The 144,179-nt window shown below is 42.4% G+C and overlaps 2 protein-coding genes across 5 annotated transcripts; both read right to left on the bottom strand.

Moving 5' to 3' along the window:
- Positions 1-24,406: 24,406 nt before the first annotated feature.
- On the bottom strand, positions 24,407-85,834 carry AP1S3 (adaptor related protein complex 1 subunit sigma 3). Of its 4 annotated transcripts, none has more exons than XM_073359934.1 (6): positions 85,734-85,834; positions 61,540-61,718; positions 59,900-60,008; positions 58,834-58,971; positions 26,880-26,977; positions 24,407-25,059 (listed from the first exon to the last, which is right to left on the bottom strand). In XM_073359934.1, exons 1-6 carry the CDS (start codon positions 85,734-85,736, stop codon positions 24,927-24,929), a joined length of 660 nt encoding a protein of 219 aa, XP_073216035.1. In that variant the 5' UTR covers positions 85,737-85,834; the 3' UTR covers positions 24,407-24,926. The 4 variants fall into 4 exon arrangements, 3 of the variants coding, with proteins under 3 accessions (XP_073216035.1, XP_073216034.1, XP_073216036.1); XR_012160803.1 differs by lacking the exons at positions 24,407-25,059; positions 26,880-26,977 and adding exons at positions 54,949-55,473; positions 56,065-56,846; XM_073359935.1 differs by lacking the exons at positions 24,407-25,059; positions 26,880-26,977 and adding an exon at positions 56,854-57,641.
- Positions 85,835-96,184: 10,350 nt separating this feature from the next.
- On the bottom strand, positions 96,185-141,555 carry WDFY1 (WD repeat and FYVE domain containing 1). The gene is made up of 12 exons (XM_073359932.1): positions 141,188-141,555; positions 128,984-129,051; positions 123,205-123,278; positions 121,911-121,965; positions 120,159-120,309; positions 116,169-116,281; positions 111,930-112,056; positions 109,853-109,958; positions 106,620-106,721; positions 105,303-105,433; positions 104,379-104,487; positions 96,185-102,620 (listed from the first exon to the last, which is right to left on the bottom strand). The coding sequence occupies exons 1-12, from the start codon at positions 141,322-141,324 to the stop codon at positions 102,561-102,563; spliced, it is 1,233 nt and encodes a 410-aa protein (XP_073216033.1). The 5' UTR covers positions 141,325-141,555; the 3' UTR covers positions 96,185-102,560.
- Between the last annotated feature and the right edge of the window lie 2,624 nt (positions 141,556-144,179).

Genomic DNA, 144,179 nt, shown 5'->3' with positions numbered 1-144,179 from the left:
GTGGATGGCTTTGCTGCAATGGGATTTCCTAACTGTGGTGGGGCCATAGACGGAACCCATATCCCTATCTTGGCACCGGAGCACCAAGCCACCGAGTACATAAACCGCAAGGGGTACTTTTCAATAGTGCTGCAAGCTCTGGTGGATCACAAGGGACGTTTCACCAACATCAACATGGGATGGCTGGGAAAGGTACATGACGCTCGCATCTTCAGGAACTCTGGTCTGTTTCAAAAGCTGCAGGAAGGGACTTTATTCCCAGATCAGAAAATAACTGTTGGGGATGTTGAAATGCCTATAGTTATCCTTGGGGACCCAGTCTACCCCTTAATGCCATGGCTCATGAAGCCATACACAGGCAGCCTGGACAGTAGTCAGGAGCTGTTCAAATACAGGCTGAGCAAGTGCAGAATGGTGGTAGAATGTGCATTTGGACGTTTAAAGGCGTGCTGGCGCAGTTTACTGACTCGCTTAGACCTCAGCGAAACCAATATTCCCACTGTTATTACTGCTTGCTGTGCGTTCCACAATATCTGTGAGAGTAAGGGGGAAACGTTTATGGCAGGGTGGGAGGTTGAGGCAAATCACCTGGCTGCTGGTTACACACAACCAGACACCAGAGCAGTTAGAAGAGCACAGGAGGGCGTGGTGCACATCAGAGAAGCTTTGAACACCAGTTGCATGACTGGCCAGGCTACGGTGTGAAAATTCTGTTTGTTCCTCCTTGATGAAACCCCCCGCCCCTTGGTTCACTCTACTTCCCTGTAAGCTAACCACCCGCCCCTCCTCCCTTCGATCACCACTTGCAGAGGCAATAAAGTCATTGTTGCTTCACATTCATGCATTCTTTATTCATTCATCACACAAGTAGAGGGATGACTACCAAGGTAGCCCAGGAGGGGTGGTGGAAGAGGGAAGGAAAATGCCACACAGCACTTTAAAAGTTTACAACTTTAAAATTTATTGAATGCCAGCCTTCTGTTTTTTGGGCAATCCGCTATGGTGGAGTGGCTGGTTGGCCGGAGGCACCCCCACCACGTTCTTGGGTGTCTGGGTGTGGAGGCTATGGAACTTGGGGAGGAGGGCGGTTGGTTACACAGGGGCTGTAGTGGCAGTCTGTGCTCCAGCTGCCTTTGCTGCAGCTCAACCATACACTGGAGCATACTGGTTTGATCCTCCAGCAGCCTCAGCATTGAATCCTGCCTCCTCTCGTCACGCTGCCGCCACGTTTGAGCTTCAGCCCTGTCTTCAGCCCGCCACTTACTCTCTTCAGCCTGCCACCTCTCCTCCCGGTCATTTTGTGCTTTCCTGCACTCTGACATTATTTGCCTCCACGCATTCGTCTGTGCTCTGTCAGTGTGGGAGGACAGCATGAGCTCAGAGAACATTTCATCATGAGTGAGTTTTTTTTTTCTTTCTAATCTTCACTAGCCTCTGGGAAGGAGAAGATCCTGTGATCATTGAAACACATGCAGCTGGTGGAGAAAAAATAAGGGACAGTGGTATTTAAAAAGACACATTTTATAAAACAGTGGCTACACTCTTTCAGGGTAAACCTTGCTGTTAACATTACATACATAGCACGTGCTTTCGTTACAAGGTCGCATTTTGCCTCCCCCCCACCGCGTGGCTACCCCCTCAACCTTCCCCCTTCCCTGTGCCTAACAGCGGGGAACATTTCTGTTCAGTCACAGACAAACAGCCCAGCAGGAAGGGGCACCTCTGAGTGTCCCCTAAAGAAAAGCACTCTATTTCAACCGGGTGACCATGAATTATATCTCACTCTCCTGAGGATAACACAGAGAGATAAAGAACGGATGTTGTTTGAACGCCAGCAAACATACACTGCAATGCTTTGTTGTACAATGATTCCTGAGTACGTGTTACTGGCCTGGAGTGGTAAAATGTCCTACCATGGAGGACGCAATAAGGCTGGCCTCCCCAGAAACCTTTTGCAAAGGCTTTGGGAGTACATCCAGGAGAGCCGCGAATGCCAGGGCAAAGTAATCCTTTCACATGCTTGCTTTTAAACCATGTATAGTATTTTAAAAGGTACACTCACCGGAGGTCTCTTCTCCGCCTGCTGGGTCCAGGAGGCAGCCTTGGGTGGGTTCGGGGGGTACTGGCTCCAGGTTCCAGGGTGAGAAACAGTTCCTGGCTGTCGGGAAAACCGGTTTCTCCGCTTGCTTGCTGTGAGCTATCTACAACTTCATCATCATCATCATCTTCTTCATCCCCAAAACCTGCTTCCATGTTGCCTCCATCTCCATTGAAGGAGTCAAACAACACGGCTGGGGTAGTGGTGGCTGAACCCCCTAAAATGGCATGCAGCTCATCATAGAAGCGGCATATTTTGGGCTCTGACCCGGAGCGGCCGTTCGCCTCTCTGGTTTTCTGGTAGGCTTGCCTCAGCTCCTTCAGTTTCACGCGGCACTGCTTCGGGTCCCTGTTATGGCCTCTGTCCTTCATGCCTGGGAGATTTTGACAAAGGTTTTGGCATTTCGAAAACTGGAACGGAGTTCTGATAGCACGGATTCCTCTCCCCATACAGCGATCAGATCCCGTACCTCCCGTTCAGTCCATGCTGGAGCTCTTTTGCAATTCTGTGACTCCATCATTGTCACCTCTGCTGATGAGCTCTGCATGGTCACCTCTGCTGATGAGCTCTGCATGGTCACCCGCAGCTTGCCACGCTGGCCAAACAGGAAAAGAGATTCAAAAGTTCGCGGTTCTTTTCCTGTCTACCTGGCCAGTGCATCTGAGTTGAGAGTGCTGTCCAGAGCGGTCACAATGGAGCACCCTGGGATAGCTCCCGGAGGCCAATACCGTCAAATTGTGTCCACAGTACCCCAAATTTGACCTCGCAAGGCCGATTTAAGCACTAATCCACTTGTCAGGGGTGGAGTTAGGAAATCGATTTTAAGAGCCCTTTAAGTCAAAATGAAGGGCTTCATCGTGTGGACGGGTGCAGGTTTACATCAATTTAACGCTACTAAATTTGACCTAAAGTCCTAGTGTAGACCAGGGCTAAGAATCTTTGTGAATCTGGGCCTGAGGCCCCAGTGTCGTAGGATGCCGAGTGTCTCTAAAGAGATACAGTGAAGTCTCCACTTCTGTTGAAGTCAATGGCACTACATGTATGAACAAGGGTTACAGGACTACCAGTCCATTCTATGGACATGGGTAGGATAAACATACATTGTACGAGCCTGCAATCCCTTACTAAGTAATCATGTCTTGACAGTGGTTTTCAAAAACATTTTAGCCACATTAAGCTCTCCACTACACTTGGGGCAAAACCACAGTAGATAAATCCAATGTTTTAAAAATGCTGTGTCTATATGGTGTGTTTTGTAGCGTAGATAAAATTTAAGTGAGAGCCCCAGATGTACAACCATTAATATAGTAAGTAAAGTCTCCATCCTACTGCATGAAGTAAAAGCTAAGAGACTCAGAACGTTGTGTATGAGTTTGAGAGTAAATTTTAAAGAGAGATTTTATGTCACATGTTAGGAAAAAAAATACCCTCTCCTTTTTTGAAACAAAACCAAAATGACTTCAGATTGCAAGTGTCCTGTATAGCACCATCAATGTGGTAATAATGGAGAGGGGAAAAAAAATAAAAATTTGGAAGAGCTGCTGCTGGAAAACAAGTGAGAGACAGCATGGTCTAGATTAGAGGACTGGGAGTCAGAACATCTAGGTTCTACTACCATCTCAGCCCCTGACTTGCCAGTTGACCTTGGTCAAGGCTCTTCCTCTCTCTGTGTTCCTGTTACCTTTCCCACCCTTTCTCTATTTGTCTATTCAGACTAAGCTCTTAGTTGTAGGATGTCTCTCACAATGTGTATGCACAACCTGTAACACAATGGGGCCCTGCTCTGGGGTGGTATAAGTAATAAACAACAATTGATAGCATGCTCATTTGTTGCTGTAACTGTATTTGCCAACAGCAAAGTGATTTGCAGTTTGTGAAGAGTTAACCTCAGTCTATTTCCTAGTTCATATAATTGGTGTCAACAAAGGTCAGTGCTGCTTAAAAATAAAATGGGATTGTGTCAATACTGAAGTAAATTGGATTTTTTTGTCACTCTCTCCCGCTGGCAACTAAAAATAATTTACTATAAATGCATAGTTTATATGCAGTCACAACATTTTGAAATTGCTTTCTTATCTGACATCAATATCCATATCATCTTTTCCTCTGGGGAGAGGGGAAATGGAGCTTTTCCTTAACTCAGAAAATGACTGTCATTGTAGACAGAAGTTGGTCCAATAAAGGATATTACCTCATCCACCTAGTCTCTCTAATTGCAGCTATGGATATTTTACTCAATATATACAGTTGACATCAAACTTTAGCGCTATATTGGACCACTTATTTCCTGCGCGTGGTTGGTGCTCAAAAGATCAAATGTATTTGTATGCAAATCTCTCTGACCTCAATAAACTTAGTTCAGAATAAAAGGCTCACATTTCATTATCTGATTTATACAGAAAAACAGTACAAGAACAAGTTAAGGAAAAAGTTGGTGCTTTGCTGGTTTCAGGTTGTAATGACAATCCTGAAGGATTGTAGGGCAAGAGTCTGTGGGGGTCCTAGATCAATGGGAGAAATTCCACATTGCAACAGGATTCAACAGATTCAAAGCCAACCTGGCCAACATGCCTCACTGATCAGCTAGCGCTCATTCCACAGGGACACTTCTAGAACACAGATCTCTAGGAAGAGCAAAATCTACTTGCATCCAACATTTACGTGTTAAGGATCTTATTCTGCTTGAATTTAAAAAAGAAGCCTAACTCTGACTTCTGATACATGGGTGAATATTTACAGCAACTGCGCTGACCTCATATTCCTTTCCACTAGGATATTCTCCTGAGCACCCAATTCTGTTTTGTTCTTCCGGTGTAAATCACAAGTAACTCCAGTTAAGTGGAATTACATCAGGTAAACTGGGGTAAGCAAGATCAGAAAATCAAGCCCTGTGTGAAGTGCAAGTGCTCGTGTCCCAAAGGCAATGAGAAAAATCTGTCCTCATAAACACATTAGTAATTTCCACTACCTGCGGTGGGCTCGTCCCTTGTCTGGTTGTGACTGTTACAGGCCAAGTTGTGCTTTAGACCCCTTTTAATCCCTCTCAAGTGCATTCCTGTGGTGATAGGTTTTGGGTAGAAGCCCACCCTTAGACTGAGGTTCTAGGTTGCAGCCCCCTATGAGAAAAACAACAAGCTCAATTATATTTGGCACCTGCAAGAGCTTTCCTTCTGGGATCCTAGGATCAGTAGCTGATTAAAGGAACTCAAAACAGCTTCTTCAAAACACAGCACGATTGAGTCACCCAAAGGTACATACCTTCAGAGAAGTGAGTTAAAACAGTTAAAGGCCTACAGACATGGGTCTCACCTAGACATTATCCTTTCCTGGAAAGTTTTGGCAAGTTCCACTCAGTCCAGACACCCCTACTCATGGGCTGGGAGATATTGGCAGCCACTACGGAATAGGTTGCATTTCCCTCAGTCTCTATCCTGAGCAGCTGCTGCCCACTCACCACCACCCTTCCTTTCTAGGAAAGGGTCTAACCATTTCGTTTAGGAGGGACTTTTTTGTTTTGATTTTAATCTTAAGATCAGGCAGCTGGGCATTCCTGAATTCAGAGCTCCTCCATTATTCTCTTAAGGCCCTTTGGTATTTTCCCTGGCAATATCTTATCTCTCTCACTGTTTCATTTCCTGCTCATTTCCTAGTAGCCTTTGATTTAATTCTGTGTGGTCAGACAGAATAATATCAGGCAGAGAAACTGAGTACGTATAATAGTCATAAACACAATACAGCTCTCTCACTTATTCTCCACAATGGTTTAGTTCAGAGCTTTGCTCAAAGAGCTTGATTTCTTCAATGCTTCCTTGCCTATGTTGCTTAGGAACCAAGATCACTCCCACAACAGGAATCTACAAAACCATAACAGACTAGCCAAGATGGAGCGTTTGCATATTATAACAATAGCTTCATAGCACCTGCTCCTGCTCCTGCAAACCCATCCTGTGGCACCAACTTGCCTGGGGAGTTGAGCAGAAAACCAAACACAAGAGACTAACATATTCAAACCCAAAAACAGATAGAATAAGATTATTGGAAAGAGAGGGCCGACGCCATGACCAATGAGTGACCCTGATTATTTTGATTTTAAGCATTGGAGAGGATTCAGGCAAGGCAGAGTTCTAGGAGACGTGCTTCATATGCTAGGGACTGTCACAAAGAAACCTCAGCACCTTCCCACCCCAGATGGAGATTGGGATAAGACTATTATTGTGTAGTTAGAGCACTATTACACTACCACCTAGGGGGACTCAAATAGAGATCAGGGCTCCATTGTGCTAGGCACAATGAGTTGCCTAAAGCCAGTAGCAGAGCTGGGAATGAACCCCAGTATTCCTGAGTTTCAGTCCAGTGCTTGATCCACTAGACAATACTGCCTCTTGGGACCCAATTGGTTGTTACCTTATGGCTTCTTTGTATCAGTTTGAACTCCAGAAACAATGTGTTCAAACCCAGTGTGTTTGAAAGGGTATCTGTTTTCAAAAGGCTCTGAACAGATACTAATCTGAGGTTACTGAAGTGTATACCAGGAGTAATCCCACTGAATTTGAGGATGTTTTTCACTACCATAATGGATCAGAATCTGGACCGCCTAGTTTTCCCCCTCCTGTAACACTTCAAGACTCTCATGCTTCTCTTGTATTCATAGTTGGGGAACACCCATCCTGGGGGTGGTGCAAAGCATCTCAATTTGTCCAGCTATACAGACAGGGCTTTCTGCGATAACATGAGGTGCAAATGCTAACGACAACGGACAAGATCCTCAGCTGGTGTAAATCTGCCCCGCTCCATTGAAGTCAAGTCAATGTGTCAAGTTCATGATTGTGTGACTCCTTTGAAGGCAAGAAAATTGATACAGTTACACCATGAATTAATTTAGCCAACCATGCCAAATCCCCATCAGATTCAAATGTATCAAAAACTTAAGCATTTGTCAATTAAAGTAACTTTCTATTGAGTGTATGTGGGAAGCATCGTTCATGATTTTAGTGTTGCTCCTTTCTCTGACACTAGTACCCACTCTCTGCTGCATGATAGCCAACATCTGAAGCTATGCAAGTTGGCTTCCTTTACGCTGAGTGTACTTGCTTCGTTTATACCTATACACCATTCCTGAAATGAGATGATCAAACAGCATGCACAGCAATCCCTTCTTCCAGTTCCTAGGGAGCAGGTCTGCCTCAGGAATTGACTCTAATCAGAGACCAGGACTCAGAGAAAACTTGCTTGTTGAGCTCACAGCTCCCTCGCCCCCGAAACTGCATTTACATGGAACCTGGTGTAACCCAAAAACTAAGTAAATACATATCACATCTTCCCAAGAGTCAGTCCATATTTTTACAGTAGTACATTCAACTCAAATCAGACCTAACAGTGAGCAGAATGTGTTGGGAACTATTCCAGTCCTCCTCTGGTGGCTCTATCAGGACTTTTAGCAGAGACCAGGTCAGCATTGTCTTCCTGAGTCTGCAGACACCCAGAAACAATGAGCCTATTCCTTGGATCCAACTGAGCTGCCTCAGCCCCTGGCATAGGTTAGAGTTGATTTACACCAGGTGGTAATGGTCCTTAATTCCCAATAGACAATGAATCACCACAGCATTGCAAATGGGCCATATCTGAGGCCAGGTTCGGAGAGATGTGAACTATCCCCTTCATCTTATCAGGAGGTGAATTCTGATGGCAAATTTTTCAGTTCGTGGGCCAACTATTAATTATTTCACCATTGTTCAATGTGGTTAAAGATCGCAGAATGTAGAGATGGAGTAGAACTATTTGCTCATCAACGGCTTGAGCCTGTGCCCATATCAGTGAGTAGCAAAGCTACTTTTGACTTAAATGATGCAAAATTAGGCCCTTAATTTGCTCGCTGCCAGTGGAGGTTTTGTCTCTTACATTATTCCCTCCAATGTTTTGTCCATTTCAATTGTGGGGCTTCCACTAATTCTTTTGGGATACTTGTCCACACTGTGGAAGGTGCCTGGAAGCAATTCATGATTTTTTTGCCTGGCCTCTTAGTTACACCCCTTGCCTTGAACAGAGAAGCCAAAATGAGGTCAGCAGCCACCACAGAATGGAGAAGGGGACAGAACCCACCACAGGAAAGAGAATGTAAAGGAGAGAGCAAAACCAGCATGACTAGAGTTCCACTATTCTTTTCCAGTTCAGCCCCCGAGGTGGGTAATGTGTACTAAGGCAAGAAAACATTCTAACAAATTAAAATGTGCCTTTTCTTTTAATTAGCAAAGTATTTTATCCCCTTCCTGTCTCTTCCCCTCCCCTGTTCCCCCCAGTAGTTTAGATGCCTTTACAGGCATATGACATCGGCTTCCCAACGTTTGGTGTAAAAATATCAATATCTGTTTTGCATGACTGCTATGAGCGAGTTACATTTACCAGCTGGCAAAGATCAAGAGTCTTCTGGGAGCTTGCTGGATCAAACTGTCATGATTTCAGCACTGCTTTGCGTCAGACAGATGAATTTAAAGTCAAAACACACAGTTTCAGGGAATAAGACAATGAGCAATTCTGACTCATACTCTGCTGAGGGTGAAGAGAAGAGATTAATAGACAGCAAACATGAATGAAAGTGAATGTCTCATTTCAGTCATGCTGCCACTTCTTAAACTCAAAATAGGATTTATTTTTAGTCATCCGGAATGAAGAGGATTTCTTTGCACCTTGCCAAAGAGAATTTAGAAAAGATTTTAATCACTGCGGGCCAGACTCCGATTTCATTTTCACCAATTAGAATGTGGCTCTGTGTAGTCAGAAAAGGTCTGCTGTTCGCTATTAACTCTTAATGATATTTCTTCATCCATCAACTTTAGCACAAATTGCACTTATTGGAGCTTTCAATGTCGTTAGGGTGCAGCATGACATAGTCCTGTCCCGTCAATTCAGCCAGACGAGAAAACAAGTTGCAGACATACCAAAAGTTCAGCCAAAATTGAAAAATAAAATAATTTCAAGAAAATAAGGCTCTGTACATCCTCACAGGCTGGGTCACTGGAGAACCACCTACTGCAAGTGTTGACGTGAACCAAACCTCGGACCTCTTCACTACAGCAGTGGTCACAAAGGACAACATCAGCTCTTGAAGCCCCATTATTTCTGCTTCTCAGAATAAAGACAACGGACTGGGTGGCCTGGTTCTGCTCTCACTCCCATTGGTGTAATTCTATTGACTTCAGTGGTGTTATTTCCAATTTTGGAATTCCCTCTGAATGTAGGTGCTTAAGGTTAATTCAAAAATATGGCCTGCCATTTGTGACTTTAGACCAAGGCCACTGAGCAAGTCTATGTCAGAGCTTGAATTAATCTCAATGCATTAAATCTCTCTAGTGGCCTCAGAACCCCACCTTATTTAGACAGTTGCAAAACTTTCTAAAAAGTTAGCAGCTAAGCAGAGCTCCCAGCACAAGGTACTGAACTCCATTTCTCCCACAGCAGGAGGCTGGGATTGCGAGGGACAGAACCTCCATGTGCTTCAAATAAAACGAGTCCAGGTGGGGACTATACCAAAGAATTAGTTCGCTAACCCACCCCTAACTCCTCAGTAAGCTTGTTGTAGTTAAATCCTTTAGACCAGGGAGCAATTAAAAAAAACTGGTTTGCAAGCCCACCCAAGAATGCAACATTTGGCTCCTGTGTTGAGCACCACAGAAATACCAATAGAGAAAACAACCATTCTGCCTTTGATGAATTCCCCCAGACAAACGCACGACAAAATCTTGCTGGAATGATAAAGACTACGGTCTAGAACCTCATCTGGTCTAAAACAATGCAGCAACATTAAAGGCAATGAAATTATGGTACGGCTCTGGCCTCCCCTCATCACTAGACAGGCTTTACTTCAGTATGAAGAATAGGCTGGAGTTACTAACACACGGGTTATATTGCACATTTTCTGTGCCCCGTACTGAGACTGAAGCAGAACATAGCTTAAAAAAAAACACCCACACTGATCAATACCTACTTGATGTTTTCGGTGCGTCAAGACAGACAATGATCTCAGGATCTGTGATGAACTCACTGGGACTTGAACTGTCAAATAGGCTCATGTAAGACACTGTAATAGAGGAATTCATATGCAAAAAAAAAATCAGAAAGGGCAATCTGCACCTTTGAGCTGCTTGAGTCTGAGTCAAAAATAGTTGCAGTAAAAGTCTGATTACCAGGCACTCAGATTTTCGAGGCACAAAACAAGATGGAGGGGAGAGGTGATCGGGAAGGGGTGCATAGAAGGGGCTTGCCAAAGTTGTGGGGAAGGCATGGGGGGGGTGGGAATGCCCATTCTGCCCTCTAAAATTTTTCCTTTCTTTACTCTCTCCTGTGTACTGTACGCGTTTCTCCTTCCTTTTGCATCTCTCATTCCTCCCCATGTGTTATTGTCTCTCCTTAGTGCCCCCTCTCTCTGCTATATTTATTCATTCTTGGTCACATTTCTTTATGTTCCCCCCTTACTCTCTTTTGGTTTCCCCCTACCACAATTTGCTGTGCACTTGTGATGAGGGAGAGGTGAGCAGAAGCATGAATGCTTGCCCTAGCCTCAGTCTGTAGCCACCTGCACATGGTCGTGGAGCAAGCTGAGCTGTTTTTTGGCTCTCCACCCACAGCTGTCTCAACATGGCACAGACACTATGTGGGGGAAGGCTGGCTTGAGAGGGCTGTTCTCTGGGAACTTCATGGAGAGTAAGGTGACGTCACTACGGAAAGACAGACCTGGGGGTAGTCCCTGAAGTGCTCCCTTCCACCCTCCCATCCCCCGTCAATTCACCAGCTCAGCTGGCTGCTCTATGAGGTAGCTACTATGAATAGGTTTAACAAAAACCAGCAGCTCTGTTTGCTGAAAAAGGAGTGGGCATTACTTGGGGACATACCTGGTTTCTAGGGACACGTGCTTAGCTTATTTCTTTATAGCCATGGCGGGTGTGGTTTTCATTCACCTGCATATAGAATGGGGTGTGAACATCATGGACAAAGGCTAGTTTCGGGGAGTGTGAAGTGGATCAGGCGTCAGTAATTTTGAGGATGGTGATGGTTTGGTGGGAAATATCTGGTAAAATGGTTCAGAGTCCTGGCAAAAGTATGTTAAGGCTGGCACTGGAGATGATAGACTGTCTCCCTACCTTTCAAGAGGCATTGGCAAGCTCAAGGGGAATTAATGAACTTCTTTCACAGTCTATTGTGCTTTTAGGATGTAAAACATACACTTTCACAGTGTATGTCATTAACAATTTACCTTGAATGAGGGTTTCATGAATGAACAAATACACGTGTGGGAATGTGGATTCACATTAGCTCAGCAAGGATCTATACATTAGACTCCTCCACAGTAATCACTGGTTTGAGCTTGCTACATTTTAAACAAGTGGATAAAATTGTTTGAATGCTTATGGACAAGGATTATTTACACATTAATTCTTATTCTGATAAAGGACTTGCAGAAACTCTATGCCACAAGAGATTTTGGGGCTAAGCCATCTGTAGCCCGTAATGACACTAAAACCTCATGAAGTTGCACATTAGTCATTCATAAACCTGAAGAACGTTCAGTGATTTTGGATCTGTCGCTAGCATTCAAACCTTCACATTTTTATCAGCAGGTCTGTCTGGGAATATGGGGCACCAGTTTATAGTAGGACATTTGCCATTTATTAATACAACTTATTTCATTGTTTGAGATATTAAATAATTCACAAAGGGTAGCACAGTGACCAGAGCAAAGTACATGCTCAATTACAGAATAGAGGCCAAATTTTCAAAACGGCCTCGGCTGTCCCCAAGATGCTAAAATGATATGTGCTTTAGCAATGCAGTTAGATGGAACTCAGCTTCTAAAGCACTCGTACATGACCAAGTTTTTGTTCACCGAAAAACTCAGCAGGCGACTGATTATACATCCCTTGCAAGGGTTGCCAACTTTCTAATAGCAGAAAACTGAACACCCTTGCCCCGCCCCCTGCCCCCACTCACTCCATCCCGCCGCCCTCCATCACTCACTCTCCCCCACCCTCACTCATGTGCTCATTTTCACCAGGCTGGGGTAGGGGGTTGGGGTCCAGGAGGGGTTGAGGGCTCAGGATGGAGGGTGTGGACTCTGGGGTTGGGCTGGGACCATGGGGTTTGGAGTGCAGGAGGGGGCTTAGGGCTGGGACAGACTTTGGGTGCAGGGGGGGAGCTCCGGGATGGAGCAGGGGATTGGGATGCAGGCGGGGGTGAGGGGTGCTGACTCCAGGTAGTGCTTATGTTAGGCTGCTCCTGGGAAGCGGTCAGCATGTCCCTCCGGCTCCTAGGTGGAGGTGTGGCCAGGAGGCGCCGTAAGCTGCCCCCACCTGAAGGCACTGTCCCCACAGCTCCCATTGGCCATGGTTCCCAGCCAATGGGAGCTGCAGAGTCGGCACTCGGGGTGGGGCAGCGCGCAGAGCAGCTGTGGCCGCCCCTATGCCTTGAAGTCAGAGGGACATGCCGATCACTTCCCAGGAGCTGCACGGAGCTGCGTAGGCTGCCTGCGTTGACTGGACTTTTAATGGCCTGGTCAGTGGTGGTGACTGGAGCTGCCAGGGACCCTTTTCAACTGCTCAAGTTTGTTTTCATTAATGCCACTAACCCACTGTGACACACGGACCCCCTTCATGCTAATCGTGCAGGGCACAGGGGGAACATAGGGTTTAATATAGGCATAATTGTTCATTGAAGCATGGCATAGAAGGTCTCTACCAGAAGCCAGTAGCTCACTCATTGTCATAACTGTTGTGAAATGTCTGTATGGATAATATTTAAGAAGTCATGGCTCTACACTGAAAATTATGTTTTTAAGGTCTTGGAATTAAGGCAGGCGACATACCTCAGACATGTTCCTTTCTGGCAGAAGATAGCAGCCACATCTCCCTGGGCTTGTGTACATATACAGTGCTGCAGTGGCATTCTTCTGTTTGTGTTGGTACTCTGTCTCCCTGAGAGGCAGTAGATATGTCAAGAGGAGAAGCTCTCCTGGCAACATAGCTCTCTCTACACTGGAGGTTAGGGCTGTATAACTACATCTCTCTGGGGTATGGAAAAGCATGCTAAAGGCAGGTGGTATTGAGGTGCCTCACAACCTTGGGTATCCCTGGAAGGCATCACACCTGCCAGTAGTGTTGGGATTGATCACATAAGCCTGGGCTGTAGACATATGTCCACATTGATTCGCACTTCTTTAGAGATAGTTGGAAACCAGAATTTATATTCCATGGGCATTTCCAAAATTCAATTTAAAAATCATTCTAAGTCAGAACAAAAAAAGCCAAAATTTCAAAATTTTCTGCAGAACAGAAATTTCCCTACCACCCCCAAAAATGGAACCAACAAAACGTTTAATTGGAATAACTTCAATTAATTTAATTTAGACTTTCATGTTACATGTTTAAATGTTATAGTATTGTATAAAATAGAATTTTAAAATATCTTTAATATAAAAATCAAAACAATCAAAATGATAAAGTGGAAAAAAACAGACTTTCTGCCATTGAAAATTTCATCAAAATTGATGAAACATGATCCAGCAAAATGTTTAGACAAAGCTGTGTCTTTCCCTGGGAAATTGTTCCGCTGAAATCAATTTTTGACCAGTTTTTGTTCTTTGTATTATAGCAGAGATGTTAAGCTTTCATGGGTGAATACCCACTTCGTCGAATGCATGCATGTCTATAAGGTGCCACAGGACTCTTTGCCACTTTTACAGATCCCAATTGACATGGCTACCCTTCTGATACTTAGCAGAGAGTTTGTATTTTATCAGTTACATTATTTTTATTTAAACCATACGTGACAGAACAGCAACATGAGCCTGCTGTAGGCTCATGACGCCCTGCTCTCTGGCGTGCTGGCCCCCACCTTCCAAAATGGAGGGTGATCTTTGATCTCTGCAGCCACATCCCACATTCTTACACTCTGACAGCTGCTCTGTGGGGTTGCAGAATCAGCTCTAGAACTGGCTGGAACATTTTTGTTGAAAGTTTTCAACTGGAAAATGCTTTTTCTGTAAAACTGATTTTTTTGTTGCTGCAGTCAAAAAAGCAAACGGGATGTCAGGAATCATTAAAAAATGGATAGAGAATAAGACAGAGAATATCTTATTGCCCTTATATAAATCCATGGTACACCCACATCTTAAATACTGCGTACAGATGTGGTCTCCTCATATCAAAAAAGATATACTGGCATTAGAAAAGGTTCAGAGAAGGGCTGAAATGATTAGGGATTTGGAACGGGTTCCATATGAGGAGAGATTAAAGAGACTAGGACTTTTCAGCTTGGATAAGAGGCGAGTAAGGCAGGATATGATAGAGGTATATAAAATCATGAGTGGTGAGGAGAAAGTGAATAGGGAACAGTTATTTACTTGTTCCCATAATATAAGAACTAGGGGCCACCAAATGAAATTAATGGGTAGCAGGTTTAAAACAAATAAAAGGAAGTTCTTCTTCACACAGTGCACAGTTAACCTGTGAAACTCCTTGCCTGAGGAGGTGGTGAAGGCTAGGACTGTAACAGGGTTTAAAAGAGAACTAGATAAATTCACGGAGGTTAAGTCCATTAATGGCTATTAGCCAGGATGGGTAAGGAATGGTGTCCCTAGCCTCTGTTTGTCAGAGGGTGGAGATGGATGGCAGGAGAGAGATCACTTGATCATTACCTGTTAGGTTCACCCCTCCCACTTCCCGCCCCCTGACTGCCCCCCTCAGAATCCCCAACCCATCCAACCCCCCTTGCTCCTTGTCCCCTGACTGCCCCATCCCGGAACTCCCTTCCCCTAACCGCTCCCCTGGGACCCCACCCCCTAATCAACCCTCCCCTCTAAAGCCGCTTTCGGAATGCAGCCCTGTGAACATGGGCGGAGGACTCAGGGGGAGCAGAGGCAGCCACACAGCCAGAGAGAAGGGGCAGTTTCCCCTTCAAAGCGCCACTCCTCTCTGGCCAGCTGCGCAGCCACCCGGTGCTCCTCCTGAGTCCTTCAGCCCATGTTCTCCGCGCTCCCGCCACCCACACATCAGGCTGTAGATGAGCCTCCCTCCCTGCCCCCGCAGTGCAGCCCTCTCCCCGCCCCAGCGGGGGGTGCGCCGGTGTTGAGCTGCCTGAGTGCCTGGCCCTGGGACTCCCTGTTGTTGGGGGGGCCCGTGCCAGGGCACCCTGTGTTTACTGGTAAATCTGCCACTGAGCCTCATTGCTCGGCTGAAGCCAGCCATGCTGCCACGCTGCCTGGCAGGAGCTGGCAGCCCCACCACGCAGAGCGCTGGTGGCATGGCGAGCTGAGGCTGCGGGGGAGGGAGAACAGTGGGAAGGGGCCAGGGGTAGCCTCCTTGGCCCAGAGCTCAAGGGCCGGGCAGGATGGTCCCACAGGCCGGATGTGGCCCGCAGGCCATAGTTTGCCCACCTCTACTCTAATAGCACCAGGCCTGTGTCTATGGGATCCTTAGGGTACATATTTATTTGCCCAATGCACCCTGCAGTTGTCATTAGTGCAATATGTATCAAAGTGCTTGTGAATCTCGTCAATTTAGTAAATTTGGTCACAAAAAAAATCCACTAAAAATATAATTTAATACATATAAGTCACCAAAAAGGTCATCAGCCTTCATTACTCAGGCAAAAATCCCACTGAAGGTAAAATCAGGATAACTGCAGCCACAACTCTCAAGGAAATATGCAAAGAGAACAGAAGTGATATAGGTTAATAAGCTACCTCCAGACAAGCAGGAATCTACTGGTACTTAAAATACTTGTTCACCAATATTGCAAGATGCTCTACATCAAACTTAATAGATAGTATGTGAGCATGTTCAGTACCTTTAACATTTCTCACAGAAATATGAAATCCATAAACCTAACATAGAATTGGGAATAGAAGGGAGAATTATTTGAGATCACAATGGAGCTGACAAAGGCTACAATTCTCTGCCATTTATTATTGACATTTCTCCATACTGTTTTTGGCTGCAAATGATTTTGGCTGCCTTTGAAAATGATTGACTTGTTGCTTTAAAAAAAAATAATTTAAAATCAGGGAAATACAAAAGTGTGACAGTTCTCGGAGGCTGCGAACAACCATAAATTATTTCTGTGATGTTTTATCATTTTGAAAACTCAGTTATTGATTAGACTTAATATCACTCAATCTAGAAAAGCTCATTTGAGCTAGATGAAACAGACAGGTTGCACTCCACATTATCCATCAAAAGTCAAAATGCAAATCAATCAATATTATTCCCCCAAACTAGCTGCAAGATAGATGAAAACTAATAATATATCTGCAGGTTGAAGAAAGAAATTGCCTTAGACCTCCAAACTGTACTCCAGATAGTCCCTGATGGATGAAAAGTAGTGTGTTAATGATAGACAGCTCTGCTTTAGCTAGAAGTCTTCTAAAATCCCTACTTTGCTTCTCTGTCGGGTGAAAGGGTCTTGACTGGCAGGTATAGTACATATAATTAGGGGAAAGTACTGTGATTATCCATTACACTACAGTAATACATTGTTCTTCAGCCTGCTCTCTCACTTGCAGATCACACACAGTACCCACCAGTATTAGAGACCAGCATAGTGCCCGCCCTAGTCACAAGGATTCTGCTTTGGAATGCTCCAGCAGGAGTGATTTGGAATCCCCCCTTAGACTACCAGTTAGTCTCTATGGGCATGTACTAGAAGTTGAGATAATGGTTGGACAAATTGAATCCTACCAGTGCTTACTGACTGGACTGAACACCCTCCCATAGGGTAAAGGCAACCAATGGAAGGAGAGAGCATTTGTGTTCTTTCACAGGCATTGCTGAGCTCTTCCTTGCCCTCCCTTTCTGAGGAAGTCGGAAACATACACTTTGACTGTAGACACACAGTGGTGCAGACAGTAGGAAAGATTGTCAGGATGGACAGATGTTGGAGTGATCTTTGCTAGTTCTGCTATTGATACACTGATCACGAGGGGATTTGGCAAAAGCTTTCCGCCTGAAACAACAGTCTTTCCCATACAAGGGGAAGAAGGGGGAGAGAGAGGAAGGAAAAAGAAGTTTCCATCTTCCTTAGAATTTGGAAAGGATCAAAACTTTTTACCTAATTATAGTATATAACTGGGGGAAGGTCATCAGAGATGATAGGGGATGGATTCTTGACTGGCTAGTTGCTCACCACAGCAGCAGTAGGTGAGTATGTTAGCCTCCCTCAGGCTAAACATAAAGCCAGAGGAAAGGGCAGAGGGGAACAATATATGGTTTTGCTCTCAAACAAGAGAATTTAATGAAACTTTGAAAGTTTTTACAGAGATTGTCATTTCCGCAGTAACACAAAAGAAATATACAACGTGGTTTAGAAAACGTTAGACATATGCTATTTTCCCAGTCTAATAAAATGTGCTCAAACAAACTGTTTACGTCAAGGGATCCTCAGAGACAGCAAAAAGAAAAGGAGTACTTGTGGCTCAGCTGTAGCTCACGAAAGCTTATGCTCAAATAAATTAGTTAGTCTCTAAGGTGCCACAAGTACTCCTTTTCTTTTTGCGGATACAGACTAACACGGCTGCTACTCTGAAACCTGTCAGAGACAACAGAAGGTTTGTCATAAAGCTAAGTGCCAGAGTGTTGGTCTGATGATTCATTTTCAAGAGGGTATGAATTCTTAAAGCAAACAGACACACAGTTGAATCTCATTCTCCAAATCTGCAGTGTTCCTACTTCTGTGATTTCCCCCATGACACATTCAAAAATGAGCATCAGACTCAAAAAGCATAAAACTTCTCAGGCAATGGGTGCCTAAATTCCAGGAGCCAGAATCCACCATTATGTTTTGGTGGAAGTAAACAAGTTTTCAATAGGATTCAGCTAGACTCTTTATTTAATTTAACTAGACTAACTCAAAGGGCCCTTACTCATGGTGAGTAGTACCTTAATTCACAAAAGGTTCCACTGACTTCAATGAAGCCACCCATGGTGAGTAAGGGTAGCAGAGGCTGACCAAAGATGATACAGTGCTAGACCCTTGTCTTCTCTTGGCTCCACACCTAAACTCCTTCGACTGTTCTCGAACAAATACTGCAATCACTCACACCTGCTCCATTAATTAATATTAGATATGTCTGCAATCAGATCTGCCTTTATGCACCTCTGAAAAGCATAGTTATGCTTGCATTTGTGAGGCTGGACCACCAAGTGGTAATGGGATGATGGTATTCTGCCATCCTCCAAATTGGGCAAATCTCTGCATCTTTATCTCCTGCACTTGTGCAATGAGGGATCCCTTAGAAGGAACAATATTCATCCAAAAATGTGTGTTTTTAACCCAAGACAAAAATGATTCATTAGCTACTGTCTAAAAATCGATCGGGTGGCAAGTCACTGCCAGCCTTACCTGGAATAAGCTTTGCATATGTGCCTGCATAGATGAGTATGTCAGTAGGGAGCTATCTGTGGTTTTCTATTGCTATGTCTTACAGTTATACCAAAGAGCCAGATACTAAATCTAGCACTCCAAGATCTTGTTTTGAGGACTAAAGGGATTACTCATCCATGCATGGAGATTTTCTCCATCTGTTGCAGATGTAATATTGATGAGTTGCTTAATTGTATTTAACTGCTTCAGGATATCATGCGATAAACACCCCAACAGAGTGGAAATTGCTTATTTTTAATTAGGGTAATCACAACCATAAATGGTGCAGGGGACTTTGTGTTGTGCTATAAACAAACCTTGGTATTGCATTATAATTAGCCAACTTTTTGCATTTTAAGTTAAGCGCTATAGCAGCTAATCAAACTCACCCTCTCTCTGGAAAGGCTCAATTTGCTCATTTTTTTCATGGGCAGATAAGATGTTCTTTCCCCTCCACCCTACCTCTGCTCTGCTGGCATGATTTATAAGATGGCACAATACTGGCTGGATTTTGAGCAGAGGTGATTCTCTTTGCTAACGAGGCCATGGTACAATTTCCCTTCCCTTCTCTTTTTAACAATATTGTGAAGGCTGGCAATCCCTTAGTTTCCTTTTCTATGCAAATTCATGAACTCTGTGCAATTCATGTGCTCTAGTCACTGACTGTCAGAACTTTATTTAAGATGTTTGCAATTGTGTCGTCTAGATGACAGCTACCAAAGGGATTTTAAACACTTAACCTTCACTCCCAATTTTTGGAGACTTGGAAGCAGGGCTTGGAACTAGCTGGTACAATGGAAAAAAAGGGAGACGATCTTGCCTTGCACATGAAACATGTATACACTGAGGTTGAGATAGAAGCAGATGGCAGACCTATTGAAAGTCCCTGCGTAAAGATAGAAGGGGTTAAAAAAAAGGGTGAAGTCATGGTAAGTGACTACTATAGAACATGTAACCAGGAAGAAGAGGTGAATGAGGGTTTTTTTAAAAACAACTAACAAGATCATTAAAAAAAAACAAACCACAGGACTTGGTGGTGATGGGAGATTTTGACTAATGATACATCTGCTGGGAAAATAATCCATCTGAAACCAGATTATCCAACAAGTTCTTGGAATGCATTGGACACAGCTTTTTATTACAGAAGGTGGAGAAAGTGACTAGGGGAGAGGCTATTCTGGATTGGATTCTGACAAATAGGATGGAACTAGCTGAGAATCTGAAGGCAGAGTGGGTGAAAGTGATCATGAAATGATAGGAGGAAAAAACAGCAGAATAAAGACAAAGCACTTCAAGACCTTTAGCAAACTCAGCAAATTGGTAGGTAAGATTCCATGGGAAGCAAGTCTAAGAGAAAAGAGTTCAGGACAGCTGGCAATTTTTTAAAGAAACATTATTAAGGGTACAAGAGCAAACTATCCCAGTGTATAGGAAAGATATGAAATATGGTAAGAGGCCACCCTGGCTTAACCAGGAGATCTTCAATTCCCTGAAACTAAAAAAATACAAAAAGTGGAAACTAGGTCAAATTACAAAGGATGAATATTAAAAAAAAACACAACACAAGCATGTAGGGACAAAATTAGAAAGACCAAAGCACAAAATGAGATTAAATTAGTGAGGAATATAAAGGGTAAAAAGAAAGCATTTTGCAAATATATGAGAAGCAAGAGGAAGACCATGGACAGGCTAGGCCCATTACTCAATAAGGAAGGAAAGACAATAACAGCAAACGCAGCAATGGCCAAAGTGTTGAATGCAATTTTTGTTTCAGTTTTCACCAGAGAACGGTTAGCATTGAGTATACAATTAACATAGTGATCATCAGTGTAAATGAGGTAGGATCTGAAGCTCAAATAGGAAAACAACAAGTTAAGAATTACTTAGACAAGCTAAATATCTTCAAATTGGCAGGGCCTGATGAAATACGTCCTAGGTTACTTAAGGAACTGGCTGAAGAGATTGTAGTACCTATCTATAAAAAGAGAATAAGGATAACGCAGGGAATTACAGACCAGTCAGCTTTAGTACCCAGAAAGATAATGGAGCAAATAAGCAATTTGTAAGCACCTAGAAGATAAAGTAATAAGTAACAATCAACATGGATTGGTCAAAAACAAATCACAACAAAAACAACTTAATATCCTTCTTTGACAGGGTAACAAGCCATTGTGGATATGTGGAAAGCAATCTATGTGATATCTCTCAACTTTAGTAAGGCTTTTAATATTGTCTCACATGACAGTCTCAGACAAATTGGAGAAATACAGCGTAGATGAATCTACTGTAAGATGGGTGAACAAGTGGCTGGAAAACCATGCTCAGAAAGTAGTAATCAATGGTTCATAATCAAGATTAGAAGTGGGTTCCTGCAGGAAGAATGGGTCAGTAAGCCTTCAAGAAGGCCAACACTAAAGGTATGGGAGGGTTACTTCAAGTTAGCAAGTGGGAGACCAGCTGTAGCACTCACCTCAGGTTTTATATGATACAGCTTCCTATTTTTATTGGTTTCTATGTTCAACACGATGTGACTTTTCAGGCATGTGCTTCTGTGATTGACTCCTGACCCTTCGCCATGTAAAAAATGTGGTCTATTCCTTATCATCAGACACAGTTATCCTCCTATTTAAGTTTTAAATTGATTTGTTAGTTTCCTGAATCTGTGCAATACCTCCTTAACATGTTCTTTTAACTATTGAAATTAGTTTAGAAATTTAGAATCAAGTCATCCAACTACCATTTCTAGCCTATTCTTATTAACTTCTTGGTGCCAGATTTTGTAGCTCTTGCCTAAGTTGAACTGACTTCAAATGGGACTATTCACATGAGTAATTACTGCTCAGTTGGAATAAAGATTACAGAATTTGGACTTGAGTAATTCTATTGGAAAACTGTCCACCATTGACCTTTGTGTGGTGAATATTATACAAGGCTGGGAGACAATGACTTTGTGAAGTGTTTTAGAAGAGTGAAATAGTAACTTAAAAGTTTGAGACAAAGCATGTAGAACACAGACTTCATCATCACCTTCTCCTCCTCCTCCCTCCCACCCCATATCCCCTGGCTTCTTGACCTTGACTGAGACAACACACTGGTGACATTTCTTTCAAAAAACTAAGCAGCAACGTTCAATTTTCAAGCCTGTGCAGAGCGTTTAGTAGCCAGAGACGGAACAGATTATGGCATGTACATATTACAACATTCTTCAGCAACTTTCCACACCTCAATGCAAACAACTTTTTGCAAAGAGACAGTACCATCTGCTTGGTTCCGTCTAATGCTTGGCAGCTCACCCAGTATCAAGACACAGCAGGTTCTCTGTTACAACAGAAAATTAAGCCATAAATTCACTCAAGTCGTTTGAAATAAACAAACACTCATGCTCTGCAGACACAGCAAACATGTTTACTGTTTCGGAAATGAGATTTTGGGTCGCTATGTTTGTCTCTATTATGCTGTATGGAGGAGAGACAGAAGCAGCACATCATGTGACCCCCACCTGCCAAGCCCCAGTCTAGCACAAGCAGTGGGGATTCAGCAGCTGTTCGGACACCAAGAGGCAGATGGGTCGCCAGATCTTATTTACAATGAAAAGGCACATGGACCAAAACGTTGGGTTTGTTTTTCTTCCAATTTCACCCCAAAGTTTGTCATGTTTCAAGAGTGCATTTGTTTGGGCACCGACCCCTTGTTTCATTACAAAAATAATCAATTTCTCAATAGTCAACAGCTTGGGAATTCAAGTCAGAACAAATCAGTTGGAATTTTTGAGAAGAAGGATAGTCTAGTGGTTTGGGTGGAACCTAGGATTTGGGTGTTGTGAGGGTGGATACATTAAAGATTGTGAGGTGCTCAGACATTATGGTAAGGTACTTGTATGGCACTCATTACCTAAGTTCATTCATCATCAGTGTATGGCACTCATTACCTAAGAGTATCTTCATCATCATCACCATAAAAAAACCCTCTCACACACACCACACAAGCCCCCATCCATCTGCACACACACTTTGCAGGAAAGTAAAGTTTGTGGGGCACAAGATTGCCCAAAAACTAAACAGTGAATGTTTAAGAGAAACTTTGTGGTGGAATGTTCACTCTTGTGCTTCAGAATTTTCTAGAGTTGCATGATTCTCTGACAACATTCCTGTGCATCATAAGGTTATTGCCTTCAGATCATTCTAGTTCTGAAGCATAATGAATTTTAATGTGGCAGATTTTACCCGTCTAATTAAAAATGATGATAACCTCACATCATAGGTTTCACATTTTCAAAGCGTCTCCCTAAACAAAACATGAGATGAAAGAGTCCAGGTTTGCCTATTCAGAGCACTTTCCATTGATGTGCTGTACAGTGAAAGGCATTAAGGGTATAACATAAACATTGAGAAATCTGTCATCTATATTGAAAGGCCAGGCTCCCCAGGGCTCACTGTTAACAGCATTGAAAGAAATAGCTTCACCTGGAATCACATTTTAATTCATCTTGGTGAACAATTTGGACTGGAAACTCTCTGCTTCAGATTTGGATAACATGCCACTTATTAAACAAAACAGAAATGAAATCAGCCATTCATTATTGCCAGGTTCACATTTCTAGGCCCCAACTGTGACTCTAATACACGGCACTGCTGATAGCTAAATATCAAGGATCAACAATTTTTAAATGTAGTTACTTTTAATTTCCTCAGGCAGTCTTACATAACTTCCACTATCAACTCTTTGGTGTGTTCCTATTTTATGCATAGTTTCAGCTGACTAACACACAGCTAGTTCAAATAACTAGTTGCACATTGTCTATTTTCCTAATTTTTCCAGCACCCTTTTTTCTGTCTATGATACTTATCTGACTCCCCAACACCACAGTATCTGAGAGCCTCACAATCTAATGTATTTATCCTCATAACACTCCTGTGTAGTAAAGCAGTGCTATTATGCCCATTTTACAGATAGGAGACCTGAGATACAAAGAGGCTAAGTGACTTGGCCAGCGTCATACATGGATGTTTGTGGCAGAGCAGAAATTTAACTCTCAGCTCTCACAGCCCAGGCTAGTGCTCTAACCACTGGATGGCACTTCCTCTCTGATCCAGAGATCTAGATTCCTCACAAAGTATAAACACACACAAATTAGAATGGTAAATTTAATGCAAAACTTCAACTCATTTTTTTAAGTTAGAGATTTTCCAGTTTTTAGACTCTCCCACAGGAACCAGAGAGCTACTCTACTCCTCAAAATCATGAGGCCCTTTGCTACTTAAATCCACTTGAGGGAAGAAAGGCAGTAAAAAGGCAACTGCCCATTCTCCAGTGGCTGCCAGATTCATTCAGGCCTTCTGCGGCCCCACAAAATGCTGATGGAGACCAATTTAAAGAGGGGGGAGTTTCAAAAACATTCAGCAGTGACCGAACTCTGCTCCTGTTGAATAAAGGCTTTACCAGTAATTTCAACAGCAGCAGAGTTATGCTACCTAGAACTCTCTTAAAAACTCCACTCTAAAAACTGATGTTAATAAAGATAGAAATTGAGACGTCAGATCATTAAGGTGAGGAAATTAGAGTCTAAATGTTACTGCCTCCTTTGTGGTGCATATAAATATTGAGAACAGCTGGGGATCTGTCTTACACAGGCAGCAATATATGGGCGGAGCTGGATAAAAGGAGGATTGAGAGGCAGGCTATTTTTCTTTTCATTGCATTTGTAGGTTTAGTTGAGATTCTTGATATTATTATTTCAATGCTTCTCTTCCTTTCCCCTCCTCTCCCCCCGCCCTTCCCCAATTTAATCATAAGGGCCAGATATTTTAGCTCTGACTTCCAGTTTTGCACATGCTTTTTGATACACAGTCACCCATAAACTGGGAAGTTTCATGAACAGATACCAATCTGCATGCACAAGCATGGGTACATTTGTCAAATAAATACTCATAACCATATAGTCATTCTATCTGTGCAGTCACAGGCACATAAAAGCCACCAGAAGGCTAGGTATGTACAATTGCCCCTTAATATATGCTCTGTTAGATTAAACAAATAGTGTGCAAATATAAAGCTAGGTGGATGTGCAGTTCTTCATAATTTGCTTTTATTGGACTCATATTTGAAACCCAGCTGGATGTATCTTTCCATTTTAGCTAAATACCAAAACATTTTGATTTGCAAAATTATATTAATAGCTACTGCAAGAAGCTAGGCAAACAGTGATGGATGACAGTTTTAGTTCCCTGTCCTTTATTCCCCCTTAGAAGAAGTGCGTATGGAACAGCAGTGAATACTGTGCATCGCATTTTAGAGAGCTGATCCTATTACTTTGTGGCTGTGTTGCAGTTGCAGCCTCTCTTGAGATCTGCCAGGGGAGCTGAGATTTATCAGGAAAGCGATCGTGCCGAACATCCAGCAGCTTGCAGTCAACTTGTTTACCATATTAGCTGCTGTCCAGTACTTCTGGATTAGGAGACCTTGAATGCTGCCACTGTTCATCACATACGAGAAGACGACGTGTGTGAAACAAGATGCTTCTGTGATTTTGCATTTGTCTGCAGGGAACATCTATGTTTCTATTAAAAACATTGAAGGACAGATTTAAAAAAACAGATTGTGCCTGCAGCAATTTTATACTAGATTGATTCTAACAAGCTACTGGTGTTTAATTATTAAGGTGTTGAGGGTGACTCATGCAAGCAGAGTTCTCTTAACTAATACTTCCAAAAAAGACTAGTGCAGGGCAAGAGCCTATTGTCTATTCTCTGATGCCTTTGACAGAGGAGCTGTTTACATTCCTATCTATGCAGCAATACTCCCCTGCTTGTGAGCAAGTCAACAGCCCCAAGATATTAAAGTGGAAAGAAGTTTGTGCATTTCATTCTTCATCTTGCAGTTTGCTGCAGGCACATGGAGTGTCAGTTGGGTTCTATGTGGTCAAGCTGCTGTGAGTTATAGCAGGGAGGCAGATATTAGGAGGAATTAATTGATGCCTAGAAGGAGAGCTGTAAAATGCAGAAGCTCTTTCACACGTTAAAGGAACAGTAGCAATTTGAAATCTAGTCAATTTCTAAAAGTGAATTAACTGTAGCATCCGGTGCTGTATCTGCCCCTGAATTCCCCTATTAGTTTTTGAGGTTTTACCACCACCACCTGTTTAGAATACATTTTTTCCTTTCACCATTACTGTGCAACAGAATCACACAGTGGAAACTGACTAGAATGAAACAAATGTTACATCGTGGTGAATTCACAGAGTAACCAAACTGGAAAGATAAAGAATTGTTTTCCCCTAATAGCTTTAAATTCGAGCAATACTAAGTAGCAAAATTTCAGACAGAAGAGGGGCAGCATGAATTTTTAAATACACACACACACACACACACACACACACAGGACCCCCCTGCCCCCATGAGTCACTGAGCATCTGGCAACTTGAAACAACACCAACTGGAGTTGTATAGCCCAGCAGCTCTCAGGATTAGTCCCAAGTTTAAGGGGATAGTTTCCTTTTACTACAGGCTGGAGTAGTCTCTGGAATGTCCATATCCCACCTGTGAGAATGTTGTGTTATTATTATTGTTATTCAAGAAAGTGGTATTTTAAGTGTCTCCTTCCGCCTCATACTTGACAAGGAGTTAAGACAGTCATCCACTATGTCAGGAACTTGCCATATTTAGCTTTGGGCCTGAGTGACTTTAGTTGGCCCAATGTTTAATGAAAGTTAGCATTGCTAAGAGAAGTTTGAATCAGCTTTTAGGTGTGTAGGCAAAAGATGATTAGAACAGTCACTCACTTGCCCTTCACTCTGCCCCCACTTCTTAGACTACTTTTCCAATGTCAGGTTTCAGAGTAACAGCCGTGTTAGTCTGTATTCGCAAAAAGAAAAGGAGTACTTGTGGCACCTTAGAGACTAACCAATTTATTAGAGCATAAGTGAGCTGTAGCTCACGAAAGCTTATGCTCTAATAAATTGGTTAGTCTCTAAGGTGCCACAAGTACTCCTTTTCTTTTTCCAGTGTCATAATTAATTAATTGCCATGAGAATGTATAAAAGTGAATGAGTGATGATGCTGATTGGGTAATTATATTGAAACAATCAATACACTCATGTCTGGGATCTAAGCAGAAGTTTGCCTACCAGGTCCTTATGTTACCTTTTTGCATCTGATTTTTGAGACACATCTGTTTTAATAGCAAGGACTCAGTTTATGACACGTATGTACCAAACTGGAATCTTCAGTGTGAATCTCAGACTGTGAGGTCATTAATCCATAATGAGCTATCGCCAACATGCTGGAACCCCTAACTGGGCTCAGTAGAGGAGTCCCTGATTCCTACAAAAGATGCCAACCATGCAGAGTAGGGGAAGGGGTCTTTCTCTCGCAACGAATACCTGAAATTGTATCCTGCTCTCCTCTTCCTTGGACTGGCCACCCACAGGGAGAAAGTTGAAGGACTCTGACCATCAGCTGAGACAAGCCTGAAATGCAACTAAGACAGAGGACAGATCAAGCCCACTGCATGCAAAAGCACAAGCTACATCTTATAATTGATGAAGATACTGGTAACCATTTACTTGTTCCAAGAGCCAAGACCAGCCACGTGAACTATAGATTTTTAGACAGTGTGAACATCCTGTAGGATAACTCAAGGATGCTTGAATCATGCCAATGCCCACAATTGTAAGAGTGTGTGTGTGTGTGTGTGTCTGTTACTTACTGTTCCACAATTTAGACACTAACCCCTAAATCTGTTGTTAAAACAGTATAAGATCTTTGGACCAGGGTTGCTCTAGAGCTGCTAGAAGTCTGGGATTTTAGAAATCATTCTGACAGGTTTCAGAGTAACAGCCGTGTTAGTCTGTATTCGCAAAAAGAAAAGGAGTACTTGTGGCACCTTAGAGACTAACCAATTTATTTGAGCATAAGCTTTCGTGAGCTACAGCTCACTTCATCGAATGCATACTAATGTAGCTCACGAAAGCTTATGCTCAAATAAATTGGTTAGTCTCTAAGGTGCCACAAGTACTCCTTTTCTTTTTGAGAAATCATTATGTGTCTGTGCTAATCTGCCAGAAGGATACAGGCATTGTGTTAAAGTGGGGAGGGAAATATATGAAACAAATCAAGCTTAATGTAATCTTTGCAAACAGTGAAGCGTAACAGGGGAAAAACAGCCAAAGAGGAAGATACCAAGAAATTATTTGGAGCGATGTACTTCCTTAAAACTAAAGCAAGTAACAGCTTTGGCTGCTGACAAACACTGAACTAAATAGCGTACATGAAAGGAAACAGATTCTCCCCTTCTCCTTATTGTAAGTTGTTAAAATAATAGTTTTGTTTAATTTACTCATTGTTTGATCCCGTTATTAAGTACAGTAATTGGTGAACCCGATAAATCGAATCATTGGACCTACTGACTGTCTCAATATAACCTCAGTTTGACCAGTGTATTGTAATTTAAGTTAGGAAAACTAGACTTGAACTTACCTAATGACGTTTTACTTAAGACTTTTTATATAACTCCTTGCTTAAATCTTTTAATAAAAATGTAAGAGTTACTACAAACTGGTTTATTTCTCAAAATTTTAACTCAGACAAAGTAACCTATGTAGGAGAAAAAGCTAAAATAGTTAAAAATCATTCCTGAGTCCATCCTCTATTTTAATTACGTAAAATAACACCTTATGATTCCTACAGTTGAGCATGCATAAAAATCAGATCTGGTAACCATCTTTATTATGCTAATAGTAGCTCCTTCATTTTTAATTGTTACTTTTATGCATAAAGGTGTCGAGATGTGTTCTATACAATTACTGTGTGACATCTGGGAAAGGGTTAATCCGCTCTTGGTGGTTGCTAGGCAATAGAGGTCTGCTCATGTGGTATGTTCTGCCAATGAGAGGCTATTCTGGTGATGTAATGTTCCTATCGCTTACGGGGAGAGTTTTATGAAAAAACTCGTTCTGCCATGGAATTAGATTTCCAGCCTGTTCATGTAGTTATGTTTAGCTACTAAAAGCCGTTATTTTTTAATTGCCTTTGAAACTGTTGAACATTCGACTCAAAAATGACCAAAATCTATTTAAGTCATATTATTATGTTTGAAAAAAATGACAGAGAGCACCCCCAATAACCATTTTTGGACAACTAAAAGGATTTCAGCGACATCTAGAATTTCGTTATTAATGCACCTTGAGTTATGACTCTCAAAATAATAATAGTAGAGATGGACCAAAGCAAATCCCCAGATACGAACCTCTCAAACCTTTGGAAATGAACCTTTGGATCTGGATTCAAACTTAATAGCTGGCCCTCCCCTCCCTGGGAATAGGGCATATAATCACTTATTTTATAGATGCCTGAGTAAGGGTGGTCACATCGGGTCAATAATAAGCAGAACCAAAAACCTGGATTTGGACACAGTGTGGGGGGTGCTGCACATCACAAAAGAAACGGAAGTGCCTAGGGTTTTCCCAGCTATAAGGCACCCCTCTCCTCAGAATTCACTATATCTTGTTTATCCACCCAGGAACCAAACGCTACCTTTGTGAGAGAGCAGCCTTACTATTAGGTCTTGATTCATCAATAGCCAATGTTTCTTGCCAAATTCTTATTTCCTCATCTTATTCAGAGAACTATTCATATTCATTTGGAGTGTGTTCTTTGCTTAATGTGAGCATAGGTGCTGGAACTAGGGGTACTGGGGGTGCTGTAGCACCCCCAGCTTGAAGTGGTTTCCATCATGTACAAGGTTTACAGTTTGGTTCAATGGCTCTTAGGACCCCCACTATACATATTGTTCCAGCAACCCTGAATGTGAGTGTCCTCAAATGACAGCTGAAGAATTCCACAATAACTATTCTGGCAAATGCTGGCCAGATCTAGAAAGATGCTGAACACTCACAATACCCTTGACTCAGTATCTCTCATAATTATTTGTTTGCTGTTATTTGCCAGCTAAGATGGCATCAACTTAAGGAAGATCATTTGGCTATCAAGAGGTCTTCCTCCAGCAAAGAATCCTAAAGCAGACTGGGAGCACTGAAGTTCACTGCCTTGAACTTACTGGGACGAAGTACAAGCTTGAGTGAAAGTACGTGATTGCTCTGAGACAAGTCTTTTAATTTGGTTCTTGCGATTTTCATTAAGGGGTAGATAATGCATTTGGTTTTCTTTCAGTCTGTTAATGCTTACCCTTTACTGGACTGGTCTTTACTCTCTGGAGCTTATGATAAGACAAACGAACAAGCCATTTTGGCAACAGTACTGGGATTTACAGTTCTCACAAATTGGTTTGCTCTCAAAAGAGAAAATTAAAATCTTTTAGGAGAAGGTGGCTGTACTGATAAAAGGTCAAGAGAACAGCAACAATAAAGAAGAGATTGTTATATTAAAATAAATGTAAGAAATAATTTGCTAACTGGCCTTTTCTTGATTTTCAAAACAAACCTGGTTTGGTTTAAAACAGTTGGCTCTCCAGCTATTGTTGGGATAGCTTACTCAGCGTGACGTGAAGGAAATAGGATCCTTTGGCCTTTGAAGAGAGGTAGAAGAAGCTTTCAATCTACTGTCAGCTCAATTTCTTGGGCTACAAAATGGATCAGGAAGGCCCTGGAAGGGTCATGAAACACACCAGGGATGAGAGATAAGCTGTGAGGAGATAGCAGCATTTGTGGAACAAGGCGTAGTGAGCTCCAATATTCAGATCATCAAGAAGAAAGAGGTGCAGCTCTTAACTAGGGGATCTCACACTTCCCAGCTTCTGCAGGCTGAGTTAATTGCACACACCGGGGCCCTCTTGCATTCCAACATTCCATCCCACAAGCTTCCCATGTGCACCCTCCCATCCTTCTCTAGTTCAGGGACTCCCTGAAACTTCAGCTTTGCCCTCCCTTGTGTCTGGAGTTGTTTATCCTCACTTCCCCCTCCACTACATGCCAGGGTCCCCCATTCCAATAGCTCTGCATATATCCCCATTCCTAGTCCCCCCAGCTCCATGTCCTCCATTCCCTTCCCCCTCCCTTGTTGAGACTTTGTATACCCCTACCTCCATACCAGGTTCCCCCATCAAGGGTTCTGTGTCTCCCCCTGCCCCGCTCCATCCCTCTACCCATTCCAGGGTCCTGCATTCCCCCCACATGGCAGATGCTCTATGAACCCAGTTATTCACCTCCCCCCATCCTAGGGGCTCTGTCTGCCCCTCCACTTCCCTCCCCCATACCAGGATCCCCCATTTTGCTCCCTCCATGCCAGGAGTTTTGTGCATGCCCCTTCCCCCCATTATTCTTTCCATCTGGGAGACGTGTTATTCAGGGAGTCAGCACTTTCAGCTCTGTTGGGATAGTAGGCAGGAATACTAGATAAGGGTGTTATGTTGGAAGGCATTTAATGGGTGTCTTAAGTTTTGGTGCCACTAAAGACCTGGTGAGGATTTACACACACACACACACACACCTTTCCCCCGAGTCAATAGGGTTTTGATCATTATGCCTAGAACATTCCCTGAAATTCTGGAATGGAATGGCTGTGACATTCAAATTCAATGCATTACATACGGACAAACATCTCTAGCTGAATGTAAGGCCTTCACAAGCTCAGCCAATTATGGGGCCTCATCAAGCTGGCGAGTCCCCTCAGAAACCATGCCAGGAGCTGCTTTCACTTGAAGCTCATGCACCATAACAAGGTGAGAGAGAAACTGATGAAGTGCTAAGTGTCAGCATCCACGGAGCAGGCCTGGGGAAGAAAGGGCCAGGGGAAGAGGAACAATGAAACACTTTAGAACTGGGCAGGGAGGATTCTAAAGGGCTATTATCTTCCTTCAGTGATTGGCTTTTGTAGTATAAGCACATTTGGCTGAGAACTAATGCTAACAGGAAATGGGCCCTAGCCTTGAAATTTGCCTAACTTTCCTCACAGGCTGCTGGAGTTGGCAATCAGGATTTTAGGTCAGGTCTGCTACAGATAAAGGCCCAGTGTAGATTTAGATCTAGTTCAAAGTCTGTGGGATGTTTGGCTGCAGGGTCTGAGTTTGGACTCATCTTTACCTGTAAGCCACAGGAAAGGCAAGTGCATAAGCCCTTTAAAGGAATGGCCAAATATAACACCTCTGATTGATCTCTCTCAGTGCAGCTGAAAGAAACAAAGACAAATTTAAAATGCCTCCTCTCCAAAAAAGAACATGAAGTGCCCAGGAGTTCATTCTGAGACTTTTTCATGGAGTTTTTAAGCATAAACATGAGCTCTGACTCAGTGACTAACTAAAGGAAATGAGTCATGAAAAAAGTGTGCTTAGTAAAAAAATCTGAGTGTCCGACTCTTTTAGCCAGTTTGAGTGAAAGCCTAAGCGGCTGGATAGTATTTATATTGTATTTGCTGAAGAGAGCTAATGAAATAAGCTTGGAACCTGATAACTATACATTTCATCTTTAAAAAGCTATGTCTCATTATACAATACTGTGGCTCTCTGACTCTTATCCTTTATTCCACAGGGGAAATAGTCTTCTATTTTTGTCTGTGGCATTTCCAACATCTGCATGCGGCATACACACGTGGACTGACAGTCCTCTGTATAAGGCAGATGTTTTGTTTTTGTTTTGTTTTTTTGTCTCTAAGCCCATAGATATTCAAAATTCCAGCAAAGGGAGATCAGGAACAGCTATATAATCATATAGCATCTCAGTCTATTAAGTTAATCATAGATTGATACATCAATAGTGTAAAAGTGACGGAAATGCATAGTTATTCAAGGCTACAGGAATTGGGCTATTCACGTGCCCAATTTATTCATTTATGCTCACTCTAGCCTACAGTTGGATAACCATGATTATCAATCTGTTATTTCAATAATCAATCTAGGTTTCTATGAGCTCACAGTAGAATATCCCTGGAATCCCAACAGCCTGAATAAAGATCTCCTTTCAACATAAGGTGGTCCAGCACATTCCATTTCAAACTCCTCTCAGATGATGGCCTTCTAATCTTCTGCTGCCCTCCTGTATACCTGTCCCAGCAGGCACTGGATTGGAGCAGAATCTCCCTCCACTTCTTATTTTAAAAGGGAAACATTAACATGCAAAATCTAAAAGCCAAAACATTTCAGGAGTGTTTTATGACACATACTTATCATTTTTGCACCAGCAGTACATTCTGAACATATTTAATCCCGTATATCCCAGCATGCTTTTCAAGTGCGGCCAGCATTTATCAATATTAGAATTTTACATGACTAGTAAGCGATTACTACCTAGAATTAAGCCATTTCTGCTAAAAAGGAATCAAGTTCAGATTTTTCACATGGACTTGAACCTAGAAGACAGGCATCTAGTGGTGGCAAGAAGAGAGGCACCCTATTCATTTGAAAATTCAGAATTAACTGTTGCTGTAAGAGAAACCAACTCATGCATGTAATGCCTTCAGACTGTGGCTTCATGTTTTTCCTCACTAGAATTCTAACTACATCCATGAACATTCATCTAAAGCACAAACACATAGTGAAATGAATGTAACACGGACCATGCTACGCTGTGTGGGAAACACCCTGAGGTGCCAGTCAGCCCTGATCATTTCCTAGCCTCAGCTCACACTCTGCTACAGAACATTTGCACCCTTATATATATGGAATTATCACTTGTGTTGCCACAGATCCAGAGGGTACCTCAGGGCTACAATCACACTGAAAGCATTGGGATTACAATAATTGTCATTCCACAAGAGACCGCTAGACTGTTGGGTCTGAGATCCTGCCTTTAGCAGTAATCTATAGAGGAAACATCAGAATAGGAAACCTACATACTTCTTGTCACACTGTGTGATGTTACACCATGTGTGGATGCAAGGAGGGAAATTCCTTACTTACCCTATGAGGAGAACACATATATTCCCAGGAGCATGAGAATAAGTGTCATTTGTAACTAAAACCTAGCTAGTATAACTGTAGGTGCTATTCATAGTCATATAAAAAAATACAAGCAATAAAAACTGTATGATCTAGCCTTAAGTATTCTGCAAATAATTAATAATGATATATTAAACCTAACATCTGTGGCATTAGAAGAAATCCCCTTGCTGAGTGGGTAGATATCAACTGCTGTATAAAAGAGGCAATGGAGGCAATAAATCCAGGCAGCATCTCCGAGATGAACAGGACCTGATTTAAAATGAAGGGCCAAAGGTGAGCAAAGAATTTAGAATATTTGACTAAATGACAGGTTGTACTTTGATGATCCCTTAAGAGATGATAAAATTCACAGATATGGTGAAGTTTGGGATAGAGGGAAAAGCAGATTTGTCTGTGCTCATGAGTTTCTTTCTTACATATATATGCTTCCCCAACTTCAAAACAGGGCTACAGTCATGATGTCACTGCCCTGTATCCTCCTCGCCCCATGCTACATACAACCACAGCTCAGACTGAGTGAAGAATCAAGGCCATTTTCTATAGACTACCAGTCCTATAGCTGGTCTTCCATGTCCACTTAACCTTTGCTTCGTCAGCTGATACAAACTATAAGGTTACCAATTAATACCAACTTTAGGCGGTAATTCTTACCTTTCCCTTGGGAATTAGGTTGAGATTTACTCTCTTTTCACATATAAACCATTAAACAACCATCGGAGGGTTAACAACTTTTGGCTACTACTGACCTAGGCTGGACCTGTAAACAAATAGCTGAAAGTTTGTGTATCTCTTTACTAATGCCCAGGTTGTTCCAGTCCCTCATGATAATGTTTTGTTTCTCTCTTCAAAGGCCTTTTTTTTATTTTTTAAAGTTTTTCCAGAAAATAGTCTAGACCTGTGGTTCTCAAAGCCGGTCCGCTGCTTATTCGGAAAGCCCCTGGCAGGCTGGACCGGTTTGTTTACCTGCTGTGTCCGCAGGTTCGGCCGATCGCAGCTCCCACTGGCCGCGGTTCGCCACTCCAGGCCAATGGGGGCTGTGGGAAGGGCGGCCAGCACGTCCCTCTGCCCGCGCAGCTTCCCGCAGCCCCCATTGGCCTAGAGTGGCGAACCGTGGCCAGTGGGAGACGCGATCGGCCGAACCTGCGGATGGAGCAGGTAAACAAACCGGTCCGGCCCACCAGGGGCTTTCCCTGCACAAGTGGCGGACCAGCTTAGAGAACCACTGGTCTAGAGAATTGCTGGAACAGCAGTTAATGTAAAACTAAACTAGGGCTACATCTCATTTAGAAAAAAAATAGATGTGGTTGGGAAAAACTGAGACAGTTCTCTTGGAATTTTCCATTTAATTTTTTTTCCTGACCAGCCCTAGCGAATGCAAGTCAGTACAGATATGATCACGACGGGGAATTTATATTCACCTCAGCTCTTGTCATCCACCACACTGTTCTTCATCTTACTATCCTTCTCTGAAGCTCTTTTATTCTCATGGCTTGCATAACTTGCATAACAGTCTGACTGGACATCCCTCCTAGCTTTTGGTTCCATAGAAGACCTCTTGTTGATGTCTTTATCTAGCTGCAGCTCAATCTCATAACAGACCTCCCCTGGCCAATTACTCCAGGTGGCTCTTAATAAGTTTACAATTTTCCCTATGTCAACAACTCTTCAGTAAGACCTTTTAAATAGATATGATACTTGAATTTACAAAATATATTTCCTTTGAGTGTCTCCTTGATGCTAGGCTTCAGGGAGATTGTGCTTTTTAAGTTTTAAAATCTTTTCCCACTATTGATACTGTTCATTTTTATATCTAATATGTTTCTTACTCAGTCTTTAATGCCCCCCTTTTCCATTTTCTTTAATGTTTTAACTTCAATTTGCCCTGAAAAGTCACTTTGTAAAATTATGTTTTTGGACTCTATATAAAATTTGCCCCATTTGCAAGTAAAAAAAGTTAGCTTATTTGCATTCCCCTGCCAGTCCAATCAATTCACGGTCACACTGGACTCTTTCTATCTGACATGTCACAGATTTGCCAACCCTGCTGGTTTTATAGCAAGTCTCACAATATTTGGTGTTTGTGAAATTTGGCATCATACAATTACACCAAAATCTCAGCTTCCATTTAAAAAAAAGTTCCAGCTCTCATGGTTGCTGGGGGTGGGGAGGTGGGAGACAAAAAAAGAACACCTTGAAAATACACTCCCAAAAGTCTCAGAAGCCAGAAGGCAAATAAACTCCAAGAGTGAAATTTGACTTCAATTATTTCACCCAAATGTCTTATTTTTAAAATATTGGGGCTTGGTGGTTGTGCTGGCTCATGATTTTTGAACACTTGGGCTTCAATACGGCTGTCATTAATAATAAACGTTCAATATGTCAACGTCAGACCTTTGGTGACATGACACCTATGAAAGCCCATTGTCTCCAGATTATGCCCCAAGTAGGTTTGAACAGATGTCACTAAAGGCACAATCTGAAGGGAGACAATGGAGTAGCACTGGTATTTTGGAGTGTGTGTACATTGCAAACAAAAGACCCTTGGCAGTGAATCTCACAGCTCGGGTCAACTGACAGACATGCAGGATTAGCGCTACCCGGCTAAAAATAGTGAGTTGACTGGGGTCTGAGACTGGTTTTTGCAGATCTTTTTTTGCAGTGGAGACATACCTCTAGAGTTATATTCAGCCTGAAGACTCCTTACTGCTATGTGTGATTGGCAGGGGGTGCAGTGGGAGAAACAGTTTTAAACTGTATCAAAGCCCAGGGTGAGCTTGCAGGCCTGGCAGTTAGAAAGAAGTAAGTATCTTTGTACTTGCAAATTGACGAAAGTTTGCTAGGGAAATCAGCAAATCATGAATATGGAATACCACACGGCCATTCTCACATGTTTTTCAGGTAGAATGACATTTTTAAGATGGTTTTTAGGGCCGGGAATAGGTCTTTTTGTTCCACTTCAGTTCCAAAGAATGCCACACATTTCAGTTCTATCACTGAAAATGCTAAGTACTTACAGAATACATTTTAACGTGATGAAAAGCTTTAGAGTGAGGGCAGAACAATTTTGATATTCAGATGATTATATTGCCAATTAAACTGATGTACTAGGCAATTAGAAGTGGTAAATCTACAGTAATTGGCCACCATGCTGAAGGAAGTAAATTCTACCCCTTTCTTTCACAAAGCCTCATTAGTTTACTCTTTCTGTGGATGTGGCCTAACAGCCTCTGTCTCCTTTTCTGTAGTTGGAAACTGTTGTATTTTAGCAGTGATAGCCAACTACAGAAGGAAAGTGACATCCTTTGTCACTCTGTCTAGCAGATAAAAAATGATGGTTTGGTATTTTTATGTAATGCAAATGATTGAATAGAGCATAGTAAGTTTAGGCCTTACCATAGGTTTCTATCACTTCAAAAACTGAAGTAGATTTTTTAACAAAATTCTTAAATTAAAAGTCATTTCAATTAATCAGTACATGCTTGCTGCCAAAGTTTTAAAGAAAGTCAGACTACTGAATTGGTGGAAGCCACTGGCTAACCACCTGGAACCAACTTTTGACAGTGGTAATCTCTTCTGCAAATGCAGAGAGAATAAGCTGAAATGAAGAAAATATTATACTTGTTCAGTTCAGTGACTAATTCATTCAACGTTAGCAAACTGATTAGGAGTTGAAGAGGCAGGAAAGCTTGTTTTTCCTTTTCCAACTTGTGAATAAAAATGAGGTGTGAGGATGAAATCTACCAATTCTAAAATCTTGAAAGATAGAGGAACAAAATCAGTTCAATTAGCTAAATACAGATACTGTCTCCTTTAATAAAATCAGTTCATTTTTACTGCTATATATGTTTTGATACAGAAGTTTATCAGTCCATTTAAAGGTGATTTTTAAAGTGTGCATTTTTAATGCATTCCAATTTTAATGCAAATAGAGCTTGACCCAAATCACAAGTAAAATGTTAATTTAGTAAAAAATGCATCACTCATGATTTTCGAACAAACATGTAAACATAAAAATTCAAATAAGTATTTTAAGCTATATAATTGCTTAAATAAGTATATAGATACAATGTAGCCTCCTAGTTAGCAAAAAGTAGTAATCATACTACTATTACAAAAAGTAAGTAGCATAAATGCTATATTTAGTTGCAATTAAACATGTTGTCATAGTTACCAACCAATGAGAATCAACCTCTCCTTAGTAAAAATCAAAACTGCAAAAAAAAAAAAAAGTTTAAAACCAATTATTTAAATAAAGGTTTTTTTAATTTAAAATAATAATAAGTTATTTGAATTGTTCTTTTTGTTTAAATTCACCCAGCCTGTTGTTCAACTTCAGTGACCTTTGCTCTCGCTTCAGAATAAAGTGAGTTTTGACTACTTTCAGTTTCAATACAACTCCCACCATCCCGAAGAAGTCAGTAAGGTCAGTGTATAGGACTCACTTTACTTACAATTGTAATGCACCAGCTCTTGTTGAATACCCAGAGATAAGACAAAGAGATGGATAATGCTATATATGGTTGGACCATCAGTGGAATTTAGGTATGCAGGATGTTCTTACCAGGTTGGAATAACAGTTCTATCCACTCTTCCGAGAAGCCCCATATGATGGGTTCTAATGATCACAAGTGGTCAACACCTCCTCTTTCTCTCTCATCCAGCAGAAAGCAGTATGGTGCCCCCTAAAACCATAACTGGGGCATTGGTTCAGTATTAACTCAGAGAGCAACATCTCTTCCTGGAGCACCTGTGGGTGTTTTTGGAAGGGAGCCCTCCAACAAACAAATCTGACCAACCTTAATTAGTTTGAGAGCTCAAGGTTGTATGGCTACAGGCTAGAAATACCAGTCAAGTGTGTCTATATTAGAAACACTACAGCGGCAGCACTGAAGCTGTGTCACTGTCACACAGACATTTACTACAGCGAGGAAAGGGGTTCTTCTGTTGCTGTAGTAAGTCCACCTCCCTGAGAGGCAGTAGCTAGGTTAATAGAAGAATTATTCCACTGATGTAGCCCTGTCTATTTTGAGGCTTAGGTCAGCTTCACTATATTTCTCACGGGTTTGAGTTTGTCCATACCCCGAAGCAACATAACTAGGTCAACCTAACTTTCTAGTCTAGGCCAGCCCAATTTATCAGCTAAAAGAAACTCTTTGATCTCTTTTCATACAGAGTACAATTACTAGTTTCCCCCAACACCTTCATCCTGTGGCTCTTTCTTAGCAAGTATGTGTATGGATAAAGTGCTCACTACAAGCAAGACAACTGTGCTGATAAAAGCCAAGTTACATAACCTGTTTTGTATGAATCTGGTAACTCACGTGCACAGTTGATTGGCATAGATGACGACCCAGAAGCTATTTATAAAAGCATCAACAGAGAGCTATCTGAAAATTCTCTTTGTCAATACCTGGCTTCACACAGATCCTTCCCATAAATCAACCACATCCTCATAATGAAAATAGAAATTTAATTATTCACAGGCATGTCCTTTGAGCTTTCTCTGATCTTTTTGTGAATGACTAAGAGCAGCTGGTGCACACAGAGTACACCATCTCTGCTGGCTGCCCTGTTAAAAGCAGTGACTCATCAACACATGACGTCAACCTCTCCACTCTTCTGAAATGGCAATAAATAAATAAATAAACGAATAAAGTTTAATTAAGAAAGGGGAAAAAAGGCACCTGAACAAAACAGCCTGCACTTCCTCCCAAACAATCACTTCTTTGGTCATATATCATCCGAGTGGCCATGAAAAAAAAATCCAGCAAAAGAAGACTACACACATCTAGTTTGGTCTTTTGAGTGGAAGAGTGCTTTTCTATTAAAGTGTCAGCTGATAAAACATCTTTCCTCACAAAAACTGGCTAATTACACAGTAGCTGTTACAAAATAGCATTATTCCCCTTGGTAAAACCTACATACATATTTTGCACGTGTATGCTTCATCTCTAAGTAGTGTTCAGTGTCTTCCAAGGGAGAATAACTCAAACAGAAGAAACTGATATAAGGAAGACTGAAAGCAGAATATAGCGATCGCTGTGTGCTTATAAAGAATTTTCATAAGATGTTTTCATGATACCAGGTATCACAGATTTCAAGTAGTTCTACAGGCTCAAAATACACACAAGTGAGGGAGCCCTTACAAGAATATTATGAAGGATCATAATATTTCAAGGAATCCCTGTTGAGGTTACAGGGACAAACCATCCCGATGAGTCGAAAGAATAGTAAATATGGCAGGCGACCAACTTGGCTTAATGGTGAAATCCTAGCGGATCTTAAACATAAAAAAGAAGCTTACAAGAAGTGGAAGGTTGGACATATGACCAGGGAAGAGTATAAAAATATTGCTCGGGCATGTAGGAATGTTATCAGGAGGGCCAAATCGCACCTGGAGCTGCAGCTAGCCAGAGATGTCAAGAGTAACAAGAAGGGTTTCTTCAGGTATGTTGGCAACAAGAAGAAAGCCAAGGAATGTGTGGGCCCCTTACTGAATGAGGGAGGCAACCTAGTGACAGAGGATGTGGAAAAAGCTAATGTACTCAATGCTTTTTTTGCCTCTGTTTTCACTAACAAGGTCAGCTCTCAGACTGCTGCGCTGGGCATCACAAAATGCGGAAGAGATGGCCAGCCCTCTGTGGAGATAGAGGCGGTTAGGGACTATTTAGAAAAGCTGGACATGCACAAGTCCATGGGGCCGGACGAGTTGCATCCGAGAGTGCTGAAGGAATTGGCGGCTGTGATTGCAGAGCCACTGGCCATTATCTTTGAAAACTCGTGGCGAACCGGGGAAGTCCCGGATGACTGGAAAAAGGCTAATGTAGTGCCAATCTTTAAAAAAGGGAAGAAGGAAGATCCTGGGAACTACAGGCCAGTCAGCCTCACCTCAGTTCCTGGAAAAATCATGGAGCAGGTCCTCAAAGAATCAATCCTGAAGCACTTGCATGAGAGGAAAGTGATCAGGAACAGCCAGCATGGATTCACCAAGGGAAGGTCATGCCTGACTAATCTAATCACCTTTTATGATGAGATTACTGGTTCTGTGGATGAAGGGAAAGCAGTGGATGTATTGTTTCTTGACTTTAGCAAAGCTTTTGACACGGTCTCCCATAGTATTCTTGTCACCAAGTTAAGGAAGTATGGGCTGGATGAATGCACTATAAGGTGGGTAGAAAGCTGGCTAGATTGTCGGGCTCAACGGGTAGTGATCAATGGCTCCATGTCTAGTTGGCAGCCGGTATCAAGTGGAGTGCCCCAAGGGTCGGTCCTGGGGCCGGTTTTATTCAATATCTTCATAAATGATCTGGAGGATGGTGTGGATTGCACTCTCAGCAAATTTGCAGATGATACTAAACTGGGAGGAGTGGTAGATACGCTGGAGGGGAGGGATAGGATACAGAAGGACCTAGACCAATTGGAAGATTGGGCCAAAAGGAATCTGATGAGGTTCAATAAGGATAAGTGCAGGGTCCTGCACTTAGGACGGAAGAACCCAATGCACAGCTACAGACTAGGGACCGAATGGCTAGGCAGCAGTTCTGCGGAAAAGGACCTAGGGGTGACAGTGGACGAGAAGCTGGATATGAGTCAGCAGTGTGCCCTTGTTGCCAAGAAGGCCAATGGCATTTTGGGATGTATAAGTAGGGGCATAGCGAGCAGATCGAGGGACGTGATCGTTCCCCTCTATTCGACATTGGTGAGGCCTCATCTGGAGTACTGTGTCCAGTTTTGGGCCCCACACTTCAAGAAGGATGTGGATAAATTGGAGAGAGTCCAGCGAAGGGCAACAAAAATGATTAGGGGACTGGAACACATGAGTTATGAGGAGAGGCTGAGGGAGCTGGGATTGTTTAGCCTGCAGAAGAGAAGAATGAGGGGGGATTTGATAGCTGCTTTCAACTACCTGAAAGGGGGTTCCAAAGAGGATGGCTCTAGACTGTTCTCAATGGTAGCAGATGACAGAACGAGGAGTAATGGTCTCAAGTTGCAGTGGGGGAGGTTTAGATTGGATATTAGGAAAAACTTTTTCACTAAGAGGGTGGTGAAACACTGGAATGCGTTACCTAGGGAGGTGGTAGAATCTCCTTCCTTAGAGGTTTTTAAGGTCAGGCTTGACAAAGCCCTGGCTGGGATGATTTAACTGGGAATTGGTCCTGCTTTGAGCAGGGGGTTGGACTAGATGACCTTCTGGGGTCCCTTCCAACCCTGATATTCTATGATTCTATGATTCTATGATCAACAAATGCTTCATAATAAATGCAAAACACCTACCCTGCTCTAGTGCAATATTAACTTAAAAAATGGGAGTTACAGTTGAATGCACAACCATTACTTCAGCCTCTTGTGCAAACATTTGGTTTTGATCCTGTTTCCAACAAAGTCAGCAGCAAAACTGGTACTGCAAAGAACAGCATATGTAAGATGCAGATTCTTCTGCCAGAAAGGCTTGCTTTCCTGAATAAGTGTGGAGGCGTTTTGCATACAAAGATGATAAAGCAGTGGAAAGAGAAACAAATGAGATTCAGCCTTTATATGGGATTCTGTGGTGTCTGACTTCAAATTGTCTGAAAACAGAGCATGTATCCACCACATTTGAGCCTCAGCCTCACTAAGATAATTTGAGCCCCAGCTCCCTTAGACAGTCCTTCGCAACTGGAAAGCTTTCCCCTTTTCTTCAGACATGTAACTGTAATGCGGGGTGGGAGGCGAGAAGAGAGAGCTTCTGTCTGAAAGATGAATTTAGTTGTATTTCAGGGTTGCCTTGAAGGTAGTATTGCTTATAAACAGCAATTCACCAGTTCCTCAGGACAGTTATGCTAGAAGCAGGAGAACTGGAATTACTGGCTCAGTCTCTTCAGAGGGAGTCAAATGGGTTTGGAAAGATCAGAGAAGGTCTGAAAAGGCAGTATGGCACTGAGAAGTTAAGTGGTACGCTAACGGTCACATTCTGTAACAGAGTTGGGACGAGAACACAAATGCCCTGATATGCACACATTTGCTTTTTCCTGCATTAGTCTGTCTCCAGTGTTTCTTGCTCAGGTTAATTGCATTAGTGTTTAAATGCAAGAACCAAGGATAATTGCCCAACCACATGGCAGTATCAGGATGTGTTTAATACTCAGTGCAGAAAACATGGCATCAGAACCAAGAGTTGTTGTTTAACAAAACTGATGCACACCTCCCCCAGTCTTTTGGTCACTTAGCAGAGATGCTTTTACAAGCTGACCTTTTAAGCACTAACTTCATTCTTAGTGCCATCCTCTCATAGATTTTCTACAATGCTATTTTCCTAGCAGCATTTGTATCCCTAGAGGTAGATGTGCTGTTTTCTCACTCCGAAAGGATATGAGGCTTTTCCCTGGAGGTTTCTGTCATAACCATGGACACTAGAGTCTCCACTAATGCTTTAGTAATGGCAATCCCAAAGGAAAATAAAAAGCAAATAGGTCACTGACTTGGTCCCAGATCAGCATGTGCTTAATTTTAACCACGTACTTGGTACTTAAAAAGTGTGATTAAGCATCAAATCATGAAACCATAGGCCCGTTCACCTAACATATACTTTGCATGAAGTGCTAATCTGATAACTAAAAGGTTAATCATCTCATTGTATGCCTGTGAAGTAGGCTGGATTCCATGATTACTCATAATACAGTATCAGAGGTTGGGAACCATACTAGGAAGCGTAAAAACTCAGAAGGGCAAGCCCCTTCCCAGAATTTACAGGTGAAAGAGATAAAACGTTTAATCTCTAGGAGGGCAAAGGAAAGGGGTAAGTAAACAAACCGAGCAATCAGAGGGAGGAGGGGCACATACATACTTGATTCCAGATCTTTATTTTTTTCTGGTGGGGGAGCGGACTGAGTAGGAAATGACAGAGGGAGGGAGTAAATAGGACTTGGGGGTGGAGGGAGAGAATGACTGAAGAGGAAGAGGGAGGATGGAAAGGAACATGGAGGGCAGAGAGGGAGACCAGCCAAGGAAGGACTTAGGAGGGTGGGGGGAAGCAGGAGGAGATTGGAGAAAACAATATGCTAACAAATAAAAGTCATCCTTAGTTCCCTGTTGAGCTCACTCACCTCCAAGGGCTGTGAAGGTTGGTGTCCCTGGATGGGACCTCTCCCTTCCCCCCCCCCCACCATTGCTGTTCCTGGGACAGGTTCTCCTTTGCTTCTCCCATCCCAGGTGGTGGGGAAACTTGTTGAACCCTGAAAGCGGATGCCTCCAGAAGTCTGTTGCTAAGGAAGAACTTGCTGCTTCTGGGGATTAGCACCAGCCCCAGGAGATCAGGCTTTGCTTTCTCCATGTCATGTGACCAGGGAAGAGGGGAGTGCTGGTGTACCACAGAATTAGCTCCAACATCTCCCCTAAGCAGAAGTGTTATTGTTTTTTATGATTGGTGATATCCCAGCTTTGCTTGTTTTGTGGCTGATCGGACATCACTTTGCAAAACAAAGGGAGCAGGAGTTAAATTTCTACTCATGAACCACCCCTCCAGAGCTGCACCACAAGGCCAGGGCCTCTCTTCAGTCAAATACCTCCTTCTAGTGAGTCTACTTCTTCTGTAGTGCTGACTAGACATTAGCTGCTTAAGACATTTGATTATTAAATCAAGAACAGCCGTCACTCCTTCATTCTGTGGACTAGCCTTCACTGAGCAGTCACACAATCTGGGCCCTGTCTCGTCTCTCGTGACACATCACAGCTCTCTTGTTACTATTCACACACACACTTTGTTGGGGGGCATGGCTGAAGTAAGTCGGCAAGCTTTCGGTGGCAAGGATGTCTTCTTCCTTGAACTGAGGTATCTAGCATAGTAAAATGAAGTGGGCCACACTCATAGGGAGCTGTCCTGGTGCTGAACCCCACTTCTCCACCAGGACTGTCATTCAGAGACAACGTTGCTCCTGCTTTGACTTTCGTGTGCAATCTCCATTCCCCACAGCAGAAGGAAACAAATATCTGCTGCAGAGAGTGAGGATGCAGGAAGAAGGTTGCGTCTCTCCCTGATCTTCAAGCATGGTAATTCCCATTGCTGCTTGCCGCAGTGCAGGGATCGCCAGGGTCCCAATGCAAAGGAAAATGTGACTGAGCTCAATCGGAGAGCTTTACTGAATCCCCAGGACTGTGCTCTAGAGAATCTTTTAACTTAGCCCTTCCAGTCACAGGAGCCAGACCAGCCCTGTGCAGAAAGGGAAAGTTCACCAGAAAATACCATAGATTTTCCCTTGTATTTTCTAAAAAGAGTTTACCAGAAATGGATGAGATGTTTTAAACTTTGGCTGCACAAAGCCTTGATTTCATTTAAAACACCTGGCTATGGAAAGATCTTCAGCATTGCTATACTGCATCCTAGCTTTAGGAAGCCTCTGCCTTTATTTATTTGACTGGCTATGGGTTGCTTATCATTGTCTTGACCATGTCTCACTTTACCTACTGTATCACTCAAAAATACAGCCACTTTTAAAGCTTTAGCTTTCTTCCCCTCCCCGCAATCAACTCCCCAGGCTATTGCTGCTGCAAACAGTTCTCCTGCCTTATGTTCAGAAAAAAAATAACCATGGAACTGTCTAAACAAATCTATGCCCTGTATTCACTATTTTACCTGCTTAATTCTAAGTAAACTTTTACTCCTATCACTCTAAAATCAACTCTTATGGGAGAGTGAACTGAAGTCTGCTGCCTCACACATCAAATGATGGACCTAAATTCCAAGGCCCCAGTTCAACCAAGCACATAATCACGTTTAACTTCAAGCCTGCATCTAGTCCCATCAAAGTCAGCTGGGCTACTCATATGTTTAAAGGTAAGCCTATACTGAAGAGATTGGCCTTACTGCCAGACTGTTATTAGCAGTTAGATATAGCTAGAAAATGGAGGAGGAGAAGAATTTTTCTAGAATTGCATTTCTGGTTTTCCAACAATTTATTCTTCATCTCCCTTGTCTAACCAGCGCTATTAGTTAGCCAACAGTGAACATGGCTTGAATATCAGCTCCTAGGGTAAGTTTGCAGGGTTGGGGCTTTTGGATAGTGGGGGGACAGGCACAGAAATCTCTTTATACTTCAACACTGTGAATATTACATGGAAATTAGACATTAAGCACAGAATCCCACAATGCTATCTTTAGAATGCTGTTTCAGAGTACAACCAGATTAGGTTTGCTTTGATTATTTTTCAGCTTTATTGGGACAGTGCTGTTATCCTAAACTTTGTCATATTTTCCCCAGTGTAATCCAGTTGGGAAGCCATTAAAATGACTTGCTCTTTTGTTTGTTACCTTTTAAATCTGTTTTCTCATGTTTCATTCAGTCCTCTGCACACACACACTTTTCTGACAGCAGTAGATTTACAATCCATTCTTTACCTAGTGTTTTGGATAAGGCCAAAATATCTGTTCCACAAGTTTAAATTTTTCCCATCAATTGCAAGAGACATGATGGGGGGGAACAGCATCCACTAAAGCCAGCAGGAAACGGATTGTGAAAGCCCTACTCCAAAGACCAGAATCCCTGTTATCCTTTAGTCATGGACAATATTTCCTGGAAATATTCTGTCTTGATTCCATAATCAGCAATCATTTTACAGCCTCACCTGGCACTCTTGTTTTAGCTCTTCTCATGGAAAGTTCCTGAACTGAGATCTTCTTTTGTTTATTTCCTCCAGCGCTACTCCTCAGCACACTGTTCTCCCAGGACCCTTTGCCAACCTCTTCAAAGTAATAAGTGTGACTGTGACAGGCCAGATGCCAACTCATGCCAAAGCTAATTCACTTGTGTATAATATAGATCAAAGTGATTGTTACATTCATAAGAGTATATTTGGTGTTTAAACTTCATGAAAACTAGTGAGATGTTATTTGCATTGTTTTCACTTAAATCTATATCCTGTTATAATGTAGCATAGTAGTAAAAATTTACATTGTATTTACTCCTGTAGTTAAATATCCCCATCAAAGGAGAAAGAAGTCTTGTGGAATATAAATGAAGAACTTTGACAAAGAAGTGCTCATTTCAAAACATTTGGTCATTGTGTGTGATGATTGGAGGTCAAAGATTCAAAAAGCATTCCTCCTCAACCTGTCATCCAAGGAAAGCCCACCTGGGTAGTGACACTATCAGCTTGTTTTCTGTGAGAAGCTAGAAGAATGGATTCAAAGAGCCTTCATCTCTGGACTAGTTGGCCTCTTACCGGGAAGTGTACCAGATGCAAAGTGGAGTTCACTAGAGACAATCTGGGAACCCTGAAAAGACTTTTGGGAAACTGGCTATTTATTACATCAGTGTCACCATTTGGGATTATAAACTGTGACTCACCTGTTAATATATTTCAAATGCTTTAGCCTCTCAATAACTCTCCTTTATCCAGCATTAGAGGAAAGTAATTCTTGCTGGATTCGCAAAAAGAAAAGGAGTACTTGTAGCACCTTAGAGACTAACAAATTTATTTGAGCATAAACTTTCATGAGCTACAGCTCATTTCATCGGATGCATTCAGTGGAAAATATCAATACCTGGATTGATACAGGTGTAACTGAGTACTCAGTATGAGCTTATGTATGTTGAAATGTTCGGGGTCAAGTAGCAGAGATGGAGCTTGTTACTAGAAAGACATCAGCTCTACTTAAAGGGGTCACCTATGTTGTTAGGTCTAGTAAGGGGCAGATCTCCAGCTGGTGTAAATTGTCATAGCTCTGTTAATTTCAGTGGAACAATTTATACCAGCTGAGGATCTGTCCTATGTGTCTGAACATGTCTTTTTAATAAACATCAAATACAGAAATGATTTTGGTGGAAATTCTTGTTTTCTTACTTTTTTATTTTTTTGTATATTAAAACATCCTGTTATGAGAGCTGTTATCCTTCTTTCTTTTACTAGATAAGCCAGTGGAATTTAGAATAAATATAACTTCATTGTATCATCATAAACATTGGTCTTTTTTAGGGTTTGCTGAATAGTTACATCATTTCTTTTAGCCTGGATCCCATTAGTCATATTCTGAGTCAATAGGTTTCCATGACAGCAAGTTTCTGTGCAATGCAGCAATTCATTCTTTATTTCGCTTCCATTGATATATTTCAACCTCGACCTTATAAAAATTTCCTTTATCAAAAGTCATTTAATACAACAACTGGATTTTATTTATACATGATATTGCTAAAGAAAACATACACTATTTAATTCAGTAAAGGTTGCCAAATTCTCCAGATTTTCTTTCCAGAAAGATGCTTTTTACCTGGTTCTACCTCTCAGATTTCTGGCAGCAGTTAGCCCCCTTTCCCCCACCCCGTGTCAGGCCTTGACTTTGCAATGAGCTCCAGCTGGGTTGATCCCTGTGCTCATGCAGAGCCCCCAAATCTCCACTAGCATCTGAAGCTGTGCTTTAAAAAAAAATTCAAAACATATTTGTTGAAGACTAATAGAATTTTAATGACCAGCATAGGCAGGGGATTTTTGCTCCTGAAGAATTGTTTTCAGTCCTATTATTTTCAATGAGAATGGTGCATCTAAATCACATAGGGCAGCTCTGAAAATCTCAGCTACAGTATTTAGTTTTTATTCTTTCTTCATAAATCATTTCTCCCCCACCCTCTGATCTCCTTATTGTGTTGTATTTCTTCTATACAAGATAGTGCTCAGCCACACATTTCCTGTTGGAAGGACCATAAAATAAATAACCAACCATTAATTCAGTCCTCATACTCATCTCTCCAACAAATATTTTCAAAAGCCAAAACTGGACCCAAACATTAAATATTTTCCCCCCTGGTTGTTGGTTGTTTTTTTTTTTTTTTTTAAAGAGTACACATTTCATAGACTTTGTTTCACATAGCCTTTTTTTTTGTGGGGGGGGAAGGGAGAGGGGTACAGCTCCATTTGAAAGGGCCTTTGTTAAACACATGCTTTGTAGGAAGTAGCCGATCAAGGTGATTCCCACCCAGATATGTGTAAACAGTCAATATACTTCAATGAGCTAGAAATTGAGGAACAAAATACCAACCACAAATTCAGTGACAACTAATAAGAATCCATGAGACTTCATGAGGTCTTGCAATACTTGGGCACCCTCCCCCGCACCCAATTGCATTTAATTGTCAGTTTTTAATATGGAAGTATATCTGTTATTGATATCTAACTGCCCTACTACACTCATTGATGCCCCAGCCCACCAGTCACAATTAGCTGCATAGCAGAGAACCAGCCCTGTCACCACTGGTAGGTGAACAGATCACAGGAAGAATCCCACAGGCAGAGAATGCTAATAAGAAAATGGAAAAGCTTATAGTCAACACAGCCGGCAACAGCAAAGAAAGAAATCTAGGCCAAAACATGCCCGTGTTGAATGGTTATTTTGAAGCTATATGAGCGCTAAGCTCTTCAGCACGGAGAATTCAGATAACTGCATTTTATCTTGGTATATAGGTTGGTTATTACAAGCAGTATCAGTATTACTTATCTCCTGTTTTATTGATAACTGTTTGAAAATCAGTCAGTAATGACACCAAACAGTCTCTCATAGACTTAGTAAAGTTTAAATCGGACATTTTCTATTGGATGGAACATACAGAGAGATTGAAATTTAGTAGGGTAACTACCAATACTGTCAAATTGGGCAACACTAAGACAGTTGTAATTTTGTACCTTGGCTATTTTAAGAATAACCAAGATCAAATCTAATATGAGATATTAAGGCTCCAACCCTGCAATACACTGAGTGCAGCCCGGTCCCTGCATCTGTATAGGGTCCCTTTGAAGTGGGGCTCTCTGTAGGAAAAGGGACACCCCTACCCACAAAGCATTGCAGCATAGGGCCTAAAAGTGATTCTACAATGTATTTGGGGTTTTTTGCTATTATGTAACAATATGAATTAAGTCATCTGAGTTACTGACACTGTACAGAAAGTGAAATAAATCTAACGTTCCATAATCCTTCTGAAAAATAACTTGTTCCCATTCCATCCAGTTGTAACCCACCTATACCATTCTAAATAGGGTCTCTTCCTCTTCGTTGTTTAAAACCTTCATATGCTGATAGCTGTAGACTTGTGCCTCCCCATTAATCATTACTTAGCCACACCATGTGGACAAAGTTCAGCTCCTAGCACCAGTGGAAAGTAGCTGGTTTCCATCTGCTGATGAGTTCACAGCAGGCCAGAGAGCTAGGCATTTGCAGCCTCTATTATTTCCATTCTGTAGCCCTTGTGTACAGGGTATTATTGGTGGGAAGGGACTGAGGCTGGAGCACACTGCACTTCAGCAACCCTCAGCTGGCCCCTTGGGAGCTGCAGTTAGCTAGCATAAACCACAGCACCTCATGAAGTGCTAATCTATGCAGTGTCTATAGCATGTATAGGGTAGATGCAACCTGACAGTAAGGGAGCCACAAACAGCCTTCTTGCAGTCCCCCAAACTGGGCATGGCAGAGAATTTAGGCCACATTATTTAACTCAGATATGATGCTGATGTGGGCTATACGAGCACCTAGCTCTCTACTAGTGAGATTAATACTTCTTCATAAGCATCCCTCCAGGTCTCTTATTATTATTGCTATGCAGGATAAAGTAAAGCAGTAGGTGAAGCCTTATGTTCCTTCTTAGAACGACCATAAGGGCCAGATTTTGATATTACTCAATCAGTGTAAGAGTATCTTATCCCTTTAGCTGCTCCATTTGATCTCACTGAGACTGCTTGAGGAATAAAGTACTAATCAATGTGAGTAAGAGTATCACAAATTGGCATAAAATAAGTGAGAAGAAAGGAAACTAATTATGATTCAAATTAAAGTCACTTAATCTGAATAGCCAGTATTTTAAAAGATCTGTACACAGTATGAACTGATTTAAAAATACTGAATTTATTGTTAAATTCCTGCATTTCAAACCACGATGAAATAATATGCAGTCACCCAGTTTCACGTACCTGAATGTTAAAACCAGTGTTCTGAAGCTATTTAAAGCCTTCAGTGTTTTCACTTTTTCCATGGTATTGGAAGTATCACTTTGACATCAATATGGAGAAAACAGATGGCTACAGTAATGAACAAGTGAGCAGTATGATACTACCAACTGACTACTCACAAGTTTGACTAACAAATTAGATAACACAGACAGAAAAGAAGTGGGATGGTAATTAACAAAGTTGGTGCTGTATGTCAAAGTATTTAGAAAACCAGTAAGATACAAATAGACTCTGAAGGGGGTAGCAGTGAAATATTTAGAATAATAATTCAAGAAGTTTAATGATGAAAAAGGAACTGAAATATGGCTTTTACCATTCTGCCAAGAAGATTAGAAGTGAAGGAGAAAAAAACCATACATTATTGGGGAAATCAAACCTGTACTTTTGGTGACAAATACACAGAGATTAAAGAATTCCCTAAATTATATAGAAGACAATTTCATAATTTGGAAAGGCTCTAGAGAGGAATAATGTGATGAAACAGAGAAAAGAAAAACTTAATAACTAGGAAAAAGTCTCTTAACTTAGAAGCCTATTAGAATGAAATAAGAAAAGGAGTACTTGTGGCACCTTAGAGACTAACCAATTTATTTGAGCATAAGCTTTTGTGAGCTACAGCTCACTTCATCGGATGCATACTGTGGAAACTGCAGAAGACATAGACACAGAGACCATAAAACAATACCTCCTCCCACCCCCTCTCCTGCTGGTAATAGCTTATCTAAAGTGATCACTCTCCTTACAATGTGTATGATAATCAAGGTGGGCCATTTCCAGCACAAATCCAGGTTCTCTCACCTCCCCCCCCCCCTTTTTCCAAAAACCACACACACAAACTCACTCTCCTGCTGGAGAGTGAGTTTGTGTGGGGGGGGGGGCAGAGGGTGAGAAAACCTGGATTTGTGCTGGAAATGGCCCACCTTGATTATCATACACATTGTAAGGAGAGTGATCACTTTAGATAAGCTATTACCAGCAGGAGAGGGGGTGGGAGGAGGTATTGTTTCATGGTCTCTGTGTATATAAGGTCTTCTGCAGTTTCCACAGTATGCATCCGATGAAGTGAGCTGTAGCTCACGAAAGCTTATGCTCAAATAAATTGGTTAGTCTCTAAGGTGCCAAAAATACTCCTTTTCTTTTTGCGAATACAGACTAACACGGCTGTTACTCTGAAACCTGTTAGAATGAAATAATCACTCAAGTGATGAGAGTTCAGTCAAACTACAGACAGGTCAAAGCACTCAAGATCAACCCAAAGGGAAAAAATACGTCATTGGAAGGAAACTAGACAAGGCAACATGCTATTTTTTTCCCCTCTCCTGAAATGGTTTATCAAAACATTATTATAAAGTTAGTCCAAATATTTGATTCTTCTCATCTCTCTTGTTATTCGTGGTCCCTTCTATCTTTGTGTAGTCTGCAAAATTACAATGGGGTTTATTATAGTGTCCATTCTTATCAACATTAGGCCACTTGCAACTTTTAAGAAACAGGCTAATCTCTATGTGTATGTCAACTTTGGACAGGCTAGTTTTCAGGGGACTGTGCTGGAGAGGAGTAGCCATTTCTGGACACTAGAAGGTATAGTAAGCTGGAACTCGAGGGAGGAGTAAATTCCACCAGACACCAACAGTCCCTCTTGCCAGGACTAATCTCTCCCTCTCAAGACCTGCCCTCCCAGTGGGGTCTATCAGTCATTCTCTTCTTTGGTCCCAGGATCTAACAAGGGGGAAGGTTATACCAGGTCAGGCTGGGGTGGGGGAAAAACATGGAAATAAATAAGCCATCAGAACATAACGGCAGAGAGGGCTCTCACAGCCACATAGAAACATGAAGGGCATAGAAGATCACAGAATCCTACTTAGGGTATGTCTACACTAAGGAATAAGGTCGAATTTATAGAAGTCGGTTTTTTAGAAATCGGTTCTATAAATTCGAGTGTGTATCCCCACAGAAAATGCTCTAAGTGCATTAACTCAGCGGAGCGCTTCCACAGTACCGAGGCTAGAGTTGACTTCTGGAGCATTGCATTGTGGATAGCTATCCCACAGTTCCCGCAGTCTTCGCTGCCTATTGGAATTCTGGGTTGAGATCCCAATGCCTGATGGGGCTAAAACACTGTCGCGGGTGGTTCTGGGTACATATCGTCAGGCCCCCGTTCCCTCCCCTCCTCCCTCCGTGAAAGCAAGGGCAGACAATCGTTTCGCGCCTTTTTTCCTGAGTTACCTGTGCAGACGCCATACCACGGCAAGCATGGAGCCCGCTCAGGTAACCGTCACTGTATGTCTCCTGGGTGCTGGCAGACGCGGTACGGCATTGCTACACAGTAGCAGCAACCCATTGCCTTGTGGCAGCAGATGGTACAGTACGACTGGTAGCTGTCATCGCCATGTCCGAGGTGCTCCTGGCCACGTCGGCTGGGAGCGCCTGGGCAGACATGGGCACAGGGACTAAATTTGGAGTGACTTGACCAGGTCATTCTCTTTAGTCCTGCAGTCAGTCCTATTGAACTGTCTTATGGTGAGCGGGCAGGCGATATGGATTGTTAGCAGTCCTATTGCATCATCTTCTGCAGGGCAGGCAAGAGATGAGGATGGCTAGCAGTCCTACTGCACCATCTTCTGCTGAGCAGCCATGAGATGTGGATGGCATGCAGTCCTTCTGCACCGTCTGCTGCCAGCCAAAGATGTAAGAGATAGATGGAGTGGATCAAAACAAGAAATAGACCAGATTTGTTTTGTACTCATTTGCCTCCTCCCCCGTCTAGGGGACTCATTCCTCTAGGTCACACTGCAGTCACTCAAAGAGAAGATGCAGCAAGGTAAATCTAGCCATGTATCAATCAGAGGCCAGGCTAACCTCCCTGTTCCAATAAGAACAATAACTTAGGTGCACCATTTCTTATTGGAACCCTCCGTGAAGTCCTGCCTGAAATACTCCTTGATGTAAAGCCACCCCCCTTTGTTGATTTTAACTCCCTGAAGCCAACCCTGTAAGCCGTGTCGTCAGTCACCCCTCGCTCCACCAGAACAACGGCAGACAATCGTTCCGCGCCTTTTTTCTGTGCGGACACCATACCAAGGCAAGCATGGAGGCCACTCAGCTCACTTTGGCAATTAGGAGCACATTAAATACCACATGCATTATCCAGCAGTATATGCAGCACCAGAACCTGGCAAAGCGATGCCAAGCGAGGAGGCGGTCAAGTGAGTGATCAGGACATGGACACAGATTTCTCTGAAAGCATGGGCCCTGCCAATGCATGCATCATGGTGCTAACGGGGCAGGTTCATGCCTTGGAACGCCGATTCTGGGCTCGGGAAACAAGCACAGACTGGTGGGACCACATAGTGTTGCGGGTCTGGGACGATTCACAGTGGCTGCAAAACTTTTGCATGCGTAAGGGCACTTTCATGGAACTTTGTGACTTGCTTTCCCCTGCCCTGAAGCGCATGAATACCAAGATGAGAGCAGCCCTCACAGTCGAGAAGCGAGTGGCGACAGTCCTGTGGAAGCTTGCAACGCCAGACAGCTACCGGTCAGTTGGGAATCAATTTGGAGTGGGCAAATCTACTGTTGGGGCTGCTGTGATGCAAGTAGCCCACGCAATCAAAGATCTGCTGATATCAAGGATAGTGACCCTGGGAAATGTGCAGGTCATAGTGGATGGCTTTGCTGCAATGGGATTCCCTAACTGTGGTGGGGCCATAGACGGAACCCATATCCCTATCTTGGCACCGGAGCACCAAGCCACCGAGTACATAAACCGCAAGGGGTACTTTTCAATAGTGCTGCAAGCCCTGTGGATCACAAGGGACATTTCACCAACATCAACATGGGATGGCTGGGAAAGGTACATGACGCTTGCATCTTCAGGAACTCTGGTCTGTTTCAAAAGCTGCAGGAAGGGACTTTATTCCCAGACCAGAAAATAACTATTGGGGATGTTGAAATGCCTATATGTATCCTTGGGGACCCAGCCTACCCCTTAATGCCATGGCTCATGAAGCCGTACACAGGCAGCCTGGACAGTAGTCAGGAGCTGTTCAACTACAGGCTGAGCAAGTGCAGAATGGTGGTAGAATGTGCATTTGGACGTTTAAAGGCGCGCTGGCGCAGTTTACTGACTCGCTTAGACCTCAGCGAAACCAATATTCCCATTGTTATTACTGCTTGCTGTGTGTTCCACAATATCTGTGAGAGTAAGGGGGAGACGTTTATGGTGGATTAGGAGGTTGAGGCAAATCGCCTGGCTGCTGGTTACACGCAGCCAGACACCAGAGCAGTTAGAAGAGTACAGGAGGGCGCGGTACGCATCAGAGAAGCTTTGAAAACCAGTTGCATGACTGGCCAGGCTACGGTGTGAAAGTTCTGTTTGTTTCAACTTGATGGAATCCCCCCGCCCCTTGGTTCACTCTACTTCCCTGTAAGCTAACCACCCTCCCCTCCTCCCTTTGATTACCGCTTGCAGAGGCAATAAAGTGATTGTTGCTTCACATTCATGCATTCTTTATTCATTCATCACACAAATAGGGGGATGACTACCAAGGTAGCCCAGGAGGGGTGGTGGAGGAGGGAAGGAAAATGCCACACTGCACTTTAAAAGTTTACAACTTTAGAATTTATTGAATGCCAGCCTTCTTTTTTTTTTGGGCAATCCTCTGTGGCGGAGTGGCTGGTTGGCCGGTGGCCCCCACACCGAGTTCTTGGGCGTCTGGGTGTGGAGGCTATGGAACTTGGGGAGGAGGGGGGCTGTAGTGGCAGTCTGTGCTCCAGCTGCCTTTCCCGCAGCTCAACCATACACTGGAGCATACTGGTTTGGTCCTCCAGCAGCCTCAGCATTGAATCCTGCCTCCTCTCATCACGCTGCCGCCACATTTGAGCTTCAGCCCTGTCTTCAGCCCGCCACTTACTCTCTTCAGCCTGCCACCTCTCCTCCCAGTCATTTTGTGCTTTCCTGCACTCTGACATTATTTGTCTCCACGCATTCGTCTGTGCTCTGTCAGTGTGGGAGGACAGCTTGAGCTCGGAGAACATTTCATCTCGAGTGCGTTTTTTTTCCTTTCTAATCTTCACTAGCCTCTGGGAAGGAGAAGATCCTGTGATCACTGAAACACATGCAGCTGGTGGAGGAAAAAAAAAAGGGACAGCGATATTTAAAAAAGACACATTTTATAAAACAGTGGCTACACTCTTCCAGGGTAAACCTTGCTGTTAACATTACATACATAGCACATGTGCTTTCGTTACAGGTCGCATTTTGCCTCCCCCCCACCGCGTGGCTACCCCCTCAACCCTCCCCCCTCCCTGTGGCTAAAAGCAGGGAACATTTCTGTTCAGTCACAGGCAAACAGCCCAGCAGGAATGGGCTCCTCTGAGTGTCCCCTGAAGAAAAGCACTCTATTTCAACCAGGTGACCATGAATTATATCTCACTCTCCTGAGGATAACACAGAGAGATAAAGAACGGATGTTGTTTGAACGCCAGCAAACATACACTGCAATGCTTTGTTGTACAATGATTCCCGAGTACGTGTTACTGGCCTGGAGTGGTAAAGTGTCCTACCATGGAGGACGCAATAAAGCTGCCGTCCCCAGAAACCTTTTGCAAAGGCTTTGGGAGTATATCCAGGGGAGCGGCGAATGCCAGGGCAAAGTAATCCTTTCACATGCTTGCTTTTAAACCATGTATAGTATTTTAAAAGGTACACTCACCGGAGGTCTCTTCTCCGCCTGCTGGGTCCAGGAGGCAGCCTTGGGTGGGTTCGGGGGGTATTGGCTCCAGGTCCAGGGTAAGAAACAGTTCCTGGTTGTCGGGAAAACCGGTTTCTCCGCTTGCTTGCTGTGAGCTATCATCTTCTTCGTCCCCAAAACCTGCTTCCGTATTGCCTCCATCTCCATTGAAGGAGGGAAACAACACGGCTGGGGTAGTGGTGGCTGAACCCCCTAAAATGGCATGCAGCTCATCATAGAAGCTGCACGTTTGGGGCTCTGACCCGGAGTGGCCGTTCGCCTCTCTGGTTTTCTGGTAGGCTTGCCTCAGCTCCTTCAGTTTCACGCGGCACTGCTTCGGGTCCCTGTTATGGCCTCTGTCCTTCATGCCCTGGGAGATTTTCACAAAGGTTTTGACATTTCGAAAACTGGAACAGAGTTCTGATAGCACGGATTCCTCTCCCCATACAGCGATCAGATCCCGTACCTCCCGTTCGGTCCATGCTGGAGCTCTTTTGCGATTCTGGGACTCCATCATGGTCACCTCTGCTGATGAGCTCTGCATGGTCACCTGCAGCTTGCCACGCTGGCCAATCAGGAAATGAGATTCAAATGAGTTCGCGGTTCTTTTCCTGTCTACCTGGCCAGTGAATCTGAGTTGAGAGTGCTGTCCAGAGCGGTCAAAATGGAGCACTCTGCGATAGCTCCCGGATGCCAATACCGTCAAATTGTGTCCACAGTACTCCAAATTCGAGCCGGCAAGGCCGATTTAAGCGCTAATCCACCTGCCAGGGGTGGAGTAAGGAAATCGATTTTAAGAGCCCTTTAAGTCGAAATAAAGGGCTTCATCGTGTGGACTGTTGCAGGTTTACATCGATTTCATGCTGCTAAATTCGACCTAAAGTCCTAGTGTAGACAAGGGCTTAGACTAGGAATGTGGGCTTCTAGTACTAAGTGGGGGTGGTGTGCTTAGGGGGTGGAAGTGCTCTCCTTTTATTGGGTGGAAGAGCCGGTGGTAGAAGGAAGATAGTACTCCTACTAGGAAGTGGCAGGAGAGGGTGAGCTGAAGAGATGCATATGCATTTTAAGTGTTAACACGTCTTCAAAGCAGACTCCATAAAAAAAAACAACTCAGCTTTTAAGAAAAATTATTAGTATTAGACCAGAATAATCATTACATTCAAAAAATATACTATTACAAAAGTATACTGATGCAATCAGTGATGGATCAAAACTAGTATAAATATCTTTTGCAAATATTTTCTGAGACTGAAAAGTTCATAGCTAAAAGCCATTGTATAAAACTAGTTTTTAAGTCTAGGAGGAGGATAGTGGCTAGATTAAGTGTAATAACAGTTTTAAGAAACTCCTAGGTAGAACAATATACACTACTGGAGCTGACCTTCATTTTGACTACTACACAAATCCCTTTAGTTATTGGTTTTTGGTATTTCTCAGAGGATCTGGCACATAGAAAAGCAATTTCAACAAGTGAATTTTACAGATAGTAAGCAGCATCTCTGTCCCTCCAGGAGGTTTTAAAGTTAAAATGCAGGTTTGTTCATATATTCCTCCATTGTCTGGAAAAAAAAATAGCAAGTGAGGTATTACAGATTGTAAAATACTATGAAATTCAGTAAGGACCTGACCTGTTCCCATTGAACAGGGTTGGAATTTATTTATTTATTTCCATCAGATCCAGGCCCTATGAACAAATGCTAATCAATTAAATAGCTACAATAATAATACTTTAAAACCCAGTTAGACTGAACATCTAACTTGCACATGTAGTTGCCATATCTAGCTGGCCTTTTGTACGTGCCACTACTGCAAGCTGGTGGGCTCCTCAACAGCCCAGGAAAGAACCAGTGTCTTGCCCATGCCTCCCTCAGGCCCTTGCTCCAGGGCAGAGAGTATTCTTCAAACACAAAACAAAGCTTTTCCTTTGACCAAAGCAGACGCCTTTCTCCTTGCCTCTCACCCCACCCCCTTTAAATCCATGCTGAGTTATGCACAGGCCACTCAACGCTCTCCTGCTGTTTCACCCTGTTACCCTATGAGCATGTGCAAATACCAGCTTGTACTGAAAAAGCCGGCGGGGAAAAAACTGCAAAGGGCCTATTCATGTAGTATTTCCCTAACTAGTTCTACCAGCCTCATTTTTTCCACGCTAATGATCATCCTGAAAACGGAATCACCCATAGCGTTTGCCAGTTCTTACCATTCTCGGCTCCTCAGGTAATTTACAACGTAAGAAAATGAAGCGCATTCCTGCAGGTTTTTGAATACAAGTCTCACACCTATTCCTTGTAGGAACCATTACGTGGTCTAGTTATGGACAAAGTGGAGGTTACCAGCACATACTTGTGCTGATTTTGATATGACCATGTAGGTCATTTGTCAATTTATTAATGAAACAATAAAAAAACAACCAAATAAACTTAAACATTCAGGCTCTCTACCTTGATGTGTTAAACATCATTTAAAAATTATATAAAACAAATCCTTAATGCAGTGTCTAATATCTAGCAACTGACATGACTGATTAACCTCCTTGCAAAGTAGCCAGGGATAGCATATGAATAACTTGACACCATATCACAGGATGCCAGAGGGTTGAACTAAGGGTATTATATGTTGCCACCTTTTGTAATTATACATTTTGTACCTCATAGTACTAAACTTCAGACATGTTGGGATATCAAACACTAGTCCTATCAGACAGAACAACTGTAGTGAGGTGTGCGCCTCTGCTGTCTGCCTCTGCCTTACCTCTTGTAACATATCAGAATCTTCTATGGCTTTCACTGCTGATTTCTTTGATGTTTCTTGTATTTCTCCACCCATTATAAACTCATCAAGAATAAAATAAGCCTTTTCAAAATTAAAGATAATATCCAGCTCGCACACCTGATGAAGCAAAATACACATTTAGGCACAATATTATAGCATTATATGTATTAGCATTCCTAGAGCATACAGATTGCCAAACCTATTCAACGTATGCACTCTTGTGGCAGACAGTAAAGAAAGAAATAGAAATATGAGTATTAAGTGATATCACAACTTCAGCACTAGTGAAATCATATTTTTTCTCTGGACAGAGACCAAGTATAGACAGATTTGTTTAAACACTCTGTTACAGAATACTTATAAAAAGTCGTTTCATGGAGTAAGACATATTCCCTGCCCCAAACATCTTACAGTCTCTGACAGACCAAAAACAAAAAGACAATGGAAGACACAGCACAATGACTTATGTTAAGGAGGAGTCAGAAAAATCAACTGCTCAAGAGAACATGGTAGAAAACATTCATAAAAGGGGGTCTCCTGTAGCACCTAATGCCTCCAATAGACCATCTCCATGTCCCCTGGCTCATATCACCCTCATTATGCCCCCCACAACCACCACCACCCTGCTGATGTCTTGCCTTCATGCGATGTTTCTTGTTGCTTGATATGAGCTAAAAAAAGTCAGGTCATTTTTGAAAATTTAAAACAAAAACAAAAAACAATCCTCCCCCCTCACCCCACCATTTTAAAATTCTTTTGCTCATTTTTCCCCAAACTTTCTAGATATCATCTCCCCTGGAAAGAGAAGTGGCATGTGAAATGTCAGGATTGGCTTCTCTTTTTGGACGGGCACATTATGGAACATTAACTGCTTATAAATAGCCTGGGCACTATTTTACTGTCACATCCACCTAATGCTGTGCAAGCAAGGCAGAGGGAAAGGATGAGTAAGAGCAGCTACAGAGATTTTCACGCCTGACTTTGTGGTAAACAACTAAAGGGCAAAAATCATCATAACTAACTTAAGGAAGAAAAGGAAACTTACATTTCCAAAATACCTGTCCAGTAGTTCTACATAACGATGAACAACCTCCAGTGTCAGCAGCTCATTATCCTGGTCTTCTGTTGCACAGCAAAAATATAAACTAGCATACCTACAAAAATAAAAATGAAAATGGGTTAGTGCTTGGTAAAACATGAAGTAATAACTCAATCACAGAGATAATTTGGTTCATATCCCTGCCTATGCAAGTCCGTTCGCTACAGTAAGGCTAGGTCTACACTAGCACTCACTGTGGTATAATTTATGTTGCTCAGGGGTGGGGAAAAAGCCATCCGCCCTTAGCATCATAAGTCATGCTGCCCTAAGCGCAGGTCATTGTGAGAGCTTCTCCTGCCAACATAGCTACAGCTGCTCATGGGGCTGGAGTAGTTAAGCTGACGGGAGAGCTCTCTCCCACTGGCTTAGAGCAGTTACATCACAGAGCTTATAGTGGTGCAGCTGCACCAGTACAACTCTGCTGCTGTGAACTCTCTAGTGCAGCTGTAGCTTAACAGGTGAATTGATTTTCCTTTCTCAGCACCTTTCTTTTAAAAGGAATATATTAACAACAGGAAAGAATTATTCTTTTTGTAAAAAAGCTGAGCGGATTTGTTGAATACCTCCTCAATGTTTAAGCTTCAGGACTACGCATAAAAACAACAACTGGTAAGGGACAAAACTCTCCCCAAATGCTGCAGTAGCCCCTACTGTAGGTGTATTGTTTTAGAATGTAGAATAATTTTGTGCTTTAAAAAAAATATGCACAGAAAGAACAAACATTTGGGCCACTATTCAGGCTACCAAATGGTTAATAGGGTAATTTATGTGTATTTCAAGAAACAGATTACATGTAACTACTCATGCTGATCAATTCTTTCTACTGATTGGTAGCAGAGTTTTATATTTAGTTAGTCCAGCTTCATGGGGGGTGGGGGGGTGGGAGAATAACCACCTGAGCATTCTTCCCAGGGTAATGGCTAGAGCACCATTTCAGCAAAGCATCTAAACCTGTGTCCATCTATCCCTTTTCAACAAAGCTCTTAAGAACATACTTATTTTTAGTGCTCTGTTGAATAAGGGTGGACTTCTGTTTTAGGGCCTTCATTTCTCCCTTGTAACTAAAAAGGCAGGGATAAGCCTGTTATCACTAAGGCTCATATACCTGGGGAAGATACAAGTTCCAGAATGGTAAATACTTCAAAGATATGATTTGGCAGAAGGCTCCTCCATACCATGCGTGTAACCTTGCAATACACTGACAAAGCACAACATGCTTTTCAGCACGATACCTTTAAATTAGCAAGATTAGCTAGGCATAGCATCTTCTATCATTTAAACTGTCAATCAAGTCAATCATTTTTCTTCAGTGGTAAGCAATACCAGTATTTTTTCTAATGGCAATTTACTGTGTCAATTTATGGAATGGGGAAAAGGCAAGCTGATTTTGTTTAGAATCAACCTGCATTATTCCTAGTTTCAGGCTCTTACATACAGCATTTTCAAACCTTCATGGCACTCATTGTTCCTCATGTGTTTCATCCTAGTAGCATTTATAAGATGGGGGGTGGAGGGGATCGGTGTGTGTCTCTCTCTATACATACCACACACACACACTTACTTTATTCTTTTAAAACTACTCACACCTTTTGTAAACTAGCTTTAGGTCTTTCCAGTCGACAAAACTGCTCATCTTTTGACTGCGAGCCAGAATAATCTGAACAATTTCCCGTGTGATCTTTTTCCTCTCTTTGTCAGGTAACGTTATGTACCACTTCTGAAGTCTTAATTTCCCTTGTCGGCTGAACAGCAGTATAAAGCGTATCTAGAGTAAACAAAGCAACATGTTAATACCAGGTTACACGCAATTGTTTTTCCAGGAAGCAGCAATTCAACTGCCATTCTTTACTTTATTATAAAGGAACATGGCAACTGCAAAAGAACAATTCACCCATGTGCAGAGGACCAATATAATGCCTATGGCACCTACGCTCTCAAGAATTTTCTTATTACCGTACACATCTAATGTCTGCCCTAGTAAAACACATTCCTCACTTAAGCATATGAAAGAAATGAAGATGCAATCAAATGCATGATTTTTATTTTATCAAGAGGTTTTAAGGGCTAATCTAAAGAGTTTTGTGCATTATATAATGAAAGATACCTGGATATATATTAGAATATTTCAGATGTGGCAAGCCACTAGTACAGTCCCACCCCTCTCCTAATTAGAGGGAAGGAATATTTTGATAATTGAGCCTACAAATTTACCCTAATTCTGAGCTCAACTGTAAAAAGTATGTAAAAATTCATAAGTTGTCACAATAACCTATAACAACAAATGTTGATGGGAAAAGGTATGAAAGGGAGACAGACTAAAATTAATCTAAACAAAAAGGCCCACTGATATAACTCAAGGACTGTGTTACGATCATGCTTGGCAGACAAGAAAATGTGGGTCCGGAAATTAATGAACCAAAATTGGGGTGTCAGATATTAGGCCTAATTGGAGGACAAAATAATGAGAGGCTGTGCTATTCCAACCATTCTTCTCTGTTTGGGTACTTAAAGAAAGACTTGGATGTGGGAAGAAATGATGATGAAATCCATCTTAAATCTGGTATTTTTCCATTTAAAAAGGTGGGGGTCGGAACAAGCAGAGACAAAAGATTTCCACCTTGTGCCAAAGCTATAGAAGGGAGTGGAGCAGGACAAAAGGGGCTGCTAGTCATGAGAAAACCCCTACTTACCTGCATTGTTTCTAGTTTCAGGTTCTTACATACAGCATTTTCAAACCCTCATGGCAATCATTGTTCCTTACCACCTGAGATGTCTGCAAGATCTAACAAAGACTTTACCAGGGGAAAGGACTAGGCCCAGACAAGGAAGGAGTCTAGTCTGTGAAAGAAGCTTATTGGAACATCTCTGAGGGGGAGATATAACCTGTCATTGGTTTCTTAATGTATTAGGCTGACTTGCATGTTTTGTTTTATTTTACTTTGTGATTTGCCTTGTTCTGACTGTTACTACTTGAAACCACTTAAATCCTACTTTTTACACTTAATAAAATCACTTATTTATTAATAAACCCAGAGTGGGTGGTTAATACCTGGGGGAGCAAACAGCTGTGCATCTCTCTCTATCAGTGATATGGAGGGCGAACAATTTATGAATTTACCCTGTATAAGCTTTATACAGAGTAAAATGGATTTATTTGGAGATTGGATCCCATTGGGAGCTGGGTGTCTGGGTGCTGGAGACAGGTAACCTGCTGAGCTGTTTTTAGTTAAAGTCTGCTGCTTTGTGGGCATGGACCAGACCCTGGGTCTGTGTTGCAGCAGGCTAGCATGTCTGGCTCAACAAGGCAGGGTTCTGGAGTCCCAAGATGGCAGGGAAAATGGGCTCAGAGAGAATTTCAGCACACAGGTGACAGTCCCAAGAGGATCTCTGTGACTGAACCCATCACTGTACCTTACTGTGTAAACAGTCTCATTGATTTCAGTGGCATTACTCATGAGTTCTACTTATTGCAAGGGAGGGCAGTCAGAGTCAGATCTAAACTAGGGTTGTCAATTAATTGCAGTTAAGTCACACGATTAACTCAAAAAATTAACTTCAATTTCAAATATTGTGATTAATACAATCACACTGTTAAACAATAGAATACCAATTGAAATTTATTAAATATTTTGGACGTTTTTTTCATTTTCAAATATATTGATTTCTATTACAACACAGAATACAAAGTGTACAGTGCTCACTTTATATTATTTTTATTACAAATATTTGCACTGTAAAAATGATAATAGTATTTTTCAATTCACCTCATACAAATACTGTAGTGCAATTTCTTTATCGTGAAAGTGTAAATTCCAAATGTAGATTTTTTTTGTTACATAACTGCACTGTTACATAACAAAGGAAAACTTTAGAGCCTACAAGTCCACTCAGACCTACTTCTTATTCAGCCAATTGATAAGGCAAACCCTGAGCAAGATTCACCAGCCAGATACCCAGGAAAGAATTCTCTGTAGTAACTCAGACACCCCATCTAATATCCCATCACAGGCCATTGGGCCTATTTACGATTAATATTTAAAGATCAATTAATTGCCAAAACCATGTTATCCCATCATACCATTTCCTCCATAAACTTATCAAGTTTAATCTTGAAGCCAGATAGGTCCTTTGCCCCCACTGCTTCCCTTGGAAGGCTATTCCAGAACTTCATTCCTCTGATGATTAGAAACCTTCATCTAATTTCAAGTCTAAACTTCCCGATGGCCAGTTTATATCCATTTGTTCTTGTGTCCACATTGGTACTGAGCTGAAATAATTCCTTTCCCTCTCCGGTATTTATCCCTCTGATATATTTATAGAGAGCAATCATATCTCCCCTCAACCTTCTTTTGGTTAGGCTAAACAAGCCAAGCTCCTTGAGTCTCCTTTCATAAGGCAGGTTTTCCATTCCTCGGATCATCCTAGTAGCCCTTCTCTGTACCTGTTCCAGTTTGAATTCATCCTTCTTAAACATGGAAGGCCAGAACTGCACACAGTACGCCAGGTGAGGTCTCACCAGTGCCTTGTATAACAGTACTGGCACCTCCTTATCTCTACTGGAAATACCTCGCCTGATGCATCCCAACACTACATTAGCTTTTTTTACGGCCACATCACATTGGCGGCTCACAGTCATCCTGTGATCAACCAATACTCCAAGGTCCTTCTCCTCTTCCGTTACTTCTAATTGATGCGTCCCCAGCTTATAACTAAAATTCTTGTTATTAATCCCTAAATGCATGACCTTACTTTTCTCACTATTAAATTTCATCCTATTACTATTACTCCAGTTTACAAGGTCATCCAGATCCTCCTGTATGATATCCCAGTCCTTCTCTAAAATGGCAATACCTCCCTGCTTTGTATCATCCGCAAACTTTATTAGCACACTCCCACTTTTTGTGCCGAGGTCAATAATAAAAAGATTAAATAAGATTGGCCCCAAAACCGATCCCTGAGGAACTCCACTGATAACCTCCCTCCAGCCTGACAGTTCACCTTTCAGTAGGACCTGCTGTAGTCTCCCCTTTAACCAATTCCTTATCCACCTTTCAATTTTCCTATTGATCCCCATCTTTTCCAATTTAACTAATAATTCCCCATGTGGCACCGTATCAAACGCCTTACTAAAATCTAGGTAAATTAGATCCACTGCATTTTCTTTGTCTAAAAAATCTGTTACTTTCTCAAAGAAGGAGATCAGATTGGTTTGGCACGATCTATCTTCTGTAAAACCATGTTGTATTTTGTCCCATTTATCATTGACCTCAATGTCCTTAACTACTTTATCCTTCAAAATTTTTTCCAAGACCTTGCATACTACAGATGTCAAACTAACAGGCCTGTAGTTACCCGGATCACGTTTTTTTTCCTTTCTTAGAAATAGGAACTATGTTAGCAATTTTCCAGTCACACAGTACAACCCCCGAGTTTACAGATTCATTAAAAATTCTTGCTAATGGGATTGCAATTTCATGTGCCAATTCCTCTAATATTCTTGGATGAAGATTATCTGGGGTCCCCGATTTAGATCCATTAAGCTGTTCGAGTTTCGCTTCTACCTCAGATATGGTAATATCTACCCCCATATCCTCATTCCCATTTGTCATGCTACCATTATCCCTAAGATCCTCATTAGCCTTTGTCATAAATATAAAGGGAATGGTAAATACCTTTAAAATCCCTCCTGGCCAGAGGAAAAACCCTTTCACCTGTAAAGGGTTAAGAAGCTAGGATAACCTCGCTGGCACCTGACCAAAATGACCAATGAGGAGACAAGATACTTTCAAAGCTGGGGGGGTGGGAGAAACAAAGCTTCTCTCTGTCTGTGTGACGCTTTTGCCAGGAACAGAAAAGGAATGGAGTCTTAGAACTTAGTAAGTAATCTAGCTAGATATGCGTTAGATTCTATTTTGTTTAAATGGCTGATAAATAAGCTCTGCTGAATGGAATGTATATTCCTGTTTTTGTGTCTTTTTGTAACTTAAGGTTTTGCCTAGAGGGATTCTCTATGTTTTGAATCTGATTACCCTGTAAAGTATTTACCCTCGTGATTTTACAGAGGTGATTCTTTTACTTTTTCTTCAATTAAAATTCTTCTTTTAAGAACCTGATTGCTTTTTCATTGTTCTTAAGATCCAAGGGTTTGGGTCTGTGTTTACCTATGCAAATTGGCGAGGATTTTTATCAAGCCTTCCCCAGGAAAAGGGGTGTAGGGTTTGGGAGGATTTGGGGGTGGGGGGAAATATATGTTTCCAAGCAGGCTCTTTTCCTGTTATATATTTGTTAGACGCTTGGTGGTGGCAGCAATAAAGTTTAAAGGCAAAAGTTAAAATGGTTTGTACCTTGGAGAAGTTTTAACCTAAGGTGGTAAAAATAAGCTTAGGGGGTTTTTCATGCAGGTCCCCATATCTGTACCCTAGAGTTCAGAGTGGGGAAGGAATTTTGACAGCCTTATTAAAGGCTGAGGCAAAGTATTTGTTTAGATATTGGGCCATGCCTAGATTATCCTTAACCTCCACTCCATCCACAGTGTTTAGAGGTCCCACTTCTTCTTTCTTTGTTTTCTTCTTATTTATATGGCTATAGAACCTTTTACTATTGGTTTTAATTCCCTTTGCAAGGTCCAACTTTACTTGACTTTTAGCCTGTCTCACTTTGTCCCTACATGCTCTGACCTCAATAAGGTAGCTGTTCCCTCCCATCTTCCACTCCCTGTATGCTTTCTGCTTTTTCTTAATCACCTCTCTGAGATGCTTGCTTATCCAGCTTGGTCTACAACTCCTGCCTATGAATTTTTTCCCCTTTCTTGGGATGCAGGCTTCTGATAGCTTCTGCAGCTTTGACTTAAATTAATCCCAGGCCTCCTCTGCCTTTAGATCCATAAATTCTTCAGTCCAATCCACTTCCCTAACTAATTTCCTTAATTTTTGAAAGTCAGCCCTTTTGAAATCAAAAACCCTAGTCAGATTTATTTTTGTTTATCCTTCCGTTCAGTTTGAACTGAATTAGCTCATGATCACTTGAACCAAGGTTGTCCTCTACAACCATTTGTTCTAAGAGGTCCTCACTACTCACCAAAACCAAATCTAAAATGGCATCCCCTCTAGTCGGTTCAGCAACTACTTGATGAAGGAATCCATCAGCTATCGCATCTAGGAAAATCTGAGCCCTATTATTATTACTAGCACTTGTCCTCCAGTCTATATCTGGAAAGTTAAAGTCTCCCATGATCACGCAGTTTCCATTAGTATTTACTTCATTAAAAACATTAAAGAGGGCTCTATCCATATCCAAATTAGATCCCGGTGGTCTATAGCACACCCCAAGCACTATCACAGGGGAGACTCTAGTAGTTTTCTTCCCCAGTGTGATTTTTGCCCAGACAGACTCTGTCTTATCCATTCCATCACTTATTTCTTTACATTCTACCTCATCATTGATATACAATGCTACTCCACCACCTTTACCTTTATTTCTGTCTTTCCTAAACAGCACATACCCTTTAATAGCTGTAGTCCAGTCATGACTACTATTCCACCATGTTTCTGTTATCCCTATAATATCTGGTTTCAGTTCCTGCACCAGTACTCTAGTTCTTCCATTTTGTTACCTAGGCTCCTCGCATTGGTGTACAAACATCTTAATTTTTGCTGTTTGGCCTCGCTCACATTCTATACCCGATTAGGCATGGTCATTCTACAGCCAGTATGACCCATTAGACTTGTATCCACACTGCCCTTCCTCCTTATGTCCATTCTCCTACCCATGGCTTATCTGCTGACTGCTTCTTATTTACAATGTCACCTGAAAGTGAGAACAGGCATTCACATGGCACTTTTGTAGCTGGCATTCCAACGTATTTAAATGCCAGATATGCCCAACATTCATATGCCCCTTCATGCTTCGGCCACCATTCCAGAGGACATGCCTCCATGCTGATGATGCTTGTTAAAAAAAATAATGGGTTAATTACATTTGTGACTGAACTCCTTGGGGGAGAATTGTAGGTCTCCTGCTCTGTTTTACCCACATTCTGCCACATATTTCATGTTATAGCCATCTCAGATGATGACCAAGCACATATTGGTTTTAAGAACACTTTCACAACAGATTTGACAAAACACAAAGAAGGTACCAATGTGAGATTTCTAAGGATGGATACATCACTCGACCTAAGGTTTAAGAATCTGAAGTGCCTCCCAAAATCTGAGAGGGACGAGGTGTGGAGAATGCTTTCAGATGTCTTAAGAGAGCAACACTCTGATGCGGAAACTACAGAACTAGAACCACCAAAAAAGAAAATCAACCTTCTGCTGGTGGCATCTGAATCAGATGATGAAAATGAACATGCGTCAGTCTGCTCTACTTTGGATCGTTATCATGCAGAACCCTTCATCAGCATGGACGCATGTATTCTGGAATGGTGGTTAAAGCATGAAGAGACATATGAATCTTTAGCACATCTGGTATGTAAAATAAAGAGATTGCACTATAGTACTTATATTAGATGAACTGAAATATACTATTTCTTTTGTTTTCTACAAATATTTATAACCAAAAATAAATATAAAGTGAGCACTGTACGCTTTGTATTCTGTGTTGTAACTGAAATCAATATATTTGAAAATGTAGAAAACATCCAAAAATATTTAAATAAATGGGATTCTATTTTGTTTAACCGCAATATTAATTTTTTTAATCACTTGGCAGCTCTAATCTAAACTATTAGTTTTAAAATAAGAACACCAAGCACATGTGCAAAAACTGGACTGTGGCACCTTGGTTCAAATTAAGAACCACCATTTCCCTCCCTTGATAAAGCTTCATTTACACATTAGAGAAAATAAAAAAGATGGGCCAGAACCAAATTCCTGGATCCAAACACCCCTGGACTCTGGGGTTGTTCAAAATCAGGCCCTATATCTGAATTCCATAAACTGTCCCATCTTTACTGTGAGTCAAATGGGTCCAGATTCACTGGGACAGATTCTCTGGGACAGAACTCAGTAGGTGGAGGGAGAAGGCAGCTTTGCACCACCTCTGCATTCCCCCTGAAAACAGGCCAAGCCAGGAACCAACCTGGCCCTATCACAGGTCAAGAGCATTTTTGGCCAGCTGCCCACAGCCCCAAGAGGCTATTCTGTCAGCTGAGGATTGATGAGACAGAACAGCGCACAGCCCCTCGCTTTTTCTCCGTCACAAGAATCCCCACATGCTGTGGGCTGGGAAATAGGGTGACCACATGTCCCGAATTTATTGGAACAGTCCTGATATTCAGGACTTTGTCTTATATAGGCACCTATTACCCCCACACCCGTCCCAATTTTTCACACTTGCTGTCTGGTCACCCTACTTGAAAGGGAGTTGTGCAAGGTGGCTTTACACTACCTGGGGATTCCTTGCATACAGGGAGAATCGTGAAGAGGCTGAATTTGCTGGGTTTCTGACTCCTTTAAACTGCAGGAGTGGATGCAAGAGTCAGGCTCTAGACAGCGACATTTCAGATATGAAATGCTCAGACTCCAGATGTAAATGCTGAGCCATGCCCTCTGCTAGTGTAAATCTGTGGAGTTCCACTAAAGTCAATGGGGCTACTCTGATTTACATCAGCTGAAGATCTAATAGGATGTGCCATGGACCCATGTCTTATCTCTGGACAATTTAAAACACATTAAAGTATTAAAATTCAGATGATAGTTAAGATTCAGGATTAAAATTAAGGATTCTGCAAAGAAAGCCTTGCACTATAGTAAATTATAAATACATCCAGCAAACAGAAGTGCACTAGTGAAGCTTCTTTAAAAAAAAAAAAAAAAAGAACACCACCCTGCTTCTAATCTCTCTGCAGCTGGTTTTTAAACAAAATATTTATTCATAATTCAGAACTACTTGGTGTCTAATAAAAGCCCACATTTATATATTCCACATTGAAGAACGCTCAGTGGGAAGAAAAAAAAACCTTTGATCATGTTTTCTTAATTACAGAATGATTTGTTTAAATATTTCAAGTAGCACCAGCAGAGAGAAATAATTGTTTAAGATTATTCAGGATATAACAAATTGCTTTTTCTAGCTGTAAATCTTTTAGAGAATAAAAATTGGCTTGCTGTGCACAAGTCACACACACATTGTATGTCCCCACATGGAATGAAAAACCCTCTTCTAAGAGCATTAACAGACAATTCTGTTGGCAACAGAAGAAAATACTGTATCTTATTCACGGCATTCATATTTCATAATGGATCTGAACTACAACTAGTTTGTTTTTTAGTAGTTTTGTATGAGAAATCAATGGCCTGAAATACTCTGTGATGGATTCTAGGCCCTTCCTGCCTTCTGAAAGTACTGTACTGCATTCACACCTTGATAATGTGCCTGTCATATTGGTAGGCAAATGACTTATCTGGAGACTAAAAGTTGTGAATTAATCAGGAAGGTTTCAAAAACGTGATCATTTTGGGGAAGGTGAAAGGTTTTATTCTATTCTCCCTGTGGAAGGATTAGTAAAGCTCCAGGAAATGGCCGTTGCTACTATTAGACTGTTTGCTTGATAAAATGAACGGGATTTTGTAGCTGCTGAATATCTAATAGTTTTAATGGTGTTCCAATGAGTTACCTAAGTAAAAAAATAAGTTTCTGGCAGCTCAGCAGGAATAGCCCAATTACGATCAAAGGACTATGTCCCAGCATGGCTCTGTTTGTACTATCAACTTGTTTTGACATAATGAGGTTATAATAGTTCTCTAGAGTTGTAAAGGCCACCTCCACAGAGATTCAGGCACAGTGCTCACTGTACATAGAGTTGTCTGCTGACCGGGGGTTGGGTGGGCTAAGGGTTATTTTGCCTTCTGCACAGCAAGTTACCTCTGCGGCCTTTGTTAAGATGCTTGTATTTTCAAAAGCACAGCGTTAACTCTCAGAGGATGAAGGCAATTGGTGCACTGGGTCAGCAGATGAACAGCTTCAATAGAAGTAGTCCCACAACAAGAGAATTCCTTAGCTCGCTGGTTGGAGCCCTCCCCTCAGAGGTGGGAGACCCCTGTTTAAATGCTCCCCTGCCCCCTTTCAGGAAAATTGAACCCTGATCTAACCATTCGGCTAAAAGTTATAAAATAGGCACCAGAACCACCTCTTCCTCCCCCCCCCCCAGCCCAATTTTGAATGGGACCTGATCCAATAGGCAGCTTCTGAGCATACTACCAGAAGTGGCCTTGCACACTACATTACTGAGCAACCAAATCAACATGGAAAATGTTCATTATAGAATTAGCTAATCTGTAACATCTCAATATGCCAACCATTTTTTTCATACATTGCAAAGCACCCGTTCTTCAGTGAGGACTTGTGTATATCAGACATGAAGTGTTAAACAACCCTCCAAGTTACCCACATTCAATAGCTGTATTTGAACTGCTTGCTAAATCCCAGTAGAATGGTAAACCCACAAGACAGTTCACTTACACATTCACTCACTCATTTCACACACAGTTCACTCACTCACACACCAAACAAAGGGTAGGAAAAATGTTTGAAAGAAATGGAAGTGAACCTCTTTTGTTGGGTGCACTTGCCCACTGATGTTTTCACAGCTCTAAGCCGTTTTCCTGCTGCACAGCCAGCAGCTTGAGCTCACATTTTGTTTTTGTGGTCTTTCAAAAAGTAACAGTTTACATTAGAACCCTAGGACAGTTCTCCTCATGCTACACAAAGCAAACCTAATTAGGGGCCAAATTATTTAACAACAGTTTTCAATAATACATCATGGCAAAAGGATTGCACGTTATTAAATGTTCCCTTGCCCCTTATCAGCCTCCTTCACATCTGTTCCTTATTTTATTTTGCTTCTTTTTCTTTATATTTTCTTATACGATAGGGCTTTTAATGTAAATGGGCTTTACTACTGTGTTTGTCCTAGCCTAACGTTTGATGTTCATCACAGATCCATTTCCAATGAGATAGTTTCTTATATCTGAAGAAAAGTAAGTTGGTTGCCTGAAAGAGCAATTTAGCATGGCAGAATAGTGAAAGGGGGTTCTATTTTATATTTAGCTGTTTACATAACTAATCTCCTTTGGGTCTTAAAATCAAGTACCTCTGAACAATAAAATACCTCTAAAAAATTTAATCTTTTTTTTTTTTTTTAAACCAGTCACCTGGAGTAACTGTGACCATTCTTTTCCTTTTCCATGCATCAACTGCTTTCAAATGTGAAACCTTCTTCTCAAGCAGTTACTTTTTCAGCAGCTTATTGCTTCTCATATAAAACATTGAAAAAATTATAGCCACGATTGTGTGTCTGTAAACTTTATTTTTAAACACACACTACTGGATTTTTTCCAATCTGAGGAGATTTCAGTGAATAATACATTGTATATTTTTCTGTAGCAAACTGATATGTTTTATTAGAGCTTGGCAGGAAATTATTTTCCTGAGAGAGAGAGAGAAACACACATACACACAGATTACCATTCCAGCTATGCCTGATTTGAAACAGAGACTTTGAACCCAGGTCTCCTGCATGCTCAGCGAGTGCCCCAACTACCAGGTTATAGGCTGGTGGTCTCTTGCAATCTCTCCTGTTGGAGATGATCCACTTGTTATAAATAGTTAAATATTCATTGACAGAGATTGACTCTGCGGCCCAGTGGTTTGGGCACTCACCTGGGATTTGAGATACCTAAGGCCAAGTCCCCGTAGCAGGGATTTTAATGTGAATCTCGCGACATGCCAGGTGATGCCCTACCACCAGGCTACTAGCTACTCTTGGGTGGCTCCCTCCCAGAAATTCCACCCTGGACCTGAGAAACATTCCAGACAAATGTTACATTAAAACTGAGTCTTTCCAGTAAAAAATTTTGGTTTCACTGAATCGGTGTTTTTTGAAACAATTTTGTCAAAAAAAATTCCCAACCACTTGTGGTCTATGCATGCTCTTAAATGTGTGAGTATGGGCACATTTGGGCTTTTCATTCTATACATACACGTTGTGAGATAAGGTCTCAAGGGGAATATTGTGCCCACTTCTGGGCATCACACTCCAAGAGAGATGTGAACAAACTGAAGACCAGAAGAAAGCAACAAAAGTAATTAAAGGCCTAGAAAACATGACCTTTGAGAAAAGATTGAAAAAATTGGGTTTGTTTAGTCTAGAGAAGAGAAGGCTGAGGGAGGACATGACAACAATCTTCAAGTTCCAACAAGGTTGTTATAAAAAAAGAGGGTGACAAATTCTTCTCCTAACTGCGGAGGACAGGACAAGAATTCATGAGTTTAAATTGCAGCCAGGGAGATCTAGGTTAGACATTAGGAAAAACTTCCTAATGTAAGGTAATTAAGCACTGGATCAAATTATCTGGGGAGGTTGTGGAATCCCCGTCATTGTTAAGAGCAGGTTAGACAAACACCTGTCAGGAATGGCTTTTCAGTGCAGGGGACTGGATTAGATGACCTATTGAGGTCCCTTCCAGCCCTACATTTCTATTATTCTATTATTGTGTGCGTGCAGCATGTAATTGTATACAAACTAAACTAACGTTATTATTATACTTTCAAAAGATTTCCAATGAGAGGATAGGTGAGAGTCTCTACATCTGTCCCCCTCCTACATTACAGTTCGCAGTAAAATAGTACACACTAAGCTCAAGCTTATTGCAAAGCTTTGGCCACTCCACTACTACTCTAACAGAAGCAATTTCTGAGAAAGCAGCAGACAATTATACTTAGAAGAGGAGAAACCATTTGTCTTTCTATTCCCTCTCCTCCCTTTTCCTAGTCTCCAAATTTCACACAATCTGGAGCATCCTCAGGGAAACAAACAGCAATATTACATCCACAAGAGCTCAGTCCTACTTCCCAGGACCATAGACCCCAAACTGCAGCTGGCATTATGATGTCACTATTGGATAGACACTGCTTCCTTCACTTCAGCTTTGCTCGTCTCAAAAGTATTGACACAGTATAGCATGTTGCTCACCCTCACAAATATGTTCATGAAAGCATACCGTAAAGCTGGGATCTCAAACTCAAATCACCACGTGGGCCACATGAGGACTAGTACACTGGCCTGAGGGCCACATCACTGAAACCTTTTCATACAATGATATAAAAGTATAGTCAAAAATGAAAAAAAATAATAATATAGTATGCTATTAAAAGTCAATGTAAAATATAAACACTCAGTAATGCTCCTCATTCAAATGACAAAACACGCATTTACTTTTAGAATTACTTTGGTTAAAGCCCCACTCTGCCCCCAGCCCCGCCCCTACTCCACCCCTTCCATGAGGCCTCGCCCCGCCCTGCCTCTTCCCACCCCTATTCCAACCCCTTCCCCAAAGTCCGCACCCCAACTCCACCCCCTCCCTGCCCCTATTCCAACCCCTTCCCCAAATCCCCGCCCTGGCCATTCCTCTTTTCTGTCTCCTCCACTGAGCATGCCGCATCCCCGCTCCTCCCCTGTGGAAAGTCCTAAGCACCGCCAAACAGCTGTTTGGCGGCGGGAAGCGCTGGGAGGTAGGCAGAGGAGTGGGGATGCGGCGCACTTGGAGAAGAGGGGAGTTTGGCTGCTGCTGGAGTTGGTGCCTATGGTGGGCAGCAGGAAACAACTCCGCAGGCTATGTGCCCCACGGACCGCGTGTTTGAGACTCTTGCCGTAAAGGAATATTTTTTTATACCGATGGACTTGGAAGTACTGAAATGTGTAGACAAAACACTAATATCCTATCTATGCAGTGTTCTTTGAGAGTGAAAACATATTTGCTTTATCACTTTATTAATAAATTAATTATTGACATTGCCATTTGTCAATCAGATCCATTTTATAACATGTAGCAATAGATAACCTGTATTTGGATGGTCTCCATAAACATCATTAGAAAAAACTAAAAGGTCATACTTTGTATTACATTTGTAAACAGTGATTTTATATTTTCATTCTAGTCCAAAGAAACCTAGAATTTATGTAATCTTATGGTTCAAAATTAAGCTCTGAAAACCCGAAAATACAGAACAAAGAAAGTTAAGGTTTAACTTTGCTCTCATGGTACGTTCATATATGGTCTTTCCACATATCTTTATAATTTATCTATTGCCATTAAATAAAATATATAATTAAGTACAAACCAGAATTTCTTATATAACCTGTCTTGCAGGCAGTTACAGTTCACAGAGTCTCAGTGAAATCTACAAACCCAACCCTGGAGGAAGAAAGTCATGGCAGTAGTTTTAAAAATTGAATGTTTAAAAGTGGAATGGCCCAGAGTTTGACAATCCAAACATTCTCACAGTAAATTGGAAAAGATCAAAACAATTCTTTTCATTTTTTGAACTTGCTCAGTTTACAGATTAATAAGTAGTGTGTGGGTCCTTTACTGCTTTCTAAAGATACAAAAACCACATCTCACTTACCTCATTTTGGTTGTGGGGCGTTGGCATAATCTGGTGGTACCGATTTATGTGACCTCGTTACCTTAATTGTTTCCTTCCCACAATCAACATCCTCTCCAACTTCAGTTTAGTTTAGATTGATGGGTCACACCTGAAACTCTGGGTAGGGTTGCCAACTGTCTAATCACATAAACCCAAACACCCTTGCCCTGCCCCACTCATTCCATCCCCCCTCCCTCCATCGCTCACTCTTCCCCCACCCTCACTCACTTTCATCAGGCTGGGGTGGGGTGTTGGGGTGTGGGAGGTGGTGAAGGCTCTGGCTGGGGATGAAGGCTCTGGGGTAGAGATGAGGGGTTCAGAGTGTGAAAGGGGGCTCTGGGATCAGGCAAGGGGTTGGGGTGCAGGAGGGTGTGCACAGTGCAAGCTCTGGGAGGGGGTTTGGATGCTGGATGGGGTGCAGAGGTTGGGGTTGGGGTGTTGGAGGGGGTGTGGGCTCTTGGAGGGAGTTTGGGTATGGGAGGGGGCTCAGGGCTGGGGCAGAGGGTTGGAGTGCGGGAGGAGGTGAGGGCTCTGGCCGGGCGACACTTACCTCAGGCGGCTCCCAGTCAGCAGCGCAGCAGGGATATGGCAGGCCCACTGCCAGCTCTGGCCCCATGCCGCTCCTGGAAGTGACTGGCACATCCCTGCGGGTGGTAGAGGGGGCTCAGCACACTGCCCCTGCCTGCAGGCATCGCCCCCACAGTTCCTATTGGCTGCAGTTCCCGGGAGCTGTGGAGTTGGCGCTTGGGGCAGAGGCAGCGCGCAGAGACCCCCTGTCCCTCCCTGGGGCCGCAGGAACATGCCAGCCACTTCTGGGAGTTGCGTGGAGACAGGGCAGATAGGGAGCGTGCCTTAGCCCCGCTGCAGTGCAGGACTTTTAGCGGCCTAAAAATCTCCCAGTTTGGCTTCAGTAGCCTCCAGGAGATAGAGCCCAATTCCGGGAGACTCCCGGTGAAACCGGGAGGGTTGGCAACCCAAACTCTGAGCCACTCAACTTCAAACATTTCTAACTCACAGAAAATCAGTCAAGTTGTTTCAAACTTGGAACGTTTTGTAGATCTCACAGTTTCAAACCTGGCCATATCGGAATGTACTGTATGTTACTTTAATCTTGCATAAAAAATTCCAGTCTATATTCTTTTATATATGGACTTAAGAATCTAACAATTGATGAAGATATAAAATGAGAGAAACTATAGGTGAAGACATAAGCATAAGGGGGCAGAGTTAAGGTTGAGCTTTACACCTGAACTGATTTATCCTGACTTCTGAGAGCTTGATTTTTCAAGCTTCTGGCCCAATCCTGCACACACCTAAAGGGTGTAGTGCTTCCTACTGTGAGCAATTCCTCTGGGCATGTGGGTTTAATGCTGCTGTGGGAATGAAGGTGCTAATGTCAGAGATGCTTCTCCCACTCCCACACAACATACACATCCAGCACAGCACTGTTTCCAGAGGATGTCAGGCCAGCCACAACATCTAGTAACACCACTTCCTTTGTCTAGGGCATCGCATGTGGGAAGAGTGTGGACATGGGAGAGCTCCATCATTATTGGCTATGGTGCAGGAGAAGGTGGAACAGAGGTGGGGCAACCATAGGAGTGGAAAAGAAAGCAAACTTCTCTTTACTTCCTCTCCCCAGGTTCTTGCTGAGTTCATGGCATTTTGTCAGGATTTTTTCTCCTCAACAGGTGAGTGTGATTCACTTCCTGATCATGCTCTGCCATTCAATACCATAATTCTAGACTCCTTACTTCGGCTTTAGGAAGAAGATTTACACATCCAACTTAAAAGCCTCACTCATCCCACAAAGTTTTGAAAATGGTGAAAGGTTTCTGGAATTTATGGATATACATCATTGCAAATTAGAAGGAAATTAAAAGATTGTATGCCTGGTGAAAGGGGAAATTGTGTTAACATAGACTGACTGATGGAACTTAATCATATTTATTTTATTTATCAGTGACAATTGTACCTTTGTACTGATGTTACAACAATTGGATGAGGTCACATACAACATGCTAATAAAGACATAATACAAATTCACATAATATAAAAGATTGTGGGAGAAATTAAGAGACACACCTGTCATTGTTATGATATGACACACAAATTGCCAGAGCACTGAGAAAGCAGACAGGCTGGCCACAGCTGGCTGAGACAAAATGACTTTGAGATATAATTACAAGGTGTTGTAGCTATGTTAGTCCCAAGGTTATGAAAAAGACCAGGTAGTTGAGGTAACATCTTTTACTGGACCCACTTCTGTTGTTCACATGAGTTGGTCCAATAAAGAAAATATAACCTCACCCAACTTTTCTCTTTCAAATGTAAGATTTTCATCTTGCTTAGCCAAATATTTCATTTAACACAACTTGAAGTCTAGCTAACTATCTATCTTTTTGTACTGTTTCAGGTTAGTGGGGTTCACATTATGCTTAGCTTTTATTGTTTGTTATTTTCTATGCTAAATAAACATTGTATTTACCAACAAGTAGGGCTGGTCAGAAAGGTTTTCAACCCACAATGACAAAAACTTATGATATGAAAGGGTTTTTTCCCCATTTTCATTAATATTTTTGTCAGTAGGGATGATTTGTTTTTATTCAAACACAAATACACAGAAAAATAGCAAGAAACACACAGCCACTGGCAAAGTTAACTACATTTTTTTTTCTCTCATAGATGTGATTTTTTCCTTTTGCTCCTAGGTTCAAACTCCCTAGTTCCTATACCAAGGCAAAAATCTATGTCAAGAAGTTTAGTAACACGGGAGGACAGTATAATGCACAATCATCATTTTAATTATATTATTGTCTCTGATGCAAATGTCAACCCCATTTATTAGATGAGGCTTCAGGATGTTGACACCATTTAACATTGAACCAGCTCAGAAAATATTCTGACCACAATGGCCTCAGATAAGTTTAAAAGAAAACCATTACAAATTCTAAGCCACTTTACAGAACCCACAACTTGGACTAGAACTATTCCTCAGGGGTTTAAATCTCACTCCCTATCCAAGGACTGACATGCTATCATCACTGTTGTCTATGCCCTTTTTCAGTCACCAAAGCTGTAGCAGGACAGGTTAGATGTGCCCCGTCCTCTCGACCGAATCCCACACTTCATCAGTTGATAATATTCTCTCTTAATTACCTCCTCCTGGACATACAGGCAGTTCACAATGTTCCTTCCTACAAGCAGCAAGGCTAGTCTCCTCTCTCCAGAGAGATGCTTGGGTTCATAGCATTTCAACAGAGAAGAGACAGGATGTGGTTGTAATGAATATAAAGGGGATTTTATTTTCAAATAGCTGGGCAAAGACAGTCCCTGGAAATTCTCTCAGGCTCAAAGACTAAACACAGCCTGCTCTCCCAAGTATCACAAGAATAGTGCCTTGTTCTTCTCCTGTCACTTACACCTATATAATTCTACTGACTTCAATGGAGTTACTCCCAACCGAGTTACCCTAGTGTAGGTGAGAGGAGAATCAGGCCTAAAGTCTCCCTGAACACTGGCCTGGCTAGTAATCATAGAATGCGTTGTGACTGAATTACAAGGGTTCAAATCCAATTAGCTAAAACAAGAGAGATATTTGTTGTACATCTGAGAAGATGACATTTAAGGGTGATAAATTTTAACCTCAGCACTTGAGAACCTAGATGGTTCTGGTGATGCTATTGATTATCTTAGGTCACATGAAGCAACAGCATTTAAGACATTTAGAACAATTAACTATGCAATCATACCCTTCTTTTCCAGTCAACTAGTTTTAATGGCAGTCTGACCCCAAGCTAGAGTCTTTCACAGAGAAGCTCACTGTCAGCACAAAATGGCATCTCTCTCTGCCCTCCTGGTCTCCGAGGTCTGCTTTTGTAACTGTCCGTACACTTCTGAAAATAGCCACTGCTCAGTTACCATATGTACGAGGAGAGAAGCTAAGGGTGAATGATGGAACAACAATCTGAAAGGGCCACAGATGACGAAGAAATGACTCAGCAGAAAAAGAAAGAAAAGAACCTCTTGGTCAGCCAGGCTTTTTTCTTAAGAAATTATGTTTATACCAAGAACTTAAAGTAAGTTGAGCAGAAAATTCCATATCTAGAGGTTCAACCGAGTCCTACAACCTTCAGTGCAGAGTCCTAAATTCCAGGACATTCTATACTCCCTACCCCACTGGCAGCTATTCTAATAGCTGTTTCTCTGAATACATGTGCAAGCAGAGAGGGAAACTGATCTGAAATTAAGCCCATGTTCGTGGTGGCGGATAGTGCCCCTGCACTCTGTCACAGCACATTTAAACGTCCCCATAACTTTTAGCATATCCAAGGTTATCTGCATCAGTACAACCACAAAGGAAAGCCCTGCTACCTGGGAATTTAATCCCAGCACCCTCCTCTGATTCTGACCTTGCAGGGAACCAAGCACTTTGTTGTTCTGGGGATGTGAGGCACTTAAAAACTATCAAGTTTCAATGACTTCCCACCCAGCTGATGGCATAATATTTCATCCTGAGGAAATCAGTGTCTGGTGGAACAAGAATGTTCTGAGCCATCCAGCAGCCTCATGAGTCATGACATGAGACTAACAGGGAAGGGTGTGCCTTTGTTCCCTTCTCCAGCTCACCCTCTGTCCTAACACAAATTTCAAAGTTCTTCATGTTAAAGGAGATATTTTCAATTTACATCTTACAGTTACATAATTAAAAGGCACAGATTCAGATTGAACTAAATCAAATAACAGCCCATCTCACCTTCCATCTGCAACACACTCTAATCCGACTCCCACTTTATTGTTTAGCTGCATTTTACAGATTGGAAACAGGCATAGAGAGACTAGTGACACTGGAAGTGTGGGGTAGATCAGATAATCAAACCTGGCCCTCCAGGCTAGCATCAAAACCACTAGACTATCCTTCCTCAACTTTGGAGTTTGTTTCCTTATCCCTTACACACCCTTTTGGTCTGTCAGGACCTGGAAGTGTTAATTTTAGACAAACCACAAGGCTTACCTCTTGGGCAGTGCTTTTGGGGAATGGCTGGGTTGAGAAGGAGAGTTGACAGAGTAGGGATGTTACTCCCATAAAATAGAGAGTCATTCATACTCCACAACAGCTCCAATTAGTAGTTCTGAGAGTTTACAATGGCTGAAATTTAATACAAAAGGAAAGTGCATTTCTAGAACTTAGAATGGAAAACTGAACACTAGCTAAGAGCTTAAGATATTTGCCTTGGAATGTTTGTTATGGAGAACTTCTGTAATATTTTTATGGAAAATATGCATGACTCAGTTATCCCCTCTCACATTTGTATTATCACCAACTCAGATTGAGGGTTTAATGACAGGGGAATCAGAGAAGAGTGCTGGTCATGCAGGCATGTCTGGGTTGGTAAGAATGAAAATACAAGAACTGTCAACTTGTGAATGGAGCTACCTTGGAGATGCAAAGGACAGCAAGGACCAGACCATTCACTTTTAAGACTGCTGGGCCAAGAGGAGTTTTCACAACCCCCTCCCTGGCCTGGGCCTCAGGAGGGATGGAAGAGGGTTGTAAAATTTTAACCTGTAAGCATTAGTCTTACCAGTTAACCCGCCTTAATGGGTAAACCCCAGGCTGGCTGGTTGACCCCAGAAGCCCTGTACTGGCCAGAGCAGCCCCAGCCATGCTGGCCCCTCTCCCTTTAATCGATTAACCATTTAAACAATATAATTTTAATCATTTAAATGGTTAACTTTTTAAACAATATTTACATCCCGAGTGTGAGCAGCTCACATTAAATCAGCATGACAGCAGTTTGAAACGAAGCACTGAGCATTAAGCATGCTACTGCCCAGTGCAGTAAGAAGTTTGAATTGAGGGGCAAGAGAAGCAGATTGTGTTGCCAGCATGCAAGCTTGCTTTTCCATTCTAACCAAAGGAGCCTATACACTGTATTCCTGTTGACTAAGACATGCAGTCTTATTTTGAAGAGGCTGTCCTGTGTAACTGCAAACATCTACTGGTTGCATAGCTCCCAAAAGGGTAAGTCTCTGACACAGGTCTAAACTCATTAGGACCTGCTGGAGGAGCCATGGTGAGAAACAGAGGTGCTGAAGCCAAGAACTCAGTCTTGGGTAAGCAAGGACTGCTGGGCTCATCTTTCCAAAAAGGGGAGGCCCTGGGCTTAGCACTAAAAGGTGTCCACTGCCAGAGGGCAGTGAGTAAAGGCCAGAGGCAGAAGACACCCTTTAGAACCATGATAGTACAGCAGTTAACTAATGGCAGGAACAGTTAAATTCTTGACAGGGGTAGAAGCTGCGCAGGTGTGGTAAAAGAAGAGTTATTGTACTCACACTTTCAATAAGAGTTCAATTCTACTCTCATAAACATCAATGGAAAGGCTCCCATTGACTTCCATGAGAGCTGGACTGGGGCCTAAATGAATTGTGGTAAATACTGTATGTTTTACAAGTGAAGTGCTGTTGCCCTAATGTTTATATTTTCATTGTTCAAAAACAAAACAATTATAATTTTCACTGTAATCTGCAAGAATATTTTGCTAGCCAAAACACAAGACTAAAAATGGGAATCTTTTAAAAGATTCCCATCATATAATATTAGTTACCCACATTTGGTGGCAGTGGAATATACCAATCGTCACCAGACAACAAGATAGCAGTTAGCTTTGTATTTTTTTCTTTAAATTGATGGCTTCATCATTTTAATGCTTTGTTGCACTTTGTTACCTTTTACTGTATATCCGATTCTTTATATCCTATCCTGTGGACCTTTTAAACACATCATACAAAAGGGCTGCTAAAGATCAGGGTGCTGGAGCCTTCCCAAAGGTGAGTGGGTCCCCCACCTGGGTAGGTGGAGGGACCCAGGCTCCCCACAGCTGCCCATATGGCTCTCCCTGACCCGGCTCCAGTCAGGGCCTCGAAGCCGCAGCCCGGCCACGATATGAGCTGCACTGGCAGCTGTGAGGAGCCATGGCAGACCCTCTACCTGCCCTGGGCTGGAGGGCGGGAAGGGAAGGGGCACCCAGAGCAGCCTCCAACCCGTATCCCCACCCCTCACCCCCCCACCAGGGTAGGTGGAGGGTCCTGGCCAGAGCTGGGTCAGGGAGAGCATGCGTGCAGCTGTGTGGAGCTGGTGTGGAGTCCTGGACTCTCCTCCTCGACCTGCCTTGGGTCAGGTGGGAAGATGGACCTGGGGCTGCTCTCAGTCCCCTCGTACCGTGAGCAGGTGGAGGGGCTGCACGCGTGGCTCCCACAACTGCCCAGGCTCCTGTCCCCGGCCAGGCTCCATGCTGGCTTGGCCAGGTGGGCAGGCCCCACCCCAGCGAAAAGTGGACCAGCCAGACCCACCCATTTTCAAAAAGTGGGAGGGCCATGGTCCCCTGCCCTCCTGGCACTACTGCATCTTGCATGACATTCTTACGTTTGGCAGTTTGACATTCTCACATGTCTGCACATAGCCCAGCTATTTTTCATGCATTCAACTGCCTCAGTTTCTTTGCACATCCCCACAGTCCCATGATCTCCCAGCAACCCTCCCCCTGGCTTTCCCCATCCACCCACTACATCCTCTCTGGGCTGCACCACTGCCCCAGAAATCCTCCAGGCTCTCCCTACCCTAACAATCTCTCTTCCAGACTGTCCCCGCTACAACATATCCTTCTACCGGCTCTCAACTCCTTGCAATACCCCCAGTTCCCAGGCTTCCCTGATGTTTCCTTCTAAAGTGTGCAGAAAATAGGTTCCTACCTCTCCCATACCTATTCCCAATGCTCAAGCTGATCTTGAAGGGGAATCTATTAATTTTTTTCACTTTCCAGAAATGTCACTCATGGAGTGCACAAAACATGGCAGCTGGATTTTCACTCAAACCTATGTGGGCCTTATTTCAAAATATGACCCAAACTAGTGGTGCAGCTACAGTTCTATACCTAATAAGTCAATTGTTCCTTTTCTCCAGGCCTAAGAAGTAGATTATGGTATCCTGGATACAGATTTTGCTTATCATCTTATCAGACTTTTTGTTTGACAGGAATGATTTCCCAATCCTGAAAAGGTGAACTGGTTAATTTTTTGTGTCTGCACAGTCTCAGCTGGGAGCATAATAAAATAAATAATAATATCTGAAACAGTTAGGGAGTTAAATGTACTCTTTTTAAAAAGCCTTTCCCTTGATGAGAAATAATAGTTGGGCAGAACAGAGTGACCTTCATGGCATGAATTGAAGTTATGCTACATACCGTGCTTATAGAGCATTTTTGAAGTGCATAGATCAGGGAGACTCTGGAATCAGCTTTCCATGTTGGTCAGGCAAAGCCCAAGTTTGTTGACTTTCAATGTCAAGTACAAGCTCGAGTTTTACTTACACTTATGGGAATGACGGAGTCAGCTGACCTAAGGCGGCGATCAGAAAGGTAATACATTGTAGGGATTGGTGGGAAGAGAGGGAAGGCAAATAAAAAGAACACAAAATGTATTATCTTTTAAAAATCTCATTATTTGGGAGGGGGACTGATTTATTTCTTTTAAAACACTTGGAGGTAGCAATACTGAACACTGTTGATGTAAAAATTGGATTTCTTTAAATGTACATTTTTCCTGTGTCTAAAAACAGCTCAGATTATTAAAACTGGAATTTTGAACATCTGAATTACCTTTTTTTCCCCATTTCTCTCAGTGTGAAAATAAGGGTATGGCTACACTTAAATACTACAGCGGCACAGCTGCACCACTACACTACGGTGTAGACATTCGCTACACCAGCGGGAGGGGTTCTTCCCTTGGCGTACCTAATCCACCTCCCCAAGAGGCAGTAATTAGGTCAAGGGAAGAATTCCCTTCCATTGATCTAGAGCTCTCTATACTAGGGGTTAGGTTAGCTTAATTACACCACTCAGAACTGTGGATTATTCACACCCTTGAGTGATGTAGCTACACCAATTTGATTTTCTACTATAGACCAGGCGTAAGCTAGTCAATTTCACTTTTGTTCAGTATCTGGTTCACTTTCAGGGCCTTATATGCTAATTAGTACCTATGCTGAATGTTTGCACTGTGGAGACTGTTAATGAATAATTGTTTAAAAGATCTGTTTCCACTGGATTGTTTTATACTTTAAGTGCCATGCAAACATTTCTGTTTGTCTTAGGTTTTCACAATATTTATCTGGTCAAATTTGAACGGAGTGTCTTAGGCCCTGACTACACAACAACATTTTGCCTCAATGAATCTATTCATGGGCACAGAACATCTTAGAAAACTGAGGCCTTAGGTTTGGCCTACACACAAACCTGCTCTGGTTTAATTAAACCAGTTTAAACCCCTGGGGTGGACACACTTATTTCAATTTAGCTTAAACAGGTTCCTAATTGACTTAAGGTCAATTATAATAAGCCTAATTTAAACCAAAGTAAGTGTGTCCATATAGCCTTTTGCACCAGTTGAACCAAGTCAGTTTAAAATGAGCCCTAAAGTGAAACCAATGGAACTCTGCCTGTAGAGCAGCCCTTAGAAGAGAAGTGGTAGATGTTGCAAAAGCATATGTAGCCACAAAACTGAAAGGCAAAGAAAGACAGTACCACTGCCTGTCTGCTTGAAAGCCCATGATCTACAGAGTACAAGGAAACAGAAGTAGATGTCACAGAAATATGATGTTCTCTACCATGTTAGAAGTCACCCTCTGCGGGGATTGTGCTGCAGGGGTGGGTGAAGTGATTTAAGCTCTAAGCACTGGGGTAGAGTACAAGAGGGGAAGCGGACAGGTCACCCACCTACAGGCCTGGGGCACAGAAGGGGTCACTTGCCCAGGGCCCATTTGCGACAGCCCCCCCCAGCGGCGTTATGAGCCCGTGCGCAAGGTGGCCGTGCCACCCAGGACCATGCTTCAGGGAGCGGTGTGGTGACCCGAGGGGCCAAACCCTAGTAGCACAGCCAGCCTATGGGCCTGCTGGAAGTGCCCAGAGCGGGGCCCAGCCCTGCCCACTGGAGTACGTGCCCCAGGCAGGATCTGGCCAGCCTCCCCTCTGGGGTCACGGGGGGAGGGAGCGGGCAGCCTCTCTTTCAGATGTTGCCCCCAGCCCCGCAAAACCGGATTTTATCCCGGCCCAGCCTGAACAGTGGCAGGAGGCTCCCAGGGCCGTGTGGCCGAACCCCTGCCTGAGGGGAGGGGGCTCTCCCCAGGGCGGGCCCTGCCAGGCTGAGCGCGGGAAGGTGTCTGGGCCAGGGGCGGCCCCAGCCCGGCTGGCCGGGAGCAAGTTCCCGGCACCCAGTGCCCGCCGCGGCCGGGGCTCGCTGCCTGGCGGCTCCTCGGGCCCCTCAAACCGCCCTGGAGCCCGCGCCCCCGACTCACCATGGTCCCTGCTCCGGGCGGCTCGCCCCGGCTCCCTCCCCCCTCAGTGCCAGGTGCGCTCCCCGCCGCCCATCCTGCCTTCCCACAATGCCCGACACCGAAAGCGACTCCGCCCCGCCTTCACCTGCGCCGGGCAGCCCTCGGGAGGGGCCGGGCACCTGGCGCCGGAACAGCCCGTCGGCGGGCCCCGCCCCAGCGCCAGGGGGAGCGGCGAGCCCCTGCCGGGCGAGCCCCGCCGGCCAGCCGCCGCCCCCCGCGCTGCGCCAGGTGGCGGGGATGGGCGCTCCCGGGGCGCGGGCGCGGGTCGCTGCTCCCAGTCTCCAGGGGTTTCCCACTTGCACCACGAGGCCAGCAGGCGGACCCAACATGCAGCACAGAAATAGGCAAGGCAAGCTGTGTCCTGTAACTGTATATAAGCGCCCGAGTGAAATTCACGCACAGGTTAACCAGTTACATTTACAAAATACCCAAGCACACAAACAGTGGCAGATAGGCAGGCTAGACTGAAACTGTTCTTAGCAAATTCTAGGCTCCTGGATTTCCCACTGCTTGGCGTTCCCAGCCGTCACCAGGCGCAACAGGACAGATGAATAAGGAGGAGGGTGGGGGAGTCAAGATTCCGGGCTCTTGTTCCCATCTCTACCCCTCGCATATCTCTTGGAGAAGACTCCAAACATCTGATGAAGTGAGCTGTAGCTCACGAAAGCTCATGCTCAAATAAATTGGTTAGTCTCTAAGGTGCCACAAGTACTCCTTTTCTTTTTGCGAATACAGACTAACACGGCTGTTCCTCTGAAACAGTTCAGCAAAGACAGCCGAGAAGTTCTGTTGGTTTCAGTGGGACTATTCATGCTTAAAGTTAAGCACACGCTGAGGAACGTTACCGAATCAGGACCGAGAACCTGTTTTAGTGAGAGAGAGAAGGCTGGTGAAGCCACCAAGATTACACCCCCCTGCCTGTTGTTTTGGTTGGTTTGGATCTTTCATCTCCATTTAGATAGTTACCAGAGGTGGGCAGAAGTTATCTCAATTTAGTGTCTAATGAGAAGGATGGTGAAGCCTGCCTTACTCTAGTACTGTAAGGTGATGAAGTGAGCTGTTGCTCAGGAAAGCTCATGCTCAAATAAATTGGTTCGTCTCTAAGGTGCCACAAGTACTCCTTTTCTTTTTGCGAATACAGACTAACATGGCTGCTACTCTGAAACCTCTCAACATGAAGATTGAGTAAGAGTGCTGATTTGCAACTTGAACCTGTGGACATTTAGTCCAGAGGTGAGAGCGCTCGCAGCAGGGCAATACTGATTTGGCATTAAACTCATGCTGCAATCTCTATGTTGAGGATTTATCAAGCTACACCGAGGCTTGGTGAACTTCCAGCATATTGAGTAACCTCAGGCCCTATCTCCTGTAGTTCCACTGAGAACATAATGGCTCAAATGGAGCTTTTGCAGTCTCAGTGGAAAGATCATAGTGACTAACTGAAGTGATACCAAGTTCAAAAGACCTGATAAAAATGCAGTGATGGTAGGTCATGCATTGTCTCAGTGAGAGATGTTTGAAAAAGAAAACAAAACTTGGACTTGAGTGGTAATGCCAAGGTAAAACCGCAAACAAATAACTTTCTCTACATCTGTACTAAGAGCAGGTTAATTATTAAAAGTTAAAGATTTTAAATCCAATTTACCATTTGCTTGCTTGCTCTTGGAACTCTGTGGTACCTAGTTTTGATTTCTGGTTCTCAGGCATTTGTACAAAGGTGCAACGTTGGGAAATATATAAATCCAAACAAAAAATTCCAGATAAACTATTTTCAGTATCTTTTATAGAAAAAATCATGACAATATTTCTATACCTATACGTCTTTATGTTTTTTCAAAACACAAGCAACCTAAATTTGAGGCCTGGATGGTGGCTCTTTAAAATTGCTAAAGGTCTGAATCAAAGCCCCAGAATCTAGGCTTAAGGCTTTTCATTCAATTGCCATAGATCTCATTAGGGAGATTTTATGTCTTGCATGCACTGAAATACCTAATTATAGTAGCATGAGACTGGGAATAGAAAGCCTAACTTCTGTATTTATTGATTTTGGGTGGAGATTTAGGGTAGCCCTGATACACCAGTCATTTACTCCATGTGTCATCAAAAAGATGGGCCCCATCCCACAAACTGCAGCCTTTCCATGCTTTGGGGATTCATATTCAGTATCTGGCTCAGGCCCATTATACAGAGAGGTTTTAAGGCTTGAGTGTCCAAATCCCAGGTCTTGTTCATCCCCATATAATTGAGAATAACAGATAAATATGGAGGAGTGTAGAAAGTTACCTACTGATGTCACATGTCAGCCACAGCTCACACTTAATAAATTCCCTTCTTCAGTCTTTGAAAGGGCAAAGGCATTAGTTATTCTTAATTATGCTTAGCAACGGGCAAATTGTCTCCAATAAAAGCATGTAATTCCCACTAAACTCCCTGGGCAGTTGCATAGGTGTAGCCAGGGCTGTCCTTAGGATTTATGGTGCCCTACGCAGTATTATTAAATTGGTGCCCCTATATTCCACTAAAGGCAGTCCCCAGCCGGCACCACTGACCCCAGTGTGTCGAGGGGGCACAGCCACCACCCCTGTCTACAGACCCCCAGAACTCCTCTCATTGCTGACACACACTGAGCTTTGTACGTAAGAGATGCTGCAGTGGTGGCTCAAGGCAGGCTTTGGGCTGTCACATGGGGGCTACATCTTCCCGGAGTCCATAGCCCTCCTGCACCCCCGAGCCACTCCTGGCCTTCCATGACCATTTTGAGGGAAGTACCAAACCGTAATAACAACAATAATACAAGTGTATGTGTGTGTGTGTGAGAGAGACTGTGTGACAGAGTGTGTGTTGGGGAGTGTGAGACTGTGTGTGTGTGAGACAATCTGTTTTGGAGGACTGTGACTGGTGAGAGGCAGAGTGTATGTGGGTGTGAGAGCCAGTCTGTGTGTGAGAGGGTGTGTATGAGTTAGGGAAGTGTGAGATAGTGATCACACTGTTACTTTAAGTGTCCCCATCCTTTCCCCACTCGTCCCAGCTTTCCCCCGCACTGGCTGACTCATGTCAAAGTTTTGCTCCTCCTGTCCTGACCCCGGCCCAGCCCCCGCCGGAGACTGAGTGACACAGGCAGGTAGATCCAAGGAGGGACTCCATTCTGGATGGCGATGGACCGGGCCGCCACACCGCCAGTGACCAGCTGTGCTGCTCTGGGCTCCAGCCAGCTGAGGAATGAGCGAGGGATGGGGCAGGGTTGGGGAGAAGTCTTCCAGCCCAGCATCAGCGAGGGGTAGGAGAAGAGAGGTGCCATACACAGCCTTGTATGCCTAAGGACAGCCCTGGGTGTAGCAGAGGAGACAGTTTGGCCCAGGGTATGTGCAACTTGCCTTTGATATCCCTTTGTAGCTGAAGAAGTTCCTGTTTATAAGAGCTGCTCATAAAAAAGAAAACATCTTACAAAAGTAGTTTTAGAAATTTTTCTCCACTTTTAAATTTGAAAAATCAGCTATCATTTGTTAAAAAAAACTATTTGAAATCCCCTTTTCAAAAATTTCAAGAATGAAATTTACTTTGAAAAAAATGACTAGCTCTGCAGTTGGTCAAACAGGAAAATAATTTTGCTAAAATTTAATAGAAAATATTCCAAGTTTTGAAATTTAAAAAAATTCAGAAATAAAAAATGACTACCCCTACACTTCTTTATTTTAATGTAGGTTTGAATGAGTCAAAGAAAACACTACTGCAAATAAAGAGCTCTACAGCTCTCTAGCAAAGGTAAACCTAACAATCAGATATCAGTCTTCCTGTTTCTTTAATGGATTAAGTATTAAAAACTGAACATTTTAAGCTATGGTCACAAAAAACATACTCTTTCATGTACTCACATCCAATCTACCCTAGTGTTTTAGTCTGCTGTCTGTCACCGTAGTATCTATTTTTGTGTGACAATCATGTATCAATAATTTTATTTTTTTTTTAAAACAAAGACCTAAATTAGTTTAGGCATAGGAGTTCAGGTACATTGGTTCACAGTATCTGAATTTATGCAAATATTGCATAAGAAAAAGAAAGGAAGCAGGGAGAAAAGGAAAACACAACCAACAGGTACGTATCACATGTTCATTGCCTGGCACCAGCTTTCCCAATTATTTATTCTTGAGGGCTGATCTAGCAGGTTTATGGAGGTAATAATTTGGCAACAGAGGTTCAGAGGTATTTGCAGATACAGTAATCATGCCAAGATATGTACCCATTTAAGTCAATGATATTAAAAATCAAACAAGTAACCTCTGGCTAACAGCCAACTAGAAGCTGGAGATAACTGTTTACTTGTGGGTGTGCATAATCTTGCAATACATCATCTAACTGAATGTCACTTACAAACTTCCTAAACAAGCTACTGATGGTTATCACCATTACACAGAGGGGAAAAAAACCTGTAATTTCACCTTTGCACATGTCAACAGTCACATTCACAATGGAAGTCAGTGTCTTGCTTGGCAGTGCAACAATTTCAGGGGGAGTTGTGCATACACAATTGATGGCATAAGAGGGCCTCTGGTGTCCAGGGCTGGGACTCTAATGAGTTTGATAATGCTACCAGATTGCATGGTTTATTACTGACAGCCTAGGTGCTGTCATAAGGCACTGATTTTGTCATGGTGGAAGGTCAGAAGATCTGGACACATGGGGTCCCGTTCCTTACAAGCTTCATACAAGGGTCTATTAACTTTAGGAGGTTTCACATGGATTCAGAGCTCATGGCATAATCATGGCCATTGTAAGCAAAGATATACATATTTGATAATTAGCTGGGAAACTATATTTTTGTATATTTCCAACATAATGGATGAATCCATGCCAGGTCACAGCTGAAAGGAAATGAAGAGCAGCTGTTATGTAAAAAGGTAGCAGGAAATAAGTGGACAAAATAGAACATTCTTGTTCCCTTTTGAGAAGCAGCAAGCCCTGGCCCTGGCAAGCAAAGGCCCTGGATAAATCTACTTCAACCACAACAAATGTGGCGGAACATTTGCCTATTATATTAATTCTAGCCAATGGTAGCTATAGGCTGACTTCAAACCATCTAGGTTCAGATTCTCTCAAAGGTACACAACTATGGAATAGTTAGGATAAATAGCTCATAGTAGACTAAAGAGTTCAGGCTGATTGTTATACCAATAAAATAAAAACCAGCATGATCTTATTAAAGAGGAAAAGGCAAAATACCACTTTTATTGTGAATACAGAAAGAATCATAGTAAGCAGTTATAGCTATAACATTCCATTCAATCTCGTATTTATTCACACATTCATTCATACACACACACACACACACACACACAGGTTCTGCAAGGTTGTTATAGTTACCAGCCTTAGAGTTGCTCATGCCAAGCCACTGGCCAGGTGGCCTGGACATGAGGAGGGAGCAGGGCCTTGTCAGATGCTCATCTGATGCTCCTGGAAGTTGGTTTGCAGAATCAGACCCCCAAAGTTCTCACTTTCTAGAGTCCATTTTTATAGGAATTTCTTCCTATGCTAGTCTATGGGAATTGCTTCATCATGCTGTTGCTGAATCAATCAGCAGATAGCACATTCCTGACAGCTCCGTGCTGCTAGATGTTATCTTGTTCTTTGGTTCTCCCATCCTTGAGGCTGTTGGGTGGATTCCAGTCTGCCCTCCGGGGGTCCTCTGGTTATTTCCACTTGATGCCTTCTTCAGCCGATGGACACTGGATTCTTAGGCTGGCACCTCCCTGATCATTCAGTTATTATCCACACACATCCTCTATCTCTATTTTAATCACAATTGTTAACAAAGCAAGATGAATACAACAAAAAGGCAGGGAGTCTCTGGGTGCTGTTTCTGTTGTTACAGAGTATTGTTTTGAGTCTCTCTCTGTGTGAGTAGTTGTTATTACAAAGAATTGCTTTGAGAACAGACTCTGTCTTAGAATGTACTAACGCAATTAGCAGCTTGCAAGTTTAACACATAGAGGGAGAGAAACAGTACCAAAAACCAAGAGACCTCTTAATTAGTAATACCCTGGAATTTAAACTATGGGGAATCAAACTCATTTGTGATTTTAATACAGAACTTCTTTAATATGATCCAACATGATGAATCACACCCCACATGCTTTTGTATGAGGCCTGTGCAGAGTTTTTTTTGGGGAGGAGGGGAAAGATGAGAGGGAGAGTCTACTTTATATTAAACCTCATTTTAAAAAAAAAATCGATCTAAATTCAACAGAAGGAGCTACTTACTAATTACATTTTGTTCCTAGATTGATCACTTTTTCCTCGATTACAAGGGTGACCAGATGTCCCAATTTTATAGGGTCAGTCCCAATATTCGGGGCTTTGTCTTTTATAGGCGCGTATTCACCCCCCTAACCCCTGTCCTGATTTTTCACATTTGCTATTTGGTACCCTAGTTACAAGACAGCTATCTCTACTTCTACATACCAATTTCTCCCTGTATTTTGCTTGCTCACTTTTAAATCATTTGCAGGCAAGATTTGATTTCTTCACAGATCAAAGCTAGAAGAAGATTGTGTTCTATAAATCACATATAGCATCATACCCTGGCCATGGTGATGTAGGTTTTGGTACAAGTACTGCCACGGATGGGATGTGCATGAAGTAGCCCTAACATCATAGAAAAAATGTGATCAAATTTGCAGTAATTATAATCTATACTGAGCTTAATGATATTTTTAGGTACTTCCAAGTATGTAGAATAGTTCTCTACAGCTAGAGAAAGGAATAAAATGCTAAGAGCAGAAGAATATTGATGGGGCATTCAGGAAAGTTTCAGACTGAGCTCCATTTTCCTCAGTCAAAATGTGTTATTGGAGCCCTCTTGTGTTCACTTTGACTAATAACCACAGTATCCATCGATTGCCTTCCCACTTCAAAATCTAGAGCAATCTGCCCCGTAGCTCCATTATGGCAGGCTTTCTGCTTGCTCAAACTGAACCCTTGCTCTCCTTTTCACAGTCCTTTCTCCCTGGTGTAGTCCCTACCTCCCCTTCACACACACTTTTCCTCACTGATCTCTTTCACTCCTTTGTCGTGTCCTGTGCTTGCTAACTGCTGGTAATGGGAGAATAATGGATGTGAATTATGCTCTTTGCAACCCGTGAAGCATTCAGCACAAGGTAAGCAAAATCAGTTGTGTTTGTTTAGAGGACTACAATATTTTATTATGTATAGGCTACATCTACATTGTATGATTTGCAGTCTGGGTAGACATACCCTCGCTAGCTTTAATCTAGCTAGCATGGCAAAAAAACAGTGAAGACACAATGACGTGGGTTTCAGTGTGTACTAGCAACATGACTACATACTCAAAAGGGCCCAGGCAGACCATACAGAACTTCCGTTATGCTGCCACCTTTTCACAGCCAATTTTAGCAGGCGAGCTAGATCAAAGCTAGCAGCTGCAATTACACTTGTAACTGCAGTGTAAGCATAAGCACATCTTTACCCTCCAGTACCCTTCACAAAGTAAGTTTGGAGATTGGAGTGAATGTGCTAGAGCCACCTTGCCTCACTTTACTAGATCAGGTCTAGAAGAATACATTTTAAATTTAGTTTTCCCTAAGCAACAAATAGACCCTTAACAGATAGTCTCCACCAGTAGCATGGAAATTAACTGGTAGTTTCCAAACCCACTAATATATAACAACTTGGGCATGAGCTAGTTTAGATAGGCAATGGTGAGTACCACATTAGGCTTTAATGCCATATATAAGATATAAATGCACTTTCACAGAAGAGTAGTTTCAGTGGTAAGTGGGGGGTTGAGGCTGCCTTCCCAGTTGGGTGGGCAGTACAGTGGCCATATGTCCTCCCTGCCAATAGCAGGTAGCAAGATTGCAAGGACTGGGGGCCATAGCCTAAGTAACTAAAGGTTTAAGGTCAGCGACGTTGCAGGCAGGCGCCTTTGCAGTATTGTTTTTCCATCATGGGATGACAGAGAAGAGATGAATAGGAAAGGGTGAAGAACGCTGCAGGGATGCTGGACCTGCCCCTGCTAATGGAATAATGCTTTTGCAGTTGTGGGCAAAACCAGCAAGTGACTTCTTGAAAGGCATGTACCCTTCTATCCTAGCTGCCCCACCCATCCTTAGTTCAGCCAGTCACAGGAACAGCTCCAAGATCTCTGCCCTGTTAAGCTGCAGGAGCATGTGCTTGTGAGCCAACGATGGATGCCCCAGACCATGGCATCATAGAGGAGACACAAAAATGTAACCAAAAGGACACAATTGGAAGAGAACTGGCAGAAAGGAGTGGTCAGAAATGCAAGATTGTTACTCAGCAGAACTGCAGCTGTGTGAAGTGACTTGGCAGATGGGTACCACACTCCTATCCCTCACACTGAAAGCTGGACCAGAAAGAGGCTGGGCACCCTTGCTTTACACTGTTACCTTTCAGCTGTGTGTTCCTGGGGAACCAAGGCACAGCGTCCAGCCTGTCTGACTCACAAAAGACCTTCCCAGCAGCCCCCACCACGGCCTCTGCTTGAACCAAAGCCACTCAGAAGACAGACTTACAAAAAGCAATGAAAAGGCAGTGGAAAACACACCTAAACCTCCTGGACAAGGGTGACAGGATTAAGGGAACTCCCCTAGCCTCATTTGCATTGAAGATAGGAGAGAGAGGCATCCCTATTAGCATATAGAATGGAGAACAGATTCCAAGGCAAGAACCGCACTGAGCCCTAGGACCTGAAAAGCAGGGAATCACTGCATGATGGGGGATGGGTTGGGAGAATCTCTGCTCCTGATGTTAATGAACCCACACCTACACACACCCAGCTCAGTAGTTATCAGACCAATTCTAGTAATAAATCCTTTATTGGTATCCAAAATATTGAAGCTGCCTAATTGCATTGCAAGCTCCCTTGAAGGACCACCACCCATAGTCAGGAAAAATCAGTTCCTATTGTCTAGCCTGAACAAAACAACTTTGGTATACTCCCTTAAGCCCTCAATTTACCCATAAACAAATCTAGTGTTCTCCCTTGAACTATTGTTCTTTCCCTACAAAAACCCCTACCCACGCTCATGTCGGTGTTCTGATGCCTGGATCCAACATCTGCATCAGTTCTGTTGGATCATCTTCTCCTGATTGATTGTGGTGGCTCTGCCTGGCTCCAGCACTCCAGACCCTCAGCTACCACCACCACCACCTGGGACCCCCAATCGATTCAAGTTTCACAGACTGGTGAGAACCCAATGAGCTCTCAGTATAGCCTTCTGACCCTGACTTGTGTGATCAGTTATAGTTTTGTAAACCTGACTTTTATAATCAAATTTAAGTTATAATATTTAAATCTAACTGTTTTGTTTAGCTCCCCTTGTATGGTTATTACCTGTCAATAAATAACTTTCATGGTGAAGCTGTTTGCTTCTCTCTCCCCCACTCGTGTTTTTTGGCTTCCCCATTTGCTCTGCAGCAATGCTCCTCGTACCTAAGCTAAAAGATCCCTGTGGTGCCCAAAAATCCTGTGGGGTTTGCTCATCAAGTGGGTTTCTACCAGAACAATTGTAATGTGAAAGTGGGGATCGGGACGTGCTGAACCTGGGACATATGAAGGGGGCAGCTTGGAAGTGCTGCTTGCCCCAGTCTGCTCAGGCATACTCTATTCCGGTGCGGTGCCCATAGAATATGAGGGTGACAGCTTGGAGGTGCTGTTTGATCCAGCCTATTGAGTCCAGGGGCATACAAGGGGTCAGCTTGGGAGTACGGATTAACCCAGTCCTCTCAGATGCTCTCTGGTGTGTGGGTTGGAGTGTGTGCACACGCAGCTGATTCTGGGGCTGGAAGAACCCAGCCCTATAGGGAACCTAAGTCCTGCAGGACAACTCCACTGGGGGGGAACATAGAGCAGGAAGAAGTAGAGCTCTGTATGAGAACATAAGTGACACAAGCAGTACATTGATAGAAATACAGAACCGCCCCCCACCCTGAAGAGTAACCCTAATAAGTGAGCATACCCCAAAGTACGGGAAAACCTGGTAACACCACCATACCCACATTCAACAGTTTCCTTTAATGCTGCATGCACATGGTACTGGCAGTAGAACATTTTAATCTTAAAGCCAGATTAAGGTTTTAGACGCCAAGCTAATGTCCTTCTCTACAGGAAGGGCCATGCTGCTATAGGTGCTATGTATTCTTATTAAAGTAGGTGCCATGGGATCTTCTGTATGTCAATGAAAATGTAGTGGTAAAGTCAAAACACACTTTTTATCCACTTCCATGTCCTTTCTCTCACTTTGAGGGCAAACATCAGCTTACTTCACTATCTGAGGTCTTAAGAGCTGCTAATGCTAGTGACAAATTTAGTCAAGAGGGCTATTATAAGGCACTTCAGAGGAAGGATGGAATGAATGTACATAACAGACTGAGGAAATGTTACAATCAATGAGATTTTTATTTTTTGCATTGGGTACATACAGATGCAGTGAAACTGCTCTCTTTTCCAAAAAGCATTATTGACAGTCCTTGAGTACTGGCCAGTTTGAAAACAAAAATTGACTGACAGAAGTTAAGAAAGTTGTAACAGCTAGTTACAGGGAACACATGCTATCTGTTTAGTGAACGATGCAATGGGTTAAATTGTCCATTTACAAATCATACAATCTCACTGAAATCAATACAATCACATGGAGTGTAAATCACAGTCTGGCTCTGCTTTTCTGTGTAAATTCAAATGTTATAAAAGCTGGTAAAAAAATGTAGGGGTGGAGAAATACAGGAAGTCCATGCTGACTACACACATGGACGACTAAAGGAAATTCAGATGGAGAGCACAGCTTCTGCTTAGTATAGTGCCTTTAGAGAGAAAGACCGATTTTAGAGTCACTGAGGCTTAGGGTATGTCTGCCCTGTAATAAAACACCTGCAGCTGGCCTGCATCAACTGACTGGGGCTCGGGCTCCAGGGCTAGATAACTGCCCTGTAGATGATGTTCAGGCTCAGACTGGAGTCCAGGCTCCAGGACCCAGTGAGTGGGGAGGGTTCTGGAGCCCAGTCTCCAGCTTAAGCCCAAGCATCTACAGCCCCTACAGCACAAGCCCTGCAAGTCTGAGTCAGCTGCCGCAGGTGTTTTACTGCGGTATAGCTATATCCTTGAGGATTTCATTTAATGAGGTGTGTGGTGCAGGGGATAGGGCACTGGCCATGGATTTAAGATCTAGGTTCCATTCCTGGCTCTATCTTTTCCTTAAACATAAAGGTTCAATACACGACATCATGAAAAAGGCAAAAGGACTACAGTTGGAGGTTATATTCTGTAGTCTAGGACATTTCAGAGGGGGAGAAGTGGCTTCAATTTCATCTCTTAGCTGCTGCGAACTAGGATCCTGATCCAGTGATGTGCTGGGAGGAGCACAAATCAATGGATGTATTCAAAACAAGAATATTCAGGGCAACATAGGATGTTTCCTAAAAATAATGTCACCTTATTGTTCAATGTTCTCCATAAAAAGTGAGATTTAGGGCCAGATTGTCAGAGGGGTTTCAACTCCACCTTCTTCTCTGGGATTGTGTAGATACCTGTGTACACATTTTTCAAGCAGATACTTACAGATGAACTTGAAAGAAAACAGGGAGTTTGCACACAGTGGCCCTGGTGGGGGTCAGCCCATGCCAAACCACTTGTGGGCTTCTCCCTGCCACTCAGCTGAACTTCTACTATATATGCAGTTATGAAGCCACCTTCAGTACAGGTCCTATGAAGGACTTACTGTGATTGATTGCTGCAGCTGATATTCCCCTAACATCTAGGAGAAATCCTCAGAGGACAGAGTTAATAAAAGAGCAGGCATCTCATCATTGTTTTTAGGGCAGCGCTGCTATAGTCATTTGAGTAAGTTGGCAGTGATTTGCTGTTTTCTGTAGAGTTCAGATACATGAAAATTACTTCTCATGATTAACTAAGCCGGTCTTTATCTAGGATTTTTTTAAATTTTGTAAAAATAAATTTTTTTGAAGAACTCTTTTCTAAAGTTGGTTGGTGGTGGATATGACAGAACATAACCTATTTAGTGCACAAGGGAAAAGTGGCTGTAATTTAGAATCCTGTTTGGGATGAGTGTTGGTATTCTAAGTATGCATTTCTTTTAAGGCTATGCCTGATGGGCTATTTCACACACCAAAGTACTAAACTTTTTGCAATAATATATGGTGAGGGTGGAACCTGAAAGCTTAGCACTGAAATGCCAGATCAAGGTACTTTAAAAAGTATGACCACATTTACAAATAAAACACAAACTTACCTTACGACATGGCGAGCAGAGGTTACCGTAGATCTCATTAAATAAGCTCACGTTAGCTGAAATATAATTTACAGAAAGGCTGAGGTGGGAGCTGACCTTATGTTCTCAGGCAATTTTTTTTCCCTATTGAACTGAAAAAGAGCAAAGACATGTTTGCATACAGCCCAGAGCTGCTGCAGGACCTATCAATATTGTTCTCGCATGAGGTGGGGAGAAAGTAATAGAAATCATAAGCTAAACTGGTCATTTTATTTAATAGTCTTGTTGATGAAACATTAGAGGTACTGTATTGCATGGTTAAAAAGATTCTTCTCAGAACCAACAGGAAGAAAGATACAGCATAAAATAAAAATGTAGGGTCCTCAGGCTTAGTCTGATTGCATCTTATGCACTGAATACCAACAGAGTAGAGAGCTTGGCTACATTTCACGTAGGAAAGAACCCTCAAGCCTTTAACACTACCCATTCTGGTAAATGCTTCAGTACACAAAGCTGTCGGGAGAGAATTCTCAACCTGGGGGTCATTAACAAGTGTCAGGGGATCGTGACCCATATTGCTAAAAGGAAGGGGAATCCAGCTATGGAAGAGATTGACCACCATTCCATGCATTTCAAATCAAGGGGGCTTAAAATCTGACATTGTAAGTGACGTCAAAACTAATATCCTTTAAAATAATTTGAAATCTAACGGAAGTGCAATGCTTTCCCCTCCCCCATATACTTGATACAAAAGGGATGCACATGATTTGAGCCTTCTCTCCAATGTTTGGAAAGGCTCTTTTCTTGACAGTAAGCTAATTAATAAGCAAGATCTCCCAGCATGGTATAATGAAGCAACTCCATTAGGGGCAAGGAGAAGGTGTTCTCCTCTTCTGGCTTAACTGGACAACAGAAGTGAGTGGGTAGGGAGGGAGAAGTCTGTGTTCTCAAAACACTCCACTCTGCAGAGCCAGCTGCTCAATGGTGCTACAGGCTCCATCCTGCAATGTGTGCTAGTCTCTGGTTATGGGGCTCCTTTACAAATCATCTGATTCTAACTGTGGATCTAAAGGATGCCTTCCAGCCAAAAGCCTGGATCCTGCTTTAATCCACCCCTATTCACAAGAACACTGTGTAGTTTATTTACCAATATTTGCTGCAACAATGAAGACCAACTGAAGATGGGTCATCAGAATAAATTAAGTGACTATCAAGAAATTTTATTATACATGTATTCGAAGTTAAAAATCCAAAGAGGGAGCAAGATTTATCTAGCATCTCTAAACCATGTGGAGTACAGTATTTTGTAGAAACACAGCTGGTAAAGAACTTACAATACATTAATGGTACCCTTTGCTCCAATGAAAAAAGGCCATACAAAAGAAATTGGTAATGCTTCAAAATAAATCTCCTGAATAATTGCACATTTGAACTCACTGGAATAGTTATTGTATTTTAAATTGCACAAAACAGTATATTTCTTCAAAAATAGGTTAGGTGTTTTTACACAAGCAATATATTCTTCAGTGCATTATTAGTTTGTTAAATCTCAAGGTTTATTTTTGTGACCAGCTGGTGTTTTGCCAGCCATAATCACCTTGTTATATCTAAGTGATGCTATAACTATGTTAATTTCATATATTTATTATAGAAAATATATTTGTTAAATTTAAAAGCTATGTAGCAGATTCTAGATTATCTAGTGGTAAAACCTTAATATGATTGCCACGGATGGGGGAATTATCCACAGGGAAGGGGAAAAAGTTAAATGCTAAATATGGGAGAGGTGCTAGATAGCCAAATTGACAATCTGTTTTGCAAGAGAACATCCAAAGAAGCTGATGCTAGCGGGTACTAGCTCTTTTTTTGCTGGAAAGGGGCAATCCCAGTAGTATAGATTGACATAGGGGACAGATTGAAATTAAATCAGCTAGCGTTTAATCATACAGTTCATTATCAAATCTACATAGTTTAATTTCCCGAGGCAGGCACATAGCTCCTGTTCATATTAATAGGAGGTGTGCGTCCCCACTCCCAAATCTTTGGGGCACAGAACTTACAGTGTGGCTCCAAACCTCCCCAAGTTTTATTTTTGCTGCAATTTAATCTAAATAAGAAATTGATTAAAAGGATTGTAAATACATAACCCATCTTGGTTTTTTAGGGTAGAGAGAAACATGGAGAAGAAAGTTTTCACAGATCTCTTCTTGTTAATCTTTACTCTTAAACCAGGTGATTGGAACAAAAGAGTTTGATCCAACATGTGTGTGAAAAAAACCAAATGTCAGTTTCCTCCCTGATTTACATTAGCTCATTACCTAACTTCAGGTCCTTTCTGGCACACATGATATTTCATATAACTTGAAAACAGAAGTCTTTCCAAAACTAAAACCTTCCATCAGGTAGCAAGGAATGGAACTAATTAATGTAACTCTTCAAATGTAAAACATTCAACATATTCCTTTCAATACAGTTTCAGATCATTGAAATCAGGCCCCCAAATGTATCTCTTCCTAATACAGACTTGCCAAAAGCTCTAAATTAGCGTTTACTCATTCAGATTTCAAATTTAAGTGGATAATACAATCAAACACTAGCCTGATGCCAGTTTCTGAGGGAAGCTATGAGAAGTATGAAGAATTAGGAAATATCAAGTTAAAAAAAATCCTTTAGCAAAATATTTCTGGAGAGGGCCCATAAAATGGTAAGTCATAAAGCCAGTTCCAAAATATGTGAATCAAGAATATACCAGAGATAGTATTTAGTAGCATGGAATCTACCATATTATTGTTTTTGAAATGAAAACTGAGTAAGATCATGACGCATTACAGTCCCATGATATTAGCATACACTAGCTATAGCAGGCTATAAATGCAAAATTTTTGTATCAAAAGTATATGACAATGATTTTAATTCAGCAGTGACAATAGCACCACTTGGTTGTTGCTGCAAGGCTAAAATCGCAGTTCTTTCCAATAGCTCATCAATTTTTCTGCAAGAATGAGCACGTCACTTCCAACGGCAGCAGAAAGAGCTGACCTGCACATATTTCTTCCCTCACTACATAACACACTATAACATCAGCTTTTGTGAAAATCCAACAAACTCCCATCTCCTTTGCGACTCCATGGTACATCATGATAAAGTTACATGAATTTCATTTTCAAACTGTTTAATAAGCTCTTGTAAGACAACCTTATGGCATTACATATATCCTAACATTTATGGAACATAGGTAATTCATGTACTTGACAGAGCAACATACAAGGGAAATATTTCCCTAACTGCCAGCTGGAATCATGCAATCCATGAAAATGTCAGACTGCCTCACTCAGCGTATAACAGCAAGGACCACCACTGCACATAGCATTTAAGATTAACAGCCCTCATCTGCACTCAGGCCAACTATTCCCAAGAAATATTTTGTATCTTCATAGTTATTGCTTCAGAAGAGAAATTTTAGAAATGTTTAACATTAATTTTTCTTCAAAACAAAGACAAGGTGGTAATTAAGTTAATGCTATAGCTACATATAGTTTCTTCATGATAAATGGGGAACTAAGCTTTTCCACATAAAAAATTAGTTCATTAATGTAGGAGGGGCTTTTTATTTTAGCGATTACTAAGATAACAGGCTTGCATAGCCCCCCATTTTAACAGCACTGTAAACATACTGAATGAGCATATGTTTTGTGACATATCATGGGCTGCCTTCACTATTGAGAATGTGCAGCTTATCCACTAAATAACAGCTACAAAAGTTCACTCGTTATACGTTAGCCAAGAAGAGGGAATAAATATAGTTTCAGCATGTCTAAGAGCCTGGGATTATTTACAGAAACTCTCAAGCTATCTGAACAGAACAGATTATTTTAAAGTAGTTTTACCAATAACTGAATTTGCAGACAACACTCCAAGAAAGCCAGTAGATCAGGATCTCTCATGTCAAGCATTTACTCTTACTGCCACTCCAACAGAGAGGGAACACCTGCCCCTTTATTCAAACATTGCTTAAAAAAATAAGTCAGTCTTTCCTTCTTCCAAAGTTATAACCAACGCTCCTTTTGGAGGCAGCCTAAACAGCTGCACACCAGACAAAGAGTTCAGTGGGGGACTGCTTATTGGAAGGGACAGTAAGTTATTTATTATTTGCACAAACCTGAAAAAACTAAACGCATTTTACTCTGGTAATCCTTTAGCTACTGTACAAGATATTTCAGCAGAGAAAGCACATTGTTAACACTACATGTAAACCAAGTTATGACAGATCCTTTTATCGCAGTGTCACGTTGCAGGTAAGCCATTTTATGTTACATCAACAGGCTGGGAAATTGCATTTCTGTATCAAGGTGATTCCCACTGAAGCCTATAGAAGAGCTTTGCTCTACAAAGGTGACTGTCCATCCTGGAAGAGCAAGAGAAAAAGGATCCAGCAATCAGTGCTTTTGTGACGATATTCCTAGGAGGGATTTCATTCATTCGGTGTATGTTGCTGTACATAAGGTGCATGAACCTGTCAGGTCCTAGGTCAGTGTGAGGAGAAGCTGGTTGCAAGGCTGCAACCAACTACTGGCGTCATGTCCCATATCTATAAGAAAAACAACATGTGGGAAACTACTCAGCATATCATATAGTATTAAAATCAAGAGTATAAAGACTTACACATGTAGCCAAAAGATTAGAGTAACAATATGCCCTAAAAAAAAAAAAAAATCAGCATTCAACAGGATTTTGAAATAGCACTGTTTATTTTCAGCTTGATCACCTTCTAAAAGTTATACTAGCCTTGTGAACCAACATAGCCAAACTATGTTTGAAGAAAGGATTCTAGCTTGCACAGCACATTGTTACAGAGCTACAGAACATTAAATGAAGAGGGTTTCCAAAGCCAAAACTGTTTTTCCCTACACACAGGCTTATGAAAGAGTATAAAAGTTACTGGGCTGTTTCATTACTAGTATTTGCAGGAAGTATAACCACAGTATAGCATATTATCAAAAGATTTTATGACTTAAGGAAATTGAGTATCACTGCATTAGAGCCAAAAATAGGGCATGTTGCCCAAGGGTTATATGAGCAGTGCTCTGAATTGCTGCTTATGGCATTCCACTTGCTTTCTCTAATGTGTGTTACAGAAGCGTTCCAGGCTTTCCAACACTCCAGGATACACCTGCAGGCACTAGGCAAACATACTGGCACTGTCAAGATCCTCTCTCATCTGCCCAGCCAGCCACAGTAGTGAGGAGACAAAGCATAGTGAGACATGAGAACAGGGGGAAATGAAGATAGGTATCAGACAGTAGGAAGTTGGTAGTGTCAGATGGAAGATGGAATACCAAACAGGCAACACTAATATAATGTTTGCATCATGGCAATTGTACACAGAGATTCCTCAAGATGCAGTGCTGAAATACAATCTTTACTTCTCAAATAGAGTATCTGATATTTGTGAGCCTGAAGCAATCACTGTTCCACAGTTAAATCCCAAAACAGCATCCAGACATTTAATTTCCTCTACAGTCATCTCAAATGGAGTGACACAAGGGGTATTAAGACAAAGCATTTTAAAATGCAAGTCCTTGGGCATGTGCTGACAAACCCCTTTGCTGAATGTACGCTATCAGCAAGAGATAGCTCAGATTAAGTTTCTCATTTGGAAGCCTCAGACTCTAAATGGCAGTTAATTTAATATCTTAATCAGATTAGTACGCGTCTGAAAACAGTTTCACTAAGAGACTGGATGATCTCTAGGAGGTCACCGATTATAGGGAACTCTGAATAAGGCACATCCATCCCTCTTGGGGTTTGTGAAGAGCCCAGTTACCTGTAGAAACTTCATACTTGGACCATGTGTAACACAAACGAACTATCATATAATTTAGGGAAAGTCCTTCAAACCTCAGCGACCTGAGTAGTTCCCCATTGAGCTTCAATAGGATTGTTTTGCACCACAGAACCCTTTGATTTCAGATTCCTTGGGAGCAGGGACCAAATATCTCCTTAATGTATGGTGCTTTACAGACACTGTTACTCAAACTATACAGTCCTTTTAATTCATGGGGATTTCCGGCATATTCACCATATAGAGGCTGAATGACAGTAGTAGTGGAATCGATTATTAGAAAGTCTTTGTCCTTCACTACAATAATCAAGTACTGCTAAGTTTTTGACTCAAGCTTAACTCTTCCTGTTCACAAAGCATCAAACTGCCAGCTTGATTAAGTGTTTGCAACCATTAGGAAAGGCAAAAGGAAGTGTCACCTTAACTGATGCATAAGCTATTTAATATTGTAAAACCCAAAGTAAAAAAGCAAGTTATATAACCTGCAGAGAAGAGAAATCCTACCTTCACAATCCGATCACTTCCACAGGTCACCATTAGTCCCCTAGAAATGTCCATAGACATGTGGGAAATGTTGTGTTTTCCTTCATGAAAGGTTGCCAGGGAAGTACGACTAGTAAAAGAAAACAGCTTAAATAAAAACCATCTATTAGACATTAAAACTGGATGGCGTCATTGCAGCAATACAAAATAAAGCATTTACAGGGAAATTTCTGAAAAGCTAATAAGTCAGACCTGACAACATCGCCTACCTACATGACAATGAAATAATCAGTAAGCTCTGCCCAGAGTACACTGAATTATAGGAGTGACACATGCTTACCTGGGCTCCCACTTGATATTTGGAAGTCCCTCAAAACACAACACAAAGGAAAACAGGAACATGGTAGAGAATACAGTTCTTTACTTCTAACATTTAACAGCTGTAAAGTCTACTTTCCAACAAGCTTCTCAACTTTTCTTCCAGCTGTATTGGCTACTAGATTAAGCAAGTGGCTGCTGCCCCTCTTCTCCTCACCCCCCTCCCCTTCAAAATGTGTGCAAAGAAGCCCCAAAAGAACCACCAATGTAATACAAGCAAGTTAACCTGACTGTGAGGCATCAATGTTTGCTGCCTTGTGAAAGACAGAGGTCAATAATATTTCCACGCTGGTAACTTATGTATATTCTTTCCTGTGAGAAGGCTGCACATTAGAACTTGAAGGTATCGGATACATAAGTAAGAGTTCCTTATTTACATATTGATTATAAACATGGTATGTAGTTTCTGACATTTAATAAAAAGGCTGATTACAAACAGATGGAGCCAGAGCTGCCAGAATTGTAACCAGAGAACTTAAAAGCTACCAGTTAGGTTCCTCCAAAAGTTTCAGCCTTTAGTGTATAAAGTCAGTAATGGAACAACATCAGATCTTTAAGCATACTCACTCTTCATCTTTGATTGACTCAAAGCAAGAGTCACAGACACGGACCTGGAACTCAAAGCCCATGATTGGGTAGCTGGACCGCTTAGTGCTGCACTTGCCACACACTGCTTGACCACATTTTCTGCAGTGATGCTTCAAAGAAGAATTAAAATAAGATGGACATTTCAGGACACGAAGCGCTACTTGAGAACTCCCAAATCATCAGGAGGGATGACCAAAGAAATTATGTAACATCCTATGATAGTTACCTTTCAAAACCAGTTGTAACCAAGGACCAAGAATCCCTGGGTTATATGCCAGCCCCAGGGAATTTTGCCACTGACTTCCAATAGAGACAGGATTTTACCCATATACTCTACACAGTGGTTCTCATACTTTTGTACTGGTGAATCCTTTCACACAGCAACCCTCTAAGTGTGACCCCCCTCCCCATAAACATACAAAAAAGTGTTTTTGTTTTTTTTAATTTAACATCATTATAAATGCTCGAGGCAAAGCAGGGTTTGGGGTGGAGGCTGACAGATCACAACCCCACCCCCCGCCATGTAATTACCTCGTGACCCCCAGTTTGAGATGGTAATTACATGTAATTACCATCTCAACCCCCAGTTTGAGATCCCCTGCTCTACATCCCTTTTCTCCAAGGGATCTGAGGGAAAGTGCCTTACAAAATGAAAGATGTTCTTTACACTCTTGCCTTCACTATCATCAAGGGTTGGGGGGGGGGGGGGGAAGAGGGGAGAGGGAAGAGGGGCATGAGCATGAGTGGATTTCTCCTGGAACATTCAGGAGGTGAAAGTTCCTTTCAACATTTACAAGAGATTCACACTCTGGCGTAACTGAAGGAGGGCAAGGCCATTAGTGCTTCAGCACACCGTAAGGTGCTCAATTTAAGGCTGACATTTTGGTAGTAATTTGCCAGTATAAGATTGTAGGCCATTTTGTGCATTCAGTATTTACTAACTGTAGCTCTTTCTTACATGCACACTTGTGCGCAAAACAGGTTTTACTTTTTTTAAGCCCCATTATTCCCACACAGGACAACCCAATTTAATGCTTTTTTTCCACTGTACTTGGTAACTTCTCAGCACCAAGTTGAAATTTCCTGATTCACAACACTTTGCTGGCAACGCAGACGCCAATGACCTCTGCTGCTTTATAGTATGTCTTTCTACTCATTTTTTCCTTTTCAAAAACGGATTGGAGATGAAGTTTAGAAGTGCTGAACAGCAAGTCAGGTATAAAGCTAGAACACCACTGACACCAAATTCTTTACACAATGAACAGCACCATGAATGATTTACAACCACATCCTCACCTGTCTCAACCCTAGTGTCTTTGTGTCCCACATCTGCTTTATATTCCAGAAGAAAGGCTGTTCACATTTCTGACAAGAATCACTTTCTAACCACTGAGGAGCCTAGTGGGGGAGGGAGAAATAAATACTCTTAGCACATGTTCAAAATCAGCAAGGTTATGAACAGCTCGGGTTTTCATTTTTGTTTTCAAATGAAGATATATAGTGAAATTTAAATACATTTCAAGAGAAGCCCCCTCTATCAGCTATGGACATTACAAACAATACACAAGAAAATCTGAATTGCTTCACATTCAGTGCGAAAGTTGGCCACACTCTAAAAGCAACTTGAGAATTCAGTGCTGAACTGTGTGCAGAAGGCAGTCATAATTATAGTTATCTGTTACAAAGATCTTTATGCTCTTCTCTCACAGTTTTTACCCCACAGCATTTCTTGTTCCTGCCCTAATGAGAAAACCTGCTAAGATGCATCTGAATTACTGGATTGCTGCTGGGGTTGTAGACCCCCGGGTCTTGCTGCCAGGACGATTCAGAATGGCTACAAAGTAATCTAAGATACAGAAACTCTACAGTGAATCAATTACTCCCTCAGAAGCTGTCATTCTCATCATGTCCTTTTCCTGGGGCTGTAGCATTTGAAGCAATTAAGAAAACTTATCAGCTGCAACCCCCAACCCTTTGCCCTCACTCTAAGTATACACATGCCTCTGCTTCCTTATCCGGAAATAATGCTTGACTATATTGGGCTCTCTGGATGATGCGAGATATAGATATGCTAAGTAGTACTAACATTCTCAGATATTAGTGTGCTATAGCAGAGTATTCAAAGCATAACTCTGAAGTTAATACTTGCACTTTTTAGTAAGGTACTTTTGTGGGATGATACAGAATAGTTCTAGGGCACCTCCTTATGTGTTGGGTAAATATTCCCATGCATCTGATAAGGACCATATACCCTGAAAGCTATTTCAAGGTTAGTTTAACGCCCTTAAATTTCACACCACTGCAGTATTGCACTTGTCTCTTTTTCTATTCTCTTGGGCATATTATTGTTCTGTGATGAATCACTTCCCATCTCAAATTTCAGAATAACCATGACTACCCACACTGACTGCTGATTCAGTCTCTCCACATTCCATAATGCTCTCTCTCAATAGACTACACAGTAAGTGACATCCATTAACATTCCTTTTTCCATCACATTGGTGGACCTTCCTAAAATAGATGCATCAGTAAAAGAGTAGCAAATTCTTGATGGACAACAAGTCAATTAAGAGTGAGTGAATATTGAAAATGAAAGACTGTCTCCATTTCAATAATGATGTGATGACAGTTTCAGGGGCCATTGTTTTCATCTCCTGCCCATTTGGGTTCCCACTATTGGTTCAGTGGCTTCTGTTTCTCATTTCTCAATCTCCATTTAATGGCAGAAAATAGATAAGCCATTACAGAAGTACAGTACAAACCAACGGATAATACATTATTAAAAACTACCAAAGTTTAATCCAAACTCCCACTAAAAATCTATGCTGCTAGTTTTGGGAATTTCCTCACCATGCTGCCAACAAGGGTCTAAAAAGCTCTAGTGCATGAAGATTTTGTCTAGTCCATACTTTGTTCTTTAACTTGGTAAACAAAAAAACAAGCTCCATAAAAATCATCTCCTCACTGCTCTAGAGGAATTTTCAAAGGCAGTGTATTCAGCTCTATTACAGCACCACGTAATGACTACGCCTATGTCTACACTAGCGAGCTTACAGTGGCACAGCTGTACCGATGCAGCTGCGCCGCTGTAAGATCGCTCATATATCCGCTCGATGCCAATGCAAGAGAGCTCTCCCACTGACATAAAAAACCCCACCTCTACAAGCAGCTGTAGCTATGTTGGCAGGAGAAGCTCTTCCGCCAACATCGCCAGTGTGAACAGTGTTCTTTTGTCAATGTAACTTATATCGCTCGGTGTGTGGTTTTTTTTCCCCCCACACCCATGAGTGAAAAATTATACTGAGAAAAGTGGTAGTGTAGACATGGCCCTACACCAATCCTAAACTAGTTAACAGATTCTGGAGGAGAAAAAGGAATCTATGGGTTTGTCTATGCTGTGCGTTAGTGCACACCAGCTGGAGGTGTAGATTCTACTGTGCACCAGCATGCCGTGACCTAACTGGCTTGTGTGGACCTTAGAAGTGCTCTCATGCATGCTGATGTCAGACTACATCACATGGTGTAGGCAAGCCCTTTGTTTAGCACTCAGCAGCAGTCTCTTATTTGTTCCCTTTGCACAGCACCTAGCACCATGGGGTTCTGGTCCAACATGGGCTCCTAGGTGGTACCACAATATGTATAATGAAGACAACAGTGCTTGTGGCTTTGAAGATCCCTTACAAAGAAAAACAGGGTGTGCAGAGACAGAACTGAGAAAAAGCAGTAAGAGCAGTCTATCACCAAGCCATTTTTGGTTGGCCTGACAGCATTAGTGTACTGGTGGCAAGAAACTACATCTTCACAGGCTACACAGATTTTTCTATAGCACTTTATTTCACAATACACTAAGGAACATGTAACACAGAACAGGTCTCAAGCCATGCATAAACAATACTTCATTTTATGTCACTTTTATTTAGTGATCAAGGGCTCTTTAAAATCTGGCTACTCCGTGAATGACTTCTATACTTTTAATATCCTTTTTGAGGAGAGAGGGGAAGGGCTAAACTACAATACCATTTTACTGAGATAACTCAAAGCAAATATTTTGTCAAGTCTGCATAATCCTACAGGGAATTCAATACAGTCTGCATTAGGGAGTTGCCTCCTGTAGTACCCTACAGGATTCTTTCCAATTATATTAACGAGAACAGATGTGAAGAGGCTGTACCTTTAGGTCAAGCATGGCAGAGATCTATTATGTGGTCCATCCTTGTCTTTAATATGGAAGTGTGGTCTGGGGGAGTTGAGGTTTCAACATGCAAAGCTTCACCTTTGTCCACATGGCCAGACTTGCACTGAACAAATCTCAAGGGTCTTCGTGGACTTTGTCACTGCCTTTATCTTTATGGTAATCTGATACTTTTCATGGAAGCTGAGGCACTGAACGCCGATTCCTGGACAGTTACCAATGCTTGGTTAATTTGGGGTGCCCTGATCTAGGATGACAGAATAAGCTGGAAAGCATAGCCATTGCAGAGTTCACAAAGCGGTAGTACCAGATCCTCTGATCTAGCACATGTGCTTACCTCTTCTCTGCTGATATCCATATTCCAAACAGCAATTCCTCCATCAGCTGAACATGAGATCAGTTGCCGCGTGAGCTGGATGTAACAAATGGCCTGCACCTTGTCACTGGAAATGAAGTGGCCACTATTAATTCTTCCAAACAATTAAGCAAAAGCAACATCCCTAACAGGTCTGGGTTTGAATTTTTAAGAGTCACCTGGAAAGCTGAAAACAATGTCAGTAACCAGGCACTGTCAGCCGTAGAACTATTTTAAAGCAAGACCACTAAGTAGTAACCTAAAGTGCTTGAAACGGAGAATCAAAGTTTAGAAGCTGGACTTGGTACCCTCATTGCCAAGTGTGATTTCAGCACTGAAGTAGCTGCGATAGAACAAAGTGTTAGCATAGGAAGCAGCTCGTTTGACCTGTAAGCTGAAGATACAGCATCATGTCAGTGTTTTGCTAGTGAAGCCTAACAAACGGAATGCATCTCAGGTGACAGGTGTCTGAACTGAGCAGAACTGCAAATACGCCCCTTCTTCATCCACACTTGGAACGCAACAGAACACCAAATTATCAGGAGACAATTGTGAGAAAATAGCCATCAAGGAATTATGTCCTTAAAGATTCTACTGGAAACCTTTTTGCTGATGTATGAGTTGTTAGGGTTGGCAGAATTCAATTTAAAAGATTGATATTTATTTTCATCTATTTAAGTTTTTTTAGTTGCAGGAAATTATGGAGGAGTCAGACCACAGGGTGGTTAGAATAAATTAACAACAGTAGATGTGGATTCAAAAAGTTATAAACTTTTAACAGTTAAAACAAATTGTCAAAATCACGTCAAATAAATGAGATAAATATCTTTAAATCAAACTAAATAGTTTTCAGACAAAGTACAAAAAATGCTGCTTCCCTGTAAGTTTTGATTATTATTGATGGAAGTATTTTTTCCTTGTTTGCGCGCATGTAGTGGAAATTGGCGTTTACTGACGTTTACCAATAAAAATCTAATCCTGTCAAGCCTAGTTATTGTGATTCAATTTCTTAATCTCTTTCCCCCCACAAGTTCCTGTTTCCTTTAAGTATGGTGTTCACTCGCTGTGTGAATATTGACTTTCTTCAAGGAAGAAAACTGACTTACAGAAAAACAAGAATCTGTTTTTGATATAGCTGTCCAGAACGGAAATCTGTTGTGGATCTCCTCACTTTTAGTCACAGCTTGCAAAACAGTGAAAATTCAGTTTTTAGTTCAGAAAGAAAAAAAGACTGCTTTTGAAATGGAATGATATTTCCCACACTTTGTAAAAATTCCGCCACCTTCTGTCCAGTGTGAGATTAGACAGGAAAAAACTAATAGCTGATACACACAATCTTCCCAACAGGATACATGGAGGAGGAGTGAAAGAAGCAGTGGAAGGTCTTCCAGTCACGTAGGTGTCAAATTACACTATTGTAGCCAATATGTAAAAATGAACAGTTGCATGTCAATGCACAGAAGAGTGGGAATTCATGTGCACTTGTGAGAAGTCAGCATAGGTACTTTAAAAATACTAACTATGCCAGTAAAATAATTCTGTGATTTCATGACTAGTGTCTAAGATGAAGAAGCAGCAATAGAACAAAGGATTCTATATATACACACGCTACTATGCGGATGTCATTATACATTTCCACCCCCTTCCTGCACAAGCATCTTAATGAAGGGTACATTATAGCAGTGGGATTTGACCTCCATGCAGCAAAACCTTACAATATTAGATGGAACACAGCTACAACACTGCAAACAAGGGTAGTCATAGTATTTTCACCCATCTCTTTATTCTGTGAACTATATTTATTCTCTGATCTCATTACTTCCCACATTTAAGTCATAGCCAAGAGAACAAAAAGGCCCCTTATGACAGTAATGCTGCTCTGACATTTGTTCCCCACAGTTCCCATGCATCACTGTCTTAAGAGAATGCCCTGAAATATGCTATCTTGTCTAGTTATTATTCACAATACTTGGGAGCTTGTCACATTTAGTCTTTCTACAACCCCACAAACTAGTTAAGTATTTGGAAAAAAATAAAACAGGAAGTCACTGCTACATACTGATGGCCCTGAAGCAACAGTGTTCGGCCTTTCCTTCCACCAATATCCCACAGGATAATGCTGTGATCGGATGCTCCAGAGAAGAGTAGCCGTTGAACAGGATCCCACCACAGGGAAGCAACACTTCCTTTAAAAAAAAAAAATTGGGTGAAGTAATCTCTTTTATTGGACTAGGAGAGATAAGCTTTGGAGCTCATTCACAGCTCTTCATTCATGCTTCTGTTAGATCAAAGGTGAGAGTTAGTAAAGAAACTCGCAGCCTAACAGTTTAAAGTCACTGAACTATCATTAGTTGGACAATCAAACTTCAAAAGACAAAGGATGGTGAGCAATGGGATAATTTGGTTTGGTAGAACTAATGCATATTTCTAAAATGCTCATTGTTCATGAAAGGTTTCAGAGTAACAGCCGTGTTAGTCTGTATTCGCAAAAAGAAAAGGAGTACTTGTGGCACCTTAGAGACTAACCAATTTATTTGAGCATAGGAAAGTTCAGGTTTTCACATAAAGCCATTTTTGTTTGAAAGAAATTTAAATACTAACATCTAATAAAGAACAAGATAAGATGCTAAGCAATGAGTTGGGTTTTCTAACAATGACAGATGAGCTATGAATTAGGTTAACAGCTTTCTCAAGTATATGCATCAGCAGCCTAACAAATTGTGTTTAATGCCATTCTTACTGGGCTCTTTGTAAGGTGAACATAGCCACTGTGACAACTGAATAGAGCAGGCAGCAATTCGTTCATAACACCAATACTTTAACAAGACAATAATGCATAAAACTGGCAGTTGAGAGGAATACAAATGATCTCAGTCATCATACACTGACCTCTTACATAATTAGCTCTGAATACAGTTGTGCTCTGACAGTTTATTCCAAATATTTTAATGGCAGTGAGAAACTATCAGTCACAGGACAGACATATTGCAGGGCAAAATGTATGTGCTCCATTGTTTTTTACAAAGATATTCTTGTATGTGTTTTATACTCCTTATTAAAGAGCCCTTCAGTTTAACACACTGGCTTTGTAATTACTGAACACAAAATGCATGGTACTACATTAGGCCACCACCGTCTCATCCAAAAAAATGAAAGGAGTAGAATGACACTATTCAGCGGGTGACACATATTAAACCAGCGGTGGGAAAACTACAGCTCGTGGGCTGCATCCAGCCCATCAAACCTTCGAGCTCCAGCCAGGGAGCAGGGTCGGGAGCTAGCCCTGCTCCATGCAGCTCCCGGAAGCAGTGTTCACCCTCCAGCTCCTACACGTAGGGCAGCCAGGGGGCTCCGCATGCTTCTCCCTCCCCAAGCACTGGCTCTGCAGCTCCCATTGGCCGGGAACCACAGCCAATGGGAGCTGCAGACGTGGTGCCTGCGGATGGGGCAGCATGCAGAGCTGCCTGGCCATGCCTCCATGTAGGAACCGGAGGAGAACATGCTGTTGCTTCTGGTAAGTGCCGCCTGGAACCTGCACCTCCTGACCTCCTCCAGGACCTCAACCCCCCACCCCAACCTCAATCCCCCTCCCACCCTCCAAACCCCTCGGTCCCAGCCCGGAGCACCCTCTTGAACCCGAAATCCCTCATCCCCAGAGACTGCAGCCCACAGCCGGAGCCCTCACTTCCCCCCACCCCCCAAACCACAATCACCTGCCGCAGTCCAGAGCTCCCTCCCGCACCCTGAACTCCTCATTTCTGGCCCTAACCCAGAGCCCGTACCTACAGCCATAGCCCTTACCCAGTCCTGCACACCAGCTCCCAATTTAGTCAGCATTCATGGCCTGCCATACAATATCCATACTCAGATGTGGCCCTCGGGCCAAAAAGTTTGTCCATCCCTGTTTTAAACCTTCAACAAAACTGGACTTTCTGAAAGATCAATAAGGACTGCTTTACATCATCAAGTTACTGGATGCAATATTCTATTCCTTCCTTTAGGAATGTGTACTTTTATAGAGCATCTTTCCATAGTTCAAGTGGCATCTTTTCGGTCACTAGCTCAATTGATATTCATCTTGTTTTAATTAATTACAGCCTCAAATCAAGCCTCTCCTTTCTGGCTTTTATAATTAATAGCAATAAGATTTGTTTGGTTGCTGCAGGGCTGAACAGGATTTATTTATTTTTAAACCAGGATCCCTTTGGAAACATTTTCATGGATATTAAGAAAAGTAATAAGTACTCATTCCCAGACAGACCACTTTGAAAGCCAACATGCTGTTTTGGTGCATATCTGCTATTCAATTGTAGTGAATTGCCAAAGAGTTGTAAGGAGGAAATGAGGATAAAGAAACAAAGCTTAGTTAAAGCAGCCACCTTTGAGGTCTCCTGGACATGGGACCCCGTCTTACAGAGCAACAAGATTCATTATTAAATATAAGCATTTTGTGAAAGTTCTCAGGCCTTGTCCACACAAGTTGTACCAGTTTAACTAAAGGTGTTGTTTTAAATCAATACAAAAGGCTGTGTGGACACTTATTTTGGTTTAAGCCAGTTTTCTTTCCATTATGGTAAGCTGAAATAAACCACTCTTGAACCAAAAAAAGAGTCCCATCTGGGCTTTGACCAGTTTAATTAAAAGGGATGATTTTTAAACCAATGTAATTAAACTGTTGAAACTCAAGTTGACAAGACCTCAGCAATAGCAGACCCACGGAGGGAACATGAGCGGTAAGAACAATTCAGTGTGGCACCAAGTCATCTGTTTATATGACATACAAAGCTACATGAAAAAGGACACTTGAAAAATCTGCTTTGATTTAATATTTTATAGCTCACTGAATTCTAAGTATTAGATCAACAGAATACAATAGACTAATTCACACTACACTCATTAAGTAGCAGTGTTAATTCAAATGTCACTTATTTAGCTTGAGATCAATATAAGGAAAGCCCAGGCAAAGAATTCTGTAAAATAATTATCTTATTTTCACACTGTTCCAGCAAGCACAACCCAATTGCTATTATTCTGTCCTAAATATGGGGGGTGGGGGGAGGGGAACTTCCCCGTTTTCTGTTTTGACTCCTCCACCAAAGTTTATCAAAGATATCTTTGTATTGTTTCACTTCATGGTCATGGTGATCTGCATTGCAGAAGCCCATTCAGTATTAGACAGACAGACAAAAACCAAACAAACCAAACAAACCAAACAAACCAAACAAACCAAACAAACCAAACAAACCAAACAAACCAAACAAACCAAACAAACCAAACAAACCTTTACCAACTAACATTTACAGCCAGCAACAAGGTAAGCAGAAACTGGCATTTTCCACAGGACCACAGCCTTGAGACCCAATAGATCAGCATTGTTAATACAGCAGGCCGATAAATTGCTATTCTGGATTCTAAGTCATATGAGGTCATGAAAAAGCAAGTCACTTTAGTTATTCCTTTCAGCATACCCCTGCCTCAATAACCTCACCCTGAAGCACACCCTAGATAAACACCTAAGAATCTACATCAACCATCACCATAATATCTATACATCTTAAATAGAACTGGGTCAGGCAAAACTGAGCCAAAACCTAACACTGCACATATTGTGCCATACATCAGGTTACAAGAATTAGTTTTTACTCAATACACAGGCCCTATGTGATTCTACCAACACCTTATGATATGAAATGCATGTCCAGTGCATGAACTTGAGAATTTATCCCATAATTTACAAACTCCTCTAGACAGCTTTGCAAAGTTTTCTTACATTTGATTAAAGCATGCGGTGATAGCAATGTTGATCGCTATACAAACAAGTACAAGACACACTGCCTTAAAGTGGTAACATTCTAGACACTAAGATGGAGCCATTCCTTTACATGTTAGTGAATATAGGCTGACATTTTGTAAGGTGGGCCATTTTGTAAGATGGGCTAGGCATATATACATGCACCATTTAAGGCAGTTACTTTGAAGCTCATGTTCTATAATTGGTGCCTAGGATGATGGCAATGTCATTCACAGCAGAGTTCCCATATGAACCATAGCCCAGAGTTCCCTATGAAACAAGCAGAGTTCTTAGCTACTTAAATATCCTGCTAATTTAAGACGTATGAGTTTTATTGAAAACTTCTCTGTATGGAGAAAGCTTTGTTCAGAAAGTGGTGACAGGCAATGAACTCGAGAGCTTAGGTAAGAACCTGCTCTTGATTACATTTCCCATCTTCTGCTGACAGAAAGTTGTATTACCAGAGACTGAATTAGCCAGGGAAGTGAAGGGGGAAAGTTAGTTTACCTTCATGACCTTTGAGCGTTGTGATAACCGTGCAAGTGTTCTGTTCAAGCTTCAGCAGTGTGATCTGTCCAGAATAGTCCCCAACGAAGGCATGCTGGGTTTCAATGTCATATCTGAACATAAGTCAAGGAACACCACCAACTGTTTTCAGTCTCACTTGCTTCTCTTTACAGCAAGAATACTCTGCCAGCATGACTAAAAAACAAACCGGTTAAAGCAACAACCAACAAAAACCATACTGAAAAGATCGTTAGTGTCCCATAAACATAAATACTAGAGTGCTGATGTAGTACAAACCTGTAAACAAAGAAACAACGTTAAAAAAAATATTCAGCTTTGCTTTCACCAGAAGTTTAAAAAGTGCAAGAATAATTGAACCTTCAATTAAGGATGTTCCTGAAACTCAAGAGGTGCCAAAATATTTTATGAACTAGACTGGAGTCTTGTTTAGACACAGATCAATAATCCACTTTTTACTTACCTGAAAGTGCAGAAGAACTCATGGAACTGAGTCTTGCCTATGTAAGGTACCTTATATTCAGATTTAATGACAAACAGGATCAGAAATTACTCGTTTACTTCAGTCAAGGAAAGGGGGGAAAATAAGAGAGTCTTGTTGCTACGGAAGGGCCTAAGGGAAGCCAGAGCTGTGTCTCAGGATTAGAGTACCTGGAAATTCTAATTAGCCCTACCTTCCATGGCAGGTATCTACTGACCTCCTATTTGCATTATTTGTATTCCAGTAGTACTTTATATCGCCCTAATCAGGATTAAAGGCCCTTTGTGTGGCACTGTACAAAACCAGAGACTGCCATGGAAAATAAAAGGCCATGCCATGGAAAGCTAAAGAAAACATTCTGTTAAAAACAAAGTATTCTAAATTTCCCCCTTTCCTAGGAGCAATCTGTTCCAGATATTCACTGAAATGATTAAGGATTAGTTAGTGACCAGAGTTTCCACTGGATGCTTATGGATGAGAACTCGGGGGTTGGAGGAGAACACCGGATTGTTTTGTGAATAGATCTTGTAATGAGCACTTATTATGCACAGTTCTGTACTGTTATGTCAACATACCTCACTGAGAAGAGACTGGTGTGAAACAGAGCATCGCCAAGAAAAAACAAATGTAGGAAGACAGAGCTACTTTCAGTTTTTGGTATTGTGTTTTGCAAGTTAAGTGTGGTAGGCCAAATCAGTGCATAGACCTCAAAAGAACACACATGCTTCAAAGCAGTGTTGGCAATTCAGCATGAAGCATTCTTCTCTATTTGGTATAGAGCTAATCCCTTGGCACATGGTTTGGGGAACTATACTGCTGGAGGGTTACCATTTTTAAAGAGGAGTGAGGCAATTAGTAGCGGGGACACAAAGGGGGCACCAGCTAAGGGGGGGCGGCACGTGACCACCCCATGTGACCTGTCCCCACCCCACCACATGATCCCCCCATGTGACGCCCCCTGCTCTGCCCCCAGCCCAGGGGCCCCAACCTCTCCCCGTCCCCTTCCCCATCTCGCATTACCTGGCAGGGGGAGGGGGAGCTCTGCTCCCGTCCCCCTGGCATGTGTGGAGCCACTAATGCAATCTCCCAGGCAGCCTCCGGCCACACTGCCTGGGCTGTCCCAGGCAAGCAGCGTGGCCAGAGGCTGCCTGGGAGAGTGCAGCCACTGCGTGCTGCACCAGACAGCATTGCCAGAAGAGGAGAGGCTCTGGCCCCGCCTCTTCCCTTCCAGCTTGGGCCCTGCCCCTTCATCTCCCCTGCTTCCGGCCTTGCCCCACAACTGGACACACCTATTCAATAAAAGGAACAAAACCAGGAATGTTAAAATATCCAACGACAAGAAATCCAACACAAGCTTGCAGTATTAAGCAGCAAAAAAGATGCACTTTAGTTTAAGCCAATGATACACAGGCATCACATTAAGAGATATTAGACCCCATTTATAAACAGCTCTGGCTATGCAGCTTATGAATTATGTTCCCACCTAAGCATTTCATTCCTTGAACCTTGTAACAGACAAAATGGAGTGAGTCTAGAAGAAATCAGACAAACATGATCACGAAGCTGGAGGAACTGACAGATTTAGTAGGATAAAAAGATATGTAGTTTGGCAAAGGAAATTGGCACATCAGTCTGCAATTGCAGAGAGAAGAGTCACTAAGTACAGCACAATGGCCTATCATTAGGAGTAATGAGAGGAAACCTTAAGGCTTAAGGTCACGAAAAGCTTTCCAACAACAAAATCCACTAAGCAGAGGAACAGGCTTCCAAGGGAAGCAGTGGGCCTTGTCACTTTGGAATTTAAAGCTGACCCAGACAGAAGACTAGAAAATACACAGTAGGGAACAATCCTACTGCGGGACAGGGAGGAGAGAAAGGAAGAAAGAACCATAAGATCAACTAGTTCATTCTTTTTTATCTCTATGTTCTGACTAGCTAAATCTGAATTGATTGTCGAAAATATGGCACATATTAATAGGACATGAAATAGCCCTAATGAAAGGGGCTACGTAAGGGCTGATGGGTAGATAACTACACCCCATACAATATATATCTCTTGTAAGATTTATTCTGGGATATAGATTGTGGGCTGGTCTACACTACACAGTTAGGTTGACATAAGACAGCTTATGTCAGGGGTTCTCGACCCCTCAGGGGGTCATGATGTTATTACATGGTGGGTCACGAGCTGTCAACCTCCACCCCAAACCCCACTTTGCCTCCAGCATTTATAATGGTGTTAAATATATTAACAAGTGTTTTTAATTTATAAGGAGGGGGTCACACTCAGAGGCTTGCTATGTGAAAGGGGTCACCAGTAAAAAAGTGAGAGCCACTGGCTTATGTCAACCTAATTATATCAGTGTCTACACTACAGCCTTCCTCCCGCCGATGTAAGTGCACTACTATACCGACATAACTACTCCACCTCCACGAGAGGGGAAAGGCTTATGTCGGCACAGTGTCTATGAAGACACTTACGTCCTTTACATTGGCTGTTGGCTGTCTTGTCAATTTTACAGCTGCCCCCACAGCACCCCAGCAGGAGCCTGGAAGCCTTGTCAATTTCACAGCTGAAAACTTCCTCCACTCCCTGTGGGCAATGGGGCGAGGGGGTGAAGGGGCAGCACACCGGGAGCCGGTGGAGAAGCTGGGGTCCTGGCAGGGAGCTACCAAAGGAGACGAGAGTCCAGTCTCTCAGCTCTCCACTTTCCCCTTCTTAAGTCAGTGGAAGCGCTCCTGGTTAGCACATGCACCACTGACACAAAAAGGGTAGTTTGGACATGCACCACTGCAGTGGCTGTAAATCAACCTAATAGAGGTCGACTTACACTATGCCTCAATTTGGAGAGACATAGCAGATGCCGACAACGTTCATACTTTGTGTATTAAATTTCTGGATAAGATACTTAAGTTGTGTGCCTTCAGTGCATAAGATGCCATGCTATTTCCATCTTCTTAAATCAAATCTGCATACCATATAAGCTACCTGTTTCTGTTTAATTACTAACAATTCAGTCTAATCCCAATTTTTAAATGTGTATAGGAGGCCAACAATCATATGAGCATTTGTAGATTGTCTTTTTAATTAAAAATTTTTCTTTGACAGAAGAATGACCTGGATAAACAGGATAGCAAGTTATATACGTGCTGTGGAGAGAAACCGAAGAACAGAAGTTTCAGTATCTTTAAGATGTATTCTTGTAATTTTGTAAGCTAGAAGCTATGCATTTTAGAGAATCTGAACAGTAGAATCATACTATTAACCGGGGGAGCCATTGTAGATTGCGAACTCTAAATTCAAATAAGTGAAAAAATACACTGAAAAATAAAAAAAAGATACAGCATGACAAGATGCGACTGAATTTTGCCAAGTGTAGTTTAGTATTAGTTATTTAATACTTTCTATGCTAACTATACTGCAGTGGATTTTGTAATGATAAAATTTTGTCTTGTGATTTGTTAGTAACGTGATCATTTTTGATGGATACTGTAAACATGAAGCCCAAGAGGTGAAGTAATGTCTTCCCAGCATATTCCCACTCCTGGTGCACATCCAGCTGACACACTTGTCATGGCCAGTACTGATAACCCACTCTGCTACCAGGCAGAAAATGACAGCCGACACCCGATTCTGATGAGCTGTGGAAATAAAGGAAAGGATCTAAGCACTTCAGATAGAAGTATTTCAATCAAATCTTCAGTTACACAGTTAGAAACACAGGTTGAAAGTGTTTGGCGGCGGCGGGGGGGGGGGGGGAAGTAATTGCCAGAAGAAAGAATTTTACTTTCTCTGTCACACTTACTGCAGCCCCAAAGTTTGATAAGGTTAGCAAAGTTCTCAATTTATTTTGCATTTTCCATCTCAGTGATTGGCCTTTAATGAATCGGGCATGTCAGAAAAAGAAGTCAGCTCATTTGAATTGTCCTTTCATTTAGTGATTTCCCTCACATAGAAATGTGAGGGTCCCTCTCCTTTGAGGGCATGCTGGCAACTCAACTCCAGTGAGAGCACTCTGTACAGTGCTGAGATCATTTAAGAAAGAAGATGTAGAGGAGACAGAAATGGAAGAAAGAATATAGGGGGAGGGTGTATTAGATATACTTCTTTTGGACTGAAATGTAAAGTCATCTGCTTTTAGGATAAAGGGGCTTTTGTAGCTTTTAAAAACAAGGTCTCTTTTAAACAAGAGCACCCTTTTCCATTAGAGGATGATGGGAAGTCATAAGACAAGCTGTATTTTGTTTTCCTATATTTTTAGCCGTCAGTACAAAGTCTTCTGTACATCGTCAAGTTATTAATTAATAACCGTGGAATAGAAGTGACTGAATTTGGCTGTACATTCTTTAGAAGGAATACTAAATAATGCTTGGAAAGAACCTTGTATCTTTCATCTACATTAGTTTTAATACAGTAGTCCCCTCTTCTGCCAGAAATACCTAATGAATGGGGATCTTGTATGATTTCAATTCTTACTGTACTACTCAGTTCTTACTACCTCAACTAAGACCCAAGAGTCCCAGTGTTTACTAACAGGCATTTTGGCCTAATTATTGCACCTACGTAAGTACTACCCTCTATTAGGACTATACCACCAAACTGTTTTTAAAGAGCAGAATTTCCCCCTCTCCTTATATCAGACACCAGTACTGCATCAGTTTTCCCCCCTTTAGAAAGTCATCTGCAGATTAAAGCATCCACAAATGTATAACCACTGATCAGTGCTGAACAATATAACCAGAGTTAGAGACATTCAGCACATTACCTTACAGTTATGTGAGGTTTTAATACAGCTCCTACTCTCCATCCTTTGGGGATTCCTAGCTCCCACCTGTGATGACCTTCACACTGCAACCACCTCCCACTCACAAACTTCTAAAAGATTTGGGTCAGACCGTCAGAGTGTTTTGTTTTCTTTATATTGGTTCTGAATGTAAAGCTTTTCAGAAGGAATGTTCTCCATAGCCAACTATATCACAATGAAGCCAGCAGCTTTGCAGTAAGACTATGGCCAAAAAATAATTTTAGACGTTAAACATTCTAAAATCCTATACTTGGGCTACACGAATTGATCCTATTTTGATTAAAAGGTAATTACAAGTAATTTACCGATATCTTTCCTACTATTAAAGTTAGAGTCAATGTCTAGGCTCAATTATGAAGGTGCCTCCCAATGTATCGAATGTTTTAAAAATCTCATCTGCGAAGTAAACACATTAGTGAAGACCCCATGCTGTATTACCTGGGTACGTCTTGACAAAGTTCATCTTATTGAAGTCTTCTGAGATATGGAATTCCTAATATCAAGGAAACACAGTTAGATGAAGTAAAACGGCACATCCTCTCAGGTTGAAATGGGAATCAGACTGACTGAGGAAAATCTTTACCACCAAGAACACAGGAATAACCTCATATAAGCAACAGACTTAAGTTGGCAGCCAACAACCACCTATCCCGCTACAAAAAGATAGGTTTGTCCTCGGGGCCTGTCTACACTTGAAACAATACAGCTGCACCACTGAAGCACTTCAGTATAGACACTTACTGCAGCAAAGAAAGGGGTTCTCCCATCGTTGTAGTTAATTCACTTCCCAAGAGGCAGTAGCTATGTTGGTGGAAGAATTCCTCCATCAACATAGTGCGTACACACAGGGACTTAGGTTGGCTAAACCATGTGACTCAGGGGTGTGGATTTTACACACCCCTGAACAACATAGCTGGGTCAATCTAATTTTCTAGTGGAGACCAACCCTTGGAAGCCACAGGCTGGCAGATACTACACTCAGTACCACGCTGATCACAGATTAAAGTGCAGATTTATTTGTATCAGCTGCATGAAGATGAATCACTCATCTTTTCAACAGAGGATTTGCATTCGGAATCAAGTCGACCAAAGACAATGTGTTGGAAGGAAAAAAGGAGAAATTTCATCAGGTATTAACAGTTACCCTAACCTGCATCACCTTGTATTTTTACGGATTTCTTATGGAAGTGAAGCTTTTGGCAGTCACAAGTTTTCATCCCTTCTCTGAGATTAGTTGTGTGTTCCCGCCACCCTTTTCTCCCCTTGTTTGTAACAGAGGGTTGCTCTCTGCAACATTTTTTGTGGGAGAAAGTACATGTGGCAACAAAGGGGGAAAAACAAGAGTGTAAAACACGACAAGAAAACAGGAGAGACAAGGAAGGATGTAGCCTCTGCACCAAGGAATGAGGCGAGGGATGCATGATTGGGTGACCCACACAAAGGACAGAGAAAGGGCTGAACACTAATGCCATAGAGCTAGGTGTGCAAGAACTACGGACTAGAATCAAACACAAGGACACAAAGCCCCACAGCAAGGAAACTGAGATTACTTCCCTAAAACATGCAAACAGTTTTCAGTTATTCTATAGCTTGATTTAAGTATAAAATAAAGGGCTGGCTATATATACTGCTCATGGACAATTCAGTCAAGTCTGCAATTATTCAGCCACTACCAAAGAAGCTTCACAATTAACTTGTGTTCTTAAAAGAAACTGCAGCAGCAAAAACTTACCATAATGGCACCATTATCCTGGCCTACAAATATTCTTCTGCTGTCATGATGATAAGACATAGCTGAACAAGGAGCTGCCAAGAAGACCATCACAAGACAATTGTTAAAGTACATATCATATCACAATTAACACTGAATGTTTTTGGCCTCTAGGAAGGAAGATGCCTGGTTTTGATAAACAGATTCACAGTCAGGCTCCAACTGAAGAGATGGTCTTATTTTATTGTGTGTGTCTTTGTTTTGTTTGAAAGATTTAACTCCCTGTTGCTAGGCTACAGCAAGGTATAGTAGTGCTGTAAAGGAAACACACCCCATTAATTCCAGCCACAAACTGGAATGAACAAATGGAATTTGACCAGGACTGAAAATCTGGCTTGAAGAGTTCATACACAGAAGCTGACATCTAAAAGCGAAGCTTGCTATGTTATCTCAAGTTCAAAGTCTTTGAACTGCATACCAGAGCAACTATTCAGGACCTTTCTTGAGTTGGCATAAGGTACTGCTAGAGGCGGCAGACTTCAGGGCAGAAATAATATTTGATCGCATGTTAACCTCGTGTCCGACCATGCATTTCAAACCTTGCACATCTGTTGTGGTAAACAATTATATTTTGTGATTCTGTTGGCAGCCTTGCAAAAAGATTCTCTCTCATCTGATTATATGCAGTCTATTCTGAGAGCCCATTACAAAACCAGAAGAAACTTCAAAAAAGGGAAGAATGTCTTTAGACGTACTTAGTGAGAATGTGGTGAACCGAGCTACAAGACAGACAATGAAAGAGTAATAAAATTTAATGCAAAAATAAATAAGGGTGACAAATCATTTCATCACAAATTCTACATCACCAAAATGATTAATCTTTCGCAACACTAGCCACATCTTTTTGTGGGGGAGAGGCTCTGATTTACTGCTTTTCCTCTAATACCTTGGCAGATATTTCTTTGCACATCTAACACAACTTAAAGTTAATGATTCTTTTTCCAGTTTCCTTTGATACATAATGCTAGACAAGACCATTCCAATAATCTAATTGGATCTCTTGCATAACACAGGACAAAGAACCTCACCCAGTAATTTCTGTATCAAGCCTAAACCTTCTGTTTGAGCTACAGTAAGTCTTTTAGACTATCTAGTCTTGATTTCAAGAGATGGGGAATCCACATAATTGCTAACCAAATTGTTCCATTGGTTAGTTACACGCACTGTGAAACGAGGACCTTATTTCTAGTCTGAATGTGTTTAGCTTCAGCTTCCAACCCACTGGATCTCATGTCTTTTTCTGCTAGATAAAAAAGCTATCAAATCTCTTTCCCACATAGGCACTTGTAGACTATGATCACATCACCTCCTTAAACTGCTCTTGGATAAATTACATAGATAGAGCTTTTTTAGAGTCTCATTAGAAGGTTTGTTTTTCAGACCCTGAATCCAGGGTGAATAAAAATGATTTAATTTTTTTTTTTTTAAAATCAGATTTTTTTTGATAAAGTGCTTTGAGGAAAAAACCGTACCTAAAGATAGTTTTAATTAAGATACATTATAACTCAAAGATAACTCATCATGGAATAGGGATTATAAATTCTAATTCTATAGTATGAGACAATATATTCACATAATGTTTAAGAAAAGTTTTGTAAATGAGTTCCAATAGTTCATGGATTAGGTACTCAATTTTAAGGGGGTCTAGGGGCTTCTGTATAAATTTAGGTTAATCTTTCTATCTACCCAATGGGACTAAGTGCTCAGCCTAAAACAGGGGTTGACAACCTTTCAGAAGTGGTGTGCTGAGTCTTCATTTATTCTCTCTAATTTAAGGTTTCATGTGCCAGTAATACATTTTAACCGTTTTTAAAAGGTCTCTCTCTATAAGTCTATATATTATATAACTAACTATTGTCAGTATGTAAAGTAAACAAGGTTTTTCAAAATGTTTAAGCAGCTTCATTTAAAATTAAAATCCTGATCTTACGCCACCACCCCGCTCAGCCCGCTGCCAGCCTGGGATTCCGTTCACGTAGGCCGGCAGCAGGCTGAGCGGGGCCTGCTGCCAGGACCCCAGACCAGCAAGGAGCTGGCAGCCAGAACCCCAGACTGGCAGCGGGCTGAGCGGGGCCAGGGACTGGGACCCCAGACCGGCAATGGGCTGAGTGGCTCAGCCCACTGCTGGTCTGGGGTTCCGTCTGCCAGCTCCTGCCAGCCAGGGTCCCGGCTGCCGGCACTGCTCAGCTCGCTGCTGGTCTGGGATCCCGGCCCTGCCCACACAGAGTGGGTACCTACCTTCTCCCTGCTTCTAGCCCATTCTCTTCCTCTCTCTCTGCACTGAGCTGAGGGTGGGAGTGCACTGAGCACAGGGCTGGGGGTGAAGAAGCAGGCTGGGGGTTGGGGTGTAGGATCTGGCCAGGAGTTAGTATGAGGTAGGTGGCTAAGGGTTGGGGCAGGAGGTTTAGGTGTGGAGTGCTTACCTGGCAGAGGGGTGCAGGAGCTCCCATTTGGTGCTCAGGGTGGGGATAAGAATGGGGGAGGGTCATGGCATGGGGGGGCTGGGTATGTGTGAGGAGGGTGCAGGAATCAGGACATGGTGGCGCTGGGTATTTGTGGGGGTGCTGGAGTCAAGGCTGGGGTTGTGGGGGTACCAGGGTCAGGGCAGAGGGCTGGTGGGGTGTGTGAGGAGGGTGCAGGAGTCAAAGCTGGGGTCAGGGCAGGGGTCAGGGCAGGGGTCAGGGCAGGGGTCAGGGCAGGGGTCAGGGCAGAGGGCTGGGGATGGTCCCAGCCTCCTGCCCAGAGCGGCTCACGGCAGCGGGCTGGAGGGGATATGCCCTGATTCCACCCCCCTTCCCCAAGGCCCTGTCCCCACCTCTTCTCTGCCTCCTCCCCAGAGCGCGCTGCGGCTCTGCTCCCTCCCTCGCAAGGGCCATCAGCTGATCAGCAGCAGGGAGGGAGAAGAGGAGGGGCAGGAAGCCAGCACAGCGGTGGAGGGGGAGCTTGCCTGCCCTGCAGCAGCAGCTGGCAGAACCAAGCTTCTTCACCCTGCCCCCGCAAGGTGGGGGGAAGGGGGACACGGAGAAGACCTGGCCAGGGCGGGCAGGATTTTTAATGGCACGCTGCTGCCTGCCGGGGTCCCGGCCTGAGTGCGGCAACGGGCTTAGCAGGGCTGGCGGCTGGGACCTGGCAGGCAGCAGCGTGCCATTAAAAAAAAAGAAAAAAAGAAAAGAAAAAAATCAGCTCGCGTGCCATCTTTGGCACGCGTGCCATAGGTTGCAGACCCCTGGTCTAGAAGATACCATCAGATGCTTAGTTTTGCGGTTCTCAAACTGTGGATTTGTGTCTCCAGAGATAACATGCTTGTTAATAACAAAAATGTTTTTAAATAAATAAAATATAGAGGTGAGAAATAACAGACCTCAATCCTATTGTCCCTCTGCAAATTTGTGTACACAGAGTCACTCCCTTACCTCTCTCCTCCTAATTCAGCATGGCAAGAAAATCCTCCAAATATTAATAATTAACTTGTTGAATTGGAGATAGTTCACCTCCCAATGACTTCATAAATATCTGCTTCAATTACCTTTGGTAAATGAAATAACCAAACAATCATTCATCTTCTGATACAGCTGTAAAACTAACCTGAAAAGTTTTCAAACTAAACTATTTTAAAAATATACAGTGTGTACCTTCTAAAAATGAAACTTACATCTGAGTTGTGAAGAATATGTATTAAGGTTATAACAACCAACAAGAATGCACTTTTATGTAGAAATGCATGATTAAATCGAGTCTGACTAGTGATTTAAAATCATGATTTAAATCAAATCCACCCTGCCTGATTCATTCTTGTAGCTCTTTGCTGAACCTACACGGTTTTTCAACATCCTTTTTAAAAACTGTTGACACCAGAACTGGACACAGCATTCCAGTAATGGTCTCACTAATGCCATATGCAGAGATAATACCACCTCTCGAATCCTTCTTGATATTATCCCTCTTATACATCCTACGATCACATTCATCCCCTTAGCTACACCATCATACTGGAAGCTCATTTTCAACTGGTTGTGTTCTATGACCCCTAAACCTTTTAGAGTCTCACTGCTTTTAGGATACAGTCCCCAATCTTACAAGTGTGACCTATATTCTTTGCTCCTAGATGTATGACCTTACATTTGGCAACATTAAAATGCATGTTCAAATAAGCCCACCGAATGATTCAGGTCCTGTAACTAACCTGTTCCCATCATTTACCATTCCACTAATTTGTGTCATCTGCAAATTTTACCAGCAATGATCTTATATTTTCTTCTAAATCATTGACAAAGATATTGAATAGCATTGGGCCAAGAACAGATCCCAGACAGACCGCACAAGAAACACCTCCACTGGATCACTATTCCCTGTTTATAATTACTTTTTGTGAGCTATTAGTTATTCATCCATTCAATACGGGCTGCATTGATCTTCAAGAGGTTCCTCCCCAAAACAGAACGTTATGTGGGAATACATCAAATGCCTTACAAGTCTAAGCATACTATGTTTCCACCTTTATCAACCAAACTCTCAAAAACCAGTACATTTGACAAGATGTTTTTTCTGTAAAAACATACTGATTAGCTTAATCGTGCTACAATCCTGTAATTCTTTCTGACTGCATCCCAGATCAGCTTTTCCAAGGCTGGGATTTTGCCTGGGACTGATGTCGGTCTAACTAGCCTACAGTTTCCTGGATCCTAATTTACAACCCAATTTTTGTCAAAAACATTAGCTTTTTCCAGTCCTCTTGACCTTCATGACTACCCCAAAATTTATTTTAAAAAATTAATGGTTGAGAAAAAATGATGCTGATGCACAAGTTCAGTGGTTAGTTCAGCTCAGCCTGTAATTAAGATTTGTTAGTTGGCGTGCACTGTACCAGAGAAAACAGAGCAGAACGTTAAGGGCCAAATCCTGCAGTCCTCAGTCAAAACTTGCACTGTCTTCAATGGTAGCTTTGATTGTACTGCAGCACTTGGCCCTATGTTTGTGTATATCCTAGACTGTCATGGTTTAATACCATTTATGTAAAGCATCTAGGCAGCAGCTCTACATTTAAGTAGTGATTCTTTAGGCAGAAAGATTAAAGCAGAAGAGATTTTATGGGCAATACATTCAGGTTTTAAGAAGTGATGCATCACAACTAACAGTAAGCATTTACCCCCTGTGATCAACTCCTAAATATTTAAATACACTAGCAGGACCATGTGCAATAGCAACTTCTGATTCCAATAATACTACATAGATAAACAAGATGCTCTTTCAGTTTTTAATTTCTCATTAAGAGTTTTAAGGCTAAACATTCAGAATCCAGCAAACACACACACACACACCCCCTAGAAACTTTAAGTCAAATTCAGACCTAAAGAATTTGAGAGTGTTCCTTTAAAAAGTGCATATAAGTGTAATGTTGCCAAACTATGAGACATCATTACTAAAGATGTTCCCCATTATATGAGTTGGCACAATGCCCTTTAAAACAAAACATAAGACTAAAGAACTATTTTGACAAAAAATTAGTACATTTATACTGAAACTTAAAAACTCAGCAAATATTTCTGTTTCTGAGCTTATCTACAATTAGTGTGAAATTATTCTAATTCAAATGGGGTTTCACATAGCCTAAGCATAAATAAATTACAATTACTTTTCTTTAACATTAAGAATTCAACATAGCCACAGAATGGACTCTATGTTTGCCTCAACCTAGTAATCAACACTAATAATCATAACATTTACGTATAGTGTTACTTACATGACATTGTGTGGTAAATGCTGGGCCAGTACTGGCCACTGTCCCTTTTCAGCCATACTCGAATTGTTCTGCAGGATGTAGGAGAAAGGAGGAAGAAAAAGAAAAGTTGTAAGCTTGTATATCAATCGTTACACCTATACTGGTGGGGTGTTTTTTGTTTGTTTTTTTTTATAAAGACTCAAGTAACCCCTCTGCTTTTCTACGACCCCATTTTAATATGGTACAGGATAATGCCTTCAGAGAGTACTCTGAACAGTTTCCTCCACAGCAGTTGTAATGTTATCTGAGTAGGTATGGCAGGCTTTGAGGAAGACTATTTCAACCCTTCCATCAGAGAATAATTCATCACATCTCTATATATTCTTTGTCAGTCAGAATCAAAAAGAAGAGATTTAAGCCTGATCCAGGAAGCATCAGGTCATCCTACTGTCAAACTAGACCACATTTTATACATAATCATCATATTTATGTTTATACTACATAATTACATTCAAACTAACAGACAGTAGGTCAAAAAGATCAGTTGGGTGACCCAATCTGATTCTCTGCATTTTTCAGGGCTGCTCCCTTGTATTTAACAGTAGCAGTGATGGTGGCTCAATCCCTTCCTTTTGTAGTCCATTCCACTGCACGTTCCCCTTCCTCCTCCATGCATAATCTTAGGATTACTTTATGTATGACCAATTTTCCTATTTTGTTGTTAGTTGTTCTTGGTCTCATGCACTGGCATGAGATCACGTACTGCTGAGGGGAATTCCCTTGTACATAAAATGCAAATAAAAACTGTTGATCTGTTTAAATTAGCAACAAAAACAGAACAGAAATGGAGACAATATGCAGGTTTGCGCATATAAGGCCTGCTCCCATTGAATCCAATGGTGCAGTATCAGGTCCTTAAAAAGAAAGGAAAGGGCTGAAAAAGTGATCTTCAGAAAATTTAGTACCGTTGCTCCTGTGCCTGCCCTGAAGGTTTTTTGGGGCTGCGGGGGAAGAAGAGGAGGAAGAACAGCTAGAAGTAGAAAACCCATATTTTTATATGATATATATTTAAAGAAAGTTTAAAATATTTGAGACACGACATTTTAAAAAAGTTTCGGCAGAAGATTTAAAAATAAAAATTGAAAGATTCAAGTAGATTTTTTTTTCCTGTCCAGTTTTAACTTCCACTCTTCCAAGGCTTTGTTACCTAGTCTCCTCTTTTGTGGCTGAGAGTAATTTGGACCTCCATTTATACTGTTATCTTGATGGTAGTTACAGATTACACCATGAGGGAATGAGGAAATCACATTTACAAGAGACTACCACGAAATATGATATTCAAATTAAAAAAAAGAGAGAGACATGCACTGTTTTCACAAATGTTGGATGTAGTTGGTTGATTGTTTTGGGTGGCAGGGGGAATGGCAATTTTATTGCTTTTTAGAAGAGTTATGTCCTGTCACAAGTTACAGCAAGCTTACTTTTTAAACTCACCCACACAAGACTGTTAGACAACTAAATTAATTTTAACTACAATAAAAGAAAGAAAGAGGACAAACAGATATGGCATTTGGATTGGTGTATTTTCAAGGCTGGACTACAGTGTATTATATTAGAATTACAACCAAAAATTTTACATAAAAAAAAAGCTATTCAGTTTGCAGTTCATACTGGTATGAATGCCAAAGTTTTGACGTGGCAAAGTTAGAGTTGCCAATGCATCTCCTAACACCGGCGACTTTGCATATGCATTATTAAAGTTATATCATATGTGACCACATACCCAATTTCCCCCAGGAAGGCTGGACATCGAGCTGCTGTTCAATTTTTATTTAACATGTCATCCCATGCACCATACTGTACTCCACTCAAATCCCTCAGTTAGATATGTTATCTGCCACAAATGTGCCTTATTTGGAGTAAGTGACATGGTTCCCCTACCACCATCCACAGACTGTGGCAAGATCCAGAAATTATGCTTTCCAGAAGCAGGGGTTGTTTTCCCTCATTTAATAGGGCAGATGTGAACCATTCATAACATTGTTCCCAAAAAGTCCACGTGCTCCTTCCATTTGGGCACTGCTATTAAAAAAATCTATAACCACCATTATTTTTTCCATAGCTTTTAGAAAGTTCAGATCATTTTACCTGCTGCTTTTTATGCAACTTCATCACACTCACCAAAAAGGTTTGAAGAATTTCTAAGTGCAGCTTTGAGCTGCACTAATTCAAGCCTCTTTCACTTTTGACCAAAGTAATTCAATTATCTTTGTTCTCAAATGACAGAAGAGTGAACTGCAGTAACCATAACAATTGAGAAAATTCATTACAGATTTTGCAAGCATATATAGCCGTTGTTTCCTCTTAGGTCTCTTGTATATTTCACTGTTCTTGAAGACAGTACCATGAAGACATAACATTGCCAGTGTGTTGCTAGTCAGATAATTTCTTGAGAATGTGGTGCATATAGTATGTTACAAAGATACAGTTCCTCTCATTGAAGGCCACATAGCTGGAGACAAGCTGCAAAGGTCAGCCAAACAAATCTCTTAGAAAGTTTCTTCTCATTTTGATTTAAAAGAAAATCCAGATAAGAATTAAACCACCAGTGACAGGTTTGCATTTTGCAATCATTCAAGACTGATGAGAATATTATTGCTCCAGTCCCTCTGTTAGTACCGTAAATGTATAATGTTATGAAGCATAGCAAAATCTGAAGAAACCCTTGTCAGCAATGACTAATTATACAGCCAATACTGATTTCTCCACTTCTCTTTTCTCTCTTAGCTGTCTGCAGCTGCAATGCTCTTCCTCTTCCTGAACAGTAGAGTGAACTTCTTGGTAGGTAGGGTGACCAGATGTTGCATTTTTAAAGGGACAGTGCCATTCTGGGGGTCTTTTCCTTATATAGGCGCCTATTACCCCCCACCCCCTGTCCCATTTTTTCCCACAGTTGCTATCTGGTCACCGTATTGGTAGGTGATGCCAATTCTAATACAAGTAGGTACTAGAATGAGTGCTCCTATAGCAAATAATGATCTTTCCACATACCCCTCTTATGTACACTATTCATTTCAGGAGTTCCACAACATTAGAGCCAAAATCACTCATGAATCCCAGCTCTTTCATTATCAATCCATTCTCAACCCCATTTTATTCAACAAATGGTCCAATGCTTAATACACAGAACTAGAACTCCAGGGAATTTGGTTCTTGCTTATCCTTCCATAGACTCTTCTGTAACTGTAGATAGCATCACTTAACTTCTCTGTACTCAGATTTCCTTATGAAACAGAGGTAATATTTTAGATGGATGTTGTGAGGCTAATCCATTAACGCAGATACAACAGAAGTGTAAAATATTCTGTTACATTGTTTATTTCAAGTGATCATTAAAGGATACTTTTCTGGGATGTAATATAAAGTGAAAAGTGGCTACACTAAAGTAGTAGTCCCTCCAGGGTGACAAACTGATTTCTAGAGATATTACAAATCATAGCTACGCCCATATGTGAATTTCAGTTTGTACTCATTGTGTGGTATATAGCATGCATGAAATGTTAATTTAAAATGAAGTATTTTTCAGAAGCTGTTACAAACCATATTTATTGTGTCCTCAAGATTTGAGCAATTGGAGTTTCTCACTTGGTGTTTCATTGGTTGAACATTTTGTCACTTGAGATAACCTTCTGAAGACATTAAGACCAAGGAAAAGTTCTGGAATTCTGCAGAACTCCATCAACTCATGCAGTGCAGCTAAACTCCAACTTATTTTCAAATTCAAATTACTCCTCTTTGAATAATTAGGCTACTTTTTTGGAGGGAAATGCAAGGGCCAGGAGTCTGGAAAAAACAACAACAACTGAAAGTAAATCTGCATTTGTGCCATTAGCAAGTCTGAGTGTGCAAATATTGGTACACCACAAACACCATCCTCTGCTTTAAAAGAAGTAGCACTTAATGACTTTTGCTTCAAATAATTCTGATAGGCTAACAAAAATTTCAAGGCAGGCACAATTTGCTGGCAGACTGAACAACGTAAATCTCCAGCAAACTGAACGGAACACTACCATTGACATGTTTCCAGAACAGAGTATTAAAAAAAATCTAATTCAACCAGCATCCTTGAGCCTGAACAGCAGAGTTTGCAGCCTAAACTTGAAATGAAAAGATGCAATAAACTATTTGTCAGGAAATGTTAATTACTGGTCAGTATCAGCATGTCTGAACTGAACTAAAGTTCACATTAGTTATTAAAATGTGATTTTCATATTTGAGTTAAAGTAGCCTTGAGAAGATTGAATAAATATTGGGATCAAATTGTGCTAGGTGTTCTGTAAACATGAACTGGTAGAACTTACATAGCTTCCATCGCTACTGTATTTGAGCACCTCAGTTTATGTATTCATTTATCCTCTACATCTCATGAGATAGAAACATATTATCCCCATTTTACAGATGGGGAACTGAGGCACCGAGAGATTAAGTGACTTGCCCAAGCTCACACAGGAAGGCCGAGACAAGGCAAAGAACTGAACTCTGATTTCCCAAGTCACAGGATAGCATCCAACAAGTGGGCCAATCTTTATATCTTCTGTACATAGATGCAGTCCCTATTTCAAAACCTTACAATCAATATTGCTTCTTTCAAAGTTAATCTTAGAAGACAGAAGTCTTCAGCCACCATGCACTACTTTCAGAAATTATGGATACATCTTTATATATGCAACCTTAATTTACAGCTGCATTTATATAGGCTACAGAAGCAACACTTCTTCCACTATCTAAACTATTGCCCCAGGGCCAAATCCTGGTCCCAAACAAGCCACTGAAAGGTATGCCAATGAATTCTAATGGTCCCTGAATTGACCCCTTGATTTACATACGAACTATAAGAAATTCAAGACTACTTTGCAAATTAGTTTAGTTCAAATGTATTTCATGTAAATACAAAAGCTCAGACAAATGCCTACAGAAACAAGAACTAGCAAGAAATTGTTGAGTATTCTCCAGTTCCCTTGGAAACTTTCATATTACAAATAGTTTTCTTTGCTCGAGATTTATCAGTCTTGTGATAGAAGTCACAGGTGCTTGGATAAACAGACAAACACGATCTAACTGCAGGTTTCAGAGTAACAGCCGTGTTAGTCTGTATTCGCAAAAAGGAGTACTTGTGGCACCTTAGAGACTAACCAATTTAAAAAACTAACTGCAGTGTTAGTTTCAGGATTAGATTCTGCTCTCATTTGCATCAACACAAGTTCAGAGTTACACTATGACCTACAACAGCATTACCAAGAGTAGCACTCAACCTCCTGCATCTGCTGAAAAACTGATTTGAAACTGATAATCATTGAACAAATATCCCCACAGGAATAGAATATTAGGGAACTGTTCTCTTTCTGCACCCAAGTTCCACCTGCATAGCAGTAACTCAAAGGTTGTGCTACAGTGCCATAAGGATATGATCAACCCACATTAGTGAGATCTGCACTGAGGGTCTTTTGGCTACCTCCACAACCATTTACAATGTTGAGAAGTGATGCCCTGTAAGTTCCCAACCAGGGCTTAAAAAATAAAAGCCACACAAAGTTTAATAAATAAAATTATTTAGGAAGTGCAAGCTGAACCCATAAGTTTAAGGAGGTGGCTCTGTGATGTTAAAAAAAAGATACATAGTTAGTCTATATACTGATGTGTTTGACTCACTCATCACAGCTGCTACTGAAAAGCCTGTGGCAAATTTTCGGAAGAGAATTACCAAATAAATACTGTAGCTGAAAAAAAAGTTTAGCACTGAGAATATAGCTAGCATCGTGTTCAAGAAACCATCACTACTGGGAAGTTGGAACTTGCATAAAAATCGAAGCGTATTTAATAATTTCAGCCATAAGCCAAGCCAAAGTTTCATCCCAAGCAGCTTTCTTCAGGCTGTTGCATTTAGAGCATTACTTGAAAAGCTAGTTTAACAAGGCCACTGCCTCCATGAACACCCTCCATAACACAAAGAAAATACATAACCACTGTGCAACAAGATAATATTGAAACATATTATAACCTTTGAATATCTAAGTTACATTAGTTCACTCTCTTTAAAAACCTCCAGGATTTCAATATTTCAGCTACTTTAGAGTTACTAGCTTATGCCTTTGCTCTGCGTTGTGAAAGGCTGGAGAGTCAGCATGATAAGCATTCAGAGTGTGGGAGAGTGATGACTCCTGAGTTCTGGTTCTGTCACTGACTCACTGTGACTTTGAGCAAGTTCCATAACAAGAGTGTTTTTGGTTTTGGGAGGGATGTTTCCTGTTAGTGGTGCTGTACACGATAGAATCATAGAATATCAGGGTTGGAAGGAACCTCAGGAGGTCATCTAGTCCAACCCCCTGCTCAAAGCAGGACCAATCTCCAACTAAATCATCCCAGCCAGGGCTTTGTCAAGCCTGACCTTAAAAACTTCTAAGGAAAGAGATTCCACCACCTCCCTAGGTACCTATTCCAGTGCTTCACCACCCTCCTAGTGAAAAAGTTTTTCCTAATATCCAACCTAAACCTCCCCCACTGCAACTTGAGACCATTACTCCTTGTTCTGTCATCTGCTACCACTGAGAACAGTTTAGATCCACCCTCTTTGGAACCCCCTTTCAGGTAGTTGAAAGCAGCTATCAAATCCCCCCTCATTCTTCTCTTCTGCAGACTAAACAATCCCAGTTCTCTCAGTCTCTCCTCATAAGTCACGTGTTCCAGTCCCCTAATCATTTTTGTTGCCCTCCGCTGGACTCTTTCCAATTTTTCCACATCCTTCTTGTAGCGTGGGGCCCAAAACTGGACACAGTACTCCAGATGAGGCCTCACCAATGTCAAACAGAGGGTAACGATCACGTCCCTCCATCTGCTGGCAATGCCCCCACAGATACATCCCAAAATGCCATTGGGCTTGGTGGCAACAAGAGCACACTGTTGACTCATATCCAGCTTCTCATCCACTATAACCTCTAGGTCCTTTTCTGCAGAACTGCTGCCTAGCTATTCGGTCCCTAGTCTGTAGCGGTGCATGGGATTCTTCCGTCCTAAGTGCAGGACTCTGCACTTGTTCTTGTTGAACCTCATCAGATTTCTTTTGGCCCAATCCTCCAATTTGTCTAGGGCCCTCTGTATCCTATCCCTACCCTCCAGGGTATCTACTTCTCCTCCCAGTTTAGTGTCATCTGCAAACTTGCTGAGGGTGCAACCCACACCATCCTCCAGATCATTTATGAAGATATTGAACAAAACCGGCCCAAGGACCGACTCTTGGGGCACTTCCCTTGATACCGGCTGCCAACTAGACATGAAGCCATTGATCACTACCCGTTGAGCCCGACAATCTAGCCAGCTTCCTATCCACCTTATAGTCCATTCATCCAGCCCATACTTCTTTAACTTGCTGGCAAGAATACCATGGGAGACCGTGTCAAAAGCTTTGCTAAAGTTAAGGAACAACATGTTCACTGCTTTCCCCTCATCCACAGAGCCATTTATCTCGTCATAGAAGGCAATTAGATTAGTCAGGCATGACTTGCCCTTGGTGAATCCTTGCTGACTGTTCTGATCACTTTCCTCTCCTCTAAGTGCTTCAGAATTGATTCCTTGAGGACCTGCTCCATGATTTTTCCAGGGACTGAGGTGAGGCTGACTGGCCTGTAGTTCCCGGGATCCTCCTTCTTCCATTTTTTAAAAGATGGGCACTACATTAGCCATAAGTGCCAGAATTCTCATTTGGGGGTTTTCATTTCAAGACAAGACAAAAAACCCCAAGCAATTAGTGAAATCCTAATAGGAGCAATGATGGAACAATGATCAAATGCTCACTCTTCTAGGATCCCTATCTCCCTCTTTGCAGAACATTTTCAATAGCAAAATTCCACGACCCACCGAAGGTCTGTTGCATATTATGCATGAACTAAGGCAGGAAAGTCACACATTAGTCCAACAAACTTCAAACTTGACTGAAAGCACTGCACTGCCTTTAAAAAAAATAACCTACAACATTCCTGAAGGAATGTTTGAATGCTAATAAAACCCTACCTAGTACAGTCATAGTTAAACATGCTTAGCACAACAGAGGAGAGTACTAGTTCATAGCCAACTTGATTTTAATGTTACCTGTATCAAGTTTTACTATCCACTACACCACAATCTACTCCAGAGGCATGCTGCTTAAACTGGGAGGGGCAGAGGGATAGAATGCTCCCATTGTTATCCCTGTTTTTTGCTGCCAGCAGATGTGAGATGCTACTGTATGGAACAGCCACCTATGCTGTACAACTCCTATGTCTCAAAGTTCAAGCACTGTTCTGAAGTAAAAGCAGATGAGCACAAAGTTTGAAGTCAAACAAACAGTTTGATACCATATTAAGCTGTGGCTCAGAGATACATGACAATCTTATATTCCCCCTACTCTCAAGAGAGCAAGCACTCTCTTACATATAATCTAATGCAACAAATGCTGAAACCTGAGAATCCAAGAACCAAAACAATAATTCCCTGGACTAATGAAACAGATTATAGGACTGCTTATAGACTCTCAGTCTTGAGCTATAGTTCCTTACCGCCTTTGGTGTGTCACTTTTAAAAAGACATTTTGGACTTTAAAAAAGGTGGAATGTTTTGGTATGAATTGGGGATACAGTATCTATCTGAGCAAGCTCTAGATTATTATAGGGAGAGCAAGCAGCAACCCCATTATTAACCCTAACACCATCACAAAAAGTAGTTGCAACCTTTTTGTGCGAAGTTCCACCACCACCACTGTTTGCAACAGGCCTTTGATAGCTCTGGGGCTAGAGATAGAGTGCCATAAAATGCTGTTCAGGGTTGGCAGGGATAACGTGTTGAAAAATCACTGTCCCCCTTATGTCCTTTGCATGGAAGCATATCGAAATAAATGACCACCACACTAATGCTGGCTCCACACTGCCACCTAAGCAGCATTAGAAGAGACATGTGCGAGAGCAGCTGTAGTGAGCAGTGCGGGAGGAAGTTGAGTTGGTCAGGCTTCACCACAGATCCAGAATATTTCCCCCACGGGTATTTAATGGGACACAAGATTTCCCCATCTCCATGGAACAGGGCTAAGGAAACTGGCCCAGGCTTGCTCTGATCACATCCCAGACCCAGCACACAGTGCTGGAGTCGGCTATGTGTCCATGGTAAAAACTGAAGTCCATGTGGGGGCTCACCTCAGGCAGCTCCTGTCCCTGCCATTGCTGACACAGGCGCAGCCAGGCGCCTCTGCAGGCACACTGCCTCCATCCCCGCTCCCCACGTGCTGACTCGGCTCCCAGCCCATTGGCTGGGAACCTCAGCCAATGGGAGCTGCGGGGGTGGTGTCCGCAGACAGAGGCAGCATGCCTGCAGAGCGGACTCCCAGACCCTGTTGCTGGGGAGGCACGGCCAGGCAGCTCTGCACACTGCTTCTGTCCCTGAGCACTAACTCTACAGCTCTCAGTACATTGGCCAGGAACCTCTACTGATGGGAGTTGCGGGGGCGGCGGCAGAGCCGCCTGGCCAAGCCTCCACATAGGAGCTGGAGATGGGACATGCTACTGCTTCCGATAAGCACAGCATGGAGCCATATACCTCTCCCCACCCCACCCCCCGCATCCCACCCCTTGCCCGAGCCCTGATCCCCATTCTGCCCTCTGAACCCCTTGGTCCCAGTCCAGAGCACCCTCCTACACCCCAAACCCCTCATTCTGCAGCACCACCCCAGAGCTCCTAAATCCACATTTAGCTGCCTATGGGTGGTATTTTTAAAACCACGCAAGTAACTTAGAAACACATGTCCCACTGATCGGCTCCTAAATCCAGCAATGCCAATCCTAAGTGTTTAAAAATCAGAGTCAGATCCCCCAAATCATGATTTTGAAATAACAGTTTTGGATACTTTGCATTTGCTTTCTGATTTGAGCCTTCAAGGTTCACATTTTTGAACTTTTCTCCATGATCACGAGGGCTGGGCTAAAGACTAAATGTGTCCAAGACTAAAACGTTACTCTGAAATCTAGAGGTTCTAATCTACTTTATCAAATGGAAGTGGGTTTCCCAACCACCTCACAAAAGGCAATTCTGTCTCTGCTCTGCATATGTTAATCCAAACAATAAACAAAGACTACTTGTTTACAAGACTCCCTTATGCAGTCTTCAACTTCTTCCTTACAACAAAATACATGTTAGAATCCGAATTCTTTCCAGAATTTAAAGAAGTTCTTGATAGGCTAAGCAGAAAAAAAAATTCATGTTATCCTCCTCAGAACAGAAAGTAAATATGGATTCACATTTTCTGTCTTCTCCCTTGAGAAATGCTAGTCACTCCTTTACTAGTATTATGTTACTAAACCCATTTAGTGTTTAGTACTGTTAAGTTACTAAACCCATTCCTAACTCCTGTTACAATATACACAGTTTGTAGAACCTCCCTTAGGAAATCACTATAAACAAATATGCTTGCAAATATATATCATGCAGAGTTATTTGTTGTTTTAAACTGAGTCAATGTTTATAACAAATAATGGTCCTTATCTGTAACTTATTTTTCCCCCAGTTGAGAGCTGCTGCTTTGATGTGAGGATATTTTCCAGTCTCATAATTACCCCTGCCTTTATCCAGTCTAGACTATAACTTTCCTTTAGAGCAGAAAACAATGAAATGTTTTGAACTGGATAAAAAAAGAAGCTCCCATTTCTTCTGCTTCATTCCCAACTGCTGGAAAGTTCTCCAGCTACCACCACTTCACAACAGCATCTTGCAGACAACCTTGATGGGCTGCACCTCCCTTCCAGCCCAACAATCCCCAGTGGCTCTGTTCTTCTCTTTAACAGAAGTTTTGCTGCTTTCCCCTCCCAATAATCATAGAAGCAATGTGATCTAGAGATTAAAAGAAAGCCTGATCTAATCCTAGCTCTGCATTAATTCAGGGAAGCCATCTAACCTTTCCACATGTCTCCATTTACCCATCTGTAAAAGAGGTAACAATATCTGCCTGCCTACCTCAGAAGAGAATTAGGAAGCTTAATTTATGTTCACAAAGTGCATCAAGATCCTCAAAACAGGTTGTCTGAAGTATTTGTTGGTTCTAATATTCAGAAGTGCCTCTCATTCCTAACCAACCCCAAATGGCAGTATGCTAGCCAACTCTTGCTCAGTTTCACAATTCACCACCCCCAGTGTAACAAGTGGTTCATTTTCCCTAATCAATGTTGCAATCCACTGTTTCTTTATGGCTAGTGGCAACAGTCTCTATTTTGTGCCTTCTGGCAAAATTTATGCCTTAAAGAGAGTGCCTTTTCACACTAAGAAAAGGAGTCCTAGTGGCACCTTAGAGTCTAACAAATTTATTTGAGCATAAGCTTTGGTGAGCTACAGCTCACTTCATCGGATGCATACCGTGCTAGAGAAGTCTGAGCCGAGTTACTCTGATTTCTAGCGATCCCTAGCGTACCGGCGAACAGCCTCGGACTCTTTAGCGGCTGTTTAAAGAAAAGGCCTGCACACCTTCCTCAGGACGGACAAAGGCGCTTCTCGGGACTGAGGTGTCTAACGGATTTTTCCGGCAACCTGCACCGGATTCCTGAAGCAACACTAAAGCTGCAGCCCAGGGCTCACTGACGAGCACGGGCGCCTTACTCCGCCCGCAGCCCGCTGCTTCCCCGCGCCCGAAAAGCGCTCCCTGACCCGCCAGCTCTCGGCGCCTTCGTCAGCGAAGCCTCAGCCCCGGCCCTTCACTCCTCTGGCGGGGAGGGGTCCCCCCGGGACTAACACGCTTTTCCTACCGATCCCTCTCCGCCCCGGCCCTGCCTGGGAAGGCAGGCGGCGCCTCAGTGCCGGCTCTGACCCACAGCCCTGGCACCCCGGAATGGCACGAGGGGCAGCCCGGCCATCCCCCCTCCCCCGCGCCCCGGCTGCTCCCGGGCGCGGCGCTGCCAGAGCCGGGAGGGGTCGGAGCGCGGCCAGCCCCCCACGAGCTGCTCCTGCAGGGGGCACCGCGAGGGGCGGGCTGCTCGGGGTAGCCGGGGGGCGGGGCGGGGCGCGGCAGCCCCCCCCGAGGGCTGAGACGCAGCGACCTGCGGCTTACGCCGCCGGCCAGCCCTGGGCAGTGAGCCGAGGGGGCTTCCCCGGAGAGAGCCGGAGCCCTCGAACCGGGGGGCTGGGGGGTCCCCTCCCAGGGTGGGGTGGCCCGGCGCCCACCTGTCCTCGCTGGCTGTGATGAGCCCGTCCTCCTTGGGGATGAGGAGAGCGGCGCTCACCGCGTCCTGGTGCCCCTCGACCTTGCTGAGCAGGACGGGCCGGCTGCTCTGCGGCCTGGCATGGATCTCGGCCGCCATCTCGGTGCGGAGCCTCCGCCGGGGGCGGCCCCTCCGCTGAGTGACAGACAGAGGTAAAGGCTCTGCTCGGCGGAGGGGACTGGGGGGGGGGGGGTAATACACGATGGGTGCCCGTAATATCAGGTGTAGCGGCGCCACCGGAAGGACTGGGCGCTGGAGGATCCCGTAATATCACGAGTAGTGACGCTTCCGGAAGGAGTCGAGCGCCCCTCGTATCGGACGAGCAACGCAGAGCGGAAGGCCCAATGCCAGTCAGAGGCTCCCGTATACTCTGAAGTAGAGGAGCCTCTGAAAGGTCCCGACTCCGAGGATGGGCTGCGTATTCTCCAGAGAAGCAGGGCCTCTAAAAGACCCAGGGCAGCACGCAGCGTGATGGAGCTTTCCTACAAATAGCTCTCTGCACCTGCGCTGGGCAGATTAGGGGTCGTATTTCATAGAAAAGCTGGGAATTTTCTTTTGGGCGTGATGTGTGTATAAGGGTGAAGTCACCTCCTGGATGATCCAGGAACCTGAGATGCCAGTGGTGCTGGCACAGGGCCCTGAGCACCAGCCTCCCACAGGCCCCCAATGGCAGCAGAGGACGATGGACCATGAGTAGGGTTGCCAACCCTCCAGGAGTGTCCTGAAGTCTCCAGGAATTACGGATTAATCTTTAAATAAAGATAATGTCATGTGATGAAATCTCCAGGAATTCATCCAATCAAAGCTGGTAACCTTAACTGTGAGCAGCCAGCCCAACCCAACCTTGTGCTTTCCCCATAGGGCTGGGAGCTCTCCAGGGCAGGGTCTGTTGTGCACAGGGCAGTACCTCTCTGAGAGCCATAGCCACCCATCAGACACTGCCAGAATGGGAGCAAGAGTGGCAGGTGCCCCAGAAGCCCATCCATGCACTGGGAACCAGGCTCGTCTCCTTTGGTTCTAAACACAGGCCTCTATCTCCTAAGATAAAGGAGAGCTCCCTTTACTGGCAGCAGTAGCTGATCTCTTATCCTCCCTGTGCGAGCCTGAGACAACTAACACATATGATCTGACACCGACACAAAGCCAACCTCCCCCTTTTAACCTACCCATTCCATGCTGTCTCTAAATATTCAATAGCATGCCTGCTATTTTCTCCTCCTTTAGACATTTGTCTGTGTTCTGCATTATCAGTGCTTCACCACTGTGCAGAGTTTGCCTGGAGTACTAAGGCCTTTCCATGCTTCCTCTCAACCCCTGTGCCCCAGCCCTCATTAGGAGTTTCCCAAATAAATCCTGGCACTTGACAGTTGTCCTACATCTTACACCCAACGCCCACATTTGGAAGTCTCATAGTGGTAGGGTAGATAATTTATGTCAGCCACGCTGGATCAGTAAATTGATATTAGAAACACTAGTGTTTACACTACAGTAATTTATTCTGTGGTATGTAAAATTTCATGTGCCGTTCATATTATTTTGTATCATTGCTCCATGTTGCATCTCTCATATTTTGGCCTTGAGAGGTTGATACAGACCCAGCAGAACGCGCAGTGATGTGGTTCCTCTGTATCTGTGAAAGTCTCAATTTTAACATGGAACTGTGTGGCTGCTGCTGTCTAAAACTTAGTCTACGCTTAAAAGTATTGCCAGGATAGCTATACCATCTATACCAGCAAACCCGTCCTAGTGTAGAGACAGCCTATACCAGCAAAAAAGTGTGGGTTTTTTTCTGGTAAAGGTTATGCTAGGTCAGTGAATGAAATAAGTGATATCAGCCAGTGTACTTTCCTATCAGTATAACTGCATCTATACGAGGGCTTTTAAAGATGTAGGAATTTTTTTTTTTTTTAAAAAAAAATATCACACCCCTAAATGACATTGCTAAACCAGAAAAAAAAAATTGGTGTAGACCTGGCCTAAGTGCATTGATCTCCTAAATGCTAGTTTTGTCCACTCTTAGGGTATGTCTACACTATGAAATTAGGTCAAATTTATAGAAGTCAGTTTTGTAGAAAGCGTTTTTATACAGTCGATTGTGTATGTCCCAACACAAATGCTCTAAGCGCGTATAGTCAGCGGAGTGTGGCCACAGTACCGAGGCAACCGGCAACTTCCGGAGCGTTGCACTGTGGGTAGCTATCCCACAGTTCCCGCAGTTTCTGCCACCCATTTGAATTCTGGGTAGAAATCCCAGTGCCTGATGGGGCTAAAACATTGTTGCAGGTGGTTCTGGGTACATATCATCAGGCCCCCCTTGCCTCCCTCCTTCCATGAAAGGAAGGACAGACAATCGTTTTGCGCCTTTTTTCTTGAGTTACCTGTGCAGATGCCATACCACAGCAAGCATGGAGCCCGCTCAGCTAACCGTCACCGTATGTCTCCTGGGTACTGGCAGATGTGGTACTGCATTGCTACACAGCAGCAGTTTATTTCCTTTTGGCAGCAGACAGTGCAGTATGACTGGTAGCTGTCGTTGACGTAGTCCTGGGTGCTATTTTAACCGATCTCGATGAGGTCGGGGCACCTGGGCAAACATGGGAGTGACTCAGCCAAATCATTTCCCTTTTAAGTTTAGTCTCATGGGGATTGAGTCCTACCGGCAGTGCACTGGCTTTTAATCAGCAACCAGCAGAAGATGATGGCCAGCAGTCAAAGTGCACTGTCTTCTGCCAAGCACCCAGGAGATGACAATGGTTAGCGATCGTACTGCACAGTCTGCTGCCAGCAAGTTGTATAAAGATAGATGAAGTGGATCAAAACAAGAAAGAGACCAGATTTGTTTTGTATTCATTTTCTCCTCCCTCCCTCCGTGAAATCAATGGCCTGCTAAACCCAGTTTTGAATTCTATCCTTGAGGGGGCCATTCAGTTCCTCGCAAAGCCACCCTCTTTGTT

Source organism: Lepidochelys kempii, chromosome 9 (genome assembly GCF_965140265.1).
Source record: "Lepidochelys kempii isolate rLepKem1 chromosome 9, rLepKem1.hap2, whole genome shotgun sequence".
Lineage (NCBI taxonomy): Eukaryota > Metazoa > Chordata > Testudines > Cheloniidae > Lepidochelys > Lepidochelys kempii.
This window is presented reverse-complemented; position numbering and strand designations above follow the sequence as displayed.

What these genes read in the sequence shown, in the direction of transcription:
- AP1S3 (XM_073359933.1), bottom strand. Translation starts at nt 56,626, where the DNA reads ATGCAGAGCTCATCAGCAGAGGTGACCATGATGGAGTCCCAGAATCGC. An exon ending in AGGCGGAGAAGAGACCTCCG is followed by an intron (nt 55,474 to 56,064) that starts GTGAGTGTACCT and finishes TTCCTCCACCAG; the next exon opens with CTGCATGTGTTTCAGTGATC.
- WDFY1 (XM_073359932.1), bottom strand. Translation starts at nt 141,324, where the DNA reads ATGGCGGCCGAGATCCATGCCAGGCCGCAGAGCAGCCGGCCCGTCCTG. An exon ending in CATTTACCACACAATGTCAT is followed by an intron (nt 123,279 to 128,983) that starts GTAAGTAACACT and finishes TCTTCTTGGCAG; the next exon opens with CTCCTTGTTCAGCTATGTCT. An exon ending in AACGCTCAAAGGTCATGAAG is followed by an intron (nt 112,057 to 116,168) that starts GTAAACTAACTT and finishes TTTTTTTTAAAG; the next exon opens with GAAGTGTTGCTTCCCTGTGG.